Source organism: Trichoplusia ni, chromosome 4 (genome assembly GCF_003590095.1).
Source record: "Trichoplusia ni isolate ovarian cell line Hi5 chromosome 4, tn1, whole genome shotgun sequence".
Lineage (NCBI taxonomy): Eukaryota > Metazoa > Arthropoda > Insecta > Lepidoptera > Noctuidae > Trichoplusia > Trichoplusia ni.
The window spans coordinates 17,643,803-17,776,347 of NC_039481.1; the positions used below are offsets into that span (position 1 = coordinate 17,643,803).

The 132,545-nt window shown below is 36.1% G+C and overlaps 5 protein-coding genes and 1 non-coding gene across 7 annotated transcripts; 1 reads left to right on the forward strand and 5 right to left on the reverse strand.

Annotated features, from left to right (window-relative positions):
- Positions 1-310: 310 nt before the first annotated feature.
- Positions 311-28,794, reverse strand: LOC113493374 (transmembrane protease serine 12-like). The gene is made up of 6 exons (XM_026871325.1): positions 27,750-28,794; positions 4,194-4,303; positions 3,682-3,788; positions 3,262-3,401; positions 2,303-3,012; positions 311-838 (listed from the first exon to the last, which is right to left on the reverse strand). Exons 1-6 carry the CDS (start codon positions 27,835-27,837, stop codon positions 677-679), a joined length of 1,317 nt encoding a protein of 438 aa, XP_026727126.1. The 5' UTR covers positions 27,838-28,794; the 3' UTR covers positions 311-676.
- Positions 6,597-6,715, reverse strand: LOC113493596. The gene has a single exon (XR_003400579.1). It is a non-coding gene; the product is annotated as a 5S ribosomal RNA (ribosomal RNA).
- Positions 28,795-30,714: 1,920 nt separating the features above from the next.
- Positions 30,715-86,193, forward strand: LOC113493375 (cadherin-87A). The gene is made up of 37 exons (XM_026871326.1): positions 30,715-31,041; positions 56,223-56,287; positions 59,039-59,157; positions 59,489-59,575; positions 60,737-60,868; positions 61,340-61,465; positions 61,754-61,888; positions 62,320-62,512; positions 63,051-63,163; positions 63,539-63,736; positions 64,270-64,422; positions 64,845-65,032; positions 65,580-65,742; positions 66,479-66,628; positions 67,266-67,433; positions 67,768-67,891; positions 68,350-68,541; positions 69,003-69,235; positions 69,647-69,800; positions 70,407-70,604; positions 71,018-71,257; positions 71,836-72,023; positions 72,401-72,587; positions 73,242-73,459; positions 73,980-74,177; positions 74,568-74,727; positions 75,085-75,220; positions 75,654-75,844; positions 76,315-76,491; positions 76,816-76,928; positions 77,314-77,477; positions 78,192-78,349; positions 78,879-78,984; positions 83,711-83,900; positions 84,390-84,503; positions 85,003-85,079; positions 85,206-86,193. Exons 2-36 carry the CDS (start codon positions 56,233-56,235, stop codon positions 85,075-85,077), a joined length of 5,496 nt encoding a protein of 1,831 aa, XP_026727127.1. The 5' UTR covers positions 30,715-31,041; positions 56,223-56,232; the 3' UTR covers positions 85,078-85,079; positions 85,206-86,193.
- Positions 86,194-87,759: 1,566 nt separating this feature from the next.
- LOC113493216 lies at positions 87,760-90,924 on the reverse strand. The gene is made up of 5 exons (XM_026871083.1): positions 90,000-90,924; positions 89,402-89,614; positions 88,806-88,986; positions 88,372-88,397; positions 87,760-87,954 (listed from the first exon to the last, which is right to left on the reverse strand). The coding sequence occupies exons 1-5, from the start codon at positions 90,060-90,062 to the stop codon at positions 87,760-87,762; spliced, it is 678 nt and encodes a 225-aa protein (XP_026726884.1). The 5' UTR covers positions 90,063-90,924.
- A 2,314-nt stretch (positions 90,925-93,238) lies between these two features.
- Positions 93,239-116,645, reverse strand: LOC113493376. The gene is made up of 5 exons (XM_026871328.1): positions 116,458-116,645; positions 107,718-107,960; positions 96,461-96,601; positions 94,799-94,858; positions 93,239-93,842 (listed from the first exon to the last, which is right to left on the reverse strand). Exons 1-5 carry the CDS (start codon positions 116,521-116,523, stop codon positions 93,642-93,644), a joined length of 711 nt encoding a protein of 236 aa, XP_026727129.1. The 5' UTR covers positions 116,524-116,645; the 3' UTR covers positions 93,239-93,641.
- Positions 116,646-123,438: 6,793 nt separating this feature from the next.
- LOC113493377 lies at positions 123,439-126,354 on the reverse strand. 2 transcript variants are annotated; one of them, XM_026871330.1, is made up of 5 exons: positions 125,998-126,354; positions 125,497-125,700; positions 125,050-125,171; positions 124,557-124,685; positions 123,439-123,739 (listed from the first exon to the last, which is right to left on the reverse strand). In XM_026871330.1, exons 2-5 carry the CDS (start codon positions 125,698-125,700, stop codon positions 123,544-123,546), a joined length of 651 nt encoding a protein of 216 aa, XP_026727131.1. In that variant the 5' UTR covers positions 125,998-126,354; the 3' UTR covers positions 123,439-123,543. The 2 variants fall into 2 exon arrangements, with proteins under 2 accessions (XP_026727131.1, XP_026727130.1); XM_026871329.1 differs by having other exon boundaries at positions 125,497-125,703; positions 125,998-126,351.
- Between the last annotated feature and the right edge of the window lie 6,191 nt (positions 126,355-132,545).

Here is a 132,545-nt window from a genome sequence, read left to right on the forward strand (position 1 = left end):
CCATAAACAATTTTATAATATTATTATAACACACCTCTTTTATAAATAACTAATTGTTAAAGCTTGTTGCTTTTTTTGCTTTTGTTACCTTTTTGTACCCTCCGTGGTCGAGTGGCGTAGGCACCGGTTTCAAGGTGTCGCTAGCTCTGAGGTCCCGGGTTCGATCCCCGGTCGGGTCAATGTAAAAAATTCACATTTCTACATTGTCTCGGGTCTGGGTGTTTGTGGTACCTTCGTTGTATCTGAATTCCATGACACAAGTGCTTTAGCAACTTACTTTGGGTTCAGAACAATGTACATATGTGATGTTGTCCGCATTTATTATTTATTTTTATTATTATTTACCTTTAGAATTAATCACACAATTCCTTATCCAACCAAAAATAAATATTTACACACTCGGTCGTAATCCACTTACTTCTATACAGGCATCTCACTTCCATAATTATTAATTAATGAAGCGGTTTACTACAACGTATTGAATGGTATCGCCCGTCTAGTTTTAGACCCAATCGTAGTCCCTTATCATGAGCTAACGAGCGAAACTAGTCGAGCGATCCCGATATACACACGTAAACCATGTTAAAGAATTATGAATCCGCCTCAAAACAACTATTCCAATAAACTTATTTGTAAGTCTCACAGGGCTCACTGTATTAAGGTGTACTCCAGGTAGCTACGTAGCATAAACATGTGCGTATATCCAGGACACGTAGTGCGCCACGTTGGTGTAGACATCGGGCACGCCGCGGCGCGCGCAGCCCGAGCCGAAGGACGTCAGGCCGCGCAGCTCCCACCGGCCCCGGGAGCGGCACTGCAGCGGGCCGCCGCTGTCGCCCTGGGGGAGGACAGGGGCTTGAGAAATGTTGGCAAATAAAGTGACAGTTCCTTTTCCACAGCCAGAGTACGGGGGAAGTGGTGAAGGATGGGCGATATGATGGGAGATATGCTTTAATAGTGTCTCTCGAAGAAATGGATTTAGAGTCGAAGCTCACGCTAGGGGTTATTGCAATTTTAACGGCTACTTGCTAAGAAGAATAATAGTTAGTTGTTTTTCTGGTTGTGGTATTTTTGAACCTCTTGTGATCGAGCAATACGTTCCCAAGCTTTTCAGGTTCACATTACCTACCAAGTAAAAAAAATATTATTTTTTTAATAACAAAATTCGCCCAAGACATGCAGTATAAATCGGAACATTTACAATGAAAAATCTAATTCTAGCCTAGTTACCTAACAACAATGAACTATCAAAACAACTAGCAATGTTTGTAAACAGGAACGTTGATGAGTGAAAGCTAATTCCGATTGAACTTTCCAACATGACCGCTGAGTGTCACAGAAATTAATTAAAACACAATTAATTTGAACAAGACAACAAACATGACGACTGTGGGTTTATCTTAATTATTGATCAGTTGTCAGGTGTATTATCAGGTGCAATAGGAAGGCATGTATTGGAAACTTTTGTAGGCACGTATTACTCTACTCTTAAGGCTAAAACTGCCACACATGAACATCCTTGCATCTGCCGTCAGCTAGAATAGCTAAGCATAAGCTATGTGTATTAAACAAAAATTTTGTCGTTATGCAACTCGCTACAAATTTAGTCCCTAATAGTTATAGGAGGAATACGAAAAATATTGTCCATCATTAAAATTAGTGTCATCTTGTCATCTAACAATGTTATAATCGATAAGGGATTCAAAACTTATACTTAAGATTCACATAAACTCAAGTTTACCAGACATTTAAACTCATGTTGATCTAAATCCAGATTTCAAATGGCCTGGTCTAATGGGCTACAATAATTTAATGTCGGCGGCATATCAAGACGAAATACCAAACCAAACTATGCTAGTTCCTCGAAAAATCACGATATGATCAGAACTTTTAAATTGATAACAATCTGGAATTTTAATTGGCTTTTATAGCTCACGTGATATAACTAGTTCAACAGTTACTTCACCTTAAGGTCAAATGATTTAAGTTTGACTTTTTGGTATGCTTACAATCCTTTACTTTTAGAAAACAAATAAAAAAATGACCTTTACCAGGATTGGGTCTCTAACATCTCAAGAACTAAATAAGGACATTATTCAATTTTCAAAACACATGGGTCTTTTGTTAGATGTGAACACAATGTTTGAACAGTAAGCAGAGGAGGTAACAATATAAAAGAAGTCGAAAATTTACTCCATTCTTTTAACGGTTTTCAAATTGCCAACAATAAAAAGGATCACATGATGTGTGAGATTTCTGATATTCTCCGGCAAAATACAATAAAAAACAGGTTTTCACTTACCACGCAAGCTCCAGTACTCCCATCAGTGCTTCCCGCACATAGATGCCCCTCATTCAACGGCAGAGTCAAGGAGTACCGATCTCGACACAGGTTCAGCGGCAGCACCGGCACCTCAGCCTCCAGCAACACATCTGTCAGCGTCCCATTCGTCTGCTCTCTACCCCAGCCCGTAGTATAACACTCGTCTTTAAAGTCCAATCTATTATTATCATCAATAAACGGATCTATTTCTTCACCAAACATTAATTTCTTATCACTTCTATTTATATTAACTTTGTAATCATCTTTCAGGAGGCTGTTCCTTATAAGTTTGACAACACTATCTAGAGTTGCACTGTCGTAGATCAGATCACTGTTCCCTCGGTCAGTATTTCTTAACTCTTCACTGTTTTTCCTATCTGTCTTTCTATTTGACTCGTTGGATATCCTGACATTATACCTCATGTTCTTATGTTTCTTATTCATTAGCCCTGAGAAGATATTCTTCGTAAGATTATTAAGTTTCTCTAAATATTTGACGGCGGTATCAGGGTTGGGTTTTGGAGGTTTGGATTTTCGTTTTATAGGTTCTGGATTTGATTCTGGTCTGTGGTCGTAGTTGTTCTTGTCTGTATCGAAGTTGGCAAGAGGTGGCTCGAAGGGAGGGAGGCAGATTGTTCTGATGCGACTGCCGGTGCTCACGTCGGCAGCTCTCGTTAGCTTCATCAAAGCTGGAAATTACCATGAACGGATGAATAACTAATACATGATCATATGCGAACACAAGTACATCATAAATAAGATAAAGGGAACGATCATCAGCGAAAACCATTTTAATACCATTAACCAGGGTTTAACCATTCCTTACATCATAGGTAGATAAAGAATTAAAGAAAATATTATTTATATATATATTTTTTTTCAGTCATCCGTTTGCTACTACCACATATTCATTAGATGTATGTATGTCTAGATCTTACCAATATCATGTTGGTAGTTGTGGAACCGGTGATGCAGCACTATCTTCTCGATGGGCACGTAGGCGCCCTTCTGTTCGGCGCGGTCCCACTCGCCCAGCACCGCCGTCCACAGCGCCGGTACCGGCAGATTGAATAGCTCACTGGAATTGGTCACAATGGAAAAGTGTTAGACGAGTGAAATTTTCATTAAAAGACCAACTTGTGCAACTTTAATGAAGGATGATTAAACTTGGACTTAAATTGCTGATTAACCATTCATAACATTTAAAATTTTGCTTATTGTGGGTACATATAGACTACAGACTAAATTATATATCACTAAAGTTCAGAAGCTTTTACTCAGCATGAGGCATTTCCATTTTGACATGATGATGGAAATGATTATTAGTGTAAGGCCCATTGAAATAAAACGAGATATACTTATGAATGCAGTGCGCTGTGGTGAGGAGCCAGAGGGGATGGACCAGCACGCCGCCGCACCAGTGACCGATCAGACCGTAGTTTGGATGCAGTAGCTGAAGAGATACCTGAAATTTAAGGCAAATATCCTTTAAACATTGTTTAGAGTGTGGGACGGATAAAATATACAAAAAAATCTGGAGTAAGTTTAGAATCTGGAGTGATAAAACAAGATTATGCGATATAAGAATTATTTTTTTATAACAATTCAACCAGCTATGGACCTAACTGAAGAGCCTTAATCATGAGCAGAAACGGAGGGTGGCGGGGTCGCAAGACAAACGAAAAGTTTGAATCTGCAAAAATGTAGCACTTACTTATATTCCATTCGGTCGACGGTCCGAAACTAACCGGGCACCCCCGATAAATACGCGTTAGTAAACCGTTACATCATTTAATAATGAATCAGTCTCATAGTTATTATAAAAATAAAGTAATTATTCTTTTGACTACCTCTATTATGTCATGTTTACCTGCCAAGGCCAGGCTCCTCGCTTGGACTCCTTGCCCTTGATGATGCGCAGTTGTCCCGGAGTCCTGCTCCTCGGCTGACGCGTGTGCCGGCGTAATGGTACTCCACATTCTGAAAGAAATAGATACTACGTTTAACCAAAATTGAAAGTTATGTTAGCCAAGAGTTTTATAGTCTTTAATTCCTTTTCCTTTTCAATTTAGAACGATTTTGATTGATTTAGATACCTAGACTAGACCTTCATCCCAGAAAAGTTAGTGATTCGGGACCTATCGAAACCAGAATGAATTGGAATTTTTCCATTGTTTTGATTGGTTTTACTACCTCAGAAATTTACAAATCTGGTTTTCAACTGACTCCAAACAGATGAGATTTATTTGAAGGCGAAAGTTTGTGAGTGTGTGTGTATGTTTGTTAATTCTTCACGTCAAAACGGCTGAACAGATTTTAATGAAATTTGGCACGGAGTTAGCTGACACTCTGGATTAACACATAGGCCACGTTTTACTACGGTAAAAGTCCTATTCCCATGGGAAAATCGACGAAAATGATTTTTTTCATATTTTCTCCAATATTGTGCATCAAAAAGAGATCTACAAAAAAATCCACGAGAGCATTTCTCTATCTTTTAATTTTAGAAGTTAAGTACTTGGTGTTGGATGGTAAGTACCTGGTGTCGGATGGTAAGTACTTGGTGTTGGATGGTAAGTACCTGGTGTCGGATGGTAAGTACTTGGTGTTGGATGGTAAGTACTTGGAGTCGGATGGTAAGTACTTGGAGTCGGATGGTAAGTACTTGATATCGGATGGTAATTACTTGGTGTCGGATGGTAAGTACTTGGTGTTGGATGCTAAGTACCTGGTGTCGGATGGTAAGTACTTGGTGTCGGATGGTAAGTACTTGGTGTCGGATGGTAAGTACTTGGAGTCGGATGGTAAGTACTTGGAGTCGGATGGTAAGTACTTGGAGTCGGATGGTAAGTACTTGGAGTCGGATGGTAAGTACTTGGTGTCGGATGGTAAGTACTTGGAGTCGGATGGTAAGTACTTGGTGTCGGATGGTAAGTACTTGCGGTTTTCTTCAGATACATAATATTTTACTTTTTTTGCCATGATACCCTTTTCTATACTTGATTGGTAACTTCTTCATATACGTATAGTTTATCCCCTACACGCGATTTAAATATTATGATATAAACTGTTTCCATCTTAAAAAGTGATCACATAGCTGTTATAATTAATTATGTGAAATATATCGCGTTGAGCATAAGGAACAAATTGTGACACGCGATCGTTCACGCTCGGTGGTTAGGCTTGGTCACACTGACAGAGGGAAGCATAGCATAGATTATTTATTAGAATAAAAAGGTCGTTGCATTGTATATTAATATATTAGGTCTGTTTCATCAAGCTTCAGAAAAGAATAGTCTCTTTAAGCGACTACAAAAAGGAGTTTCTCAATAAGAGTCGATTTTTTTTGTTATGTTGTACCTTCAGACTGGATAAACCGATTGTGTTTTCATTTAACGGGAAATAGTAATTTTGACCTTTAAAATAGTATCAAGTTTGTCTCAGAAGTTTTTATTTCAAGTCGGTTGTTTGTTAATGTTGAAAAAAAATTAGTAAATGTGTTTGTCATTGATCTTCGCCTAAACAGCTGGACTGTTTTTAATGATTTATTATTTGTATGCGTTTGGGTGGTGTCCTGGATGATTTATACACGGTGATTTTTTAGTCGTCTTACAAAAGCAGCCCAGTTCATGTATCCGACGTAAAATACCCACAGGCGCGATTTTTTTTATCATCAACTAAGATAATAAGTACGAAGAAAAATTAAACAAGAGAAATCTCATCATTGTTACAAGGCTCGGACCGCGCTCGCAACAGAGATGTGTTTCTAAAAAACTACAAACTGCATCATAATATTGAATAAAAATTGCATTTTAAATTTATTCAAATCTCATAAATACCTATTTTTTTATCATGAACGTGTTCTAGTCATTGGATACATGAACTGGGCTGCTTTTGTAAGACGACTAAAAAATCACGGTGTATATTCAAAAATGAGCCTGGTAGAATGAACAGATCAGTATTTTTTAAATATATTTCTATACCACCTTCCGCTTACTGTGTGACTATAGACACATAAATTTAATAATAAACTTTTTGCGTTATCGATGTATCATGACTAGCACTTGCATGAGAATAGCTATCCGCGTATTTATACCCTATTATTCAATTTGATTAATAGATAGTGTAATGTTTTTTACAAAATTATTTCAAAGAACTTAATTTTGAAATCCTGCTAAATATCAACTTCTCAATATACAAAAAATATATTTAGAAAGAGCTGTAAACTGCTTGTCGCAATAAAATATAGCAGAAAAAATATTAAAAAGCAAAAAGCCAACGACACGCGGTATTCCCAGGCGGTCACCCATCCAAGTACTAACCGCGCCCGATGTTGCTTAACTTCGGTGATCGGACGAGAACCGGTGTATTCAACGTGGTATGGACGTTGGCAACAATTTTTTAAAAATTAGCAACCATATTGTACTTTATTTTACAATATGATGTAATACTCAACTAAAATAAAGTACGCAGGCATTTATATTTAACTAAAGCTGACGTCCCTCATCGCTTATATTGCTGCACGAAAACGAAGAGTCTTTTGAAGTTATGTATTAACAAATGTGCGTAAAATGGTTTACTTAATTATCTATATCTATACTAATATATAAAGCTGAAGAGTTTGTTTGTTTGAACGCGCTAATCTCAGGAACTACTGGTCAAAATTGAAAAATTATTTTTGTGTTGAATAGACCATTCATCGAGGAAAGGCTTTAGGCTATAAACCATCACGCTGCGACTAATAGGAGCTAAGATACAATGGAAAATGTGAAAAAAACCGGGCAGGTACACCTAAATCATAACTTATATGTTCTACCCACGGGGACGAAGTCGCGGGCAACAGCTAGTATAAAATAAAATGAAAGTAAACAATTGAAGTTAGTTAACTTTTATTTTATTTTTTTTATACAAAAAGAACAATTTACCGAACAACTTCAAACCTTTCCATATCTAGACGTACAGTTGAACAATTAAATTTAATAGCAAAACAAATAGGAAACACAATTCACCCATAGAGAAAATCTAAACCAAACAGCGTCCACGGAAGGACAGTGCAATACGGAACAAGACATCGCACACATACTTATTACCCAACCACGGCCATAAAAAGGTGTAATGTTGATACACATACATTATTAATGTGTCGACAATTACTTGCTATTTGCTAACACACGTAACTGCTGTGTTCAGGTGTTGTTTGCGGATAGATGTTGACTTAAGCATTTTGCACGTGAAGAATTGTTCTTTAATACCTTTTTAGAGGATCATGAGGTACAGCCTGGTACCAGGCAGACAGAGGAGATCTAGTTCTAGATTTTCTACCCTAAGAATAGAACCATCATTTTAAGTCAAATTATGTTCTTTGAAAAAACCACTCCCGCATAAAGGCATTTACAATGCGCGGGGGGATTTACAAAAATACAAATCACATGCTCAAGACATCCAGACCCAGAACAAGCATTCGTGGATCACACAAATGCTTGTCCTACGTGGGGATCGAACCAGCGACACGACGCGCACAGTGGGTTTGGAGTGGTGACCTCACCTTTTGGACTATTAATTAACCCTCTTTTGCAATAAATTCCTTCACTGTTATAATGGACAGGCTCTCGGCTAATTGTTTGAGACCGTTTTGATTTGATTTCCGTTATTATCACGTGTATCGAATTATCAATCAAGGGCGTCAATTCACAATTATTAAGGAGTTGTGAGCAAATGGTTGACCTTTTAAATCGGTGAATACCGCTATAGGCTTTAAGTAGTGTTAGTGGCATTAAAATGTTTTATCGATGTTATTTCTAAGATTGATACACCATCCAATAACTACAAAGAATATGATGTGAATATATTTCTTTGCTATGAGATTAGTTCAAATACTTCGACCTTCTACATATTGGACTGCTCGGATAGCCGAGTGGTTGACGTCAAACGCGATGTGCGCGATGTATCGCGGATTCGATCCCCCTATTATTTATTTGTAATTATTAAATACAGGAAATATAAAACTTATGTTAGTACATCGGTGCACAAAACTGTTTTGAACAGTTTGACTGTGGACTCTGGTTGAGTCTCATATAGTAACGCAAAAATGCTAGTACAATATAATCTAAGGAATCCTTGACGGAAAGGCGTTCGCGGTATCTCCGAATGCATGAGATTATGTGATTACGAAATATGTGGTGCTGTGTATGTGATTTGGATGCCTGTGCAGCCCCTCGCGGCATGGATTAAATTACTCAGTGCCGAACACAGGTTTTTTTTTTAATAAAGTGAAAAATCTTTTTTTGCATTATTACTGTATTTGGTATCGCTCAAACGTTTGAAAGAGACATTTCGCACAGTAACTAATTTTCAAAACCTTATGCTAATGTTATTATTATTCTAGTATTGCATAAACTTTGTGAAGTGAAATTATGCCTTGTAATATATTAGTTTAGTTATGTTTGACAATTATATAACTACAGTAACAAAAGCGAATTGTGTGGGTGACGCTGATTGCGACTGGCAAGACTTTATGTTGGTTCTTGACAGGTTTTTGTCTTGAACCATGCACCACTACCACTACTCCCTAAGGTTAATATGTACATCTCATATAAATAATAAAAAATGGAGTTTAACCAGATGTCCAAACAAACGTTGTTTTGCTGTACAAATGATTTCTGGTAAAGAAAACACAACCAGGTGGACATCCTTTATTGCTTAAGCGTATGAATAATAGATCGTAAGTACCTAACCGATTCTCGTAACTATTAAATAGGCATTTTCATATTAAATTTCATAAAATTGGTCAAGCTGCAAAATTACAAGCTAAGCAAATGTAAGACAAGATTGTGCTTTTCTTGTCCAGAAAACTACCGCATCACGTTATCCAGGGCCTGTTACTTTTAAAATACGTCAGTTGCTGAAAAGAAACATCACTTCACTTACCACTAGACCATCAGGCCAGTCAATACCTAAACAGCTGAGGTTCAGCAGAATTCCTCAAGTCTTACTCCTCCCCTCCTAACTTTGCGCTCCCTTGCCTCCTTTCCCTCTCCTTTTTTCTTTAAGCCAGTTCTGGATAATGAGTATGTGAAATAATATAACTACTATTACCTTCCTCCAACAAATCTGATTATGTAAGACTTCAGGTATAATCTAGGTTATTCTAACCACAAACATTATCATTCTACGCCCTGACTTAACGACTTCGCCGTATAAAGACATTTCATAGTTAAGAACCTCGTTAGTTCTAAGACTAGGCCATGTTTTAAGTGTAATAGAGTTCTTACGTGTGATGAAAGTGTGGGGAATTTGGTTATGATTTTTTCCATTAAGTGGCGTTTGATGACTTTGGTTCACTGCTAGGCCTTAATTATTTTTAATCCCCAAATCAAAACGACCAGTGATTTAAGCTAACTATAATATATATTATTATATCATGGCCTTCCTTTCCAAGAAGGTTTTTGGTGAAAGACAGCTTTATTCTTTTTTCAACAATTACAAGAACATTATAAATGCTCAAGTTATTAGGCGGTCCGGTGCAGGATTTTAGATGCTCTCAAAATTTGTCAAACCTCCCCCGCTTTCCACATACAATTTCTTCCAGTTGGCTAATTCAGATTTAAAGACTTATTTTCTAATCTAAGTTGATCTTTCTAGGTACTCATCAACAATTACAAGTGTACTGCTAAATTTAGCAGCAAGCATTTAGCCATCTGCAAAACATCTAATATGAATATTGATGAGTGTATGAGCAGTACTTATATTTCCTTTCATACAGTTCTTTCTAATGACTTATTTAGTAATACACACCAGTAAATGTGTTATTCTTTTTATATTTACTTGATTACGTATATATAAAAAGGCGTATATTTTCTACACGATCACTTTTTACTTTCATTTCAACTTTTTTATCTTTTTATTTCAGTATATTTCTTGCTTTTAGTTTATCTGCTTGCATCCTGTCTTATCCTATGAGTTATGCGCAAGCGCAGCATCCGACGACAGTATTGGCAGCACTGTCAGTGACCTCATCAACATCCCATCAGCGTAATGATAGTACTTTCACTGCCAACCAATCTCCGGATCAAATATAACTTTAATGGCAACAGACAGGTATGGGCAGAAGTCCCGGTGGTAGGTATTTGATTTCTTAATTTATTTTAGATGCTGGAAAGGCTGTACATGATTCGAATGATACTTCATCAATCATTCCATAAATTTCTCCCCGTCGTCGACGAAACAATAGAATTTAGAATAAATGTAATTAAATAATTTTGGCTAGTCCAGTCTAAAACTTCGAAATAAGAAGTCAAAATAGGCATTAGAAAATGTAATTAGAATCGATTTTGTCATGATTCTAAGATATGTATTACCGATTCATTACTTTTATAATAACTTTAAATACGATTCGATTCAAGTTAACCTTCTGTTCTTCCCCTTACATGCACTGTTGCATAATCAAAACTTACTATGGGAAATTGATTGCTTTGACGAATAAAGGGCCAAAACCATTGTTGTGTCATTGTCGTCTGCTAAGGGACCGATTACAGTATTATCTATGGTGCAGACGGCATCCGTCATGGTTGTTTATGGTAGGAAGTGTTACGCAATGACACTGTCGCTATGGTAAGAGAATTTGTGACGATTGGATAAGGCTGTATGGGATTTTAATTTGATATTTCTTGGTGCAGGTTTTCACTTGTATAGTATATTATTTATTAAATAATGATTGGTCTAAGGCCACCGTGAAAGGAAGATGTGTGATAAGTACAATATGTTTCCTTTGGTTTCTATTTTGTTCCTTTGGTTTCGATCTTACAGTGTTAAGTTACTTTAAGGCCTATTGTGAAGAGATAATAAATGATTTATTTATTTATTTATTATTTATTTAAAAACGAAATGTAAAACTCAAGTTTTTATTTATAAATCTTTCTACCGATTTCAACGAATTTGTGACCGTTGACTACTTTGATGTTTTTTCCTCATTAGGTGCTCCATAAAAGACGCTAATTGCTTTTTTGTAAAACTCATTATGGCAAGCAACTCCATTCAGGAATAAAGAGTTACGAACAAAACTGTTTCTTCTTCGTCTTCCTTGAAACCTTTAAAATCATCTTTATCAACAACTGGGCAAGTTTCAAGTGTCTTATCTCTAAAACGATCACCGGCACTTCTTACAATCAGATCGATCTCATCTCTTATCAAACGTCTTGACTTGCGGTCAGTTAATTAAATTAGACCATCATCATCTGAGATAAATGCAGAAGTCTTATCAACAGCATCTAAACAATTAGTCGGACCGCTTCCGTAGATCGGTTCAAATGACCCGGTTAGTTTTCAGGGTTCTCTGTACCCAAAGGAACTTAAAAACGGAACAATATTTCTAAGGCTCTATTGTCTGTTCATCGGTCTGTCTTTCACCAGGCTGTAATTGCAAAATTTCACCCATAATGAATTTGTGTTTCTGACATAACTTCAAATAAATAAATAAAACCCGAAACTTAAGTAATAGTTCTTGCGGTAAAATTTGATTAGTGACCATTTTATATATCTTAAGGCTGATATCTACTTGCTGATATCGTGTGTCTGACTCGTACTTGACTGGTTTAGTTGCTTAGAATATTTTTGGGTCAAGCTGGCTCTTTTCCTAATTTTTATTATTTTTCTTTAGTTATTATCTCTTTTTATAATAACCATTTCTTTTTATTTTCTCTCAGTTATTTGTAGAGTAACCGACTAACACGTCAAAGTCCATAATTTGATAAATTATAGATGTAAGAGACTAGCATCCACGACACAGGGAATCCTAGTGTGGAGGCTAGCGCCTAAATGTATTTAGTTTTAAGTTAACAATAAAAAAAAAAACATTTTGAATTAGACAAAAGTTCTGTTAAAAATGTAAGTATTGCACAGGAGAACAAAAACTCAGTTAAAAGGAACACGATCTAAGTAATATCTTATTTACTTGATCTCAATTATCTTTTTGATTACCTACTTCAGAGGGTTACTTAAGATGATTAAGGAAATAAATTAGACATGATAAAAGATTATCAAGCGTATATTTTGCCTATTTGAAAAACTCTTTTTCGGTTCAAACCGTCTTAGTTACGATGTTTTGCATTTTCCAAGGTAAAATATTTCCATTAATATTATTCATAAAAAAGTAAGTAAGCAACATTCCATTGTCATTTCCATAACAAAACAACATTCTTAAAATCACAAGAGAATGTACAATACCATAAATAATCGATATTTAATCGATTACACTCATGAACGCCTCAACATCTTTCCATTCATTTCATTCATTCAACCGGCAAATGTTATGAGAAGCTTCAATGGGTTTGAATACAAAACAAATGCACATTCCAGTTAGGAATGGATAAATGAAAGTGAGTGTCAAATGACAGGTCATTAATCATGGAAGACCATCAGTGGATCCTGATCAGCTTTCTCTTGAGAGCTAAAGAATTTGGGAATACAATGGTTTTGAATCCATTTATGGAGATGAACTCGACTCTGTCTAAGCCTACGCGAAAAGGTTCTCGGCTGCGTAATTGTACGGACTGTCAGTTCACTCTTTTTGTCTGTGACTGCTATTACCAACGGACTGAACTAAGCTAATAAACTGAAAGCCTTAACAAAAGCAATAAAGGTTCATCAGTTTAATACTTTGAAATCGATAGATCTGTTCAAAGTACAAAAGGAACTGGAATAGCAATCAAAACTTGTGCTGGAAGCCCACTCTGGAAGTTGACCTGTTACAACATTATTGCAAAACGGTAAGGTTCATGAAATTGAACGAATCATTGTGTATTTACATATTCCACAAATACAAATACTGTATTTCAGTATGTCGCTTATTATGGCGATTGGTTTCTCAGTTTCCATAGATATTTGATGCAAACCAACCCGCAAAACTCAACATAACAAAGTCATCACTCAAGCCGTCAAACTTTCGTCAGAACCACAATTTTCATCTTCATTATACACAACAAAGGCTTAACTTAAAACGTCCCGTCAAAAGTAACCAACAAAAAGTACCAAGAAAACATCTCAATTATAGAAAAACATTAGTTTCAGTCAACAGAGTTAGTCATGAATAAAAGGTGAAATCTGATAAAAAAGTTCAAGTGTAAAAGCGAGCAAAGTTTTTGTAAAAGTAATTACTAGGATTACGGAGTGATTGTGTAACGATCAAAAACCAAGTTACGTGAACCTGACGGTTTTCAACCGGATGTCGGCGAGATTTGTTTATTGTGAACTGTTAATCTAGAAATGAATGAAGAGATTGAGAAAACGTTACGTCTAATTGAATTGTCATCTTCTTGTCGTTCAAGTTCTGGTTATGAAATGGGGAACTAGTAAAGTGATGACTGGACCTAAAAGAAGATAGATGCCAAAATGTGAATAAAGTCAAAGATAAGGCTTTAGATGTTCGAACGTTGAAGTCGATTGATAGTTTTATTGCAATATAGGTACCACTATTTAACCTTGACAATGGATTCCGATAAAAGAAAAAGAAAAATTAAAAATCTATGCTAAATGTAATGAAAATACATATGTTTAAGCATCTGCCGCCCTAAATAAATTAATCCTTACGTCGGCGTCGGTGGGGTTTCACAGAGAGTCAAGTCACATGCTCAAAGACACCCAGGATCAAGACAAGACAAGATTGAACAAGACACCGACCAGTGGTGACTACAACTGTGCAGACAAAATATAGACGGAACTCAAATAATAATATCAAAATTTTAAAGCTCAGCTATTATTGTGGTCAGTATTCAAATTTATCATTGACATAACAATAAAAATATTTAGGCATTACGCGGTATTACGTAACCGCACGACGCGTCGCGTAAATCTCTAACGTAATTTACGGTGTAACCGCATAATTTGTGTTACGTTACACGTGAAATACTTGTATCCGGTTACGCTAGTTTTAGTGTTTTTTTATTTATTTGTTAACGCCTTTTATTGTTGTAATTTTGTTTAGAAATTATTTATGCAAAAACGCTTGGAAGTTTCGCAACTTTTGGAGTAGTAGGAGTAGGCTAAAGTGATGTTTATTTTATTTTTCTTGATGCTTTTTGACTGCTTAATGCCTAAATCATACTTATACCAAAAGAAAGTTATGTGCGTCTGTTAAGTCTACTAAAGACTTAGTTAATAAAATCTCCACCTAATTTATGGTGACAGGTAGAATTTTGATGATAGCTGATATACTTAAGAAACATTTTTATAAAAGTCAAAAAGTGATAAAAGCAGAAAGCATATAGCAGATAATTAAAATATCACATCAGACTATAATAAACATACAACAAAAACAGATCCCTGACCTGCCCCAACATCTAAAACAAAACGCAACAATCAAATTAGCATGCACGCGTTAAGACGCGTGATCGGAACACAACGTTGTGCACGCTTTCCACGACCCGTTCCCTTCCGTACTGGCAACACCTTTTACTTTCATTATCGGTAATGTAGTGCGTTTGTGAAAATATATCAGCCAGATCGAATTTCCGAGGTTGTTGTACCAGGTATCGCGGTCGATGGCTTACGTGGGAAATGGAAAGGATTGGGCTTCTGATGAGATTCGAGAATGATATCACGATAGCCTTAAGGTTGGGCAGCTTCGAAACTATCTCTTCTTTACGATTTACTGGTTGATTCTGACAGGACGGAGCCGATATCCTACTTTTTCTTGATGTCGGGGGACATCCGATCTTTGAGTTAAATACATGATATAAAATATTATTATTAATTTAATAGCAGTTTACTCAGGCGTATTATCTTTATATATTTTTTCGATCCGCCATCAGCTCATAAGGACTCCGGGTGTGTCTGAAACTAGTCGGACTATCCCGATAAAAATGCGTGAGTAAACCGTATAGATAATTATGAATCCGCCTAACGAAAGTCATTATAATAATATGCACTGGAAACTTTACATGTACGGTCAATTGGTCTCTTTAAATGTTAAATAGGTATTTAAAAAAGTTGTCAGATAAGTAGATACTTCGGCTTTCTTACACTAGGTGTCATCGAAGCGGGCTATGTGAGGCAAAAGTGCATCGTTTCATAGGTTCGTGTAAGGGTCCGGACGCAACTCAATCCTTATACAACCCACACAGTGTCACCCGGACACCATACCTCATCGTCAACGTTTCCAAACACAACTGCATGCGTATCCGTACAGGATTACGACCAGCGTTAAGAACAGTGAGCCAGTCTAAGGGTAGACTATTATTTTAAAACTAGCTGTTGGCTTTAGCTTCGTCGCGTCCTTGTGGTATGATTTATACCTGTCCTGTTTTTTCCACATTTTCCATTGTATCTTCGCTCCTATTAGTTGCAGCGTGATGATATAGCCTAAAACCTTCCCTGATGAATGATCTATCCAACACAAAATAAAATAATTATCCAATAATTTTTCAATTTGAACTAGGAGTTCCTGAGATTAGCGCGTTCAAACAAACAAACAAGCTCTTCAGCTTTATATATTAGTATAGGGTAAGTATAGATATAGATAAAATCTTTCTATACTCGTAATCTTTGATTTACCTTATTTTTAGTGGTTTTTCTTGTCTCCTGTCAAGCTGCCCAACAGTTAATGAGTCATACTATGAGCAGTTACAAACTTAATTAATAATATTAGCAGCTACAAATTTAATTTCTACTCAATAATGTTCCTTTCTACATATATTCATTGTCTTCCGTAATAATGCACAAGAGAATAACATTTTATTTGTACATAAAAACATTACGAAGTCTTGTTATTACTTCATACTTTGTCTCGTAGTTTTCAAGTTCATTAAACTTACGTTACTGCGGCCATGTTATGACGTAACACGTTCTCAAGCCGCCATGACTGTCCCATAAGTCTCACCACGTGTTGGTGTGACGTAACTGATGGTGCAAGTCATAAGCAAGCAATCTTACATTCTAAGATGCAGTATTGAAGTGCATTATTATCTTTGATGCTGGCTTCTGTCCAGAGGTTTGCAGAATAAGGTTATTTAATGATTAAATAAAACTGTGCTTGTTTTCCGACATTTCTGATGTGGCATTTCATTTATAAATGATTCAACTTTTTACGAGGTACAAATTGACATTTATAGACATTGTACTTGCTGCTCAAGATGCAAAAGAGTGGAAAAATGTTCTGCGAGTCCTATTTCCCTGATGAGGGCTAACGAAATTTCATCATCATCAAAAATTGAAAAAAATCCGTGGTAGCCATTATCATCCTCACCAAATTCACGCAAAGCTGGCCATATACATACGTGTGATAAAATTACTATAAAACTACCGAGTTAAACAGTATCATATATAAAAACTTAGTTTATACTCAAAGCATTAATAACTATCAAAGTTGAATAAATGAAAGCCGGGACCACCAACAAAACACGCTATTCTCACGTACACTCAAAATTAATAAATAATAAGTATCTACTAAGTTTGATAACAAAGAGTTCATTTGATACTGCAATATTAAAGAATACTTAATATTCACCTCAAACCCGCGACCTTTCACTCTTAAACCCCGCACTAATGAACCCCAAGTCACGTAGAGAAAACCCATTCCATTGCGTGGCGCGTACGCAGCCCACAGTATTACCGGTACTTAACCAGCAATAGTTGCGTAATTTTAGGAAGTGTTCGCCGCAAGCTTTAATGATAATATAATATTGTTTCGACATTTTATGAATAGTTTTAGTTAATTGTTGGGTTGTTGTTGTGAGTTATGTTTTAGAGATGTTGTGATAAGATATGAAAGATCTTTATTGATGTAAAGAATTATTTCATCAGCATCGTCTCTGTGAATGATTAAAGCTCCATCTTCATTCTTCTGACCATTATTATATAATGGGGCTAATTCGCTGCTATAAATCCTGTAAACGAGGATGCACAATGATATTTTGTATATTATGTATGTATATTATGATATTAGGTATATTGAAGGAATACCCTGCACCTAGCATTAAAGCTCTGCGATCCAGGGATAAAATTGTCTCTTGTTGATGCCTAAAGGAATTTAAACAGAGCAAAGCAGAGCAGAATGGAACATGACGTAAAAAGGCTTTGACAAAAAGACGCTTATGTGAACTTGCTCATACAACTAGGGTACCTATTGGGTATGTTGGCATAAGCCACTTTTTGGCAGCAATTCTGTAGAGCAGGTTTTTTCGGAGATTCGGATTTCAGGATTCGTTAAGAAACAGGATTTCTCCCTGTCCACTTTAGTAGGTTATAATACAAGAATAATTTTTATATCACCGTGATAATAACAGCATAGTAAACATGCCAACATTGACAGGTCAGCTGGTGGTCGTGAGTTCAAATCGTGAGTGAACTAATGATGTTAACTATACAATGTAAGTCTGTGTTGACTTTAAATGAAGAGCTTACGTAATATAATGACACTTACAGTTTCTACCGACGATGAAGAGGTTAGTTTAACAATGTTGTCTGTCTCGCTAATAGAAAATATAAAGAAATTCTACCAAAGGCTAAGATGCCTTTTACCAATTCTGTTAGTCGGCTTCCAGTCTAACAGGATGCAGTGAAGTACCAGTGTTTTACAAGGAGCGGCTGCCTTTCTGACCTTCTCGATCTGGTTACCTGAGCAGCACAGCACCTACCCCTATTTTTGCATCGAATGTCATAAGTTTTAGTTTGTAAAATAATAAAAAATCTTGTATACAATAAAAATGTCGACACTTAGGTCGGTTAAATTGTTATTTCCCTATTTTTGTTGCCTTCTGTTTTATTTATTTCCATTTTATTAGAATAAAGAAACGTTTCATATACATCTGACTATAGAAAGAAAGTAACGACGATAAAACAATATAAAAGATAACCTAAAACAGTCTCATTATGTGATACACCCCAGAGTTTAAATCTAGTAAAAGATTTCATCACACAGGCCACAGACTCCACCAGTTCATATAATTAACATTGTTGCACTACACCATATATAATTACACAAAGTTCAACGCATTATAACAGCCTCACACACAATAAACACTTCATAAAACAGCTGACTACTACGTAATACCATAGATAATGTGTAATTTGTTCGAGTGTCGTCGTACAGGCATCGAACCCACGACCTTCGCTAGTGAAAGCCGAGAAACTGACATCTAGTGTTACCTGAGGGCCGATTACTTGGATTATGTTATTAGTTTATTGCATCCCTACTAATATTATAAATGCGAAAGTAACTCTGTGTCTGTCTGTCTGTCTGTTACGCTTTCACGTCTAAACCACTAAACTGATTTTAATGAAATTTGGTTCAGAGATAGAGTTGATCTTGAGAAAGAACATAGGATAGTTTTTATCCCGGACTTTTGAAGAGTTCTCTTGGAAACGCGATATAACCGACATCGACGCGGGCGAAGCCGCGGGCGAAAATCTGGTTTAACTATATAACTTCGTATTTTATAGGTACATTTGGTCAGGAGTAGTAAGAAATAGGATGAGATGGAAATCTTTAGAGGTAATTGGAGGAGTTTGTCTCGGGACAACCTTTGACGAAGTAAATGTTATATTCCTTCTTCTTCTCCTCTTCAATGAATTGATGATATATAAAAATGAATTGATGTTAGTGTCGCTAAAACTCGAGAACGGATGAGCCGATTTGGCTTATTTTAGTCTTGAAGTCTTAGTGGAAATATAGAAAAGAAGCAAAAATAATGAATATTTTTCTGCATTGTGATCACCGATTGTGTCATAGTATAATTATATCGTCATTTCCCATTTGAAATATTAAATCGACTTGTTAACAGTTCATTAGCTAATAGATTCATCTTGACAACATAATCACAAGTCAATTACGAGACGGTCTCACACGAAGGTCTACCTACACGGTACTTTAGTATTTATTCTAACTTTAACCAGTGCTTAGATTATAGTCACATTAGTTGTAATCATGTTAAATAAAAAACAGTTAAACGGAAAATCCATTTAACCCGCTTAATGTTTTGTTAAGGCTGCATATAGAATACATTTCATAAGTCCAACCATCTCTAGCCATTACCGTGGTATATGTAATAAATAAATGCGGACAACATCACATACATTGTTCTGAACCCAAAGTAAGTTGCTAAAGCACTTGTGTTATGGAATTCAGATACAACGAAGGTACCACAAACACCCAGACCCGGGAATATGTAGAAATGTGATTTTTTACATTGACCCGACCGGGGATCGAACCGGGGACCTCAGAGCTAGCGACACCTTGAAACCGGTGCGTACGCCACTCGACCACGGAGGTCGTATATGTATATCTGTAGTCCAAATGTTTCTTGTCTGTAAACCAAAACTCACACAACGCGAAAGCGAACATTTAAGTCGTAAAATTAGCTTTAAATATAGCATTATAAAATACGTAATCAGACAACTATATTATTTGCGTTTGACACCCGGTGAAACTATTGCTGTAGGAGAATTTAATATTGTAATAATGGATCATAAATACCAATGATTGTCGCCCTCAGCAACGAATTATAATGAGCCTTTCCAATAATCTACGGCGGAATAATAAGCTGTATCTTACTGATACTAAATGTTTAGTAGATTATAGGTTTACTATTTCATTGGCGATAGACTTTAGCAATATTATGTATTGAGAGCAGAGAATATTGTTATATACAGCGTTATTAGATATTTCGTTAAATGGGTTTGTGTGCAAGCGGATCAGGTTCGATCCTAACGCAGGCAGACAATGTTACTTTATTAAAAAATATTTGTATTTTTTTATTTCTCTAAAGGACCACCGACATCGACTAAACAAAAATGGTGAACGAAATATCCTGAGGAGAGCTGGATTCTAAATATTAGAATCTGAAGTATAGTGTACTGATCCGCAGTGAACTAGCGAGGTGATCAATGCCCAAGCGTTTCCTATATAAGAAGAGGCTTGCGTCAAGAAGGTGAAAATATGATTAGTATATACTCGTATTTCAAGGTTCCTGAAAGATTTCCCAATTGCATTTGTCTTCAAAACTACTTATCTTGACTGTTATAAGTTGACCAAATAACACATGGCTTAACAAGGGTTAGACACAGGGTTTGACAGATGAAACCTGCATCGATACAAATATAATAAGACTATACACTCATTAGAACAAAATGTTAATAGGTACTTGTAGATATGCGTCACCAACTAACTCAACTACGTTCCATACAACAAACCTGATTGACATTCACCAACGCATCTCAAACTAGGAAAACATAATGTATGGACGCACATCACAATAGTGCTTCACATACAATCTCCCATGTTTTGCGTACACGTAACTCGCAAGAAACGCCGCGGTAAAAGTCTAGTCTTTGTTATAATGACGGATTGTCTCCATCTCATATCGAGAATCAATATTCTAACTATCAATTGTTTTCGAATCGTTTTTTTTTTGGTGACTAAAGTGTGAAAATAAAGTGACTTCTTATGGTAGGACAATGAAACTTGTAATTTATTACACAATGATAGATATTCATCGATTAACATTGCGTCACTCTAATATAAAAAGTGAGATCAATTTGAAGGCATCTTGAGTGCACTTGACACGCACCTTTTGTTCTGACGTCTGAAAAACTATTCAAGTGTGTGGGCCGGACTCGGGGCACTGAGAAATAGGCTTAAATGAAAGGCAAATTATCAAAAGGAAATTATACTCCCAACAAAATACTCACACGGAGTATCCCTTTTTCCATGATATCTAAATATGTATGTAGGCATGTATTTTTTGAAATGATGTAAACCTTTGCATCATTTAATAATGAATTCCAAACACTCTCTCATAAGTTACTACATTTTAACTTACAGAAAAATCTAAAAGAACCATGATTTTATATAAATTGTTCAGTAAAAACGACAAAAATATCAAATTAAACAAAATCGAATCTAGCCTCCATGTGTGCCAAAGTATACCAATATGCACTTCAGACCACTCCTGTACCACTATTCTGTAAACTGTAGCTAAGTATATTAAAGCAAGGCGACAGCATACACTATTCATACCGGCATCTCTCTTCCACAATAACAACAAACCTCCTTCAAGACCCCACAGTTAGCGATTTATTTTTACACGTTTATTTTTAACATCTCAGTTAATAGACCATGCGCTTTCCAAAACTAGACAGATTTGTCCAATTTTCTCACTAAACTTTTATTTAAGTTGCGTAACTAACTATTCTAGTTATTTTGCAACCAATCGTACTTCTACCATTTTTATTTTCATCTAATCAATTGTAATTTCGATTTCCAATATTTAAGTACTGGTTAGAATATCCACTTAAGTATCTATTCTTTTTATTAGATTTCATTCTTAAATTACTGATTTTACTTTGGGACGATAATGTTGTTCTAATCTGTTGGGTTCAATTATTAGATGTATCGATGTCATTGATTTTTTGCAGTGGTATTAGAATTGTTGATGGATTTTTGAACTTGAAAGATTGATTTGAGATTGAGATTTCAGTCTGATGACCAACTAAGGACACAGGTGTCTCTGGCATCATAGCTCCCAAATAGATTGAGTGATTTCAGATAAGTTTTTTTTTGTATTAAAGCTAAATATGTGAGAGTGTTTGTAGACGTGTTTCATTTAAAACGGTCGAGCTATTTAGAAGATATGGGGGCGTGCAATTTTTTAACGCCCGCGCCAGGGTTTTTTTTACTTATTATTTTCTTGTTAGTAATGTAACATTTATTCCACAATGTACGAGAATATATTAAACTGAACTTATCGCTATAAGTACGACAGAATTGTATCTTTGTTAAATTTTTTTGAGAGAAAGTAGTCTTATAAATAACTAAATGTTTAAACTATTCATGTCAATAACAACCGTTGACAGTTGTTGACCAATCAAAGCTGACAATCGAACTTCTTTATAATGTGGTGACTATGTATGTATATGCATTTTTCGGGTACAGTCGTCAGCTCAAAGCGACGCACAAAACTCAACTTTATTGCTTTTAACACAAAGACCACAATTGTCACAGACGTGCGGTCGGCTGTACAAGATTGACATCATTGATTTATAATGTGTTTTTCCTTAACTGACATTGTTACTTATTGAATTGAAAGTGCGACTAATTTAGCAAATAACTGATATTCACATGCTCTATTAAATATTCTATTGTAATTTGATTAAATTGGACCGAATGCTAAAGGAAAACATCGTGACAAATTTCGTTTGAAATTGATAAACAGTCACAATTTGATGAATTCTTCCTTGGAATGCAACTAGCTACATAAGATAGCTACAGATTTCACGGATTTTATGGATTTTACATATTCTTTACGTTTTACATAAACCTTCTGGTTAGTGACAAGATGTCATAAAATATTTTCAGACAATTGTTAATGCAATTATTGTAGTTTTAGGCAGCAGGATCTTTAATCTTTAATTTAAAGGTAAATGAATAGGTATTTTGGTCGTTTAAGAAAAACAGTTGACCATAGAATCTAGATTTAAAGTTCTGCTCAGAAATAAGCAAGGGTTGCCGTGGCCAGGCACTTGCACGACAGGATTTTTTTTTTTTATAAAAATTACTCAACTGTCCAACTACAAAATGGATCTTCTAAGGGCTTCTTACGTCGACATTAACTCAAAATTTGTTCAGTTCAAGTTAAAAGGTTCAAGATCAAGGACAGCCATAAACGTTAAGAGTTTAGGTTATTGACATTCTCGAGTGTGGGTGACGGTCACCCGTTAACAAGAACAGTCAAGTATGATGTTAAAAACTTTGACTTTTAAAGTTTCGTAACTGACCAGGTAGCATGTTTAGAAAGATTTTGGGGAAATTAACACTTGAGACTGGTTGTAGTGAGGTAAGGTCGAATTGTTTGATGGACGTATTTGTCTTCTGAAGACTGCAGGTTTGACCCTTATTGTGAATATTATAGAATTGTTTAGTTTCTAAAAAAAGGTGAAAAAAAGTATATAAATACAAGGAAATACCGTCGCGAAAAATGTATCCGTATCTAAAGGGTAAAAACGAATTCCGTGATAGGTCGACAGTTGAAATTTTCACCTATTTCTGTTGCTAATGTAACAACAAAAACGAAAAATTAAGATCGAAGCGAAGCGACGGTTGTGCGAACACATATTTGGTATAAACCCCACAGTTTCACCGACCTATTTTTTTCTCAAGTTCTCTCTCCACCACCACCCCCAGTTAAATTATAATTACTTAAACTCCAAACTAAAATCACATACAACGAATGTTGTTCATCAAAACACTGTCCCACGTATACACAACGATTAACCCTATACGTCAAAAGAAAGGTACCTTACGCAAAACAATTGGCATTGATTCGCCTGTCCTTATAAATGAAGCTTTCTATCTGTCGTAACACATGAATGAGGAGTTATGTCAGGAAGGTGGCCACTTACCAAGCATACTAAACAATGTAAGACTAGGAAATGGGTAAATACTATACAATAATCACGTAAGTAGGTACATTAAGACTTTATGGCATTTCGTTACGTAAGATTTGCCGTCATGAAGTTTTAAGTATTTAATAGAATGATAAATTGTGTTTAAGTACCTATTAACTAATGAATCATGTAATATATTGTTGTGTACATGTAATTTTCATTCGTACTAAGGGTATGATTATAGAAACGCTTACAAATTATGTTTTAAAAAACGCGAGATTTCTTCAATCTGTTGCAGGATTTAAAAAAAAAGCCTTCATAGGCAAGTTACCTTTTTGAAATTGGACATCTCCAATCGTATTCAATAAATTGATTTATTGGGCGTTTAAAGGCACTTGACAAAAATCTGGGGAACTCTACAAACTCTACATATACCGAGATACCAATGTTCATCATCTTCACCTCCTTAAACCCACTCTTGGGTAACATAAACCCAGTATTAAAAATAACATTCCTCTCGGTTACAGCATTCTCTCGCTGACCAAATTCAAAACAAGTGAAATAGCACTTTTAAAAACACGTATATCACCATAACTAAATAAAAGTATACTTAAACATAAAAAATAACAGTGGCTTAATAACAACTGCGTCTATTAATTTAATTGCTGCCCATTTCCCTACAACATTTTCTAAAACCAAATTAAAACTATTAACTGATTTGTTGAAAACATGAAATGGCGACTCGATCAGATCGAAGTGGAACGGTAATCGAGAAATTGATCGATTATGACGTCACAATACCCAAAGAGCACGCCTCAAAACCTATACCACGAGACCTTGAAGCTGGACTGTTAACGCTGGAGAAAGAGACAACAATCTACCCTACTGCTAGCGGCAGCTCACTTACACAACTACAACAGGCTAGCTTTAATAGCTCATAGTAAGTGGGTCTCATGTTTTTGCTTCATCACTTTCCTCGCAAAGATTTTGTTTCGTAATCAATGTAACAGTGACAATGAATTTGGTAATTCCGGTACAACAATGGACCACAATCCAATTTTTTGTCGATCCAACGTTTTTATCGATAAGATTTTCTATCGATATTGAATTGTCAATAATGCTTTACGTTCTTAAATTATAATTCGATGGATTCTGTTATTGTTGGGTTAAACGGATTACGTTATTGTTACCGAATGGTTATGTAAGATGTTGGTGTTTATGGTCCTACTCATCTAGTGAAGGTGAGGTTTTGAGAAAGCTTTGAACTGTAAGGTGTATTATAATGAAAATTATGGGGGTTTAAGCTGATTGCATTTATGAGATCATTTGAGCTTTTATGGTTAACATCTCATCGTCTGCATTAACATCAAAAATCAGTTTTAAATCTGAACATCAAAAATATCTTTTTGATTTAAATATTTTCTTTTCGACGAAAAATATTTTGTTAGTCATTCAGATATTCCAGATCTCGTACTTGAGCTCTCGATTATTTCAGCTAATCAAAACTTCAATCCTCAAAAGCCTGGCTCCAAACCTCGTAAGTTCTAATTAGCTACTAAGCTGAGGCTTTATTAGAATCTCTGGAATCTCCAACTGACCATTATCATCATCATACATCACTCTTATATCACCCACAGCTGGGTAAAGGCCTCTTTTCTCTGTCACCTGGATTCTTGCAGCAATTTATTGGCTCAACAGCGAGTGCGACAGTTTGCAAACAGATCATGACATTTATTACGACTAAGACAAGATATTGTCTGCAAACATTAAAGGGAAACCCGGTCGTTTGCATTGGAAACGAGTGGATATAAATATTGAGATGGAAAAGTGAAATCTAAGTATTTGTGTAATAAAACAGTTTCCTATTGCGATAACAGAGTGATTGTAATTACGTTTGTGGTATTTGTATGTGATGACGTGTCGTAAGTTGAATGATGGGGTTTTTGATTCAGATATGCATGGTTAGAATTGAGAAAACGGAGGCTATGGAATGAAAAGAATAAGTTCATAACAAAATCGTTGTAAGACCGACGTAATCGGTTTAGAGGGATAATATATTGGAGTAGGAAGAAGAATTACTATGAAATTGAATAAGAGAGTAAAGTAATATATTTAACGTTGATTGAATTAAAAGGAACAGGATAAAAACAGTATATTTACACAATATATTTGAAATCCCTTCAATTATGAGAACAACTTAATTAAAACACGGATTTAAAAAATCTTAAATTAAAGTGATCGTTTGAAGATCGATAACTTTTCAAATGATTGAGCTATTAATTAAATTAATACTTGATTTCGTAATTTAATTGATAATAACTTTTATCACTTTATTAATGTAAGCCATTCGGTCTTTATTAGCCAATATAGTAGAATATAAATAGTAGATAATTGAAAATAGTTTGTTGATGAATGAAGAGGAGTAACTTTAATGTTATATTTTTTTCAGTAAGAGACTCCTACTGGGATTTATAGAGTCCATTAAATAATTGCCATCATTTTTTTTATAAAAACCTCATTCTTCACCTCACCTGGAATTCTTTTCCAAGAGAAGAATCAAGTAGAAGTCTTCTTCGCTTTTTAAACAAATGCCGGTCATAATTATCAAAATTCAGATTCAAGATTTTGTTCAAAATGTTTTCGTTGGACTAATTTTGCTACCTTTGAAATTTGAATCCTTTCAAAGCTACCAAGCCTAATAATAACTTCATTACCAATACAATAAAAGCTCCAGATTGTCACCATAACTTTTAACATGTCACATAACTCCAGAATCACCAGATAATATTAATGCTGGTTCTGAACGTTCTGATATTTATGACCCGGCCTTTCGTAAGAGTAATTGTAAGTAACTACCTCTTAAACATGGCGATACAAAGGCAGCTGTCACTACCTTACTACAGGTAGTAAGTAAGCCACGTTCAGTAAGAGGGAATGCTGAATGTAAGATAGTTAGAGCTGGGAGAAAATGAAAGTGGACATGTAAATTTGTTGGGGTTTTTGTAGGTATCAGTGGTGGTGTATTGGGACTACGTGTTGTATAGGCCTTGGTAAACGATGTTAATAGTTTTGATATAGATTTAAAAGTAGCTACAATATTCTGTTTAAAGGAAATTGTAGTTTTAATTGTTTGAGTAGTATATGAAGTTATTGCGGTTCGGTATGTAGCAAACGTTGAAGATATGGTCCGTGAGCTTTAGTTTCGAAAAATTGTAACATTTAATATGATATTCGGTCTCTTAATAAGATCACCTTTTGTGGCACTCTATAACTATTCATCTTTAGTAAATTCTGTACTCATGAGAGTAAGAATAAGTAAGCTTTGTATCTACCTGCATAAATATTTTTTGTACGTCTTTTTTTTAATTAAATCACCCTTATTTTATTACAGTAGTCTTTGCTCTATTAACTTCTCCTATTACCAATTCTTAAGACAAAATTATAGAATAATTTAGTCTTACATTAATTGAAGTTTGAAGTTTTTTTTGGTTCGGAACTCAAAGAAGTAGAAGGGATAATTCAGCATCCACTAAATGTCAAGATGCTAAGGAAAGCGAAACTTATCGATAGTGAGAACAATGGTGATAAATTATATAAATCATTGACAATTACTGCCCCGGCAGATACTCATCAATTGGGACAAGATTCGGATCAAATAGATCATTTAGCAAAGACCCAATGTATAATTTGTTGCCAGATACAATTTATATCTTTCACTTTAATATTGCTTACTCATTATAATTAATTGAGTCGTTAGGATGTTTTAGATAATTAGTAATTTTAGGACTTATTGGATTCGGATCATGAGCGTAACTGCGGTTGGAATGGTTTTTCCAAGTCAAGATTTAGTTTTGTTGTGATTGAGTTAACGATTGACGATACAAATTTAATAAGGATAATATTTAAGCTTAGCTTAATGATTTAAATTGCATTTTGGTGTCAAACCATTTCCCAATTAAATTTGAATGGTCTTATTATTCAGTGACGACTTTCGATGGCATTCGTAAATTGATGTGGTAGCGGTTTTTTAAGAAAAATATTTTAGTTTTCTTACCTCTAGGGCTGTAACCATCACAGCTGTCCATAAGAATCGCCAGCAGACATACAATTAAAACACAACAGCTAACACGCGTCATAGTCATTACTTGACACGACAACAATCAATTCATTATTCTTCAAGCACGCACGTTACTATTTTATGCGTAAATTACGCGACGATACGTATCAACATTTAACGATTCATAAACATCACTATTAATCATCGTAACACCCAATAAAAGCGCGGTAAAAGTCAGCCGTTCGTTTGAAATGTTTGAATATATTTTTCTAACGGTTTTTTTCGAACACGTGCGGTTCAGGCGCTGTCGAAATTAGAAATGGTTCGAAAAAAGTGCGCACTGCACTTGCGTCTGTATTAATGACTAACGATACTCGATAGTGTTTTTACTTTTTTCCGTAGTGTTGCGCCGGCGCCTAATGCCCCCACCGTGGAAATGAATGGGGGGGTCGGCAACATTTTGTGCGGGGAATCCGTAGGAAGGAAACCAAGAGTGACGGCTCCGTGATTTATTATTGTACGGAAGCTGGGAACCGCTTACTTATTTAGTATGAATTATCAATTTTGTATCCTTTTTCCTCAAATGTATTTTTGAAGTTACTTCTTTTTTTAAACTATAGAGTTTTTTAATTCATTTTTAACTTGCCTTGAGTCTGCTATTTTTAACATACGACGAGACAAACTGTTAGTTTAGCAATCCAGATTTTGCTAAAATACAAACTAAGTTTTGAAAGCGTTTGAAAGAAGTGCTGCTAAACTGAAAAGATCTCGAAAGGAACACAGCAAAGCGACGAAAACACCAAATCATTTTATTTTAAATCTATTTCTGCAAACGAAAACATGTAAAGCTTGATCGCCTAGCTAGAAAACCTAAAACTTTCCTAACAATTTCCAATCCAATCATTTCTTTTTGGGCCTTATTTTATTTGTCACGCGTTGTCAAGGCGCGTGAAATTATTCAACAGTTGTCAGGCTTACCAAACAAATGTTGTTGATCAATGCCTATAGAGAGTGAAATGATCTGCGCGTGCGCAACACTCGCTTTCCGTCCGGCCGTTGGATTGGCTGCTTGTTGACAGATTGGTGTAGCTCTTTGTATTATGTTTGACAAGTGTGTGGGACTTTGTTCGTGTAGATGTCATGTTGATTACTGGCTACTAATTAATACATCGATCAATCAATTTATTTGTTCTACTGCAGGATAAGACTATGGCTTCCCCCAGATTAACACTTTAATGGGTGAATAATTGCGATAGTTAATCATTACCTAATTTAAGCTACTATGCTTAATATTTGTATGAAATTAAACGCAGGATAAGAAATTAGTTTTATCTATCAACTTTCTATACCTTTTTATGACAGTAAATTTATTTATTTAGTTCTTTAATGTCTCCCTTTATTTATGTGAAATTAATACATGCCTATCTGATCCTATGACATTGTGGATTATTTTAATTTATCTATTTTACGAAAGTTGGAAAATTAATTTGTTGTTACTTCTGTTTTGAACTCTGCTTGCTTCTATTCTGCAGGGTTGGAAGACGGTGAATTATTATGTTCACTGTATTTATATTACACGGAAATCTTCATTTTTCTTTTTTGATATTTTTGTTAATCGTTTTGACAGACTAATTGTTTCTTTTTATCAAAAAACCAACGTCTAACGAATTTTCGTTTTATTCAGAAACACCGAAATTCAACATTTTTCCACTTTTTTAAATCTCAAAATGTAATAAAATAGTGTAGATACTTACATTAGGAATTATTAAAAAAACCTACATTATTATAGTGTTACGTAGTTTCTGCATAGAGAGTGAAATGATATGCGCTTGCGCCGCGGATGGGTGCAGTTGCGTTGCGCTGTTATTACACCTTCATTCATTGATATCATCACGCGAATATAGTGGTGTGTGTGTGTACCTTAATAGATGTTTGTTGTATAGTTTTGTACCCATAGAAGTGTCATAGATTGGAACATAGATTTTTAAGATTAATTATTACAAGAAATAGGATTACTGAAACGGTGTGTCAACGCTTTTAAAACAATTGTAACTAAAATTTATCGTCATATTATAGTGCGTCTCTTACTCATGACACAAAGGTATAAACATACAGGAAATAATTAAAAATATTGCATTTCTTAACCTCGACTTTGATTTTGATAACACAATTATTGGTTGTTGTAGCAGCAATAAAAAATAACGTCTGTACAATTTAACTGTTCTTGAAATACAGCCTAATGGCAGACGTATAAGTAGACAGACATAGAAGCAACAACAAGCAGGCAAAACCTAAAAATGTCCCTTTATGTATAAGTTACGACTACTACATTTCATTCAATACATTGCCTTAGGTGCTTGCGAAGTTGTGATCCATCGAGAGTGAAATGATTACCGCCTTCTCTTCATATTGGAATACACACGAGCAGATTGTATTTTTTTTCCAACAGGTTTTAGTTAATTATCACACTTGTCTATGATATAGCTGAGGTTCCTGGTTCGTGTACTCTTGTGTACTCTCCTTTTACGCACCAGGCTAAAATAGCATAAAATTCGTATTATTTTAGTGATACTATTGACTAACAACATAAAAACATGAGTAGGTAAAATAAACATATTTCAAAAGCGTCGTATTTTTATGAATTGAAACAAGTTGACATAAAGGTTTACATAGCATTCGAATTCCCATCTACGACACAAACGCTAGTGTGGTTTTCAACGACATCTATGGACAAGTCAGAAAAACTATAAGCAACGCACTCTATCGTGTTTAGGGCGTATTAAGTACATAATCAATGAAATCGAAGCCTACTAACTTGCTAGTACTCATTTTGTTCACTAGGGGCGCTTCGTCTGCTTGCAGTAAATGCATTACTGTTAGCCTCTTCTCACTCTTTCATTCATTGCTTAATACTTAATGGTAGACAGAGATAGCTAGAATCGTGTCAATGGAACGTAACGTAAACACAGTTGTCAGTTGACGGACTAAATTCCACGGTGGCGGGCTAGCTAAGTATTTTAATTGTAGTTTAATTCAAAATATCGTGTAGACATACAAGTATTACTGAAAATATAATTATGTAGGTCCGTGTTCCGTTCAAAGTGCTGTTCAGTGTGTTTAAGTGATACTTTTAAATAGTTTTCTGTGATGTCAAGTTGTTAAAGTAACGGTATTGAAGTGCTGTGAACTGTGGTTTGCATGAATTTGAACACACCTAGAAAGAAGCCCGTTTTTTGAATAAAGACCAGGATGCAACATTTTGTGTGATTTTTGACTGTCCATAAATAAGGTAAGGGACCGTATTGTATTATTTGGTAGAATAAAAAAAGTTTTTTGTATAATAGGTATTGCAAAATCTTTATTACGGCATTTCTCGATCTTATAACCGAAAAATCATAACACTTGACGATGTGGTAACATTGACTGAAATACATTATAAAAAATTGGAAGGAAAAAAAGCATTTATAATGTTATCAAACTTTTTTTAATGTCTTGGGCGACAGCCCTTAGGTACAGCCACGAAAGAACATGTGTCGGATTACTATGGTCAACTTTCTTTCCAGGATATATCAGGGTCAATAATATAATATTTCTCTTTTCAATATGAATCATGCTAAATGGTTAGCACTATTGAGAGTTGAGCAAGCTGCGACCTTGTGTAAAGGTCCCCTTTTGCCATTCTCCGCTGGTTTGTCACACAAGTCCGCCAGAGAAAACACCTTAATTATTACTTAATTTATTCATGTATCGCAGTGTGCGTATGATCTGACTTAATTACTGTTCATTGGTGTGCTATTTCTGAAGTTATATTATCGTACTGTATGAAAAAAAAAACTATACTGAAACAATTTATTGAAGGAACTTTCGTGAGCCGAATTCATAGTTTCGCGTATTTATCAGGATAGCCCGTCTATTTATTAACCTATAAAATATTGTGCTGCTATACCTTACTTAGATGATCTATAAATATATTTATTCATCTATAAATTCAACACGCTTGTTTCAATTTTTACAATACAGCCTAAAACACTTAATAGGTACCTTATACTTATTGTCTGATTCAAACCTCATTGCACACTAAACGCAGTTTATTCCATAGGTCGGCTAATACTGAGCTCCCTTCCTCAAGATCTAGACAGACTTACTATCCAATACCAATGCGTATAGATCTACCTATATCTACGATTAGTAACCAGTTGGGGAAGTCTGAATCATACTAAGACTCTTTATTACTCTATTATTGCGAACCTAGATTATTGCACATAATAGGCAGGCAATTATTGCATAAAGTCTAGGTAGGTACTTGTTGGACCCGTTGCCATATTTATATTATAATATCAAAGAGCACTTAAGTACGTAAAGTATATTTTTGCTTTTGGTCTGGCTCGCCTGGATGTCGGTTTTACGTGCACAAACATTACCCGCTTCTGGCGAAGTCGGATAAAAGTATGCGTTAGTCCAAGGTGTCAGCTGCCGTCTTATAAAATTACATCCGAATCGGTCTAACCGTTTGGGCGTTCAGGCATACAAACACACTTGCATTTACAATATTAGTGTAATGACATCGTTTGAAGTCACTCGTAGCCAGTGTACAGACAACAATAAATGTATTATCATTGTTAACAACAGCATTGACAAGCACTATATTTTTAAACTGAGTATAGGTGAGTATTATGTTACCTTTGCGTAAATCAGCTGTGATAGCTACGCCCTTTCGTACATTCGCCCAAAGCAAAAACTCAAATCAATAAGCCTTTTTTAAGACTTATACTGCGATGCTTCCCCTCTAAATTGTATAAAAAGAGAAGAAAAACCCCGTCTCATACACTTAACTTCGTATTTTATATCAAACTTACAAAAACGAATTTGACCTGTTTCATGGGTGCCACAAAATTAACTGCCAAACGAAAATTCAATTCAAATCACTAGGGCTGTTCATTCAGTATCCAGCTAGTATTAAAATCTGTTTCTCGACACTAAAATGTCCTAAATACCTTAAATCCAGTATTTAAGCGAAACCAGATACCTAGTACTTTCTTTCCCTGCCAATCCGGTCTCATGTAGTGGCCTTATTCGAAAGTTGTAACAATGAGACGATTCGACGTGCCCGATAGTCAGTAAAGCGGGTTCTCAAGTCCCAAGATTGTATGATATTCTATCAAGATTCATACATTCATACATGGATCCTTTTGTTTCACGTGGAAATGTATGTGAGAAGATTGGAATTATCTTGCTGTATGACAGATCTGTAGCTGCTAAAAAGTGCGAAACAATTAGCTGTATACTTATCGTAATAATATGAGGTAAATCTAAGGCTTTTCGCATATGAGGCTACGACATATTCCGATATTTGAATAATTTACGAGCCTTCATTTTAAATATAAATGCATTACTATCAGGTAAATGAAAATAATTCTTGTGCACTTGCAGACAGATGGTCGCCCATAATTTAAATGGTAAAGTTACTAAATCATATAATAAACTACTCTCAACAAATCCATCTTGGTCTAAAAATTTAGTCTCAAGAGCCGTGAAGGTCCAATCTCTATTCATTGTCACGTGGTCATTTAGGAGACAACAATGACTCGACAGACGTACAAAAGATACCCAAACGAGTTCAACAGATGTTTATAACCACAGTTATTTGTCTGATTTGTATACGTTTCTAGGTATTGAGGATAAATAACTTTAATATCCATGTTTGAATTATTGTGCATGCAAATACGAATAACTAATAATTCCAAAAACTGAAGATTTGGGCTATTCAAAAACTACTAATAGGGTCCATTTTTACCCTTTAGTACAGAACCTTTAAATTATAAAAAAAATACTGGCTTTCAGATGCTACATTACAATTTACTGAAACTTTCAGAGAAGGCATCTGAAATCAGGGTACTTTTTCTGAGAAGAAATGTCGCATAGTGGTTTCTTAGATTTACGCGAATGTTAGACATTGACTGTCGTTGATTGTCGCAACAAACTTCCTAACAACAGGTTTAGTTCTCAGGATAGCACTTGTAATCGTGATTTTTCATGATGTTAACTCCAATAGAGTCTGTTAAGCACGTTCGTTATAAAAACATGGTTTATTTGACCTTCCTCACGTGATAGTTGGAAAGTAAACGTCACAATATTCGTACATTCATGTGCACATCGGTTTGTATATGTTTAAAACATGACAAAATGGTCAAATAATCTGACATTACTATTATAATTATAAAGCTAAGTAATTCTTAAATCACTGAGCGATTAGGGAAGAATTGAAAAAAAGCATTAATGTACTATGTTAATCCTTTTGATGGTTGGTTTCACAAAAATTATGAAAATTATGGGGTTGCTCCCCGGGTAGGCGACACGTCGGGCTCTCTGTGGGTTTGGCGTATTGACCTCAACCAGTCTACTATCCGTGCAGTCATTTCACTGCACAATCTATTGTGAAAGGTGCCGTATAAATTCAGATCTGTACTTATAATATTATGTACTTTATACCAGACCATTCAGCAATTTCAAACCTGCCTAACTATGAATAAACCAACAAACAAAAGACAACCCCGCAAAGATAACTAACCGACTTTTGTCGAATATGTAGCTCTACTTCGGTTCTATAAACATGTAGAGAATACTATTCAATCTATTTAAAACCTATTAATATAAAATACATCACCAAACAAAAGACAATCTCGCAACTTTCAAAGGAAGCTAAACACGTTTTGTCAAAGTAAGTAGCTTTGCTAAGCTCTTCGCTACGTTAACGAAGACATCACAAAACCTATCTCTACATTGCCTCTACTACAGCAAACCTATCACCGTATATAAATCGTAACGGTAACATTAAGTGACCGACGGACAAACGATATTGCAATGGCCGAGATTCGTGGATACTGGCGATGCCGGTGGAGTAGATGCCTGCATAATTAGCACGGTTGCCGTGGAAACCGGTCCATGACTGCCGTCTGAATGATGATGTTAATATCCGCTGTGGAGATGACATGTCGTTGCTAATGAGAGTAGGGGGCGTGGTACAAGCGGTTTTGGCTTGACTGTATACTTAGGAGAATCTAGGGCAAGCTTTAAAACCAAAACTAAACATAAACTTCAAGTCAAATTTGTGCTAGAAGTGATGGATGATTGAATGATGGACTTCTTGTACTCACCGCATCGAAACAAATATTGGACTGGCAAAGAGTGTCTGAGGAAATAAATCCGTGACATTGTTGATTACACAGCTGCAGGTGTAAAAATATTAAATTTGGGCAGAGAATCAGTAAGTATCCTAAAAAGTTTAAAACATAAAATATCTTCGTAATCGAACAACTAGACAAAATATTTCCATATCCTTCAAAAATTTGAATTTATCATACCCGATCAAACAAGCAGAAAATCAATTTATAGTTCAATGAAACCAGTTTCGGACTTCGGTACATTTACTTGGCTCGCTAAATATTCAAGATGTCTGCCAGCAGCGCGATGTGACTCAGTCTTCAAATCGTGTTGTTTTGCAGTATTTTTTACTTTATACAGCCTTTTGTGCTAAATTCCGGTTGGAATGGATACAATATGTGACCTGTAGTGGTATTCTTTAGACTAAGATGTCTTTTATGTTATTTATAACCGATTTCATAAAAAAGAGTGTTTATTTATTGTTATCTTTTTAAGTAGGTTCAGTAATTTATCCTTTACTAGCTGTTGCCCGCGACTTCGTCCGCGTGGTTAGAAGATATAAGTTATAATTTATACCTGCCTTCTATCTATCTTGTAGGATTCAGTCAGCGTTTGCAATGTAAGCGCAAAAAATGTGTTTTTTTACGACCTCACATTAGAAACCTCAAAAATTGTAGCCTATGTGTTATTCTGATGTATAAGCTATATTGTGGTAAAGTTTCATTCAAATCCATTCAGTAATTTTTACGTGAAAGAGTAACAAACATCCATACATCCATACTTACAAACTTTCGCCTTTATAATAGTGGTAGGATTGTGTTGAAACTTTAAATTGGATTTTTTTTGGAATATTTTTATGATGGTAAATAATGTCTCATTGACTTACTCTGCTTTGGGACACGAATGGCTTCCAATGCATTGTTAAAAATGATAAAAAAAATAATGGAAAGTAAAAACAGTGCACCTATACTTCCATATAAGTCTGCACAAGCCTTATAAAACAATTTCTAAACGGAAACGCTACGCCCAAACGGCCGTACACCATTTTGCCGGTATTAATGAACCAGTATGATCAATCCGAAAACAAGTTACATTTACGTAAACATTATGTAACAGTTTTCTACACAATCTACAAACGTCAACATTTTGATGTCCAAGTACACAAATCGAGTGATCAATGTGGTATTTTACGGCAATTTAAAATATGGCAATTTTATATCGTTTGCACGCAATCCAACGTGGAAATTCGTTTTGTCGAAATGAGATAGAGCTTGCGAAATTTTATGTGTGAGTTCTTATTCACTGTGAAATCAAAGGTTTCCTTAATTTTTTCCTTTAGACTACAGTAAAACGGTTCTGGTTAAGTCTTTCAGTTAAAAAACCAACTATCCAAGTTCTTTGATCAAATGCCGGCAACTATTATTATCAAGCTATATTTGCAGAAAACAAGGGGATCTAGCAAAACCTAGGCAATAGAACTTGTTCCAACTCCATATGAGTAAAAGAATAACTCTTGATTATTACCGAATATTCTCAAATAGATGAATGCACTTGTTGAAACAGTAAAGCTTCTGTTTTTGTGCGTCTGTTATTAAATAAATGTGCATCACAACGATATGCCTTGTATTAATAGCTATCTTATCACGAGCAATTTTATAAAGACAACTGTTTTTTGGAAACTCCTTGAAGTCAACCTTGGCCGTCAATTAAAAGTTCTAAGAGAAGTACTTTTAATTCTGAGAACTATCCATTTACGTACCTTTATACTAAGGCAGCACGTATTGGTTAGTTCAATCTAAATCAATTGAGAGGCATATAAAAAGAACTCCGGAAGGCTTACCTGAGCAAGCGCACGAATAATAGACGAAATTGGGGCCATGGCACGACGTGTGACTATGATGTCGCTAGCTGCAAGTTAGTATTGGTGGGATAATAAACTTCTTGGTTAATTTGGGCATTGACACTTGTCATTATTGGTCATTTTTTTTTCTTTTTTAGGACGACTCTCACTTTAAGGAATTTAATACTTGTGTCGCGGTCGGTTTCACAAACATACAAATCACATGCACAAAGACACCCAGACTCAGAACAAGCTTTCGTGGATCGCACAAATGGTTGTCCTACGCGGGGATCGAAGTGGGTTGGCGTGGTGACCACTCGGCTATCCGTACAGCACGCTATACCTGAACATATCCATTCCACTAGAACCACGGACTCACTTTTATGGTCATGTTGCACAATGCTAATGTATTAAGACATTTGTGTCTTCCTAGAATGTTTTAAAATACTTTCCCCAAGATGGTAAAACCAGAAACCTTACTGCTTGATGGCTGTCTTGTCTAGTATTTATTATTTTTAGCGGAAGTCATTTTATGGTCATCGGAAGCGCTTGCATTGCCTCTCACTATGTGTTACCTTACCTTAATCAGAAAATGATAGTTGTTTCATGATGATAGAAAGAAGAGATGGCCTTTACAGCAACTGTGCGTTCATTCGATTTTGATGAAATTCGTTATTACGAAAGTATGTACTCCACGAAAGGACATAGGCTAACTTTTACCGATAAATTCACACTCAAGCAGTACGCAAAAAATTGTATCTAGTAAAAACAAAACCAATAGCACAAGTTAACCTTATCCATCAACAATAAAAATGAATTAATAAAAGTGATATGAAATCTGCAATCACTTAAATGCCACATCTCAAAGAATCGCTTGAATAGCAGTTCCAGTGAAGGTCGTCAAGATTCTTAGCGCGAGCTCACTTGGATCGAGATTAGTAATGTCTCGATGTGTAACGGAAGTCTATGTTTTTATACACTTTTACGAGATGGTTACTAAGCAAAAACTTCCAAGAGAAAAAGGATGGCAAAAAGTATAGAGCAGATTCTAGAGAGCTTTTTGTTTGTTTCTTAAGATTAAAACTCAGTTATCGTCAACTCATCCTACTAAACAATGGCTAACTGTCCGGTATTAAGCTTCTTTACTTGTTATAGTTTTTTCCGTGATTGTATTCGCGAGCCGCTTTCTTCGACTGGCGAATTATAGCGTAGCTTAAACATTTTAGCTCTGTGACTTCGGGATATAATAGTCTGCCTTTATTGTAGACAATGTGTAAAATGAAAGATGATCTGATCTTCGATTAAAAAGCCATCTAGCGTGAGACAAACAGAGGCAAATAAATATAACTTAGGCTTTTTCTACACGATGCAAGACTCAGACATCAGACGAATCGGTCTATAATCGACGACTTTTTTAGGGTTCTGTGGCCACAGAGTGAAAACGGAACCCTACCAGCAATGGCTCCGCTGCCTGTCGATCCGTCTGTCACCAGGCTGCATATTTATGAAGTTTATCTGTTGTCATGCTATCCTCAACAACAAAAAATAAACATGGAAGTTAAGAAACTACTTGATCGGTGATATTTTCTTTGATTTGTATTATTTATTCAACTTTTACTTTTATCATAGACAGTCGTTTTGATGGAGACCTAAGCCAGTAGGCTTTCTTTCTTTGCCCATGTACCAAAGATTTAGAGAAAAATAATGCCATACTCGATATTTCCTCGATGAACACAATTATTTCTGACATTCAATATGGTGACCGCTTATGATTACAGCTTGATTAAGTAATGCAATTAGTTTTCACATTTTACAACTGATTACTTAACCATTAGGTGACTGTTACCGCGTAATGTTTTTGTTCGGAAACCATTGTTTGAAAAACTGGTTAAGTGTGAGCGTAGACTAGAGAAAAGGTTCAGTTGTCGGTGTAAAGTAGCATTCACGACTTCTACTGTGCGTTTTAGTATCTTTGGTTAGCTATGCGACTGTCTCTTTGTCAGTATTTTCAATAATTAAATAAATAAATACGGACAACATCACATACATTGTTCTGAACCCAAAGTAAGTTGCTAAAGCACTTGTGTTATGGAATTCACGAAGGTACCACAAACACCCAGACCCGAGACAATGTAGAAATGTGAATTTTTACATTGACCCGACCGGGGATCGAACCCGGGACCTCAGAGCTAGCGTCACCTTGAAACCGGTGCGTACGCCACTCGACCACGGAGGTCGTCATAATTAAAGTTAATACTAAATCTCATTCATCATCCTAGCCTTTCGCCAGCCATGTTGGCGGCGGGTTCCAGTCTAATCGTGTTCAGCTAAGTTTTATAAGGAGCAATGCCTAATTGACCTCCTCAAACCAGTTACCTGGGCAACATGCAACTACTGAAAACTGTATCGAACTGGCAGAAAATCTCAAATCAGAATCAGAATTTATCCAAGCCTCTTGGGAATCAAGAAACTAGGTATTGGGTTAATAGAGCTGTAATTATTATAACAACTTTCGACTTAAAAATAACAAATACTTTTGTAATATTTATGCTCGCATGCATTATTTTAAAATGTTGATAAAGATAAACTTCTTAATAATTTATTGTTTTACTGCCTCAAACAGTATTAGTCTGTTTTGGACCATATGCATTCTGTTCTAGCATTGTAATGTTTTCATTGAACCCTGATATTATGCACTTTTTATCGCTATTCACGAAAGTGAACAAAGAACTTATAGTGTGGGTGCTAAGTACTTACATAATTATGATTGTTTTATCTGCAAAGCCCATACCTATACCAATACATGCATAAAAAGTATGTATGTATGAAAAACCCTATCCGATCCCTGCAGGGCACGTAAGCGGCTTGCCAGATGTGCTGAAATAATATAATAGCAAAATATATTTCTTTAGCACAGCATAAACGACAAATATTAAGAGAAATTAATTATGTTTTAGTAATTCCTCAAACTAACAAATCTCGATTTTAGTAACCTTGTTAAGATTTATTCGTTTTCAGTGCTGTTATAGGCAATGTGAACGATATTATTTAAAAATACTTACTTAATACTTACTAAATTGATCAGGAGAAATTATATTTTTTTTTGTTTATGCAACTCCTTAATTGATGTGACAGATTTTTTTGTAGATTTTTTCTCTAGCCTACTGTGTCCTACTGCTGGGCAAAGGCCTCCCCCAAATCCTTCCACGACTCTCTATTCTGGGCCGCAAGGAACCCTGCGTGGTAAGCGTTAATGTCGTCTCGCCACCGCTTTTTCTTCGGATGAATTTCCCTTTTTACGCTTAAAAAACTCCCGTTCCCTCACCTCTGGACAACATTATTGTTACGAACACCATTTCATTATTGGTTTTTGTTCGCCTTATACGTACATCTAAGTAATGAATAATTAATTCAATGTATGATCATTATTGACCATGCATACAGTAGGTACCTTTTTAGTGAAAACCTATGAATAATCATAATTACGAGTATTGGCCGTATCGATTATTATGGATTTGATTATCATCATTGGCCTAGCCTTTTCCCAACTATGTTGGGGTCGGTTACCAGTCCAACCGGTTTCAGCTAAGTACCAGTGTTTTACAAGGAGCGACTGCCTATCTGACCTCCTCAACCCAGTTACCTGGGCAACACGATACCCCTTGGTTAGACCGGCTGTCAGACTTTTTCAAGCTTCTGACTACATGTAACGACTGTCAAAGATGTAGGAATAACAGCCGGGACCCACAATTTAACGTGCCTTCTGAAACACGGAGGAACTCGTTATGACAAAGATGGTCACCCATCTACGGACTAACCGCGTCAAGCATTAACCTGTGATCAAATCACTTATGCGGTTATAGCTTAGCTACGAGCTCCTCATTATGGATTTGATTAATGATCAGGATTGCAGTTATTGGTTCCAAATAATTAAAACTAGATAAGGATACCTGAATGACGCAACTTGTTCGGCCAATATTATTGTTTGTTATTCTATATTATTAAGGAAAACCACTAATGTCTAGGTTATTAATTTAGGCAATAATAAATATTGCGTCATTGATTTGAAAATGGTCTTATTTGGATTTTATTGTATCTTAATTTATACACATGCGTCAAAGTTCAGACAAAATGCCATATCGAGCTTTGCGATTCTACGAACGGAATTATGCCCGACGTTGCAGGTTCAATCTACTGCAGGCCAGTATCTACTAATGTGACATTTTAAAATAATATGTTTTTAATCATTTTATTCAAGGAAAACATCAGGAGAAAATGTGGATGCGGAATATTAGAATTTAGAGTCACCAACCTGCAGTCGGTAAAACGATTTCCATAAAGGGGCATTTCCCCAAAAGTGTTTTTTTTTTTCTATAAATTGTTTTAAGTTATTTATGCAAAAAACATGTAAGTAACTTAGTCTTCTTTTAAGAAAGTTTACTAAAATCTTCGAAATCCAGATTTCTCAAACGTGTCATGAATACAATATGAGATGCAGTATTGATCTGATCTTTTAGGTTAGCACGTACGATTGGTTTGTGTCAGGCGATCGTAAGAAAGCATCACCGTTTTACAGCTGATTAACAGAAAGAAAAGACATTCGAAATCTGGAGTTTGATTAAATATGTTTAGGAAGGATCCAGTAATATTGCAAAGCTCTTTAAAATTTAACAGGTCATCTAATCAACCAACCAAACAAATTTCTCTTCTTCAAATGTAACGGCAACCTCCACAGTCTTTTCGATTATGCTTCAAAGAAACAAAGAGAAAAAATTATTCATATTCCAGAAGACTTTCTAGTAAAACAGCTTACACAATTGCAAGTCTTTTCTTTAAGTTTCCGACAGCCAGTGGGCATTGTCCAAACGTCCGCATACTTTCGTTTCTGGCTCTGCCCATTATGAAACAAACAAACCACTTCAGGCCGTGTCATTCCAAAATGAAGCGTGCACCGGTTGCACAACTCGTGAAAATTTCTACTAATAACAAGTGATTCTTTGTCAATAAGTACTTGTTGCTTTCAAGACTACTTACTCTTAGCACATCAATTAGTAAAACATCTGTCTGGTGTTCTGTTTTACGTTGCGTTTGTTTCTATGTCTCGTGTCCAGCCAGTAACGACCCTGATGAGTTCATGTTACATCTGCAGTCTTTAAATTACATAAATTATGAATCTTAATAGTCGTAACAGGAAAGTTTAGAAGTATTAAAGGCCAATGATAATAATAAAGTCCTGCCTGATTCTGGCCACGGATAGTGAGACGAGTGTCGCAAAACACAAGCCAACACCGGTGCATTCTCTATTCTTTTACTCTAATAGCAAGATGAAATCAAATAAAAAAGATCAAAAATCATTTATTGGAACATTGCATTAGTTAATAAAAACTGTGTTGCAACTCAGAATCAACATTCATACGTGACTTCCAAAACACGGAAGCTGTGTGTATTTACTTCAGAAACGCACAAAACAGTCGAAACGTCTTTGTGTGACTTGGGATCGAACTCGAAGCCTTTGAATTTTCTATTCACGATCTTTTCACGTGGTGACTGTATTGTTATTAATAGCATTTTTGCCTTCTTACTCCTTGATGCCTTTCATGCATTTTCTTTACATAATAATGTAACAATAATAAACTGCAAGTGAACAAACAATCTCACTCCTAAACGCCAGCAGATTAATTATTAATATATTCAAGACGTTACAAGAAAAACGTTGGTTGCGTGACTTTAATGTGATTTTTGTGTTTCTGCTGAGTTGTGCATTACGCTCGTAATACGGTAGCAATTTGTCGTAATGACGTAATCGACGTGTGTCGTGTGAGGAGAGCTTTATGTACAGCCACAACTAAGATCATACTTGAGTACGTAGTCATATATTAGGTACTAAATATATTGACTGAAACAGAAAAATATTTATAGAATAAGTCTACTTGATACTTCAAAAATAAACACTTTAATTTATTATTTGAAAACAAGAATCAATCGGTCGCATTATCAATCATTAACGTCAAAAAGATTGACAAGGTAACGCACATAAAAAAAACCCAATTTTCCCCTATATAATTAAAAATAGCTCCTCAAGGCAGATATTATTTAGAAGACTAGTTTTTCGGAGTGACGGAACTATCCTACTGGAAAACATTAACATTCAAGAGATACAAACATTTATTCTTCTATCTCAAGGGATGCTTATCAGCTACCACTTATGTCGCTGTCTGTACCTTAACACCACACCGTGAAACATCGTGAGTCAAAGAGTGAAATATGTCGTCACACTAATATATGTATATGCCTTTGTAATGCATGGGAATTGTGACACTATTCTATGGGAATACCTGTAATAGTCGAGTTGATTACCCGGCGATGTTTGGTTAATGTCCTCCAGAATCGTAGCTGAGAAATAGATGTGGCTAGGACTTGTTTGAATTCTTGATTGTGGTTTATTTTAAGCATTGTTTTCTCCTACAAAGCCTGTCCATATTCAGACTACTTACTTTTCTTATTAGACGAGTATCGTGTTTTCTGGTTAGACTAGAAAAACCGTTCAAGCGCGAGTCGGACACTGTCGGTTAACAACATCACATACATTGTTCTGAACCCAAAGTAAGTTGCTAAAGCACTTGTGTTATGGAGTGGAGGTATGGTTTAGTGCCAAATAAATGTAGGTGAGTACTAACACCCAACAAAATGACCGTAATAACCTAACTTTTTACTTTTTTACTTTTAGAACAGAAATTAACTTCTAAACTAATTTAATAAACACTTTGATGATTTAACAAAATACTGTCTGTCTCCAAAGTGCCTTGATACAGTTAAATGTTCTGTTAAAGATATTATGTGCTTTATCGAACTAATTAATTTAGTGTACATGTACGATAAAGTGAACTTTAAAAATATTATTTAATTACTTTTTATCAGCTCCTACAGGCGCCACTAATTAAAAAGCTTATTAACCTCGGTCGTAAAAAAGCACTTACTCATTAAAAAGTCAATGAACCCATTTACTTAGCTTAGTGTACCATTTACTTATCTTTGTTGAAGACTTTTATCATATTTGTCGACTTATGCATCTAATGATTATTATTGTATATACAAACTAGCTGTTGCCCGCGGGCCCGCTCGCTTCAATCGAGTAAAGTCCCACGGGAACATTAAATCATGATAACAACTCCTATCCTATTCGTTAATCCTGGATATAAACTAACTGTATCAAGTTTGGTCAAAATCCTTTAGTACTTTTTGCGTGAAAGAGAAATAAACATCCGTATATGCAAGCTTTCGCGTTTATAATATTAGCAGGACGTAGGAACAGTAGGAATAATATTACAAAAGCAAAGGCGTTTATAGAAAGCTCCGAAATTGTCAAACAAGAAAAAAAAACAGAACTTTTGCAGACCCCATCTCAAAAACTCAGCCCGCATCCGTATTATAATGGCCCCACTCGACTTCGCATACGACTAATTGTGTACTACATCATAAAGTCTTACTGTCACAATAAAGTTAAAGACTTAAGTAATAACAATAAAAATTACGATAGACATTCTTGACTATTTGACAAAATCCCCGCTCAATGTCATAGAACAAAATGCGCGCAAACGTCAAATTAAAAAGAAATAACCAAGCAAAGACAAAGGAGATTTAACCTCAAGTGCCATTAGTCAAAAGAGCCTTGTAGCCTGACAATTGTTCACTAATTGTTTAATTAAATACAAATTATTGTTTTAATTCAGTTTCGCACGTTAGCAATCTGGTTACCTAGTTCACAGCATTGTGCTGTGGCCTGTGGATGTTGATCGATATTGTAATGTGCTATGTGCTGCTACTGGCTTTGTTTTCATAATAGTGCTGGTAAAATTGTTGCGGTAGAATGGAGTAATTTGATGATAATGTCCAAATTGTATAACTATTGTAAACTAAACACGTTCTTAAAACTGCACCTGATTCAAACTTTTTCAGAGATCTTGCGAAGCATTTTGTTGGCACGTTGTGACCTGATGAATTTGTCATAATTGTTGTGATGCCAACCTTTTGAGCAACCTAGATTCCAGTTACAACGATGTGATTGATTTTTTGTGCCAAGTCTATTAATATAGTTGAGTCTGTAATAAAATATTTGTCTTAACGCTTCTTTACCTATTACTCCATATAACTAAATATTTATTTAAAGACTTACAAGACTACCATATTTCTCAATCACTAATTCTTCTCAAAGCCAAAGTAAGACCTACAGGTAAATGCCATCGCTAGTACGTTTCCTTGTTTAAGAGCCCGCGTCAACTTGTTTCCTACAACTACCGGTCTTACGCAAGATTTACTGCCTACTACCTTTCGTTGACCTGTTTTCTAACTTTAAAGAATGTTGGGCTACTTTTACTTAGGCAAAGAGCCAGGTAAAAAATACAAATGCAACTAGTGATGAAAATTTTAGTTCGATATTTTTAAGCGGGTAATGCGGGTATGTTATCAGGTGTCTTGAATTCTCTTCTCAAATTGACGACCTAATTGCCTAGCCTCCCTATTTCAAGTTAAAAAAGGAATAAAAATTGGGCTCATTAGTTTTTATTTGAGGACGTATGGTTACTTACCATACCACTTACCACGATTACGTTGAAATTGTCATTAACTAGAGTCGCGCAGAGGAAGCATGAGTTATCCCGTGACTCTGACTTAAGCAAAAAACCAGTGTGTTTTTCGTCGGAGAGAGTCCAACATGGCCCACGCTACCGTGCCCTCGGCGTGGGGCGTGAAATCATTACTTTTTCACCTCGGAAAAAAAGGACGGCCTCGTTAGCTAGATATGGCCTATTAAAATTTGCTTCTGTGAAGTGATCGTTGCCAGGTACTAGGTAGCCAGCCCTTACAGAATAGACGGTTCCTAATGTTACTTTAACGTTTCTTTAATCTACGGTATGAAGCATTTGTTATGAATGTAGAGCTGGTGTCATTAGTCTGAATGCGTGCGCTGAACTGTTGCGTGCACGCCTGTCATACTTTGTGTTAGCAAATCGCCGTGAGAGGTGATACTAAACGTTTTTTGTATCATATGTCTGTAGTAAAGAGGTTTTATGGAGTTATTGGCTTATCCGCGTGTATGTCTGTTTGGTAATCGATAAAAATAGAGTACGTTCTTTGGCTTTGAAGTAAAAAAAATGCTGATTGGTGGAAAAAAATGGATATTTTTTTCCTCTTAAAAGAAGCATCTCTCTTTTTGCAAAGCACCGTCTTATAATCAGTTCAAGACGGTAAAATAGCAGGATGGAGTTACTCTCGCATTAATCATTAGAAAAAGATTTACTTTACTTCTATTACCATCCAAATCAAGTTGTGTTTTGCAAATAAACACGTATTTAACATAAAATAATTACAATACTGCGTTTGTTCAAATAATAAATCTCAACACACAATATTGTTAGACATTAAAACACATCTCATGCATAAATTACAACCCAATTAAATCTATACCTCTATAACTATAGACACGTATTTTCTGCGTAAAGTTAGTCGTCAATTATCATCCTTATCACAACGCAATAAAGTCGATTTTAGTAATCAGTATTTATGGAGCTATTTAATTATCATATTTGACCTTAACCTGAACCGTATGAAAATAACGACATCTTAAGTATTTAAGGGTCAGACTACTTTCAAGTGTAAGACACAGGAATTTCTGATTATTGAAGTAGAGAAGATTGTAGAGAAAATAATACTCTATTGTTTGCGAAGCTAAGCTCAAATTCGGTTGTGCATATGATAGTCTGTGCTAAAATGTACATAGTATTTTAGTCGCAGTGTTGTTTAATCTCAGGCATTTAGTTGAGTTATTTGCCAGTAAAGTGTGGTAAAGGACACCTCATCAAACGGTCATCAGTAGAAGCGTTAGCGTGATCCACAAATTCTTGTTCAGGATCTGGGTATGTGTGTGCATCACTAAGGATTGAGGGATTACCCAGGATTAAGTTCCAATCAGTACTTTTTCCTTCGTCCCAAAAAATTGGGTAAATTATTCGATAATTAGATACAATATCATTCAACGTCTTTGATCCAGTCAGTCTCAAACATAACCAAACGCACTGTGGTGGACGACCGCGATCATACACCATCTTACATACCGTTGGTGTAATCAACAAAGCAAGCCTTTTCACAGGTATATTTTTTGTTTAGCCTTCTTTTGCAAAACCCTCTGGCAGAACGAGTCGCACTTGAACGTATTTTAACACGTTTTTGTACACTCACTTTCTTGTTTGTCGTTCCGGGATTTTTATTACTCAATTTTGAGACACTTCCTGATAAGCTAGCAGGCAAATTTTCAGGGTAGCTTCAAACCCGATGATAATAAAATTTACAGCTATAAAAACGGCCGCACCGATTTCGACGATTTCAATGGAGTGATTATTAAGTACTTATATTTACAAAGATTTCTTTCTTTCAATCAAATAATTTCCCTCCATTGCTCCAATATCAATTTCTACGTTCTGTTGCGTTTGTCTTGTAAATCTGTGTTCATAGAATGTCGTCGCTGACTGTACATATCGGCGAGACATTAGGTATGACACAAATACCGCGCCTAAAGGTTCACTGTGGTTCAGGTATTCGCAAGTATTCGTGGCGAGCCTAATGTTTTAATTGCCTTGATATACATGAGTGGGGATTTCAATGTCAGGTTTCAATTTTTCTAAATATGTAGCTTTTAATATGTACAAAGTTGTAGAGGTAGGAGGAGGACAATGCTAGTGTACTAGATCAATTTGCGTGGGTAGTATATAATGGCAGACGATATGGCTGGAAAGAGTGTATCTTGTGAGATGACGTCAGATAGAAAGGTATGGAAGAAGAAGACATGTTGCGCCGACTCCAAATAAAATTATTGGGATTAGAGCAGGGGCATGATGATGATGATGACCGTAGAATGGTAGACACAGTATGTCTTGTATTACTGATTTACGTCCTTTTTCTAAGATAAGTTCACTAAGATATAATTATTACTTATGTTATTTTTGAGCTCTACAATACCTATGATTTTGTTGAGTCATTATAACTTTTCTTGGAATCAGACTTTTATTTTTACTTATGCATAAACTGGCAAGAAGTTTATACCCATATAACTTTTATTTAACCCGTAGTCTTTTAATGTTATATCTAGAAAGCGTCCGAAATACTGGCCAGGTATTAGAAATAAACGAGTAAAATACTTTAATTTTCCTCACACTATAATCTAGCCGTACCAAATTCGAAATACAATAAAAAGCTAGAATCACAAAACTACCGGACTTGAACGCCAGCACCAGGAACCTACCACCAAGACTTACAGCTATATCACTGCGGGTGTGGGAAAGAGATGCCGCTCTACGCCATGTAACTCCTTCTCACTCCCACAACGTTCATAATACTACTTGAAGACGTCGTGGTAGACTGTATCAAAGGCGTGCATTATTGCGGTCGACCCGGCCACCGTTACACCATTGCATTATCTTACAGTTAGCTTACTTACCTAAAGAAACAGCTGAACACACAAACAGACAACATACCAAACATTCATACAGGGTATACGAATTTAAACCTTATCTTGTTAGACTTTAAGGTGAATATTAACGTATGTGTATTATATGAGTGTACTGTGTCTAATATTTGGTTATATTTCAACGATGGATTTAAGTGGAGGTTTTTTTACGGACTATTTAATAGTTATGTTATGGTGTGAAGGAAAGTATGCATCATGTCTGTCTGTAATTAGATGTCTTACTTGGAAGTGTGAAAATCAACTTTACTGTAATTTGTTTCTTTATAGGCTTTCTTACTCAAAGGGTTAAAACGGAACAATATTATCGTCCGTCATCAGGCTATATCTCATCATGAAATGTAATAAAATTAATAGTATTTAATAGCGAGACAGTTGAAATAACATCAGATTATACTTTTCAATTGCTTTAACAAAACATACTAAAAATAAACACCGAGAAGTAACGCTTTTTTTGTACTCGATTCATACTTTTTTTATAAAGCCTGTTTTAGATCCCACTGCTGGGCAAAGGCCTCCCCCTCTTCCAAACCTCTCCCTCCTTTACGTTTTCCGGCGTGCGCCCCGATTCATACTAACCGGTTTTGTTGTTATCACATAGGTACAAAGAAGCCTAAATAAACTAAAAAATATATACCTATTACTTTAGCTCAACGCTAAGTTTCCGAGTCTGCTTAGCGCTATAAGCTCGTACAAAACGTAAGTAAGGGCTAAAGCATGCAGCATAACAGGTTGTTATCGGTATGTTACGCAACCCGTTTACCTCATCTCATCTCGGAAGATAAACCAGAACTGTGAACCGTAGTCGTTTTGATCGCAAAAAATATATTTGATGTAGTCTGTTAGATGTTTAAAAGACTTTTCAAAAAGCCACTTTGGGTTGGTACAGGAAGCTTAAAACCAAAAGGTGGGATTGCTAGACTTGGAGAAGATCCTCCGTTTTGAAAAAGGGATAAAAAAAGGTTTTTGTAATAACAAATAATTAATCCGTTGCGTGTTTTTATGCCGTACAGTTCCATAAACGTATCTACTTTTTACTTAATGGGGTTTTACCTTTGCAAAGAAAACGTAATTACCGCAACTTAACAAAATTGCCACCCAAACTAAAGCTTAAATATAAATAACACATTAAAAATTACCTAATAAACCATACTACCCTTGAAACTGAACAATGAGTGTTAAATTACTTTGTTTAAAACAAAAACCGTGTATCTGCGTTTGTTAATGCTCTCACGGGATCGCATCGAATCGGTGCTCGTGATGACGTAACTGTGCGAAACATTCGCTTGTGCAACTCATTGTTCCAAAGATCTGGTTCGCTTTTTGTCAGGTACCGTGTGCTGAATTATGAAAGGTTTTTTTAATTGTGCTTTAAGTTTTTCGGATTTAGTCATTATATTGTAACCGTTTGTGAAGTACTACCTACTTTCCCAGTGCAATGACTTGTTTGTAATGTTTTACGCCTTTCTTAGTTACTTTATTTATGCAATTAATGACATTACATTAGTAATGCACGCTTTGTGTAACTCAAGCAAAACCTCGCTTTTACTGGTAATTTTTGATTATCTGTAGTTTTGGAGCAACTCCTAGGATGATTTTGTACGTGATAAATTGTTACGCACGGAGAAAATGCTGCAGCTGTTACTCAGCAGTTCGATTTCGTCAGCAGAATTAGTCAGTAAGAGTCTGATAGGTACTTCTTTGTTCCTTCTTCGAAGTCAGAAGTATCCATGAGGATTCCCCCGTCACTTGTCAAAACTATTGTGTTTCATATGATTGGCTGTCCAATTATTAAATTATTGTTTCTGGCGGTTTAGCGCGGACCTCTAAAAAATAAAACCGGTTGTGTGTCGCTAGCATTGACATTAGAAAACATAACGCTTTTTACGACTTCAATTTAGTTGCAAAACCACTTTAATGGTTAGTCTATTCATTGATAATGGCTAAAAATAATTTGATCATAACCTATTGTGAATGGTCACGGATGTTAGCACTTGTTGCTTTTAGTTTCCAAAGATATTTTTGCTGGCGTCTTTACAGAAGTGTTCCCTGTGATTTCTCAATTTAGTTGGTACCAACCCACATTAAAAAATCATGTTTCTACAGTAAATATATTAATCGCTAAAACTACTGCACCACTCTGATACTGAAAGGCGGATGATGCTATAGAAAGGCAATGAGTCGGAGGATTAGCAAACCAGTATTCGAAAATGATGATGATGATTATTGATAAACCTTGAAATTTCTAGCTTAAAAATGAAAATCTTGTATTCTACTGAGCCATGACTAAAATTCCATTTAAAAGCTAAGTCACGATAAAATCCAAAACGAATTTTGTAACCTAATTGATATGCCATTGAAATACAAAAATTCTATAAACCTTGACAAAAAAAAAATCTATTTATAAGCGACCCACAAAAGATGATTAAAACATTAATTCGTAAGAAAATCGACTTGACACGAACTGATTAAGAAATAACCGAATCTCACGGCACACTTGTGTAAGTGGCGTGAATATTAAACTCTTGGATTCGTTGGACTGTGTTCATGACAATGTACTTACCTACTAGTTTTCCAATAGTAATAGATTCATAATTAACAACAATGACTGGTCGCATGGACTTCATGCCTTCCGTCTGTTTCCGATTTCGTTATTCTGAAAGATCGTATTTCAAATCATAAAGAAAGTCAAAGAAGACTGATAGCAGTAGTTTGGCACTAAGGTAGAGGTATCAAACAAACATACTTATACTTTCGCTTTTATAATACTAGTGTGAAGTAGTTTCCGTTCCTCCACACTCAGCTCCATAAAATTCTGCTTCTGATCTTCGTAGACAAAATTCTGGAACCATCCATCATACCTCTACCATAACGTGTACCATACTGTATCTTGATATCGAATACCGGTGCAGTCAATTAGCTAATGAGGACGATCTTACCGGTGTTGTCCTACCGGTGGGGGGTCATCGCCGCTGACCTGCCAATTAACCCAGCGCTTTACTACCAAGGCTAACTTGTACTAATTAGGTTATTTATTATTATGTTTTGTAGGATATTTTGCTAGGCATTCATTACATGACAAGGATTTCGTCTTCAGTATGGAAAATGTTCTAATATATATTTTCTTGGGTGACGGATGGCTGTGAATCGATTTCAGTTCAAAGAATCTAGATCAAACATCTATACTTCTGCTAGCTTCTTTCTTAAGTCTAGCTAAGCATAATGATGCTATCAAAAATACAGGTACCATATGATGCTATATTACTTACGGCCGCATTAGTAGAAAGTATTGTAATGATGAATTTTACAAAATAAAACAGGTCATTGAAAGAAAAAAAGGGTATATTTTAAATATTTAATAACTTGACAAGAAGCTATCATCTTCCTGTCCCAAAATGTTTCCAAAATATCATTTAACAATAGCAAGAAGGTTAACCTTTCAATGAAAATATCACACCATTTAATACCTGTTATGATAATTGCTTTCGTTTAGTATTGAAAACAAAAAATGAAGCAAAACAGACAGAGGAGTCATTGTCTGGTGCCATTGTTTCATCACTTTCAAGTATTGTTTGCCAAAAATGTAACGGATCCATCGTGCCCAGTGAAAGTGCGGTGCGTATTGAAATAGGCCGGCTGTCGTGTTAGCACTAGTTAGTATTATGTTACCAGTGGTTATGGAGAATGGACTAAGTTACGACTTTATTCAGTGAGGTTAGTCTGGATATTTTAGTATTAGAAATGGAATGTGATATTTTGTAGGTGCCATTAATGTAGCAAATGCATAACAGCCGCATTAGTCGACAAAAGTTTTAGTGAATACCAGGTGTTTATATAACTTAAAGCTTTTCATGCCGCCTCTGATACGTAACTGACAATGTAAATTAGTGAAATTCGGGACCCCACCCCCGCTTCAGTTCATGATTTAAGAACTCCGGTGCGTCCAAAACTAGTCGGGCGATCCCGGTAAATGCGCGTGAGTAATCGTTGTCATCGGGAAGTTTCGTTGCGTTTTTGCTTTCGGTGATGACTTCACACCTGAATGTGACTTAACGGATATTTAAAACTGCGGGATGTTTAGTATTTTTCACGATTACCTACTATGGAAAAACGACGAGCTACGTTGCCATATTCCCTTGTGGCAGTAAGCATTACGCACTTGTACCTATGACTATTCAATTGCCAGCACCCTACCCACTTGAACACAAGAGGTCTGGATCAGTACCAAGGTTAGGAGCTGATGTAATTGTTACAAGGTTAACATTTAATCCATCTGTATGCCATTACGAATTCTTGATGCGTTCTGGGTGCTATTCGTTAATACTTTCGACTGCTTGGATAGCCGAGTTATATAGGCCACCTTGCTAAACCTTCAGTAGGTGATGTGTTGCGAGTAGGATCTCTGCGTAGAAAATTAAATTATAAGTAATACAAAAAATAATAGTGAACGTAGGTAGATACTTGTTCTGAGTTTTAGGAAGTCTTTGTGTCTGTGTCTTGAATGAACGCGACACCCGCGTGATTAAGTATCCCTAGTGCGGAAGTCTTTTTAAAAGAGAATAAGAAAATTATAGTAGTATCAAAGCTTTCATATTTGATTAAGTAACTAAAGAAATAAATAAAAATCTGATTCTGATATATCTAAACTACAAAACAGTAAACAAATTGGACAAAAAGAAACACATGAAGGAGATTTTAAATGACGCCGGCTGTCTTGTAAACATATAATTTTACACATAATACATCTTGGTTGTCATCAACCTCCAGCTTAGAGAATCCTGAGAAAATTTACACGTTCACAATAGATTTAAACCTTGAGGCTTGAGGCGTATCTCACAATAGACGATGCTTACCTTTCAACAATATATTCTCCGCGTTTCTTGAACTAAAATGTTAATTACTTCTTTGCGTGCTGATGACATTGAATCATATTTTATTAGAACAGTGGACAAACCACTACGTCGTGAAGAAATATTTTTGTAGTTGTGTAGGCGAGCAAGAACACTCGACTGCATAGAGCGACATCTCTCTTCCACCACGGCAGCCCTCAGGGATTTCACAAAGTTAACGACAATTAACTTTGTACAGGTACTTGCGTTTATCAAGACACTAAGAAGCAGCACACCCGCTTAATTTATTTATTAGTTAATTTATATATGTTTCTATTATGATTATTTCTAATACAGTTTGTTTGAGATCGTACTGGAGAGCAAATGTCTCCAATTTTATCTTCCAAACTTCTCTATCTTTCGCGATTTCTGGGCTCTCAGCATTTCCGATAAATAGGTGTTGAAACATACAATGAAATAATTTGTTACGTTACTAAAACTGGTTTTAGAGCTACTCTACCTATTTATAGTTTTGTGATTAACCTAAAATGCACACAATCTTTAGCGTGTAGGTGTACCAACACAATAGAACAATATTCAGGTTTCTAGAAGCCAAATCTCAAGTTGTAATTTGCGATGAATCTATTCATATAATAGAAAACTACAAGTGCCGTATCATAACTGTAAAAAGAGTGAGTTGAGGTGATGAACTATGACCAATATGAGCATATATCTAACTATTACGACTGTGCAAACTATATGAACTCATACAGTGTAAGTATAAGAGGTTTGTTTGCGTTGGGATATATACTTCCCACTGCTGGGCACAGGCCTCTTCGCATATAGAGAAAGGAGAAAACCGAACTCCATAGAATCTTGGGCCTGGCGTTACAGAGCTGGAATTTTGCCATAAATTAGAGAACTTAGGGAGATTTCACGAGCCCAATTTTCACGTCTCTCAGCAATGGCCAAATTGGTAAAATCAGACCATGTTTAAGTACATGTTAGTCTAAGTGAAACCTTATTTTTAAAGTGTAACCTCCTTCTTCAAGATCCTTAGTGAAACCTCCTTCTTTAAAACCTGGGACTTGAGACAAGCGTCCGCTAAAAAAGGCGGAGCGCGCTTAGCAACGCTCTCTCTCTGCTGTCAGTTGGCATCGCTGAAACATCTCCGTCTCTTGTATTTATTCTGCATAGCAGCCATATTGTTATTTTGATTGCCATTTACATTCTTTTGCAGTAATTACGAGTTTGATGTATTAATGTTAAGTTACCTTTGTCATGATTTGGTTAACTGCTTGTGAAGTAGCCACGCCTTATTTTTTAAAAACTGTCTGCACACCAGGTTTCTAAGATTAGGTTATTTTTTAATTTTTTAACTGCTCTACACTACATTTCTCATGTAGCATGGGTGTGTTTACAAACATTCCAACTCACATACACAAACTCCCAAATCCGGGACAACTGCATGTAGTTAATACAAATATTTGTTCCCTGCGGGAATCGAACCTACTACATGCTGCACACCAATTGCTCACCACGATAATTAAATTAAAAATATGTTTTTGAGGCTGTTTTCTACGTAAATATGAAATGCACATGCGCCGGGCTGTAGCGCTTGCAACCTATCATGATGAGGTTTAGGTACCTACTTACATAAAAAGCGGTGAATTCAGATTAATATTCGTGAAAACCTCAGCAGAAAAATATGTTTGCTAGATAAGGCCTAGTTACATCAATAATGACATATTTAAATATTGTATTTACTACCAGGGGATTTGGTACCATCTGAAATTACAGTAAACTGAGATTGCAACAAAAGGTTTATTAAAATAAAAAACCGTATTATTGAGATCGTTCTTTATTAACCAGCTTCGTTAGGATTATCATAATATAATAATTCACTATCTAGGAATTGTGCAGGAGGAAAATTGGTACATGGTGTGGGCACAGCACCCAGCCAATCTTCGCGTTTCTATTGTGTTGCAGCGGTCTGTTGCTATTCCACCATTAATGCACTCATGATACCGAATCCACCAATCGTCAGAAGAGCAATATCCAGATCCGGTTTTCCAGCAAAGGTCAGCAGGAATGCAGGCATCCAATATGCAAGCGAGGGTCAGTCAGAAGGCAATCAGTGTCGGAGTCTAGTATTCGAGCAGAGGTTTAATATTGTAATAAATCTCGAGAATTTGAAAAACACATTCACATGCGCGAAGATACGAAAAGCGAATGACACTTATGAAAAAAATGAAAAAAACGATGTCAATTGTCAGACGTTGACATTGGCATTTGGTATTTACTAGTGCAATCCATGTGAAATAAATGAATCGATGCGTTGAAATCGATTTTTTCAATTATTTATTTCCTCTAACGATTTTTTAATCGTGCTTTCATTAAAATATAATTAGACACCAGATTTTTTTTATTTCACTATGATTTGAACATAAAAAAGCAATTATACTAAAATAAAGGCTAAGGCTGGTCTATATTTTGCCCAAAGAATTAGTATTGCCATACAACGTGGCAATGCAGCCAGCACGTTTCCCGACTTTGGCAGGGATGAAGATGTCTTTTTTCAACGCTTTGTAAATAATGTATATTTTTCTTTTTATATTGATATAGTTTTAAAAATGTAATATCCGCTAAATCGATTATATTCTAGGTACACTCTATTGTTTAATGCTAGTGTTTGCAAATGAAGTTATGTGCAATAAAATAAATACTTCAACGGTTTACAAAGGTTGTTTTAAATAGAAAAATAGAAATGTACTTTTTTTTAGACTTGGCCATTGTAATTGTTGCTAAGATTTGAATGGATTAATTAAGAAAAATAGTAGAATTTTTTGGTACATATTTCATTCGTGTAACGGCTAGGCCCAGAATCGGGTTTCTCCTTTCGAGCAATTGATCACCTAGCTCACATGCTAGCTCTCTGCGGGTTAGCGATTTCAGAATCCATTTTTCTTCACGATGTTATTCTTCGCCCTTAGTCAATATTGCTACTTTACCTGTGTTAGGATCAAACCTGCACCTCGTCTATACAAATCCATGCATAGAACCGCAATTAAATAGCAATACGCATCAATGACATAATGTAATAGAAGTTTTTTTGTTTGTTACAGATAACCAAAGATGGAGACACGGTGGGAGTTGATCGTGATATGGGCAGCGCTGTGTGTTGTCTCAGGTAATTATATATACGTATTATTTATAACATTATAATAGGTATTATATACTAATGATGCCGTAGAGAGATGGGACATGTTTTCCTGTCTGTTATTCCTTTTATTATTTGTGTGTTTTATATTCTGTTTTCATTAAGGTAGTGAAATGCCGCTATGCGATGTCTAATGCGCTATCTCAGATCACATTCGTAATAGTCTTTGTTGAATAGTTCGTGTTAGAGTAAAGACAGTACTCAATAGTAAAATTCAATTTATTATGTCATATGACCTGAGTATTAATACGTGATCCATCTCTCTGTGATAATGAGATTTATCTGTCTTGTATAAATCGAACTTCCTGAGAATATAAATTTTATTGCTATCTGTTTTTATTCATGGGATAACTTCATGAGAATCGACCCGGTCCTTTTGAAAAGCATACACGGGGATACAGGTCCAATATACAGCGGCTTTGTTGAGAAAGTTTGTCTAAAATAAGATGGAAAATATACATCCCTACTTAACTACTAATATTATAAATGCGAAAGTAACTGTCTGTCTGTCTGTTACGCTTTCACGTCTAAACCACTGAACGGATTTTAATGAAATTTGGTACACACATAGAGTTGAACTTGAGAAAGAACAAAGGATAGGTTTTATCCCGGAATTTTGAAGAGTTCTCTTCGAAACGCGATATAACCGACTTCGACGCGGTCGAAGCCGCGGGCGAAAACCTAGTATACGTATATATTATAAAACATTGATTACGAATCTTTCCCAGCAGTGTATGAGAATTACCAGTAACAGTTAAATCCATAACAGTATCAGTTACAATAACACTATTATTTAACTGGAACGGTGGTTAGCACAATTATTATGCATAACGCCGGCTAGGCTGTGATAGTCGATAGTGACGTGTGGGCAGTTTCTATTTAATCATGTAGGTTTTTGGGACGAAACTAAGATTTCGTTTTGTATTTTGGAATGAGAATGTACTGTTTGATATAACTGTTGTCTAGGTTCGACGATTTGTTCGTCTTTGCAACTTTCTGTTACCAGGCTATTTCTTATAAACCATTCTAGCTAGACTGATGATATTTTCACAGAGGATGTTCTTATGTTGAAGCTAAAACCACAAACCGAGACCAAACAGTGATTGGTGCAATCATAAATTTAATAGGTTACCATTTTTCAAAATTTATTCTTTTTGGGCCACGTTTGTACGAAACTCTCACTCAAACCTCCGTGTTCCACTTGACCGTTTTTTTTGAAATATCAAACAAAACCATTTTACCAATTAAGCAAAGGGAAGTCTCGAATCAACTTAAGGAATTTCTGCCGAAAGAAGAAGAAAAAGTAGTTCGTATGATGTTAATTATTGAGAAGTTAAAGAATACGTCGCAATAACATATCAACAGTATGCTCACTTATTTTATAACAATTTTAAAGTATAATAATATTATTTAACACAGATAACGTCTTACAAACTTACAATATAAATGCACGGTAATTAACTTTTAATTATTCGCTTAAGCAAGCGCACGCGCATTTAAGTTTTAATGAATTAATACGGTAAATTATACAGCATGTTCCGTGATGGTCTTCAATATTGAGTATTTTTTTTATTCTTAGACAAGTAATTATGTCCTCAATGACATTTTAGATAGTTTTTACGGTATAAGAGGTTTTGTTTTTGCACGATGAGTTATGTCATTTTTTAATGAGCTTTGTTATATCTTTAGTGACATTTAGAGTTTGTATAGCAAGTTACGATTCTATATAGGACTAAATTTTGTTGTGATTGAATTAATTCTTGGATGGTTAACAGTTTTTTTTTTGTGTTTAAAATTGTCAACGATTTGTTTTTAATTTACTTTTTTTTGTGATCGATGTTTCAATTTCTCTGACTTTTGGCTGACGCTGTCTCTCTTCCACAATTTTAATAGGCTATTTCACTAGTTCTTATGGTATAGACTAAAGAGAGAAGTTGTCAAGGAATACAGAACAGGGGATTTTCTGCCGATGGGAGGAATTTTAAATCACTGCTACGGAGGCAGACCCCGACTATTCTCATCGGGACAAAAAATACCTTCAGATTTGTGTTGTAATTGTTATAGTTGTATAATTCCATGATGATCTGAGTTTAATACACAAGCATCAAGAGACACGTAACTGATTTGAATATTTAAATAAACATGTACGTGATTCTAGAGCAAATGTATGTTTTACACCTAGCTTTGTGGAATCTTAGAGATATAATATCACATTCCAACTATGACCTACGCAATTAAGAACAAAAACGTTTATGAAAATTTAATTCCTATGTATATCGAATTCGTATCACAGATTGTGCTCAACTTTTCTCGGGGGTGATTACATAACTATGAGCAACGTTACTTGCACGGGTACCCTTTGCTACACTTTATATAACCTTCGTAAAATGGTGGCATTGCTGCTCTGTGCATGGATTTTCTTGCACGAGGTGCAGGCAAAGTACCAAAGTGAGAAACAAAACGGTAAAGGAAAACATTGTGAGGTCACGTAGGTAGATTGCAAATACTGTAATCTGAAATCGGCAACCGGCAGTGAGCTGGCATGGTGATCGATCGATGCTAATATATGAGATATCAGATTGGGTTAGAGGCCTGTGCCCAACAATGGCAAATCCTTAGGCTGGTAATGCTAAAAAAACTTTCTTGCAATATCCTTTAATTTGGCTGAACTGTTTCTCCACCACAGTATTAAACTTAAATTATTTCGTCCATTGTTTCCAGGGTCTGCCAACATGCTGCCATACTTCACGCAGGACATGAACAACCTCGCGCTGTCTGAGAGCACGCCGGTCGGGACTGTGGTCTACACGCTGCAGGGAGTCGACCCTGACGGGCTGCCGGTGAGTTCTGAGGATGCTTTAAAAGAGGTTGATAGGTTTAGATGCCTGTTTTCGGGTTTAAACGCTTACAAGTAATACTGCTGCAGTTTTTAAACGTTAAATGGTCTAACGTAGTAGTCCCTTGTAGTGAGTTGTCTCCATGACACTCCTGTGGTATTCATTAATTTTCAATGTATTTTCTGCTTATTCGTTTAACTCATTGAATGAGAAGTATCTCACTTACCTCCACTTTTTATTATGAAGTTTATTGTATTCAATACGAAAAGAATATTTATTTTGAAGAATTAGTATAGAAGTGTAACATAAAATAAAATTGTTTTCCTGATTGCAGATGAAATATAGTTTGGTGGGAACAGACAAGTTTTCCGTGGACCCTTCGACTGGCGAAGTCACGTTAGATCGACCTTTGGATAGAGAGGTATGTATAATAATAACAATAATGTAAGTATATTGTGTGAAATCCGATGAATGAAATGCAAAGGCCAACTAAAGAAACATTTGGGCCTTGCTGAAAATGCGCTTCATAATCTTTAAGTACTCAAAAAATCTAAAAATAACATGTATATACATACATAAACAAGTCATACTCCGAAGTGTTCCGTGGCCATGTTTCTATGAATAATAACTACTATTAAAAATATACTTAATGTTCACAGTAACGGCTTTTTTCACACCTGCTGAAAAATTTATACAAAACTCAGTATTATAAAAACTGTGTGTTATTGCGTCCAAGACCCAAATCTCAAGGCTGTTTCTCAGTCATTAATTTTACATAATAATTATATTTACTTACCTAAGAATTTATGCAAGGAACATTATATTAAATAACTTAGATAATGATGTTACCTTATGTGGTTAATTGTAGTTCAGGGTTACATTAAATGTGCAATAATCATCATCATCATCAGCCTATCGCAGTCCACTGCTGGACATAGGCTTCACATTTATAGCATATAAATGTGCTATATTTATATCTAATTCTTAGTTTATTATTTCCTCATATCCAAAGAGGCAATGAATGAGCATCTCTACCTTAAAGTTGGTTGAATAGTTATATATAAATAAAGATAAAGTAGTCTACTACATAACAATGTGAGATGAAAACATGTTTATTTGGCAAAATTATTGTAATTTACATATTTGTTTGTTGTTTTTTTTTTGCGCTTTTTAAATCTGTTTTAGGCGAAACTCCACAACAAAATTGAATACTTTTCTATAAGTACGTAATGGTAATGGAGTATCATTTTAGAAGTCAAATAAGTTAATAGACAAACCTAGTTTCTTCTGACCCTTTTAAACAATTTGTATAAGTAATAACAAATAATAAGGAAAAGTATTTTTTTTATATTCCGACCCAAAATATTCGCTTACCTTAGAGCCTACAGCTACGTCTTATAGTAATATTATTACCGATGTGGAAAACAGACGCCCTGTACTGCTCCATCACGTTTCAACATTTTTAATATTCACTTTAATCTGTGGCTGTTAGCCCCTCTGAATGAACGGCGAAATGTACGAGTCTATAAATAGCTCCAGTACAATGTTATATGTGGTTTCATTGTCAAAATATTTGTTGCAGGTGGAAGACACGATAAAGTTCCTAGTATCGATAGAGGACCAGGACCCTGACGGTGTGCAGAACTTGGTGCAGTCACAGCCGGTCACTGTCATTGTACTGGACGAGAATGATAACCCACCTATATTTAAAAACGTAAGTATTCGCAGGAGAGATTTGTGTATAGACCGAGATAAAGTTAAGATTTTCATGATGCTGCTTCGCGTGTCATTGACATATGACACAGTTTTTTATTAACTAATGCGGCTGTTAACGCATAATTAATATTTGTCACTGGTTTTTGTTCCAATAAACGTTTGTGACGATGTTTGATTATTCTCGTAGCCTTTCCCAACTATGTTGGGGTCGACTGCCAGTCTAACCGTATGCAGTTAAGTACCAGGGTTTTACAAGGAGCGGCTGCCTATGAGACCTCCTCAACCCAGTTACCTGGGCAACACGATACCCTTACCTTAGTTAGACTTTCTCGCTTCTGTGCTTCTCTACGTCTGTTAAGATGTGTAAATAAAAGCCGTTGTAAAAAAATGTTTGTCCATGGCACTAAAAGCTCTTGTCACTTTTCGAATTTATAATAGTTATTTTAAAATGGTGGTGTTCATCTTTCAGAGTCCTTATGAAGTGGATGTGCCAGAAGACGAAGTGGTAGGGACTACGATCTTGAGGAATATCCAGGTGGAAGACAAGGATTATGTGGGAGATAACCTAGAAGTCGGCTGTGTGCCGAATGAACAGGTAAGAGGACGCACTGACTTATATCTGTGGAAGAATTTATCGTGACAGTACTGATAGTAAGTAGTTTATTAAACTTATTATCTATCCTTGCCACTGTGTCACCCCACAACACCATCCTTTGCCACACACACCATATCATAAGTTGCCATTTTTAACGGGCGAAAGAAAGTCCCTATTTGGAAGAAAGTTTTTCGTTTATATAAGTGGTTTTTTTTGTACTTCCTATTACTATATTTAAGTGTATTTCCTTGATATTTAAATGTAATACAAATTAATTATATTTCCCAGTGGCCCGAAGCGTGTGAAACGTTTGAGATAGTGACCCTGAACTCAACAGCTCACCAATACAGCGGCGCGCTGGTGCTGCGAAAACCGCTTAACTATAATGAGAGACAGTTCTATCAGTACCAGTTGTATGCTACCGTGAGTATTAGAACATGGTTAAAAATATTTTAAAGCAGCATTTAATGACATCAAATATAACCACTGTTTTCTTTAACGACCCTCGCAATGAGTGATTTAATCGTTCGTCACAAATCTAAAGTCATGTGCACAAAGACACTCAGGACAAGATTTTCTGGATCACACATGTTCTTTTCCTATGCGGGGTTCAAAACCTTGTAAGGTTATGTATGATGGGTTTGACGTGGTGACCTTAACCACTCGGCTATCCGTGCAGTTAATTGTGTATGACAAAATCCCTAATAAATTTATTTAAATTGAATATCAAGTCAGTCAAGTCATTAGTCAAGGTATCTGTTCAATTGTATGTCAATTGAAGTATTCAACATACCTGTCTACCTTAAATCCTTAGAGGACTTTTAAATTAAATTTAATAACTTCTTACCTCACAGGACGGGTCTCTCAACTCCACCGCTCACGTGGAGATCAAGGTAGTGGACGTGCAGAACTCCCCTCCCGTGTTCAGCGGCTCGCTGTCGGCGGCGCTGGCGGAGGACGCGGCGGTGGGCGCGCTGGCGCTGCGGCTGCGCGCGCGGGACGCCGACCGCGCCGCGCCCCGCCCCGTGCTGCTGGACCTCGTTACTAGTATGTGCACATGTTACTCTCTCTCTCTATTACACTTTGAAAATGTTAATGTTAAGTTTTAAGGTAATAGTACTGTTGGTATGCTAACTAAAATAAAATAAAATAAACTTACTGTTACTATGCCGAGCGACGGCCATTTTGGGTGCTTGTGAAGTAGTGACACAATTTTTTCTCCTGCCTTATTCTTTTGTGTCTGTTTTGTGTCCTATATGCGTCAAAACCGTAACGAAATGTTTTCTTCATTTTCTTCTTTCTTTCTTTTGCTATAAACTAACGTTCATGACGTAGATAACTGTTTTTTAAGGTAAACCATAATTTGCCATTGACTTTTAAGAATTCAGAAAAATTGAGGAACTATTATTTTGTATAGCTCGATGATATTGTTAAAGTGTCGGGTCCAGTCTGACACAGGGTCGTGGAAATTGCCACGAGGAACCGTTTACCTATGCCCAGCAGTGGGAGGACAAAGACTATGGATAATGATGATTAATATTATTATTTTAGACTAGTGCATAATTATTTTTATTCATATTTTCAGATCCTTTAGACTTCTTCCTGCTAGACAGCCAAACAGGTGAACTAAGAACTGCCAAGCCGTTAGACAGAGAAGCTTTAGCTGATCCTTCATCACCGCTAAATCTCACTGTTAGAGTAAGTATCAAATATAATTCATATCACTCACGACATAAAGTACAAAATTATCTGTCCCTTATTTTCAGGGATATGAAAATCTTCCTTCAAGAAAATCAGTCAATATTTAATTATAACAATTTCATCAATTCGCTAAATATTTTATTTGAATTGGTATAATTTATTCAAAGAAGAACTTACGTGCTAAATTTTATGAGAAAACTTTCAAAAACAGTATTTTCCACTTTCAGACTGCGTTTTGCTCTCTAGTGGGGCGATTTTCGAAAAAAAAACCGCGTGCAAAATTTTATGTTTTTAAACCGTGCAGTTTAGGCCCTGCTTAAATCTTTTTTAACATAATAAAAGCAATCAACACATCTTTCTTTACACTCACAGGCTACAGAAATCGTAAACGGCGTGCCTCTAATATCGGACCTGACGTCAACACTCGCGACGGTGACTATTACTATAAAGGACGTGAACGACGAGCCGCCGCGGTTCAACCGGCGCGAGTACAGCGTCGACATCCCCGAGAGCCTGCCCAGCGGGACGCCCATACCCAACCTGGACATGGTGGTCACCGATACTGATGTGGTGAGTCCGGAGGGGGTCGTAACTAGGAGATAAGTGCTCTAGGGACTAGGATGGGTGGAAATGTTAGGTGTAAACGAGATGAAAGTGTCCTGAGAGAAATACAATTTATTGTTGTAGAGGTCATCGCTTTTGTGGGAAGGCTACGGCGGTGCAGGTTTAGTCAGTAAAAGTTTGGCACTACCCACTTCCCCGACTTCTAAAAGGGTGGCTATAAGATTTTTCCACCATACCAAAAAAATGAATTTATCACTTTAAGTCATAATGGATAAATAAAATGGCACGCTGTGATTGCTAGAACCCCCGCTAGAAAGGGTCATGAAAGAGTCAGTCTCTGAAAAAAATCGTACAAAAAAGGACGAATATCTGACCTTAATATTCTTGCATAAATATTCAGCTTAGTACTGCATCATTGTCCCTTTCCATAGTTTTCATATATGTATGTATGTTTCGTTACGTGGTATTAAAAGCACCTACTAATGATTTATTACGTTATTAATAAGGTCTAAATAAAGAATCCACTTCATCTTCCCCAGGGTCTGAACTCTGTATTCTCTCTCCGGCTGTCGGACGAGATGGGCGCCTTCATAGTGGAGCCCGCCACCGCCACCGGCAGCGCCAGCGTCACGCTGCGGCTCAACTCCAGTCTGGACTACGAGGACCCCAACCAGAGGAAGTTTATCTTGGAGGTAAAGTTCAGCTTATACTGTTACCGAGGAGTTGGGTCTCTACGAGGATAAACTCTTGTAACCAAAAAAGAGTATAAAGATAATTAAACAAATAAAATGAAGTGCACATAATCGATTAGTATAGTTGTGATGTAAATACCTATTGTGCACGACCCGCTGTAGGTTGCATGCTCTTATATCATCAATCAAACAGTTCAGCAGATTCACGATTGCGACGGTTCTGCATATCACTTAAATGCTTCTCAATTCTTTATTTCGAATCATAATGTATACAGGTTGTTATGTTTATATAATTTTGTAACAATTATTGACCCTGATGCGCATAGTAAATAACAATTGAAACATCTTCACAAAACTCAGTTGACTGGGAGTAATATTTATCTTTAAAATAATAATAATACATGTAATCTATTACATCCTAGGTGATAGCCGAAGAAGTCCACACATCCCCCAAGCTGTGGTCGAAGGCGAGCGTGACGGTGTCGCTGTGGGACGTGAACGACAACGCGCCGCAGTTCCCGGACGAGCCCTACTCCTGCAGCGTGGCCGAGGCCGCGCCCGCCGGGGCCCGGGTGGCGGCCGTGCGGGCCACGGACAGGGACACCGGCAGGTGGGACTATAACCTCGTTGGATTATTATCCTACTTATATTATAAAGACAAAAATTTGTATGTACTGTGTGCATGTTTGTTACTCGTTCTGAGAAAAACCACTGAATGGATTTCGACGTAACTTGGTACACAGATAATTTATAACCTGGATTATTTTTAGGATAGTTTTAGACGGTCGTTTTATATTTTGGCCGCAACAGCTGATGCACAACACTCAAGGAATAAAAACAATAAAATTTAAAGTTCAACCATAGGAGTTTTAGTACTGTCCACAGCGTCGTTTGAAGTATAACAAAAACGAGTGGCTTAATTAACAGCGACATTTATGGACTGTTAAGTAAATAGTAAGATCCACTATCACTGACTTTGACAATTGGTCAGTACTCAGTAGCTTAATTGGTAAAGCGGCTGGCGAGACCTGCCTGAGTTTTGATTTATTTTAGTGTATTTTTTTTATTTAATAGCAAACATTTTATCAGCTCTCATTTATAAAACTGCCTAATTCTTCCTATGTATTCAACTACTACGAAACCTCCTTCACCTATAGGTACGGTACAGAAGGCATAGTGTACGAGTTGTCAGGTAACGGCGCGGAGTTGTTCCGCGTGGACAACCGCAGCGGCATCATCAGCGTGGCGCCCTGCGACACGCCCGGCAAGGCGCCCTGTCTCGACTACGAGGACAGGAAGGACTACTTCCTGCAGTACAAGGTATGGAAGACTTTAAGAAGGTTTTATAGACGATCGACAAGGCTGAAACTGCTTTTAATTGAACATAGAAAGAGATTATGAGTAATAATAGTGTCTAATTTGTGTCATTTTTGACCAATATGCTAATGATCATTGCAATGAGCAATGCCAATGCCATGCACATGTCCTGAGATTTTGCAAAACTTGGTTTGACTTTTGTTACCTTCTATTAACATCCTAAAATAATCTTCTTTTCTTTGGAGTGGATTAAAAATGCCCTGGGTTAACCTTGTATTATTTTATCTGATGAACAAATTCAATGAATAAATAAGCACAACAAAAGAAAACCTTCTAGTATTCTAGCACATGAATTCCTACACCTTTGACAGTCGTTACAGGTAGTCAGAAGCTTGAAAAGTGTGACAACCAGTCTAACCAAAGGCTATCGTGTTGCCCAGGTAACTGGGGTGAGGGGGTCAGATAGGCAGTCGCTCCTTGTAAAACACTGGTACTTAGCTGAAACCGGTTAGACTGGTAGCCGACCCTAACATAGTTGGGAAAAGGCTAGGCCAATGATGATGATGATTCTAGCACATGAATCATCTAAATTACTTTACATTTCAAAATCTATCATAGCAGTATAAGCCACTTCAATTATGAATTTCTTCTGGAATGATATCACATGGAAACATAGATGTAACAGTGAGAGCACAGCTACTTTCAAAAATATTCACATACACGTTTATTTCTCCTACAGGCAACAGACGACGACGGCGCCGGTCAGGTGACAGTGGTCTCCCTACAGATATCCCTGACGGACTCTAACGACAACCCGCCCGTGTTCAACACGCCGGTATACAAGGCCTCCATCGACGAAGATGCTGTTAAATTTGAACCGGAACTGCAGGTAAGCAGACATAATCTGATACCTGCATTATTACATGAATTCTATTTAGACATGGATATGGAATACAATCAAATTATTATGATCGGAGTGGTTTACAGTCGCTCCTTGTAAAACACTGGTACTTAGCTGAAACCGGTTGGACTGGTAGACGACCCCAAAATAGTTGGGAAAAGGCTAGGCCGATGAGTGCTTTGTAACTGTAACAGAAATCATCCGATGCCGGAATTATATAGTTCCAAGATCAAAATATGGCAACAAAACCTAAAATATAATGTGAGGTTTGCTAGTGACTATGATTAATGATGGCGTTTGCTTTCAGCACCTTTTATCGCAGGGCTCATGCATTTTGGAAGCAAGAAAGCTCTCAAATGGCTCGGATTTGGTTGAACCATATATTTCTAGCAGTGGACAACTATAGGCTGACTATCAATCAACCAACTTAGACTGATTGATTGATAGCATTGTAGGTCTCTTTATACTTAAAACTCAATTATTTATTGCATTCCACATATAAGTACCAGAATTGTAAAAAACAAGTTAAAGATACAATGTGAACCCTGTCCGGCACGTGAAACTTAGGAGAGAGGAAGGAAGAGGACGTATGTTATTATAATATACCATACATATTTACTCTCAGGTGCAAGCCCGCGACATAGACGCGACATCAGACATCCGCTACTCCATCGTCTCGCCTGACACACATCCGTTCTGGATCGACCCCATCAACGGCAAGATCTCCGTCAGAGCTGACACCGGCGGCGTCACACCGCCCAAGGATACCAACAAAATTATGTTGACTGTGCTGGTAAGTCAATGGTTTATTATTAGATAAATTATAAACTGAAAATACGATGTTTTGTAGTGAAATTGTATAAATAAATAAATTATTATAGTTAGAGGAAAAATAACTTGATCTTTCAATCGTGTAAAATAAAAGAAAATCGACCTTGTTTCACAGAAAAAAATGAGATTGATAGTAAAATCCTACCGATTTAAACGACGCTTCTTTTCGATATTCACGCTCATCCCTACTCATATTTTTTTATAAGTCCATACAATCGCCTACAAAAAGCATCAATTTAGTAAACATTATTTCACACAATTCCTTCGTCCTCATTTCACCACACGATTCGTTCCAGGCGACAGATGGCGTCCACAATACGACCTGTCGCGTCGAGATCGCGGTGCGAGACGTGAACAACCACGCGCCCGTGTTCGATACCGACAAGTATGATGCTGATATCTCGGAAGATGCTCCTATAGGTATGCATAACAGGGTTGCTGTAACAGTTTAGTCAGTAAGAGTCTGACAGTACCCGCTTCCTCCCCCGAGTTGGTGGGTAACGATTCCATGACGATTCCCCCGCCTAACCAAAAAAAGGGCAGTAATTGTTGATTTAAAATGTGAAGAATTACTGCAAAGTATTCTATGAATTGTTCTCATTTCTGTGTACTTTAAAGATGATAGAAGCTCTTGGTAACGCAGTATTATAAAAAGTAATTGACACTCCATTATCAACTTTAAAGGACTGTCATAAAGTACATATGCACGGAAGATATCACATGGTATCACAGCCACTGCTTTTAGCGTTGTTGTCTACTGCCATATAAGCTTCGCCTTCATCAAACAATTTAAAATTTAACTCTTGTTTTTCTGACGAAGAGAAAGATTACTAAATTATATTTAGACAATATTTATTCAATTTTTTCCCCACTTCCAGGAACGGAAGTAGCAGCGGTCCGCGCCACAGACCTGGACAGCGGTATCAACTCCGAGCTGAAGTACTGGATCCAGAAGGGCGCGCTCGACGCCTTCGCCATACACAACGATACCGGCGTCGTTATCGTGTCCTCCAAACTAGACTACGATAAGAGGAATACCTATAGGATACAGATTGTTGCTACTGATTTAGGTAAGACTAAAGAAAATTTGACAGTTCTTAGTTCTAGGGCATCTTTAATAAAATTAAGGTGCTAAGTAGAAAGTTTTTTAAGAGTTCTCTGCAGTAACATAAGTGGATCGCGGAGGCTGTAACTCGGATCACTAGATTATTAAATAGTAAAAAAATGAATAGTTAATTTCAAAATAACAGACAGGCCCTTATTGCATCCTAAGTCAAGCCATGAAAAAACCGCCTTAATTATTCTGAGTCTATATCTTAAGGCTATAGGGCTGGGTCTATATTTCCGCGCTATCAAAACAAAGTAATAACAACTTTAATTGGCCCCAAAACTTAAACCAAAACAGCGCTAGACAAGGGATTTAGTAGAATTGTAATTTTATAAGAGTCAGAGATATCGCCGTTTTCAAGTAATATAACACACTTTGAGAAATCCAGGCAATTCCAAAGTCAACCAACAATCTTTCCTTCAGGAATTCCCAGCTTAACGGGCACAACTGAGTTGACAGTCCACGTGATTAATGTGAACGACAAGAAGCCATACTTCACGCCGTCCATACAGCGGGCAGAGGTATCAGCAGACGCCGAGCTCGGGGCCCTGGTACATAACCTGGAGGCCGTCGACCCGGATATCACGGATAACGGGCAGCTGGTGTTTGAGATGGGTGATAGGGTGATCCGGGCGGTTGATAATAATGGGAAGGAGGTTAGTGGAAATTAATGGCTTGTTTGAAGTTAAATAGATTACAGTATAACGCTATTTATTTAGTTTTTTTAGATAAATTATAATATGCATTGCAAGACACGTGGTTTTCTTACAGTTTCGTAATAAAAGACACAAAAAATAAATAAAGCTAATTAAAGTTTTGTAGGAGCGCTTTAAGATGTCACATTCTAATGTTACTGATCAAATAAAATGTATCGGTTAAATACAAAGTGAGATCTTGCTCAATTTTGAAAAAAAGAAAAAATGCGTCATTGTTTCTTTTATTATAAGTCTTATACTGACCAAGAATGTATCGGTTAGAGAAAAACAAGATCGGACTCAGTGTTGAAAAAAGAAAAAATGCGTCATCGTTTCTTTTCATCAGAACATTCATTCTCCTTACTTTCCCAGGTATCAGACGAAGGGATCTTCGGGTCCTGGTTCTCAGTCCTGTCCAACGGCAGCGTCACAGTCTCCCAGAAGCTGGACCGCAGCCGCGCGGCCGTCCTCACTTTACCCGTGAGGGTCACTGACGCGTCCGCACCTACCTTGCAACAGGCTGATGGTGAGAAACTATTAATAAGTGTTCTTAAGATGTTATCGAATTAAGTCCGTTCAGTTTTCACACTGACTTTATAACATGTCAGTGTGATAAGGTATAGTTGCATTTTGAACCGTATGTTATAAGTTTAAGGTTGTTATTTTCTATTCCGATGTTTTCTCCTATTTATTAAAAGGTGCCTTTACACTGGGAAATAAACAACTTTCTTAAAAAGCCTTTCTTTAATAGCCTCAGTTCATAAAAATAAATTTCGTCTTTAAGTAAGCGAACATCAAAATCGCGTTCTGTTACAAATCAGGCAATTTTATGTAGGCAATGAAGTTTTGAAATAAGTAAACAAATGTCTGGGGACTGATAACATTGTCAAAAAGACCCCTGAGTTTGTTTCTACATGTTTTTCTTAAGGTCACATTTAATGGAATGATTTAATGTTTGTTAGTAACCAAAAACTAACATATTAATTAAAATGAATTTAAAACTTGGAAGAATGAAAATAGACGTAATAGTTCAGACGTTCAATTCATTTCAATATTAATTTAGTTAAGGTTCAACAGCATTCAATCAATCAAATCATTACTATCAAGCATCTTAATTCCCTTCTCCATGTAGGTGAGCTGATCATAACCCTGGTGGATGTGAACCGGCACGCGCCAGTATTCACCCAGCCCTCGTACCTGGAGAGCCTGCCGGAGGACCAGCCCCCAGGGTCACCGCTCGCCACCTTCTCCGCGACTGACGCTGACGGACCCATCGCTGCTATTGTCATACACCCCCCCAGCCCTTACTTCGAAATTGATAATGTTACTGGTATGTTAATAATGATATATAAACTATTTTCTTAATAATACACACTGTTTTTGGGATGCAGATGCGTTTAGTTATTCCTGTTATCTAAATGTTTTTTTTTTCTTTTTATCAAAGCCTAAACTATATCTATAGAATAAGCGTCTTGCCCAGCAATGGGCTGTTTATAACCGAATATTGTTTTACAAATTAACTTTCAGATCCGTAGATTTAGATATGAAATAAATAAAAATCTTAAAGATACAAGAAACATCTCTGTATGATTTGTACGAAAACTTCAGTCCGACACTTAATCTTATTTTTATTATTCTTATAATCACCCTTTACCCACACAACCAAAACCAATTCTGCTTATTATTTTGACTACCATCACCCTTTTGCTATACCTTTCCAAAACCAACATTCTCAATCCACAGGCCTTGTAAAAACCTCTCAACGAATCGACTACGAGAAGGTCCACTCTATAAACTTCACTCTAATCGCGTACGACTCGGGCGTCCCTCAACTGAGCACCTCAGCGGGGGTCACAGTGCACATCGTCAATGTGAATGATGAGGAGCCGGTGTTCGCGGCCAGTGCTTACGATGCGGCCGTGCCTGAACACTCGCCTGTCGGGACTAGTGTGCTCACTGTTACTGCTGTGGATAAGGATGAAGGTATGTTATCATCATCATCACCATCATAGCTTTTCCCAACTATGATGGTGTCAACTTCCAGTCTAACGGGTTTATCTGACCACAACCCAGTTACCTGGGCAACACGATACCCCTTTGTTAGACTGGTTGTTAGACTTGCAAGCTTCTGACCACCTGTAACGACTGTCAAAGCTGTATGAATAACAGCCAGAGCCCACAATTTAACGTGCCTTCCTCTCAACTAGACATGACAAAGATAGTCACCTATCTAGGGACCAACCGCGTCAAGCGTAGCTTAACCTGTGATCGATTCACTTAGGCAGATATAGCTTAGCCACGAGTTTCGGATTAAGCTATGTTAATGATAATGGAATAATGATTTATTCTGCAAGTAGGATATATCATCACTTTTACATGTCTTTTTGAGAACGCTGGAGTCGAGATTTCCTATCTGACTACCCTGAAAAGGAATGTTGATACAAACTCAGGGGTCGCAGTCTTCTTTAAGTCCAGACAATTTTAAAATGCGAGTAAAGCGTATAAACTGATGCAGTCCCTAAGTCCTCTCAAAGATCATGTATTTAATAAATTCTGAACAGGCGAATTTGGCGAGATCACGTACAGTTTGTCCGGCAACCTGTCATCACTATTCACCATCGACCCCATCACCGGCGTCATCACCGTGGCTGACGGGAACATTGACCGCGAGGTGACCACCGACATCTGGCTGCGAGCGGTCGCTGCCGACCATGCGCCTGCGCATGTCAGGCGGACTACTAGTGTGCCTGTAAGTATTGTTGCTTGATGATTCGTTTCTTGATTGAACTTTTGTAACATGGAAAATGTTTTTGTTTATTAGCCATTGTGAAACGGAGGATTCTAATTGAGTACAAATCCGTGCTGTATACAATCCTCCTAATAAAATCTCTTTCACGCAAAAACCCCTGAACGGATTAAGACGAAACTTGGTACACAGACATGGTTTATGTCCCGATTTTATGTGAAGCGGGCCCGCGGGCAACAGCTATTAATACTATAACAGAAATCATGTTTTTTTACACGTGTCAATTTATTCATTTTTCAAAAGAAGACAATTTGTATTAACTAATGTTATAGACTCCAGCTAAAGACTTTATTTGACAACAAAAACAACTGCTTCCACAGGTCCACATAAAAATCCAAGACATAAACGACCATTCACCAGTCTTCAGTCAGAAGGTGTACAAGAGCACGATTGCTGAGAACCTGCAGCTGAACCCCCCCGCCGCGATCCTGCAGGTGTTGGCTGATGATAAGGACGAGGGGCTCAACGGGAAGATAGAGTATAGGATTGTGGAGCAGAGTGAACCAGGTAAGGCAACGAGAGATAGGTTAGAAGCAAGAATTTGACAGGTAAATGTGGTAACATTAAATCTATTTACTGAATAAACTATTCCATTAAGAGGTTCACTTCTTACTTGAGTACCATCGTAAATTAGTACGTATTAATATTTAGTGAGTTTATCAATTAATCGGACTGATCGTATTATGCTTAGTCAGCTTCATCATAATTCGGCAAAAAAAATTAACTTACACGTCGCTCTCGCCTAAATCACGTAGCCCGACTTGACAGAATTTAACCAGGCCCTGTTAAACCACTGTTATTCTTAAAGAAGGAAATCTATCCCATCGTTTAAAAGAGACAAAATAATTAATAGATTTAAAAAATCTAAATACCCACGGTCTTTAATGTAAGATTTTATAAAATTTTGACAGTTTTTATAGTTGTAAATTGCATTTTCATCGGGATTGAAGCTACCCTGATAATTTCAGTCTGCTAGCTTATCGGAAAGTGCCTCAAAATTGAGTTGCAAAAATCCAACTGGAACGACAAACAAGAAAGTGAGCTTATAAAAACGTGGGAACAAAAATGTATTCTCCTATAACAGCATCTCGCTTCCACATCATCAAAAATACCTTTAACACTCACACAACACATATTATTAACAACTTTTGATAATTCCAGGAGTATTCACAGTAGATCCCTCCAACGGTATCATATACCCCGCGAAGCCGGTGACCGGGAACACGTCCTACCACCTCACGGTAGCCGCTACCGACGAGGCCGGCGCAGGCCCACACGTGGACACCGCCAGAGTGGACATATCTGTGCTCAGTGTTAACAGACACAGTCCCGTGTTCACACATCCCCCACCCGAGCAGAGGCAGTTGGAGATACCCGAGGTGAATATAGAAACGGAAGGATTTTGTTGAGTGTTTTATATGTCTAAAGTTTATATGAGGTTCTGAAGCAGGGCTAGGAAGGTTCCGTCAAGTAATACTGGTTGAAGCTGGATAACTTTTTAATCTAGGCAATTTATAACAAGTACTTGGTTATGAGAACAAGAAGTTAAAAAATTGTTGCCTATTGTTGGTATGAAGGTCATAACGTACATACATACGGTACAATTTGAACCTTTCATAATAATATGCTCATGCAGCACTTTGCATTGGAATCGCACAAGTTATGTTTTAGCCTAAGTCTAGGTAAACTTGTGAATGTAAATTGAACACATTTGAAAACCCTGCGATATAAAGATGAAATTATCTATAAAATCGTATAAATAAGTTCGACTCGAAACCCCACCACCGTATCATCGCATAATTAAAGATTCCAATTGCGTCCGAAACAAGTCGACAAACCCTTGAAAAATACTCGTGAAACCGTTACATCATTTAACAACGAAAATCACAATTTCCCCAGAACGCAGCCCAAGCTGACTACTTAATAACAGTAATAAAGGCTACTGATGAGGACAGCGGTGAGAACGGCCGGGTGTCTTATTACCTGAAGGTGGACAACCAGAACGTGGGCGAGACTCCCGAGTTCAGCCTTGACCCGGACAGCGGCGAGCTGAGGACCAAGACCTTCCTGGATAGAGAGCATATGGCTGAGTATCAGGTGAAGATGATTGGTTGATTTCTTACTGATGATACTGCGTTTTTTGGTATGCCTGTGAATTTTTAGAAATGATTTTGTCATGTGACAGAATGCGATATAGTACTGATTTTGACTTTTGAATATGTTGGACTGAAATTAATAATCAATCAAGTTTCTTTTTATTTGAGATGTCTCGACGCTTCTTAAGTTGTTGAAGTTTAAGTTTGTTTAGAAGAAATGTCTCAAAGTCAAACGTTTTTATTATAAGCCAGTGCAACAAATACTTTTCTATGCAAACACAGTCCAAAACAACCTTGGCTGAGTTGTCGAAGTAACAAAAACCACTACATTTTTTCTTCTATCCGATGTTGGCTAGATCGTCAGACTAATTTCGACAATATTTCTCTACAGCTTGTAATAGCCGCAGTGGATAACGGCACTCCTGCGCAGTTCGAGAGCCTGCGACTGCTGACCGTGGTCTTAGCTGATGATGATGATAACACTCCGAAGTTCTCATCACCTCTCTACCAGTTTAGCATCCGGGAGAACTTGTTGCCAGGAGTTATTGTTGGTGAGTGCAAGATAAAGGTATAGAAAATTTTATGAAGAACACATGGTTAGTCAGCTTAGGTTGGTAACAAACAATTTGTAAAGCACGTTTTTAAAAAAATAAGTTATGTACTTAATACTGATTGTTGTGCTAAACGAAGATAATTTTAACATGTGACTGAAAAGGATACCCTTACATATTGACTAGAACTATCATTATAATGCTTTATTACTATGAAAAATCAACGAACTTTTTTTAATCCACAATTATTTATTAACTAACTTACTACTTCTCTATATAGATTTTTCAAAAAACATCACTCATAAACGCCGTCCTAATTCCACACATTGTCACTACAACCTCAATCTCACCCTTTAGGCACGGTGAAGGCTACAGACAAGGACTCCGGCGACAACGGCAAGGTGTACTACCACGTGCTGGAGGGCAACCAGGAGGGCGCCTTCACTGTCGACAGGACCCAGGGAGTCATCCGGGCTAACGTCAGCTTTGATAGGTGAGACTTTATAGAGCACTTATAGGAACCTAGATAATGTGTGGAGTATCGTTTTTGTACACGGGAAGAAACAAATTCATTGAATAAAGAAGGTAAATTCTCGAATACAAATTGTTCTTGCTATGGATATTTGTCATGTACTGGTAAGAGTTTGTAGAGTAACTAAAAGCAAATTATTTTGACTTCATTTGAAAATAGGTAGCAGAGTTAAGGCTCTAGATAGACGGATCGATAGCAATTGAATTGCACGTTTTGTTTTGCAGCCGTCTCAACTGCATTCAAACTGCACTTTGCAGTTGGATTGCTGTTAACCCTTCGTGCCAGGAACCGCCCTTATCCACAATATGATATTTTCACAAAGTTTAAACCCTTCACACGTTATCAATTATAAAAAAAACACCAAATTTTTTGACCACAACAATTCAATTGACAGGGAAAAGCAATCAGACTACACATTCACTGTATACGCGAGCAACAACCCCATCCTAGAACACGCGGCCGCCATACTGAACACGATCGACAACGCGACGGACGGCCAGGAGCCCAGCGTCAGCGTCGTGCGGGTCAAGGTGCTGGATGAGAACGATAACGAGCCCAAGTTCCAGGAGAAGGTGTATTATGCTGGTGAGTTTGGAAGAAGTAAAATTTTGTGTGTTGAGTTCAAATTATGTTAATACAGTGTGTAAAATGTTAAACCTGATAATAATGCTAGACTCAAACCTCGTCGTTTACAAAGTAATGCAAGCCTTGCAATTCAAATAAATAAATTCGGCTACGTAGTAATTTTCGAATGCCAAATTACAATGGATAGTATTCAGAATCACCCACCGGTCATCGATTCCCGAGTGCTTTCGCTGCGTGAGAAGAAACGGTGAAGAGGTTTAAGCTTTTTCGTGCCAGGTTTTACTGGCTATCTAATTTATCCCGTAATATAATACAAAGCTAAGACAACAGGTGTCTGATTAAATCCAATGGCTTAGTTCCACTTGAGGCAGAACATACTTCGGGTCCCCTTCAATCACGACAACGTCAGCCAATTGTGTTTCGAAACGCAGTATAATATCCGATCTAACAGTGTTTCCTTCCCCTCCCAGGGATAAAACACACGGCCCGCATCAACGAGCCCATCATCCCGGTGATAGCAGAGGACCCTGACTTAGAGGAGAATGGCACCCTGGTGTACATGGTGGCAGCCTCAAACTTGTACAAGTTTGGAGCCTCGCAGTCTAGTGGGAGCGTCGTGCCGTCGCCCTTCAATATCAGTCAGGATGGTGAGATATTACTGCTGTTGGGAATTTGCGAAAAAAGTTGGAATTTTCGTCGATACTTTACAATTATTGGCATTTTTTTCGTCCTGTTCGCTTATTTTAGAGCTAAGTAAGTGTAGTTATAGTAGTACGTATAGTTTGAAATATGCAAGGATATTCGCAAATTAGATGGTTATAATTTTGATTGAACTTTAGTTTTAAATATTCAGAGATGTTGATCAATGAACTCCACAACGTTGCCGGTCTTTATCAAACCAATTGCTATCGACGACTTCCTAATAGAACTCATTATTGGCATAAGCTATTCATCAATCTCTATTATTTTAGGTGTACTGACAACAGCTCACTACATGGCAGAGTACAACCAGGATCGGTTCGTGTTGGACATCATCGCACAGGAGCTAGCGCCGCCGCATCGACAGGCCAAAGCACAAGTATACGTAAGTACTAGCTGTTGCCCTCGGGAGCGCTCGCTGCAAATCGAAAATCATGCCACGGGAACTAACATTCATAATGTGAAATTCTAACTAATCTTGTTCAATCATCAAATTTATTACATGACACTTCAGTGTTACACGCTTGTATCACGGATTTCCTCCTATTCTTTTGAGTTTCAGTTTTATTGAGCTCTTGTGTTAATGCATTTATAGTATTCCGCATTTATTGTTACTGTTTTGTTTTCTTTACTTTCTCTTTTTTTTTTAATTTAAAAGGAGATGACATTCAAGTGCCACGGAAATTTACCTCTGTAACTTTCTAGAAATATTTATTTACCACACTTCTCCATTTAAAGAAGCTAATAAATACCATTGTTCCCATCCCTAGGTATGGATAATAGACCGCTCGTCCCTGCTGCGCATGGTGGTGTCCCGCAGCTGCGCGGCGGCCGGGCCGGGCGCGGCGCGGCGGCTGGCGGGCGCGGCGGCCGCGCTGCTGGTGCCGGGCCGCCGTCTGCCGCTCGTGCAGGCCGACACCAAGTACGACGACTGGTGAGGACACTGCCTGTATACCGATTGTAAATCTAGGTGTCGTTCAGACTTCCAACGGTGAAAGGGACTTTGAGAGATGCTCTATACTATATGAATCGAACAATGCAAAGAAATTAAAATTTTATTAAGTGTGCACACTTACACCTACGTAACTACGTACCTAAGTTTATGGTAAATATCAAGGTGATATCAATGCGTCCGTATCTATACTAAAATTCTTGTGCGCCCGTCTATTGCAGTATGTTCTTTGCCGAATTACCGGTCTAACAGATTGCTGGATATCGGTATAAGTTCAACTTGACTATATTTGATAAAAATTATATTACCGTATGTTATACTAACTACAGATTGGATTACCGTATAGAATTAATTGTTTGTGTGATCCACAAATGACATTTTTTTTTATAATCGACTCGAATCCTTGTGCCGCAGTAGGTTTTACAAACATTCAAATCACATGCACAAAGACACCCAGACTTAAGATAAGCATTCGTGGATCACAAAAATGCTTGTTTTACGCAGGGATCGAATAAGGGGCACGTCGCGCTCAGTGGTTTTGGCTTTTCGACCTCAATCATGGAAGCTATCCGTACAGTAAATTCTAATAGTAATTCTATTTTTATGTAAAATCATCGTAACCAACATTAAAATGGCGTGTAATTGAATATAGTTACATAGTATTATCAAAAATTAAAAACGAAATATTTTATTCAGGTGCGAAATCCACCTCCACGCGGTAGACCCGAAAACCTACCAAGTATTACCCGTGGAGAAGGTTCTAGAAGCGATCGACTCGAAGTACGACGAGCTGAAGGATGTGTACCAGGAGTACGGCGTGGAGACACTCATAGCGGCCAGTGCGGCGTCCACAGGTATGGAATACTTAAAAAGTAAATATTTTTATTCAAGTTACGGTACAAAGTAGCACTTTTTGAACGTCAAAGTATTCATTTATATAAAAAGCACCCCGTATTTTAAATCTTTTACCGCTTCCCAAGTGTTCTGGCTGATGATGAAAGAACAAACTACAGCATAGCATGCTGGGACTGTTAACAATATTGTACAAAAAAACTTATTTACGTGAACTGGGTACATAATTGTACTTTCTTGCTGGAAGCTTAAGATACCACTAATAAGGATGAAAAAAAAAGAGCAAGGCTTTTTCTCTGGTCCATTAATTCTACTCCTGACAGCAAAAAAAAATCAATGGTTTTAAGAATAGTGATCGTACAATAGATATTTTTTACTAACATGACAACCGACCTAATAGAATTCTGGTGCTTCTATAGCTACATCAACGCAACAAATCATAAAAAGCATTATCACCGTAGAATAGTTGTTTGGCAAATGTTACGAGTATATCTTACCTATATCATCATTTTAACTATAATATTGTTACAGCTCCAGACAGTTTCGATCCAGCTCTAGCGGCTTTAATAGCGTTACTTATTGTGCTATTCACTGGCATCGTCACATTCATCGTCGTGTGCGCATGTCTTAAACATTGGTAAGTCGAGCTAAAGCTCAAGGCTAAGCTATAACTGCAAAAGTGGATCGATCACAGGTTACACTACGCTTGATACGGTCCGTCTGTGGATGGGTGACCATCAATGTCATAATCAGTTCCTGTTTTACTTAAGGCACGTTAATTTGTGGTCTCGACTGTAATTATCATATCCTTGACAGTCGTTAAGGTTAGCCAGAAGCTAAAAAGTCTGACAACCTGTCTAATTAAGAGGTATCGTGTTGCTCAGGTAACTGGGTCGAAGAGGTCAGATAGGCAGTCGCTTCTTGTAACACTGATACTTAGCTGCAACCGGTAGTACTGGAAGTCGACCCCAACATAGTTGGGAATCTAATGCAAACACGTTTGGTTATTCAGTGCAGACTGACCATAGACAAACTTTTTTATTTTTTTATTTTGATACCATAACCACAATACCCCCACTTATCAAAATAAACTAAACATAAAACACAAAAAAAAACTCAGTTGCATTACAATTTTAAAATGCCTAATTTTTCCATAAACTTATGATGTTTAACTGTAGATAGCCCTTTAGTCAGCATATCTGCTGGCATTTCATTTGTGGATAAATAATTTACCTCTACTTTTCCACTCTTAATAGTCTCCCTAACAAAATGATATTTAACATCAATATGTTTAGTTCTATTATGACATTGTTGGTTTGTAGCTATCTTTAACGCACTTTGGTTGTCACAATTTAACTCAATTGTCAACAAAGACCCAGTTAATTCATACAATAGTTGTCTTAGATATATCGCCTCCCTGCAAGCTTCAGAGAGCGCAACATATTCAGCCTCTGTGCTGGATAAGGCTGTAACCTTCTGCTTCCTACTTTGCCATGAAACAACTGTCCCTGACATTACAAAACAAAATCCACTGTAAGACTTTCTATCTAGACTGTCACTCGCCCAATCAGCATCAACATAACCATGTAGGCTCTCCCCTTGACTACTAAACTTTAAGCAATACATTTTAGTCTTTTTTAAGTACCTGAGAACCCTTTTAGCATAGTTCCAATGTTCAACATTGTAGCTAGTATTAAATTGACTTAGATAACTAACAGAGTATGCAATATCAGGTCTTGTCATGACAGCCAAATACATAAGACAACCCAAAAGTTTTTGATAGCTAATTCCCTCTGTACATTTTTCTGCTTTTGTTATATTTAATTTACTTTCTATAGGTGTATCAGCTGTTTTACAATGACTCATATTAAATTTTCGTAATAATTCTTCTATGTACTGTTGTTGATCTACAGTTATCTCATGGTTATTACAAGTTTTGTGAACACTAATATTCATACCTAGATAGTGCTTAACCTGCCCTAAGTCTTTAATTTCAAATGCTGAATTTAAAATACATTTTAACTTCTCGCTTTCAGACTCACAATTTGAAAAAATCAGGAAATCATCTACATATAATGCTATTATAACTTTTACATCTTTGGACATCTTTGTAAATAAACATGGCTCTTGTTTACAACTCTTAAAATAATTTTTATGTAACACATCTCTAACTCTCTCATACCAAACTAAAGCGGATTGTTTTAATCCATATACTGCCTTTTTCAGTTTGAGGACTTTCCCTGATGTTTCAGACATAAACCCTTCAGGAGCACTCATGTAAATTTCCTCTTTCAAATGACCATTTAAATAAGCAGTTTTAACATCTAACTGAGTAATGTTCAACCCTAGTTTGACACTTAGTGCAAATAATAATCTTAATGTAGAATGTCGCACTACTGGTGAGAATGTTTCATCATAGTCCAAACCAAATTTTTGGGTAAAACCTTTAGCAACTATTCTGGCACGGTATTGCACTTCATTATCACTCTTGACTTTCCTTTTAAAGACCCACCGACTCTTCACTATGGTAACTCCTTTTGGAGCATCAACAAGCTCAAAAACGTCATTTTTCCGAAATGATTCTATCTCCTCATCCATTGCCTTTCTCCATTGCACACCTTCAATACTTCTCAATGCTTCAGAAACTGTCAGCTCAGAATCTGCAGTGGCTAACCAGCTCACTGCGTTATATCTTTCAGGCTTCCGTCTTTCCCTCTTAGGACGGTCCAAGACAGATTCTGGCTCCTCAACTAAACTGCTGCTTGTTGATGGGGATTCAGGAACATAAGTTTCATCCACATCAGCTTCATAGAATGACAGCTGTGATGATTCACTGTTACAGTTTTCTTCAGTATCTGATTCTGATCGTTCTAGACATTCAGATTCCCCCACGGAACGATCATTTACTCCAGGGACAGGCCGTACTTCCTCCACGCACCATATGGTATCATTATTTGTGGATACTCCTTCTGGCTCTGTTGTCTCCATCACTACTACATCTCGGCTTGTAGTAACCTGGTTTTTGACAAGATCATATATTCTGTAGCCCTTTACCTGCTCTGAATAACCAACAAGAATGTGCTGCCGAGCTTTCTTATCCCATTTGGTTCTCCTCTCTTTTGGAACATGCACCATGACTGGACTGCCAAAGAGACGTATATGATTCAGAATGGGTTTCTTTCCATACCACACCTCATATGGAGTTTTGCCATTGAGGCCGGATGCTATAGATCTATTTTTCAAGTACACTGCTGTAGATACTGCTTCTGCCCAAAAACTTTTATCTAGCTTAGCATCGAACAGCAAACATCTTGCTTTCTCAACTATACTTCGATTATTACGCTCGGCCATGCCATTTTGCTCTGGCGTATAAGAATTTGTTTTTTGATGTATAATACCAAATGATTTCAAAAAATCTTCAATTGCCTTAGAACAAAACTCTCCACCATTATCTGTTCGTAAAGTTTTAATATTGACATTTTTCTGATTCTCCACCATGGCTTTGAATTCTCTGAAGTATTTGAATACCTCATTCTTTTCTTTCATGAAGTACACGAATGACATGCGACTATAGTCATCGACAAAAAGAAGAAAGTACCTTGACATTCCAATAGATTTTGTTTCCATAGGCCCACAAACATCGGCATGTATAATTTCCAGTACCGTTGCAGCTCTTGTGCCTGTAGGGAATGGTAAACGGGTTTGCTTGCCTTCACAACAAACCACACAATTAGATTTTGTCACTTCATCAGTATCTGTATAGTTGACACCTTCCACAGCGCCATTCTTCATGATATTCAAGTCTTTAGTGTTTATGTGTCCCAATCTTCTATGCCATAACAAAGCACTATTTCTGACAAGCAAACATCTAGTCACTGGTGTACTCTGTAAATCCAATTTATACACACCGTCAATTAGGTTAGCAACAGCCACCAATTCCTTCTTTGCATTGTATATTATACACTGACTGTCTGAGAAAGAAACACTGTTATTGTTTTTAATCAATTGACTTACTGACAGTAAGTTTGTAGTCAGGCTTGGAACACATAGAACATCTTTGATTGTTATATCATAGCCTTTTTGAGTTGATATTTGAACATTTCCTTTGCACGTAACTTGGAGTTTCGTATGATTTGCTATCATAATCTCGGGGCATGTCTGTGGACTTGAGACTTCTTGCAACCAACTTGAGACTGCTGTCATGTGCACACTGGCTCCGGAATCCACGTACCACTCGTCTTTATTATATTTAGCACTTAAGAAAACAGCACTAAATGCATTTGACGACTTATTTTTATTTGTCTTTTCTAACATAGGGCACTGATTACGATAATGACCCGGGGTTTTACATTTGTAGCAGGTTATATTTTTGTTTCCACTCCCAGCACTTCCACTTGTCATTTTGACATTTGTCGTTGACTTCCCGCCATTTCCGCTCTGATTGGTGTTGCCATGTCGGGGTTTTGGTTTCCCCCATTTCGATGCAAACGCCGCTTCAGTATTCTGCGTTTCTTTTGAAGTCGCCCCCATCAATTCTAACGGCTCAGAATCTAACAGCTTTGTTTTGATGACGTCAGCCGTAATTGCGATACCTGAGTGTTCGATGGCCATGATCATCGGTGAAAATCTTTCTGGTAGTCCTGCAAGCATCAGCGACCCAACCCACTGATCGGTTATTTCGAAACCGGTTCCACTTAACCGTTGAGATGTCTCTACGATTTGAGTCACGTAGCTGGTCATATTTTCGCAATTTTCTCGGCGTATTGATATCAAGTGGCGTAATAACGATATCTTCCTCGAAAAACCTGAGTCGTCGAACAGAGATTTAAGCTTATCCCACAACTCTTTCGAAGTCGTTGTCTTCTTGATATGCACATATAAAGCCGGGTCAATAGTCAGGCATAATTTGGCCCGCGCCTTCGCGTCGTCTTCGAGTTTTATGTCTTTTTCAACCACCGGCCGAATACAATGTAACATGCCTTCCAATACGAGCACATTTTCAACTGCAAATGTCCACTCATCGTAATTCTCTCTGCCTTTCAGTTTAGGCACACTGGCTAAGTAGTTTGTTGACATCTTGCACAACACAACCGTGTCCAGAAATATATGATAAAACACTATATTTTCAAAAAACTGTGGAGGCCCATAACCTCTAATGCAAACACGTTTGGTTATTCAGTGCAGACTGACCATAGACAAACTTTTTTATTTTTTTATTTTGATACCATAACCACAATAGGGAAAAGGATAGTTTAATTCGCGATAACACCTGCTATTCAAATAGCGACTCTTCCATCTTTGCAATAAAGTTCATTTTAGCATACTTGTGGAATCATTTACCTAATAAGTTGTCTATTATACAGGGTAATACCACCGCCGTCCCTCCAATCCAGTAAAGGAGACAGTCTAGCCAGGCGGCGGATCTTGGAGGAACTGTCCACAACTGAGAACCCGCTGTGGCTGGAGACCAAGCTACGGCCCTATGAGGAGCAGGAGCTCACCATGAACGTGTTCGGAGACCAGAACGAACAGCCGCCAGCTGAACCGGCGCCGGTAAGAAATCATTTATATAGATAAACTAGCTGTCCTAGCAAAGGTTGCTTGGCCATACAAAAAATGAGATATTAAACATAGATGTTGTCTGATTCTCAGGCCTATACAATTACGCACACAAAATTTTACGAAAATCGGTTGAGCTGTGTTGAATTACGTACACCGAGACCCGAGAATGTTATACATATATTAGATAAAATAAGTATACGTTAACTTACGTTATCTAGACATACTTATGGTTCTATTAGAGTGAAAGGACCTGAGGTGAATTTTGAGTTAATAAAAATAGCTCTACCGTGTGTCAGTTTGCTTTCAACCATCAATTTAGAGTGTTGACAAAAAACTGTAGTGCAAGGATTCAGCTACAGATACAAAGGACTAAAGTCATCAAACATGTGCAAGAAAACTCTTAATTGACTTTCTAAATAATTAAATGTAAAACACGCGTATATACTTGAGCAGTATATTTATTAAAATGGTTTTTTACAGACGGACAACACATACGCGACGATACAAGGTAGTCGCACGACCGAGCGGTTTGGGGACTACGCCACGCTCGGCGGAGACTCGCCCACACCACTAGAAGCTGCTCTAGGATTTCAGGTAACTACGTAAATGATATTATTACAGTTTACTCATACGTAGTTATTTGGAACGATCACGGCAATATAGTAGGAGGCCAAAAAAAAAACTATTTTTTTAACGACTTCCGCTATAAGGATTTTTAATCCTTGTGTTACGGGGATCTCACAAACATTAATGCACAAAGACACACAGACTCAATCACACAAATGGTAGTCCTTCGCGGGGATCGAAACCGCGACACGACGCGCTCAGTGGGTTTGGCGTGGTGACCTCAATCACTCGGCTATCCAGAGATCCGACGAATCTCGAACCCAAGCCCGGTCTTTATTCATGAGCCTCCACAAAACATATATTATGAGATTGCGTTTTGTGCCTTACATGACAAAAATATACACGTAAACTAGTAACGTAACGTAACTTTATAGTACTTTCTAGTTACCGGGATAACCATTCACATACGTAAACTTAATTTAAATGATAATATGTGTTTTATGTAATATCATGTGTTTTGTTACAGGGCAGTACATTCAAGCCGCCGTCACCAGACACGCCTGAGCCTCCGCCCAGACCCTCAGGGTTGGGAGTACTCTGATGGTAAGTACTCAATATAATACCGAATATCTCTTAGTAAAATATATTTTCTCTTAAAAAGCCATTTAATTCATAATAAAGCATTGAGATCTATATCATCATTAAAGTGGTGTTTTTTTTTTGTTACAGATACGTAATAATAATATGGTGTTTGTTTTATAAATATGAAGATAATTGTAAATATACGGTAACAAGTTAGTGCATGTTGGCAATGTATTATAAACAAACCCATTTTACTTGTAATGTAACATTGATACTCGCGTTGTAACCAAATGTTACAATTTGAGTAAGATGTTACAAAATGAGTAATTATTGTGAATTCATGTAAGACTGTTTGAAAATATGACTTATATATTTTTGTTACCATTTTATATTCAAAACTTCTGTATAATACATTGACAACGTCCAGTTATGTGAGTTAGAAACAAATTATTATGTTATATCACTATAATGTTATATAGTACAAGTATTTTTGTTTTGGGTTTAAGAGTATTTATATGAAGACTGGTTACGCCTTGCGATGCTGCCCAAGGTTTTGTCAGATCAGTAAACTTTGTTCGTCTAACGAAAATATAAATTTCCTGATCAAATTGCTAAACAAATACTCGTGCACCATTTATGAATCTTAACGACCTTTATTTTTCTGCCTTGTATCTGTCACGTAAGTACCCAAAACGAAAAAGCTTGAAATCCAGTAGATTCTCAAAAGCGGGGCAACGCAAATCTTCGATGGATTAAAAGTCAAAATAGTCTACCAAGTAGCACTTTTTGAACGTCACAAAATACAATACATGTACTATTCTGCTTGCCTTATACTGATGACGATTCTTAACGACTCTATACTCCATCAAGAAACTAATAAAGATGCGTCGAAGGAGATTGAATTGTCGGCTGTTTGAGTCTTGCGATTGCCCCGTACATGAGGGAACTAAGAAATACCATTTCTAAGATTATATTTCTGTAATATTTATACTTTAGAACCGTGTTGAATCTCATTATATCTTAGCCAATCTTTAGTTTATTCTAGTTTTTAAACTAAATTATTTTCGCTAACTTTCTTGAGTATGTGTGCAATACTACCTATTTTTGATATAGGTATTACACATATTGCCATATAAATATATTGTAAATTACATATTGTACAAATATACAATATTTTAAGACATTACTCTAAATTAAATAATTAAAGCTTCGGGGACCATTAAAGACAATATATATTTATATCTACGTTGTGTAGATTTAAAAATGGCGCAGGCGCATAATTAAGAGATTTTTGTACTGTTTCACAAAAAAAAAAACAAATAACTACTTATAGTGGTTGTGCTGACAGGTTTCCTATGAAATAAGCAGAACCTTATACACGTTTTTTAATTTTTATATTTACTCTTCTGCGAGTAGTAATTCACAACGTTTTTTTAGACATTTTAAGAAATTGGATTTACTTTCAATAAAAAGTATGTGTGTATTACGCAAAGGGAATGATAAACTAGGAGCGCATGTTAGTAATGATCTATGTAAGCGGTGAGATAGGTTTGGCATTTTACGAAGGAGTTCGTATCTTGTTATTGCCTCAATTTAGTTTCACAGCTCCCATGCCTCTTAGGAAATGCATAGCACTTAACAAACATTTTGAATGATTTAAAAAAGTAGGTATTGTAATCACGTGGTTTTTTAAGGAATTTGAATGAGCTGTTGTTAATGTCCTATTGTAACATCACAGTTTAGAAATTGTTAGTATGTATGATAAAGATTTTCTTAGTCATTCGCAAGACCTATTGAACTTTTATCATATTTGTTTTCTTGAATAGTATAACCAAAGTATTTAGGAAGCGGAGACTAAGTTGTTTGTATATCTTTTGAATACAAAAAGATACAATAAAAATGTCTAGGTAAGTTATGTTGTTTTCAAGAATTTTCATTCAAATATTAAATTATTTAAGTATATTTATCTTCGATGTGTGATCCTCTTAATAATTTCAGTAACAAATTGTAAACAAATAGTCATAAGTTAAGTACCAACATGTAAATATATATTTTTATACCTTCAAGTATTATTTAACAACGAAAGAATAATAAAGAGATTTTCTATCGAAATTGATGAGTTTTCCTTGACCTAAAGTATCCTAGAGCGGCAAACTTTATGTTAAAGTTTTTAAAATTTAAATATTTTGTGATGTATCACGTGATATGATCATCATACAGATATCACATCATATTATGATGACACATCTGTGTGTTTGATATTTGAGAGCTTTATATTTTGCGACATGAATGTCGTCAACTTGACGTGATTTGAGATTTACACATGTGTGTGGCGAATGAGCCGTTTAAAAGGTTATTGACTGGCTTAGGCACTAGACACCGGGGTATCTTTAGTCGGTGAAACTCCGATACATATTCCAACTCCAGGCTCTTGACGTGGTTTTTTTTATAACTCTCGCACTAAGGAATTTAATCCTTGTGTCGCGGGAAATTTTGCAAACATACAACTCAGACTCAGACTCAGGACAAGCATTCGAGGATCACACAAATGCTTGTCCTACACGAGAATCGAACCCGCGACGCGTCGCGCTCAGTGGGTTTGGCTTGGCGACCTCAACCATTTGGCTAGCCGTGCTGTCAAAACAAGCGTAAAAAAAATGATTTCAAGTGACGTTTAAAGGATACATACAAAAAATCACAATCATGTAATACTGTAGCATTTATTGAGGACACTCATGATGGCTCTGACTCTGTCCAGGTATTCTGACAGGCAGGTCTTCAGGCAGCTTTCTAGACTGGTCTGAGAACTCCTGTAGTAATCCTGCAGGCTGGACATAGCCACCTGTTTCAATTGGAGAAGGCGGTGGATAAGCTCGTCGAACTTATCGTTCTGCATCTGTTTTTTGAGAGAAAGTAAATAAATATTGAAATGGATATCACATGGTATACAATGAAATGTAACTTATTGCAGTGGAAGTAATATGCGGTTATGGATATTGTAGTGGGATTAACCATGTAGCAAGAGTGGAAGATGCTGCGAGCTCCGATAGTTGTACTACATTAATTTGAGTGCTGTTGCTGCCCGCGAAAGTTATTGTTTGTAGTACTTACACTGCTCTACACCCCAGGTGGTTAGATAGCGCAGCAAAATTAACAGGAGAATTTGAGAAACTAAAGTAAAGGATGATCCAGACTTGTCTAAAGTAAAGTTGGTTATCTAATAAAAAATGTCTTACTTACATAATTAACCACGCACTGCTCAGCCGACCGTTTGTTTTCAGGATTCTCGTCCCGACACAGATTAATAATATACCTGTACCCTTTCCTCCAATGAGCGATCTAAAACAAAAAATAACTTTTTAAGATCTGATGTGCAGTCTTTGCCCTTTGGCTATCTCTATAGTGCTAGTAATGAAGGTTACTATACTATACAGTAGTTTTTACGGTTTTATAGCTATGATTAAAGGATACCTTATCACCAAGAATGTCTATGACACACTATGTCTATTACCGTTAGACCGTTGAACTATTCATATCTAAATGTAATATTTCTGTTCCCGGAAACATTACAACAACAGTTATGTTTTTGCCATTTTTCTGGATTTATGGATACGGAAAACTTTTATCATCATTTTTTCTTAATTAAAAGTATCTTATTTTACTCCAATACCCCCAAGAGTGTGTGGACACAGTTTAATGATTATCGGTAGCGTAGCTTTCGCGTGAAAGCGTAACGAACAAACTTACTTTCACATTCATATATTAAAAATAAGTAGGGATTAGCTACCTGTTTTTCCCACAGCTCCACGTTTTCCCTCTGCTCCGTATCCTCGGACGCGGCTTGTCTGAGGCACTGCTGCTCGCTGCTGTAGTACTGCGTGGCAGCCTGTCTCGTATCGTTCCTGTGTGCGTATAGGCAGTCGTTCCACTGAAATAAGGATATAGCAGATATATGTCATTGTGTTTTTAATAATATAATTACTTAATGCTTAGACTGTTGTATTTCAGTTTGGATAGTATTTTGCTTGTTCTAGGACCAAGGGACTTATTACCACATCTCAAAATCGTTTTTATGTTGTGAAGTAGGCCGTTTTCCAGGTACTTTAAAAACTTTAAAATATTGACTTTAGGTGCACGGTTCCAAATCGTCATTTTATGGAGAAGAACCGGCAAGAAACTGCATAACTCCTATATTTGTATTCAAGTATCATGCAGTTTTTGTACCTATATTCAGGTTTGAGACCAGGTTATAGGATATACATGTTTTTAATCACTGCTTATAGAATTCAAGCTTTGCGTTTTAATGTAAAATGTTAAATGTAATATTAACGACGGTTCTTCACCTTAGAATTCCGATCACTCTTAAAGTTATGCTCCTGATGCTTGATCATCTGCAGGCGGTACTGCACGCAGGCCTCCAGCCTCTGGACCTGGAACGCGTCAGCCCAGCTCCGCATCTGGTTCCTGTCGTACTCCTGCTGGGTCCTCGATGACGTGGCGTCAGTCTCAAATTTGTGGATCAATGATTTTGTTGAGGGTTGTGTTTCATTTTTTGGCTGCGAAAGTCGATTGAAACAGTTTGGCAAATGTATTCATTATTATCTGGAGTACCATTATTTTTTACATGTATTCGTTTTTGGTGCATTTGCGACCCTGTGCAGTTCATCTTTTAGCCAATTTAGAACTTTAATTGATAAAAGAAGTCATCATCTGACCATTACCGAGAGAAGTATACACTTTGGAGTGGCTAAAGCACTAAAAGAGAGGCCTTTTGAACATTCTCTACATACTACTGTAGCTCGATTCTGACTACCTACGTCATTCACACTTCTACCATCCATCATAGATATTTCCTCTAAGATAGGCTAGCCTATTTCCAGCCTAGGACCACACTGCATACACTAATCAAATACTTAATAACAAACAAGGAAGTGAACTTACCTCACAAGTAGCACAACAAAACAGTACTGACAACATAAAAATAAATAACTTAAATAAAAACATTTTATTTTAATATGTTCATATAAGTTCGATCTAGCCGAGAGTTTGATATAAATTGCGCTATCTGTAACAGGTTAAGCTAGATCTGACGTAAAGACAGTAGTGTAAATATATCAATTAATGTGGAAATTATTATTATGGACTTTCCCGCGCGCGTTGTTGTGAAAATATGCAGAATGGAGGGATGGCAAGCAATTTTCTAAATGAAAAGTCATTTAGAAAATTGCTTTAGTAAATTATTAGGTATCTAGACCTTTTCATCATCAGCCTCGAATAACCCATTGTTGGACACTTATCTCCTAACTTATTTTTTATGCTGCTTTAATATTGTCATAGAGCTCAAACACCACCCAAACATATTTAATACACATAAAATAAACCAACCAATCTGAAAAGGAGTTAATTTTAAATTAAAATCTTGCAGTTAGATCTTAACGCAAGCAAAGTACCAACATGACCTTTTCATAGTTAAATGAACTACTTGACAGAGTTATCTTGCCTAGTAACAAAAACTGGATTTAAAATATCTGAAAACGCCAACTCGCGTTGTGGTAGATGACTTATAAAAGGCTGAGAGTGCTAAGACTACTGACCAGCAGAGGGAGATACATCGTCGAACATAGTAATATTAGTATAATAAAATATTCCTCTAATTATGCTGACAGTCTGACCGTACAATGCATCGACGTGATAACCCACAGGTTATCTATTCGAAGATTGAATTAATATTTATTTGCATGCGATGACTTCACCAAGGTCGTGCATATAGCTAAATGCTGAATGCACACCAATCTATGCTTATGATATTTGCATCGTATTTTAACAGATTTTTTTGGTTAATGCTGTTAAAAATTCTTCAGAACATGAAAATTAAGAAAGTTCTTTAGGTTTTCATTATTAATGCGTAAACATTTTATATGGAAAATATACCAGCCTACACAATTGGGTAAAAAACTATAATTAGTTCAAGTATATTACTGGTAATATTATCTTTTGGTATTTTTTCTTCCCAACTTCCCAGTGTGGAAACTGTTTTGGATTATGTGTAGTTTATTATGATTGTAATTGTTTATATATAATATCTGTTTGTTTCAATATTAAAATAAAATAAAAAAATAAAAACACAGTTTCTTTGCTGAGTAAAACAAATCTAAATGTTAAAATATTTATTACAAAAGAATTGTCAATTACATTTTTATAACATTAACAACAAGAATGACATTAGTTTTTTTTTTATACATTAACAAACGCTTGTACTTCGTTTACGTATTTTTTTTGTCATAATAGATATGTATTTTAGGTTATAATTTAATTTTAAAACTAAAAGCATTTTAATAATTAAATAACAAATTATTATATTATAACTAAAAATTACAATTATATTAATAATTAATTTTAAAAAGGAATTCTATTAATTTTACAATAAAATAATGTTTTAACCTAAAATACATATGGATTTAACAATAAAACATTTCGTTAACATAAAATAAAATATTTTTAAAACTAAATATTATTACATTTACAGTACCTAGTTTGCATAAAAACTAAAAAAAAAGCTAAATTGCGCTAAATTTGATAAAATTTAGTCGTCAAAGTAATTTATTTAAAAATTTAGTTCTCAATGTCAGTTAGTCTTTATGCAAGATACATTGTTTACCTAAGATTAAGTTACATTTATTTATAGGCTATCACAGTGCGTGTGTATACTGAATTTAAAAATATAGAAAAGCAATGGCCCGTCCCTGAAACTCTTTAATTAGCAGCAGAGTGAAAATTTAAACGTAATTTCGTTCATATCGCTTAAGTTGTCATACATTGCCGGCGAAAGCATACATCTTTTTAAGTACAACTGTGCGGAACAGCAATGTATTACTACTTGCTCACTATTTTCGGGTGATCTTAATGATCCTTTGTTAATAAAAATCCTCCTTCTTATCCCTTTCAAAACGCGTCGATTCTTTCGTTTACCAGTCTCATAAGATATAACTTAATACCTACTTTTTGACAATTAATAATTTTATTTAACTACTTAATTCTTATCCAAACTTAAATTAATCGTTTTTGAATTAAATTAATATCACCAATTAATGTTCTTTGGCGCTCAGAGGAGTCGTATAATCGCGTTTCGTAACGGTCTTGAGTTTCTGAAACGATTTATAATGACGATTATGAATCAATGTGAAAATTTAAAATCTTACATAACGTTGTGTAAGCGAGAGCGCAATATAATGCGTAGAGCGGCGTCTCTATTTCACATTCTTACTTTAAAAGATTAAAAAAAAATTAAACTGACAAAGATGTAATTAATTCCACATATCTGGATATTTGTACTGAGATAGGTGGATGAAATTCTATATTAAATGGCATAGATTTCATGTTAAAATTACTTTGGAAAACGGGGCATTGCTTTACAATTAATAACGGACACTCTGGACCAATCATATGACCGTATTTCATTCGCCAAGCTTACTAAACCAATATTAAACATTTAAAAATAAGACTGAGTCGTATACGGTAACAGGATTATTTGCAAGAGCGTAGCAATTATCATAATAAATATAGAATACAGTTACAACTAAAAGAAGACAGAATAAGGAATACTAGAAGAAATATCTAGGTGTAGAAGATTATCACTCAGAATTCATGGGGTCTGTCACCACATCTTAAAATTAGATCAACGTCTAGATATTAATAACGCCCAAACATATAGAAAGTATATTCTCTTTTGTTAAGTCACGTGACTCAGACCTGCCAGTGTTTTTAAACGCTAGAGGGTCAGTTGGGGAAGAGAGACACCACTCTATCTATTCTATCTCTCCGTCACGCTCTCACCAAACGTCGCGTAGTCGCCTTATTTTAAGACGTGAATACAGGTCCCATGACTGATGAGACGATCCCGGGCCATTTGTAGAGTATACAATAAATTAAATATTATACATGTATAAATATATACATAGTTGCAATAGATATAAGTACTTTAGTCACTATCCTAAATAATTAACAATCAATCACATTATTTAAGTAATATTAACTAATATGACACATTCATTTTTTAAGCTGAAACTAAGTCAGAGACTACAATCACAAGTATTGAAACAAGGAAGAAAAGGCGGTTATAGATAAAAAAGAAAACCATCTGTTGCAGGTGCTTTTCTTTTGGCGCTATTTAACACACGTTGCTAAGCGACGTTATTTAATGATATTCTGTCTCTACAGTCCACAAAAAAGTGACAAAGACAATTTGTTGACTTTATCAATTTTAAACGTGGCGTTAGCAAGCAAATGTTAATGGTGCCTGAATCTGAAAGAGATTATTAATGTTTTATTAAAACACAAGAAAAAGCTTTCACGTTGAAACAGAAAACTATTCGGAAGACCGAAATTCAATAACTCAATTATACCAGAAACAATTCTTTCAATTTGAAAACAATATTATCTATAATTTCCTTCTCATTCAACTACCTATCTCTGACAACGAACAGTCTTCTCAAAGAACCACTTCAGTAAAGAAGGTCCATCAGCTGTTGGAGTCCACCTCAATTGCCAGATCCATTTCCAATTCAACTGAAACTAAACTGATCCCTACCCTCTCCGTAAACAATACTTGTAGTCTTCCACAGCACTCCTGGCTCTGTTGATGGCCTGCTTCCTCAAGTGGTTCAGTTTCCGACGGGCGTGGGAGACCAGGTCCCTGTACGACCGTCTCGTGAACTGCATGTCTTCACGCACGCGGTGAATCTCGTCGAGAGCTAAACGGCGCCAGCGTTTTACACGTGGAGTGGTCTGAAAAGGAAATGTTTTTGAGTAAGTTTTGGGAAACGAATTTCGGATGACAAAAATCAATTTGAGGACAATGTTACGTCATTAGAATAGAAGATGATTAGAAAACTCTTTGGGAAGACCTATGGAATCGACATTCCTTTTCGATAAGTGACTAATTCGTCAAACTTGGCGCTTGGAAAATAGCAAATTGTCCACTGACCCTGTTGTCTTTCTTCTATTTACTTCTATCTTTAAATTTGGAGTCAAATGTTCTGCCTGTAATGGCTGAAATAGGTTCTGGTTGTCTACCTCGAACTTTTGAAGTAGTAGTGTTTCACATTAAAAGGTGGTGCTGATGGCGGTAGCTCTGAAGAATCACAAATTGCGTTTTATTCAGTTTCTCTGTCGGTATTGGGGCACCAAGCCTCAGTACAGTAAATTATAACGTAACATCTATACAATACACATTGCTATGCCATCCAACACACTCAATGTGGAATGTTAACGTTGATACACTTTCTCTTTAATCCTAGAACTGCATCTTAATTACTAGACTGATTAGCTAAGACTGATGTAATCGTATCAATAGGCTTATTTATATTGATTGTGAGCAAACAATGACTATACTTAGCTTATAATAGAGTTTTAACAAACAACTGTGCGAAGTCTCTGTTATAACATTTTTTTTCTTGAAATATGTAGTTTATTTTAGATTTTGATTCGAATACCATGAATTGCCGAGTGTTATTACGAAATACCCTGCTTGATAAAAATTTGTCGCAGGTTCGATCCTCTCGCAGGACAAGCATTAGTGTGATCCACGAATGCTTGTCCTGAATCTGGGTTTCGTTGTGAAAATGTATCTTGAATTTATTAGTGCAGTCTAGGAGTCGTTGAAAAGAAAACAATGCTACTGCTACAAGTGACTTTTTTGTTATGCATATTTGATATAAGGGATCAAAATAAAGTCTACATACCTCACATGGAAGACCACATTTTCTGGTGACTTTATCGCATCTCTTGAGATAATCTTCGCTCTAAAAATAAGGAAAAGAAAAGTTGTATATTAAAAAAAAAACTCGTAATTTCTACGATATTTTTACTCTTATTAATTCAGGTATCATTTAAACTTCCTCAATCCGTAGCATAAATGCGGAAAGTGATAATTTTATACGTGGATTGTGGGTTCGATTACTATTTTAAAATTCTGATTACACAATTAACTAGGTTTTTCTTGCAGTTCCGTTCGCTCGTATGTCGGTTATGCGGAATAAAGTAGTATTTTGTTGGGGTTTAAGCTTAACCTATAAATACTGAGTTTAATTAACATCGGTAAGAGCATATTGGAAGAAAAACATTAGCGAGTACGGTGCTCAAAACTTCGAATGTACTCAAATGTACTCTGGTACTCTGAACCAAAGCTAGTTGGGTCAGGATGTTCCTTGTATGAAATTCCATAATATGACAGAAATTTGAAACATGGGAATCGTAAATAGTAAGGATTTCATATCTAGAGAGGAGAAAAGTGGATGAAGCAACAAGCAATTCCAGGAGGAGCAATGATGGGCACGTGTATCAGGCTAACTTATTGCCTATGCATATCAGAATTATCAGAAAATTACATATTAAAACAGTTGCTGGGATTTAGACCTGCAACTATGTGCATAATAATTCAATCTTTGAAACCCTAGTTCACATAAATACTTAGACCTTTGTTTAGTCCTAGCTACCGCATTAGGTTAAGTAACCTGTAATGGTAGATTAGTGTAATAATTAAATAAACAAATAAACGAGATTTCAATCGCCGGGTATTCCCCCGTTATAACATAACTATACTCTTATTACATTCAGTCAGTTAAAATACTCTACCGAAAAGGAATTTGATGGCAAAGCATCGTTTTGAAATCAGATCTGTAATCTCTAATGTATTTAACTACATCTATTTCTTACGGAAAGAATCATCAGATATGTTTGGACAAAAATTGGAAGTTAACTAAAAACATTTTTGAATTATCTATGTAAATTAGAAAAAAAAATAATTAAAAAGAACATTTCATCAATGAAACGAAGAACAAAGACATTCGGCGTCACTGCAGTTAATAATTATAATTAATAGATAGATACCAGCTGACCCAGCAAACGTTGTTTTGCCGAATATTTTTTTCTAGTTGTTTGTATTCTTAATGCCACATTATAAAAAAAATAAAAACAAAGAATTCCGTCCAAAAATTAACATATTTTTTTTTTAGAGTGAGCAACCCTATCACTTAGGGGTATGAAAAATAGATGTTGTTCTATTCTCAGACCTACTGAATACGCATATTAAATTTGGTAAAAATCGGTTAAGCCGTTTCGGAGGAGTACGGTAACTAACATCGTGACACGGGGATTTTATATATTAGAAGATTAAGCAAATATATTTTAGTTAATTTTGGCAAAAAGCAACTTAAATCCCCCCTATAACCACCCTGTGCTAGCTAGCCCAGCATGAAGGATTTTTTCACCTTGCATTGTAGTAAAAAGTTGTTTTTTCTTTAAAGATTTTGCTATTTTTTACATAACCAGACTTTTATGTAGAGCAACAATTTTTTCCCCCAAAAAAGATCATAGTAACAGAATATAAAGTTTCCTTGCTATACCTTATTGAGATGCATCCGGAACACGATCATATGTCCCATGAGGAACTTGTGGTGGTTGTCTCCGCTGAAGACGGCGGCCTTGCGTGCGTCATGCTCTATCTTCTTCACCCGATACTCGAACTTCATCCAGCACTCGTCCGTCTGTAAGAGATTCAGGACTGTGGTTAGTTCTACTGCATACGGTTGTTTGAATCTTATTATAAACGCCAAAAGCCATTTGTGATGGCAACCGTAAAAGTAGGTGCGTCATTGGAAGTCTTTACTTTCTATCTTCTTTTTTTTCACGCCGAACCTACACAGCGCGACGTGTCGCGGGTTCAATCCCCGAGTAGGTCAAACATTTGTGTGATTCTCGAATACTTGTACTTGTCTTTGTGATTGAAGATTCTCATAATACGATAAAGTTTTCGTGATGGCAGTTCCCGGAACGACAAAGCTCAAAAAAAGACAGACGTTTAAAAAAAGGTTGTAATTTCACACAGTTGAAAACTTTAGAAGAACGTAGATATAAATAAAATAGCGCATAATAAACCGTAATAGGAACTCCGTTACACGCGACAATACTTCAAGCCAAAAATATTCTTCACTACCCACCCTTTCGGAGAACAAATACATACCTAGAAACCTATAACCATGTCACCTTCGTATAATTTTAGCACCGGCAGACATCACGGTCTAAATATACGACAAGGTTTGTGGAATATTGAAAGCCGGTGATACGGAACGAATTAAATAATTTGTGCGTTGAGCGTCGTTCATGTACTGTGACGCTCGTGTGACTGAGGCCATTAGAATAGCGGGGAATAACCAAATATTAAATTATAACAACTAATTGTTTAATAGTATTTGCAATTTAATATCAACGTTCAAAGAATGATGTAAATTATCTGTGAAGTGATACATTATTATAATTGACTGATGATACTCAAAGGTGGCAAATAGGAAGTAAATTAGCGATTAGATAAATTGTCAAGTATCTTTTATAATGCAACAATGAAAAAAATTAAAGCTGGGCAGTAGTCATCATCACTCTAGAAAGTGGCTAAGTTACTGCACAGGTCGATTGCAGATTAATCTACGATTGAAATGGTCTGACGGAGTATGTATGACCATCTACATTATAACGAGTTGCGCCGTGTTTCGAAAAGCACGTTAAATTGTTGATCCTGGCTGTTTTTCATACATTTTTCACAGTATTTACGGGTAGTCTGACAACCATTCTACTAAGAGGTATCGTTCTGCAAAGGTTTGAGGAGATCAGATAGGCAGTCACGTGTTAGCTACATTCAGTTGGACTGAAAGCCGACCGCAACATCATTGAGAAAAGACTAGGCTGATGATGATTCTAATAAGCAAATGACAAAGCCTACATTTTCGATTCAGGTTGAAAAGGAATTTGAACAATTGGGGTCTTGCTCCTCGACCAGAGTCGTACAGAGAATACGCGGGCGATTCCGTGACTGGCTCAGGTAGTGTAACGGGTCTAGGGTGTTTAATGTCAGTGGAAGTCCAACATATCCCTACGCTGTGGCCTCCGCGTGGGATAACAAAAAGAAACCTATCCCTTCGTTTAAGAGTTTTCTCTTTCAGAATCTCTTTGACTGCAAATATCATATTTTTAGACGTGGTGGTAGGTCAGTGCCAGTATTTCCATGATCTCATTCTCAACCATAACAAATTTGAAAACAAAGAATGATGTTCTCATAAAAACATCTCGCGAAAAGAATAGAATGATGCAATATTTATAATGTTTGTTGATTTTATGTATAAAGTATTTTATATTTGCTACTAGTTTTAGCCCGCGACTCCATCCACGTGGATTTATAGAGCGCCGTGGTTCCCGTTTTCGTGGGAATGCCAGAATAAAAAAAAATAAACAATACTTTACAAAAACTTCAAACCCGTAGGCATTCCAAAAAAAGTTACATTTATACTTTGATCCTTCTTACAACTCTTTTTTCAGTTAAAAACGATCGTATGTCCATTCTCAGGTTCTATGCTATCTGTTTACCAAATTTCATAACAATCGTTCAGCAGTTTTGGCGTGAAAGCGATACAGGCCGACGGAGATACTTTAGCATTTTAAATACTAGTATTCTATTCTATTAATATTAAAGTAATCACAGTACGATAATAATATGAAAAACACGTTTTATCGTAATATTATGCGGTGAACTGCGAATAGCTCGCCGGTTTAAAGGGCACGCCGCATTCCCGTCACTGCCAAGGTTCGAGACCTGATTGACGCGACTCCCGTTATAAATTAAGATATTTTCATTATTCGTGTATTAACATTTTGAACGTAAAATGAATTGTCTTGTTCAATATCGGTGTTTTATGAACTGTCTTCATTTCTGCTGATATGTGTGAATCTGGTTATTATGGAGAACAATTCAATGAGTTTTTTAAATACAAGACTAGCTTTACTACATTTTAAGCTGCAATTTATATAACTTTTAGCTCTTTAAGAAGTAATGTTACTCTACAGTCAATTACACAATTTATAGTTAGCCCAAGAAATGCCTTTTCATATTTTTGTATGTATCTTTTTTAAATCTGATTTCATCTCACTGCGGTGTTACATAATCCCCATATAAAAGAAATATTCATGCACCCATATTAATAATCTAAGCAATAAAACACCTTTCAATCTAGTTTGCCAGCATTTGGAAGACACCCATATCGCAGTCAGGGGCACAAGACTTATCGTAGATGGATCACAGGTGTTGTCACATAACGCAACCAATAACTCGTGGTGCAGCCATAAACCCATCGCTGCCAAGGTAAAATGGATTGACATTGTGAATATATTGTATTATTTTAAGATAGCTTATTCAATATACAAGGCTGTGATATATCATGTACTGGTAGTTGTCAGATGTCGGCTATAGCTGATAGCTGTCTCGTTTAACGCAGTCGGATAAAAGAGGAGCTCTTGGCTAAGCTATAACTGCATAAATGAATCACAGGTTAAGCTACGCTTGACACGGTTATTTCGTAGATGGGCAAACATCTTTGTCATAACGAGTTCCTCCGTGTTTCGGAAGACACGTTAAATTTTGGGTCCCGGCTGTTATTCATACATATTTGACAGTCGTTGCAGGTAGTCTGAAGCTTGAAAGTCTGACTACCAGTCTAACTAAGGGGTATCGTGTTGCCCAGGTAACTGGGTAGAGGAGGTCAGATAGGCAGTCGCTCCTTGTAAAACACCGGTACTTAGCTGAATCTGGTTAGACTGGAAGCTAACCCCAGCATAAGTAGTTGGGAAAAAGCTAGGCCGATGATGATTTATGTAACAAACATACACACGATCCGGTGAACTTCGTTTTGTCCGGCAAATTTGTGAATATAAACCAACTAAGACGCCACCCAAATGTATTCAAACTGGTCCAGCCGTTTAGGAGGAATTCAGTAACATACACGCTCCATACATAGGCTCTTATAACGGAAGCGGCAATACCTATAATAATTAATTAGTATAGTGATAACTATTATATCTTAATGTTTATAGCTTTTAGTAATTACAGCGTATCATAACGGCGCGTGCCACACATGTCTGTGGGGTAAACAGAAGTGTTCTTGTAATTGAAGAATGTAGCACTAACCTTGTCTGTTATTTTATTGCCTAGATCTATTCAATCTGCTTGACTGACTGTTGTGGACAGTTGACTGGAATATGCATATTTTGATGAATTAATTGTTTTAAAACAATTTTTTTCGCTTCCAAAGAATATTAATTCATTGAGTTGTCAAGAAAGTCATATTAATATGTGTATTCGTTTAAGTTTTATTTGATTTTTATGGGATAGTATTTCTTCGACTTCGCTAGCTCGATAATAAATTAGTATTTTTTTGCGGATGGGAAATCTCCAAAATATGACTGCCAGGAAGGGAGTGTCTGTATTTTACTAAGTCAGTAATACCTGCCCATGTTCCTTCCTCGTGTCTTTAAGAAATATTTAATGTCTATAAAATGTCCTTATTTTGGCACTTTTATCAACATCAGCACAGTTTGTCAGCAACATAGATTAATTTAAATTAAAAAAAAACAATGAATTTCAAAACACTGAAAAATACATGATGCCGTGACTATACTTGAAAATACTTTGATGAAACACAAAATAAAGGCTGAAAGCAATACAAACGTATTCTAGATATTATAAAGAAAAAGCTTTCTTTCTAATTGTTTACTCATAATCGCAAATTTTATATACCCGACATTAATATTAGATCCGCCCACTGCATACAATTCCTCATTAAAACTGAGAAGCTGCGCTTGCGCATATTTAACCATGAGATATTAAGTTGAGCGTGCCATTGGCAGACTTCGAGGCTAAGTATTATAATTTCGTTTTGAATGTTTATGCGTGAATTTCTCAAAAACAGTTGGAGAGATTTTTTATGAGTTAAATTTTGAGATCTGTAGTTTTTTTCTTTTGAAGTCTGCTTTTAAGATGTATGTTTAGGTTTTAGGTACAATAAAATGCTAAATAGTATAAACAGATACTAAAAGTATTAATTTTGTTGAAAGAAAAGCTTGTAGTAGATGTATGGACGGGTGAGAATAATAAAATATGACATTATGATATTTCAGAACGCATTTACAATAAATTGTGAGATTATGTTTTGGTTGCTTTGCGGTTCTATGTACGCCTTTAAATGCATAAGGCAATATTCCGAAAAAGCCCAATTATCTATAATTCAAATACAGGTCATTTTTTAGTAAAAGAAAAACATTTTCATCTTTTTGTAAATTCTGTATGTAACTGGGTGAAATCCGTGACTCAACACCAAGGCTCAGTTGAGAATCAGCGCCAGGCCTAGTGCCTGGCATTAATGCTGAACTGAGGCCTTTTTTGGTGTAGCTGCAGGGTACACTTTTTTTGTGTAATGTTATGTTTAATTTTGTAGTACTAATTAAAAACTTTTTCTTTCTTTCTTTTTTTTCTCCAAGTTTTTCAATTATTTTACATTAAACATTAAAAGTTTCTCTGAGTTATTATGATTCATCGGAAAAACGATTTCCTAAATCGAATGGCTACGACCGTTGGCAGTAGTAGCGTCGCGGTCGGCGTTATGTAACAGTGCATCAATTAGTCACGCACCCTTCAGCGCGAACAAAGTCAAGGTGCTGCACTCGCGCATAAACTCATATCCGAGTAGGGTGACCATGTGTTGTGAAAGTTAATGGATATTTTCTTTTTAGTGTCCTATGTTTGGGAAGAAATGGTGACAAGAAGACTGGAAGAATGAGATTTAGAAAGATACGTAATAATTGTTTCGAGATATTTTTTGGAAGACATAAACATCAATTTTGTTTATGCCTATCAGCTGGGGATTTAATGATGGATTTACCTTCGTTGTTTGTTAGTGGTATGGGCTTGGGATTTAATGATGTTTTTCTTCTTTGTTTATTTGCGGTATGATAGAATAATCAAACAAGTATTTTTTTAAGAATCGTTATCTCGTTTTAGAATTTACCTAAATTGGGGTCGAATCTACAACCTAGTGCATTATAATTCAAGCTGTTCCTCTTAATACCTACTACGATTTTGGCAAAAAAACCTATAAAGTCTGTCAATTCTTTAAATAATTTAAATTAATTATTCTAAACAAAATCAGTGCCACCACGTGCGTCAACCACATGCCAATGATAGCTGGTATTGTTTGCATCGATGACGTAATCGTAAGTGATAACCTTCCCCTTGACTGCTGATAGTGTGGGTACTCGCTTTCTAATGCTTATGATATCATAATATATGTTGAGCATGTACTTGAAACAATACTTCTTTCGACAAGACTTGTTGGCGGCTTGTTATTTCATGGGATAGTTCTATGGGGAAAACAAAGGAATATGATGAATTGAGAATGATTTTATTGTGTAAACGTGTAGGTATAAACCTTTTTGCAGATAAAGAAAACTATTAACTTTAGTCAAATTAAGTTTACTAATTTAAAAAGAAAATTTGAGCAAGCGTTCCTTTACTTTTAGAAAGATTTAAATTTTTGCATGTTTTTTTATTTAAATCAGATTGCTTTTCATTTCGTATGGTTAGAGTAAAAATCAAAAAATGTACGGTCTGCGTGACTTTTTCCTCAGAATGTTTTTCTACACCGCTTTTAGGGAGTGTTACCTACTTTGTGATACGAAGATAAATACAAAAACACATTGGTGAGTGTCGGGTTTAAAACTCACCTGATTTGATAGTCCAACAGTTGCCTAGGTATGCCTACCAGAAAAAAGGTTTATAGTACCTACATATACAAATACAAATACAAATCCACTTTAACTGTACATCAAAAGAAAACATTTGATACAGTAAAATAACATGTAAAATGTACAAATTGGCGGTGTTATCGCTACTCGGCGATCTCTTCCACACAACCATTGTATACCTATATACCTATATACCTATATATCACAAGTTAACGACTCTCAATGCAAGTTTTTCTATTTAATAAGCTAGTTTGTTCAATAATTAAATAGTGGAGCAAATCGAGTCAGGTGTTAAATAATTATTCAGTATCATAATTACAAGCTTTAATTGTCATTTACAGGAAATACCAACTTGTTAGTGTCAACAAATAAATGTATTCAGTACTTGAAGTCGAGGGCGTTACTTTAATAAATATTATATTTAGATAAATAAAAGTACTTATGTTAACGTAAAGTCTAATAGAAGCTTATTGTTACGTTTACATGTTCAAGACGTAAAGTATGTCTTTTAAAGTGTTTCCAAAATCATTTCCTGTCCCCCACTGTCTTTCAGTTTCTGCCACACATCACATTTTTTGTAAATATTAATTGAATATTTTTGTAAAATGCGACATAAAATTTATATGTTTTTAGGTGGTAGATAGTTTTCTTGCAATTATGAAAAATGTTTCGCATAAAATTTGTGTGTAAATTATATTTGCATTTATACCATTAATCATTATTAAGTTTCAATAAGATCAACTACAAAAATATACGATCGATTAGGGCAATTTATTTGTCGGCCAGGCCGTAACCTATTTTGGGGACAATTATTTTAATTATACCAATTTAGACCTTGTAGTAAGCTACATTCAAAATGAAGTATTGTGAATTACTGTATTTAAAGCTAATAAATACTAGTTTATTTTTGAATTAAAGATCATTTTTATACTCAACAATTTCGGGTAATTTTAGCTGGACACTCCGACGCCTCTGATTTATTTATAAGTATTATTTTATAATGAATGTATAAAACAGCATTATTAGACAGCCAAATATTCCTTTTTATTTTTTTTGTAAAAAAAAACCACTCTTGGTAAATACGGGAATAAATTAAAACGCATGGTCACCCTACACATGACGTAGTGCACTTTGGCAGTAGATCAAAACGCGCATGCCAATGAAAACGACGCGCATCGACGGGCCCCGGGCGCTGATAAATTGTATGATATATAATTATTATTTATTTTGTTGCCATAGTATTTATCATGCGTTGACGGTAAAACTGTCATCTGTTTTGTTTTGTAGTAATTTGTGTAGCTCACACGATCAAGGTACAAAACACGTAGTATGTAGTGTCGGTGAGTGACAATATCGTATGGACAAATCTCAATATATTTAAATTACGTATCACGTTGTTAGTCGGTGATGGAGTCCTAAACTAATTTACCGATTTCGATCTCTCGAAAATTTGCACACCGTGTGCACCTTGATCCAACTTAAAATATAGGATAGCTTTCTCTCAAGTTTTAGTCGCAATATTATTTTTTCTGGAAATTATTTATTTATCACATTCTCTCCGACTTACCACGCGGATGAAGTCACGGATATTAGCTAGTTAAAACTGATTTAATTTTTTTTTAACTAAAGGAACGTTTAGCTATTCCTGCATTTTGGTAATTAAATAATTATGGTAATAGTATGTTAACTCTCTTGAACGCGTACAATAAAATGAACGTACTCGTATTTGCAGATAGTTCGTAGTTAGCCCGATCGCAGGCTTTGACGGCACCGCACTATTAATGCATGACGTACACGTGAGCGCACATGTAATGTGGGTGCATAAATTATAATTATAAATGATGTAATATTTTGTTATTTTTTTTTCAAAGAGTTCCGCACTAAAGACTGTAACTACTCCTTGTATTGTAACGCGGGGGTTTCAAAAACATTCAAGTTATATGCACGAGACACTCATAGTCTGACTGTGGGTGTCTAAACAAGCTACCAAGCATTCGATCACACAAACGCTTATTCTACGCGGGGTGATGACATGACATGTCGTGCTGGTACGGCAGACGGCTATCCTTGCAGTCAAGTTTCAGTTTGAAAGGTTTCCTTAAAAAAAACGCGTTTTTTTTCTGTTCTCCATTAATTCGGTCTTACACTTAAGCTAATTTAAAGAAAATCGCATTGTTATTATTGTGCATTCTTGGAATCCATTCAGAACTCATTACGTATAGGTATAATAAAAGCCGGGTATGAGTAAATATCTAAGTACTTATTTACCTAGAACTGATGACAATTGCTTTTTGTTCTAAAATAATATTGTTTACGACAGCACTAAGGTATAACGATTCGACACAGTGCCCTAATGGTTTTAAATGTTTGCTAAAAGTAGACATGATGCACCAAGTCTTTGCCAATACAAGCTGGTGTCAAGTCAACCGACTTAAAAGTCTGTATTTTTTATGTTTGTGACCTCAGACCTTCGGACTGCCTGAATGATTTTATTGAATCATCATTTTATCAATGTGAAATAGCTGTCATTGGGTCCCATGAAAATACATCAGGTTTGGCTAGGTAGTTGCTTGAAGACTGATATTCAGTGATGAAAATCAGCCAGAAGGACTCCCAACACCCCTTAAAGTAAGGAAGTGAGAAGGTGCATCAAGTGGTACAGAGTATCATTTCTCTTTTATGATGGCAGAAAAAAAGAGAGTTAAGATTATAATAACTTTCGTGCGGTTTAGGACCTCCTGGGGGATAGGACCTGTTATTTACCAATGCCAAGTCAAGTCAACTTATAATTAAAGACTCCGGTTTTTGCCGAAACTAGTCAGGCTATCAAAGTAAATACACGCGACTACACAATAAGGAACAGGTCGGATTCTAAAACATGACATCCGAAATGTTGCAAAAGGTCAATATTATGGATTGCTTCAAGTACAGTGAGATTGTGTGGTGGTTGCACTATCAATAGTTTCATCAGTTCGGATAGAGCAGTATTGCCAAATCCTGCACGAGCGTGCGCCATATGTAGGCTACGGCATTCCGACGCGAAGGCATTTGTTTTGCATTATTTGCATCGATAAAGCTCCCATCTGTTGATTGTAGGGCTGCCGCAGTCGCTTGCATAACAATTAGCGAATTAAATTAGCAAAATAGTGTACGAAAAATCTTTAGGTTAAAATTGGATAAGTTAATGGAGTATCTCAGACTAAAATATAAATTTATAAATGTTTAGCGATTATAAATATCCATTTAAATTGAAATCACCTTTCTAGAATTCAATTTCTGTACACTGTGTTTTATTTTGTACCTCAAGGCATTTTGTTAAGTCACTTAGCACGTTAAGGTTTAAAAAAAACTAGATAGAAATGGCGACTGAATAAATAATATTTGGTTTAATTCATAGTTCATTAATGAAACTCATGAGTATCTACTAATTTAATTGTTTATTATTCTTTTTATCCTTTATACCTACATATTAACAAATAATTGAACCATAGAAGTAATAATAAAGAAGCAGTAGATACTATAGTCAGCCATTGTATGTTGAGTCAACCCTAAGTTCGCCTTTCACGTGCTAGCAACATAGTATCGCGCATATTTTCCGTATTAGTTATGATCAACATGCATTTCTCCAACAAACCCAAACAACTGATGACGTCACTCCAAGGTTATTTTTAGACAGTTTTCACATATTTCTGTTATTATTATTCCTTCGCGAGTGCATCATCCACGAATTTGTATGATGTATTAAATGGTGAAGAATTTGTAACACGTTTTGTTTTGATTCCATGCATTTCGCTTCTGTTTCTTAAAGTAAATAATGTACACGAGATTCTGCATGTAACAATAATACTTTCTTTTGTTTTAATTATAGAATATGAGCAATAGAAATTACACTATGTGTTGTAGATATTTTCGTTGCATAGTTTTTCTCTCATCTAAGCTTCTGTGAATATTAGGAAACGCAAATGATATCGTCAGTCTTCTTTGGACTGTACGGATGGATGAGCGGCTGAGATCACCACGCCAAACCCATTAAACGCGACGTGTCGCTGGAACGATCCCCGCGCAAAACAAGCGTTTGTGTGATCTATGAATGCTTGTCCCGAGTCTGGGTGTTGAATTGAATTTGTGAAACCTCCCGCGACACAAGGATTAAAATCCTTTGTTTAAAATAGTCGTTTTAAATAAAGAAATTAGACTATCACAGTTTTCATACATTAAAGCGAACCTTGGGTACAAAACCCATCTGATACCGTAAACATTTACGGTATTCATTTTGAAAGCGAGAGACGTAATTAATAAAATCAGCCCTTACCTAGGCTTTTTTAATGCCGGATCATAATGCCGGCTAATTTATTTATAATTCTATGAATAGTTGACAAACAAGCCGTTGAGCTTATAATGGTAACTCTACACGTCGAATGTCGATCAAAGGGAAGATGTAATATGACAGACTGACGGACGCAAGTACCTACTTGACATGAATTATGCATACTAACTTAATTTTTTTATTATGATTAGCGTCATGATATTTGTGTTTATAATGTGGTTTGACAGATTATATTATAATAAAAAATAATAGATAATAATAAATTAAAAATATTGCGGTCTTTCATTTTCAAAACTCATGTTCTTTGACTTTAAATATCCCTCTTATATGTTATCGTTAAACGTGGCAATCATTTATTATGTGTATCGAAGCTTAACCTTATGGCAGTTCTTAATCATTCTTTGATGCCAGTGTCTGCACTCCAGGTCCGAAATTCGGCATTGAATGCGCAAAAGAAAATCAAAAGTGACAAAACACTAATCAAATCTTCCGAAACTTATTTCGTCTAATATAATCACATCGAGAAGCTCGTGGCTATTCTACAACTGCAATTGATCGATCAAAGGTTAAGCACAACTCGATACGGTCGGTCCGTAGATGGGTGTCCTCCGTGTTTGGAAACGCACGTTAAATATTTTGCCGCATCCGATCGGACTGGAAACCGACCCCAACATTTGCAAAAAGGTTTTAATGATTATGAATAAAATACTCACATCGTTCAACTTATCATCAGGGTCCAGATTATTCATGACGTTGTCTGCGAACCCGGTCATGTTCCTGAGGAAGGTCTTCAGGTCGTTGCCGGCTCTCGAAGCGTAGTCGATGTAGAGGAGCTGTGCATCCTCCTTCGTGCTCTGAAGGTCTGTGATGAGGCTCTCCAGCTCCTTGCGGTTCTCCCGTTCAATGTCAAGCTTGGCGTGCGTTTTGTTGGAGGCATCTATGTAGATTGTTGCATCCTGAAAAATAGGGGTTTTATTTGGTTATTTTAGATAGGTACATTTGCTTAGTTGTCTGAAATAATAGGAGATTGTCAAGTTGAGTGATCCTTGCTTGCTTAAAGTCGGGCAAAGTAGGTTAAAGTATTTAAAAGGCACATTTTAAGATCTTTTAAACATGATTTTATTACTTAAATTTTAGATAAAAGCCACCGCACATATATGAAATAATACGCCTTATAACATTAATGTGATATTAATGAAATTACATTTACTGTCGAACCCTTGGCCAAAAACATATTCACTTGTAACTCTTAAAGTACATCAATAAACTCCTCTCCCACGAGCATCTTAACGACATCTAAAGAACAATGTTTTCATACAACGTTTATCACGTCATAAATAATGCACATAGCCCCATCCATTGCCATTAGAACCGTAATAGACAGGTCTGCACATTGTTACATGAGATCGTATGAGATTTACGACAGCTCTGACTCATGTGTGCATGGAATCGGGTTTAGACATACTGATTACTATAATCATTGCGCTATTTATGCAGTGCCCTTGACATAGTGTTGGTATTGACATCTGTTGTGTTCCGGGATGGGTTTAAGAGCTATTGTTAGATGTGGAATAGATAAACCTTCAGGTGTAGGTATATTTGTAATTTTATTGCATGTTTGTTGGAACAAGGTAATTGGTATCTGTCTGATCTGAGTATGATCTTGAATGGGGTGGGGGCTGATTAAAAAATTAATCAACCTCCAATGTCCAATCATGTTGGTTGTAGTCGAGTGACCGAAGCCATTGTGCTAGACGTGTCGCGGGTTCGATCCTCGTGCATGCTGGTCGTGAGTCTGGTCGTATTTGTAAATACGTATTTTTACTTTTGTTTTGCATTTATACAATATACCACTATTGTTAAATTTGTTGTCAATAGCAAGTAGATTTAGGACGCTTAACGGAACAGTTTATGGTACCGAAAGAGCTCTGCGATGTTTAGAAAAAAAAACCCTGCTAGAATTCGCTTTCAGGTTACCAGTACTAGAGATGTCAGCAAGCTCTGAGGCCATAAGGGCTGATACCCGTCTGAGTAGCGGGACTGTCCGAAAGGAATACCCTGGCCCGGTACACGACTTTTAAAGGAAGGGACATGGTGAGTTTTAGCCAGTAAAAGTCTGACACACCCTTCCGCTCCACCCAAAGCGATAAGACTCATTACATGACTTTCTATGTAAAAAAGGGATGTTAATATGAACGTAGTACAGACGAATCAAACCAGCAGACAGACACGTATCTCAACTCTTACAGAAAAAAACCCTCATAAAAAAAGAACATTTAAAATCTAACAAACATAAACCATAGCGTAGCATCATATTTAATAAAACAGAACTAACTGCATTTCAAATGGCTGCTTCGCGATGCTGGGACCGTAAAGATCTTATGGCGGTATAATGTCGGTGATGTCACAAAGGAAACCGTTTAACTATTCTATGAGTTTACGGCTACATTAAATGGTGTGACGTACTCCAGTTAAAATCGTTTTTGACGCCAATTTATGACCTTGGTTGGTATTTTTGAGACAGTTAGTTTGCGAAAATAATTGTTTGTATTTTTGGATATATTTTGCGTTTGTTGTAAATCAATAGTATTATGTCATAGTAATTCAAGCGATTCGTGTACAAAAAAGGGTCCAAGGACGCTACCCTGTGGGACACCATAACTAATTCACTCTCTTCTCATAACATTACCTAACTTCACTCTATTTGATCGACCATACCTTGTAGAAACACACTATAATGGTATGCGCATCCATTGTGTACTTGACCCTAGCACTTCAACTTGGAACCTCGCCAAGACACATACTACGGAACCATTTACTTCGCCCACCGGCGCGTCTAAAACAATTTAGACTCTACTTATCACAGAGCACAGAAGGTTTAGATAGGACAAGAGTTTATGATCAAAGATGAAATTTGACGTATAGACTTGCTATTTAGATACTCTTGGGGAAATATGCAAGAATGGACAGTTACTAGTCTCTAAGTGATTATTAAAATGGTCATGTGCGAGGCGGACTCGTGATACCGAAGGTCCCGTACGAAAAATAGGTTGAAGAAAAATAAATCGGTCGGGTGACAAGTAAATTTGGGTATATCAACATTAGTATTAATGTTTATTTTTAGTATTTGTTGTAATAGTGGCCAAAAAGTAGCAAAAAGCACGTGCTCATCATGAACAGTAATTTTTTTTGACACCTTATTAATAAATCTATTTTCTATCGAACCTTCATCATAATTATAAACAATATGTTATCACATAATCCCTCATTCCGTTATTCTGGTTTCCATTCGCGTAGTGACGTCATTTCCTTCAGATTCCATGCCAATTTACATCATCAGCCCGTTCGATATAATAACAAGTATTTGTTTTGCTGTCTGTACTGTTTCAAGCACTTCAACTATAGTTGTTTGTTTGTTAGTATTCATATACTAGCCATTATAATAGGGCACTAGCTTTTGTTCGCGTCATTGCTTGCTTTTTACTGTCATCATCTAAAAATACATGAACAGAGTGGTCGCGAGGCTTTTCTCTTGGTCTCAAAGTAACAAGTTTTGAGATTCCAGAGATATTTTAAAATGTTTCTAATCAGGTTTAAAATGTTTCTAAATTGAAAAGGGAGTATTGTATCTATTTTTCATGCCCCCAAATTAATCCAACCCTAAATATGCTTTTGGATTCGCTTGTGGGGGGGGGGGGAGCATTATAAAATAAACATACCTAATTCTAAACCTTCTACCATCAGCCCCTATCTTAAATACTAAAACAAAGTTTGCCGGGTTAGCTAGTAATCTTAAAAAAATTGGAACGGAGCTAATTGCCACCTAGGATTAACTCATTAACTACTCTTTATCACCGGGTAGCACTGTGTAGCTAATAGAAATGTATTTACTTTTAATAGTCAAACATAAATTTACGTATACTTAACACACCTGCCGACCCTACTATCAAATCAGCGTTAAGATAACCACGTGTTACAGTTCACTATCTACTACAGTGTCTGTTGATTCAGTCTGTTTGTTCATAACCAAGGATTTGTTAAGTAATAACGCACCTGCTACTTAATCAAGATTATTTTAGTTATATTCTATTACGAGTAGGCCAAGATGCTGAATAAGTTTAAATAGTTGTAGAGGTTAGATGGTTTTCAAAAATACGGAATATAGTGGCTGACCTTGGTAAGAGTGGAAGATGTTCCGATCGTAGATTGGGATAAGGGTTTGGAGAAAAGCAGTATTTAGGGTCCCGTATCCGAAGGGTAATGCAAAACCCTGTTATTTACTGTATTATGTCTTACTGTATCTTGAAAACCGTTATAGCTATACATTCGAAATTTTCAGAGATGATGTTTTTCTGTTACCGCAAATGCAACAAGTAACAAAAATCAAAATTGAGTTAAGCAAAATTTAACATTTTCAAATTAATTTGCCTTTCAATAGTCGAAGTATTTAAAACAAGTGTCACTGTTTTAAATATAGCTCCATAAAACATTTGTAAATATCAATAAAATTTTAACGACTTTTGAACAGTATTCTAAAAACTGAATCATAATGATCAAGGCGAACCAAGAAGGTTGTAACTAAACAAATCAAAATAAACAATAGCACGGTTACATGCAATTGAATTGACTATCGTGAAAATAAAGTTATTGTAGATGTGGAAGAAAGACGACTGTATTATCTTATATATAAAATTCCCGTGTCACGATGTTAGTTACCGTACTCCTCCGAAACGGTACGACCGATTCTTATGAAATTTTGTATACATATTGGGTAGGTCTGAGAATAGAACAACATCTATTTTTCATACCCCTAAGTGTTAAGGGTTGCCCACACTAAAAAAATAAATTTTATTTTTTGGACTAAATTGTTTGTTTTTATTTTTTTAATAATGTGGCATTAAAAATACACACAACTAGGAAAAAAAAAATATTCGGCAAAACAACGTTTGCCGGGTCAGCTAGTAATATAATAAAGTTATTTCTTAATATAATAACTTCAAAACTATGGACAACTAGATACTGTGACTTGGTTCACGTGGATGTTGGCAAACAATGACAGTTTCGTTATTTTACTTGCTTCTAATATTATTTTATTACTTCGTTAAACTATACTCTATTTTTTTGAGGAGCTTAAAAAATGGTGTCTTTTACTTTAAAAACTTAATTGAAAATAAAACGTGACTTAAAATAAATGTGAAACAACAACAGATAAAGATCTCCAAACAAAATGTTTTTTTAAGAATTTAGCTGACTACCGTTACCGTGATTTCATCAAAATAATGTTCAGAGTATTTTTTTACAGAACTGATATTACGCGAGCGTAGTCACGGGGCGCAGCTATCACGCGATAAAAATAAAATATCTATAATAAGAGAATCTGTAACGTAATGTAATCAAAGCTTACTCATTATGCAATAATGACAATAAACAAATATTTGTGTAATGTTATTCTCTTAGATCGGAATGCTGAAACCTAATATTGTAGTTGCAGTAACCGTGACCCGAATAACTGAAATTCCTGAAACATGTGGCTTCAGTTATCTTGCTCACACCTCAGATAATGCGACCTTGGAATACGTAGGTAGTAGGCACTGTTATGGTAAAGGGCTTTGTTTTAATTATACTAGTATTATAGAGATGAAAGTTTGGGTGCGTATGTGTTTTGTCAATTTTTAAGAAACGGCTCAAACAATTTTGATGACATTTGGTATTGGGGTGGTTGATATCCTGGAAACCCATAGGATTTTTTTTATCCGATTGCGTCAGACAGTTTTTGTAGTTATATTTGACATCAATGCGGGATAAGCAGCGGGATCGAGTTGGTAATAGGTATGATTTAGTATTAGAGACAAGTGGAAAGAGTTAAAGAGTAACTTATGGAGTTTCTTGCCGGTTCTTCTCCATAACAATGACACTTTGGAACCGTGCAACTAGAGTCAGTAATATAACGTTTTAAAAGTGCCTGAGATACGGCCTATTTGAAATAAAAACTTTTTGATTTTTTTTTTTTTGTAAGAAGAGAAAAGGCTTTTACATCATGGATAATGGCAAATTTAAGGCTAGAATAAAAAGCGAGCACTGCATGACTTATTTTGCAGTGTGACTGTTTAAAATAATTTTGAAATATAATTTGTGTTTCAAAGGTTTATCTATGGAAAACAAAAAAGAAACCGGAATCGAACGCGCACTGAAATATTTGTTACATTATTACGTTCACTGCACAATTTTATAATTTAAAATTTCTCTGATTATATAAATAACAATAGGTATTACAACGCACAATCGTCTCTTGAATGCTTTATAAAAATATAAAAACAATACAAAATGAAAATCATTTATAACAAATAAACACTATACGTTATTGCTTATAAGATACGTTTAGAGTAAACTTTACTCTAAATATTACTGAGTCTAGACGATTTGCTTAGGCAAAGTGACACAAGGTCTAAACAACAATAAGATTGTCATGTTTCAAGTGATGTAATTTGTAACAGACACTTTTGTCTGAAACAATTAACTTACTAATGAGAGTAAGATTTTGAAAGTGCTGTGAGATTTTGGGAAATAGAGGAAGTATTTAACTGAAATCGTGAGGTGTTTTAGATAATGGAGATTTTGACGAAAAAGAAAGTCTTAATCTATTTGGTCAAGCGGTTAGGTAATAGAAAATTTGAGACACGTATTTTTTACTTCTTTTTCATTTTTGAAACTATAGCATAACACGTATGCGAACAGGTTTCAACACTCCAAAGAAAAAATAATTTGAAATACATTTAGCGAACAAAACTCTTTGTTAAATTAAATTTTTGAGAAAAAAAAAAGATTGGAAACAAATTGTTCTTAGTTTCTTATTAAATTTTGTTGTTCTAGTTAGACTTATTAAATGTTTCGTTCGTTAGAGTTTTTAATTGGGAATCTTATTCGTCAGCGTTATCTGTGCATTAAAATAATATTAGTGGGATTTAAAAGTTAAAGTTAACTGGTTTTCCAGGCATTTCGTTTTGATGTAATAAAATATTTACTTTGATTATTATTAGGTAGGTATATATAACTAACTGGTTAAACCGTGTTTAGAGAAGGTCAGTGACAAAAGCCTCGTGTCTGTTGCATCACACCCCGTCACTGCACTTGTCCACACAATAGATAGGTATTGTCGCATTTACTAATTGTTACTGAACGAGTATTACGTCATATGCCGTTCTTCAGAGGTTTTTTTGAGTGACTGGACAAAATCTATGCACTTTGAGCCATATCTATGCATTGAAAGGGTTTAAAATGTTTAGAAAGATCGCGAACGCTGGTGTGAGGTGATAGAATAGATAATTATAACTGTATAAAAAATAAACACCGCAATCAGAGAGGTTTTATTAGTAAGCCGACCGTCTATCACCACACTGTATCCTGAAGTTTATGATTTATTTTAATTGAAGCTATAACAACAAATCATAAAACCAAATTTAAGATTAAGTACGGGTATTAAAAATTCAGTGTATATGTACGGAACCATCACTATCGCGAATCCAACTCTCACTTGACCGGTTCTATTCCCAAAATACCTTTCATAGTAACTATTAAGAATTCGACACAAACAGCTGATAAACACAAAATATTTTACTCGATCGCTTTGACTCAGCAAATACAGGTGTTTCACACATTATTCAAATTATTCAGGCATGTCTTTTACAATACAACGACACTAACACTTTAATTGTTTTCTCTGTCTTTCAAACAATGTTTTTGTTGTAAAGGGCATTCATCATGAAAAAGAAGGTTTTATGTCAACGTAAATTTTAAAACGACTTGTATAAAGGAATGAGATTTTCTCAATTGGGACGATACTATTTTTTTTAGTAGCCGTTTGATATTTTGATGCTTAATTAGATATAAAGTATTTTTAATTCTGTCAAATTGCAGTAATGTTAAATTACGCGTGACGTCACGATTGTGTATAAATTTTACGATATCGTTACTTTACAAGCAAGCTCTCCTAAACTTTAAAGAAAAAACCTTTGACAATTTTTATTCAGAAAAATCACGTTTCTAATATAATAGTTTCTAATATCTGAGGGCTAAACATTTTTTGAATGAAAGACAATCAAAGTCAAAATTAAAATAGGTCTTTTTTGAGTAAGCGTTTTCCAGTCACTTTTAAAACGTTACAAGAGAGACTCAGGATATACCTATAGTTCCAAACCCCGTTTGACTTCACGAACCTAGAACTTGGCAAACTTTCCCACACATTCCACGAGTCAGTTGTTTTAACTGTGTCACTGGAGTGTAAGGTTCAAGATAACTAAAATAATATGACACGCGGTTACTTTGTATTGGTCGTGTTTGTTGTCAGCAAGTTTAGTGTTGTATCAATGAGAGTATTGTGTAGGTTAAGACGTCTGTTGGATTTATTTGTTATATGAACAACGGGATTTCTTTGATTTAGTTGGTCTTGAGTTATGATATTTATGTGGTAGTGTGCTTGTTGGAGTATTGATTTAAAAAGCATTTTCAAGTTTTTTTTTAATTTGCTGGTTATTAATTTAAATGATTGCAACTTTTAAATATGAATCATCCCCACGAAAATATGCTTATTATTTTAATCTTTTTAATAAAAAAATAATATGTTATATTTTTTTTCCAAATAACTTCCAATATACAGAATTAACACTCTTAAGAGTTTTATTATATTTTAACCCTTTTGCATTCTTACAAAAATGATGGGACCTAAAACAGTTTACAAATAAAAGGTCTAAAAAGTAACTTCTTCAATTCATGAGATATTGTAACAAACCGGGTGCAACTCATACAGTTATACAAATAATCTATTTATTAATTATTTTAATCAAAATTCTAAGAAGAAGATAAGATAATTAGCAATAAAATTAATTTGATTAAAAAAATATAATGTTTACTTCAATAATAAACGGCGTTTCCTGTGCAAACCTGGCTACTATAATTATTATTATTAAATATATATTAATTGATAACATAATTGATAGTAAGATATTATATCGATATGACTAATATTAATATTGATTTCAGGCCCACTTATTTATTTTTAGACTTTTCTTTATTAGGTATCTACTTTTTGTAACCGAGTCATAAAACATTAGTATCAAAATGTAAATAATGGAACTAACGTTTTAGATTTTATCTGTAGTGTATACCTTTTTTGGCAAAAAAATAAATCTTAAATTTGGTTTCCTTACTTCCAGTAAATAATTTAATTCTAATACGAAAAATTAAGAGATTTTATCACGTATATTTTCGAAAATAATTAAGATCACAAAAAATACAATCTAAAAAAACTTACCAATCAAAACCAAAATTTTATCAAATAAATTACATAACAAAAAAACCTTACCGAAACAAAACAAAACTACTAAAAACCCACAAAAAAAATCACCTACAATACCAAAAAAAGAATTAAAATTTAAAATTGAAAAATGTAAAACCGACCTGCGCGTACGCAACGCAAGCTAACGCAAGCAGCGCGAGAGACGCGATCGTAGCGCGCGCGGCCATGCTGCACCGAGGGCGGACTGCACTGTAATCAGTGCGAGCTGCGCGCGCGCACCTCACCCGGTAGACGATGCACTGGGATAAGGGAAGGCCTAGACTGGTGGGTGATTGTAGTTTGAAGTTGTTTTGAAATGATCGCGGTATTTTTCATCGTCTTTCTATAGTTCCAAGTACCTATAAGGGAAGGTGAAATAGTGGTGGTTATAGCTGGTAAGAGTTCAGCACACTTCTGCCTTCTACCTCTTTGGTGGAGAATGTCCTTGAGAATTGTCCCGGGAAATAACGTTCAGTGGTAATTAAAGATGTTATTTTTTATTCATACTATAAAACATAATGCTCAAGCGACGCCGTAATTAAATAGTTATCTCTCTATTAATGAAGTTCTTGAATTTGTCTTGATATTTATTTATTCGGCGTTTATTTGTTTATATGCAAAAATCGATCAAAATACTACACTTTTGAACGTCAAACAATTTATTTATACAATATTAAAATCTAAAGTATCAGTCTGTAGGTCAGTCTCCTGTTGAACCTACCGCTCGTTCGGAAGGTAGATTAAATTCTCATGGAGAAGAACGAGCAAGAAACTCCATGGTTACTCTTTTTCACTGCCGTACAATAATTATCTGGGTTTAAATTATGCCTTTTTTTGACGCATACGAAATATAAAAAGATAGTTGTGTATTATTTTACATGTATATTTACATGAAAAATAAGCAACGAAGGATGTTGATTGATGACAGTTAAGAAATAAACCCAAATACCACCCGAACCCAAGTACTTACCATCCAACACCAAGTACTTGCCATCCGACACCAAGTACTTACCATCAGACACCAAGTACCTACCATCCGACACCAAGTACTTACTATCCGACACCAAGTACTTACCATCAGACACCAAGTACTTACCATCCGACACCAAGTACTTACCATCCAACAGCAAGTACTTACCATCCAAGCGCAAGTACTTACCATCCAACACCAAGTACTTACCATCCGACACCAAGTACTTACCATCCAACAGCAAGTACTTACCATCCAAGCGCAAGTACTTACCATCCAACACCAAGTACTTACCATCCGACACCAAGTACTTACCATCCGACACCAAGTACTTACCATCCAACCGCAAGTACTTACCATCCAACAGCAAGTACTTACCATCCAAGCGCAAGTACTTACCATCCGACACCAAGTACTTACCATCCAAGCGCAAGTACTTACCATCCAACACCAAGTACTTACCATCCAACCGCAAGTACTTACCATCCAACCGCAAGTACTTACCATCCAAGCGCAAGTACTTACCATCCAACACCAAGTACTTACCATCCAACACCATGTACTTACCATCCAACACCAAGTACTTACCATCCAACAGCAAGTACTTACCATCCAAGCGCAAGTACTTACCATCCAACACCAAGTACTTACCATCCAACCGCAAGTACTTACCATCCAACCGCAAGTACTTACCATCCAACAGCAAGTACTTACCATCCAAGCGCAAGTACTTACCATCCAACACCAAGTACTTACCATCCAACACCATGTACTTACCATCCAACACCAAGTACTTACCATCCAACAGCAAGTACTTACCATCCAAGCGCAAGTACTTACCATCCAACACCAAGTACTTACCATCCAACCGCAAGTACTTACCATCCAACAGCAAGTACTTACCATCCAAGCGCAAGTACTTACCATCCAACAGCAAGTACTTACCATCCAAGCGCAAGTACTTACCATCCAACACCAAGTACTTACCATCCGACACCAAGTACTTACCATCCAAGCGCAAGTACTTACCATCCAACACCAAGTACTTACCATCCAACCGCAAGTACTTACCATCCAACAGCAAGTACTTACCATCCAAGCGCAAGTACTTACCATCCAACACCAAGTACTTACCATCCAACACCATGTACTTACCATCCAACACCAAGTACTTACCATCCAACAGCAAGTACTTACCATCCAAGCGCAAGTACTTACCATCCAACACCAAGTACTTACCATCCAACCGCAAGTACTTACCATCCAACAGCAAGTACTTACCATCCAAGCGCAAGTACTTACCATCCAACACCAAGTACTTACCATCCGACACCAAGTACTTACCATCCAAGCGCAAGTACTTACCATCCAACAAAAAAGGACTTAGATTTGTAGATGCATCTACAGTAAAATATTATGTATCTGAAAGAAATATGTAGAAAGTTCCTCAATTCATTTTCATCGATTTTCCCATGGGAATAGGACTTTTCCCGTAGTAAAACGTGGCCTATGTGTTAATCCAGGGTGTCAGCTAGCTCCGTATCAAATTTCATTAAAATCAGTTCAGCCGTTTTGACGTGAAGAAGTAACAAACATACTCATACACTCATAAACCACCTTTATAATTAGTGGGATTTGGGATGTTTATCAGTTATCTAGTACTCATAGCTCTGTTTGAGACTAGGTGTAGTCTAAAAGTTGTAGAATTTTACATTACACTTATAAAAGAATTTCCCAAAAAAAAACAGTAGATCTTGAGTTATAATGTCAAAAACTCAATATCTTTATAATACTACTATAGATATGCCGTAGTCCGGTCATATTTGGACTTACATATTGATTTCTGATTTGGCAAGTCAGTAAAAAGTATATTTGAACAATGACTCTCCTTATAATATTTCAGTATTACCGAACTTCCATTTTAGTGTATGACGCTTCGTGTATTAATATTTCGCTGACTGTACCTTCAGCCAGATTTACTTCTGAGCGTTAGAACTATTATACTACATTATAGCCTGCACTTCCCTCTGAAAACAACGAAGACTTTGGACTTGGTACATTTTGGATAGTACGTATTTTTGTTTCTTTAAGTATTTTAAACTTTTCACTAAAAAGAGATAGCCCAGCGGTATGACCGCTGGTTTGCCAAGTGAAAGGTCGTAGGTTCAAATCCTGGCACCACTTGTGTTTTGTAAAAATGGCGAAGGAAAATATCGGGAGACACCTGAATACCTGTCACTGTCAATTTTTCAGGAGTGGGATTAAAAACTTTGAAAACTACTAAGTTTTACATAAACCATACAGAAAGAAGAAAACTAAGAAAGTTGTAAGTTCAATTTCATCCATCCATCAGAAGTGGGTCAAGAATTCGTAAAGCACACCAGAGCGTTTCGCAAACATGGAATGTTCTGCTTCGTATTGAACATGCGAAAAACTTACACCGAAAAAAACTCATCACTTCAGGGTTCAAAGTTATAGACGCGAAAAGAAGAAAGCGGCACATCGCCCGCAATGGTAATTGCTAAATCAATAAATTAACCCAAATTCAAAATTAAGATGAAAAATTACAAATCTGATTTAGCTATAGTTATTTTACTGAGAAACTCTAAGCAAGCAAAATAAAAAGAAATTCGACACGTGGAATCGTTTCTTATTGTCTCAAGTCCACACTTTCTGTAGTTCATGCAGTGCCGTCCAAATTTATCAGTGAGCGAGCACTGAACACCTAACATAATAGAACAAACATCAATACAGTCAATACTAGACATACTTCACATAACTCATTATACTAAAACACGTCATTAGCGTTTAGTCAAAATAACCTCCAAACAAAACTGACTAACAACCCAAACTTGATATACAAAATTCGACTTTATGCTAACAGTCTTATGGTAGGTTTTAGTGTTTCAGTTTTAAAAGTTAAGACGTTTTGGTATGAATTGTTTGGTATTAGATGATCACGATTAGATATTGCATATTTTACTGTAACGTGATCATAAACGTTGCACTTAAGTGCTAATTGGATTTAAATATGATGTTCCTGGTTTGGTGTAATACTAAATCGAGAATTAACTGTAAAATTGTGTATTTTTTTTAACTCAAAAACACCTGATAAAGTCTCAGTTTGATAATATGAATACAGGTATGGATACCTGTCATTTTACTTCTAGAGATTTGGTAGTGGGAAGCTGGTAATGGTTGTGTAGAGCTCTCTTGCCTTCTCAGGTGTAAGCGATCCCGTGACTCTGGCTTAGGCAAGTCAATCAATCAAATGAATGTTTGTATATCTATAGATACACCTAGAATTCTAGATTGGTATAGATATATACATTTCTATCTATAGATATCTACATTTGCATTTTTTTTTTATCAATACATCAAACAGGATGTTACTAAAATATTGTTCTTTGAAGTAATTATTTGATCATTAAATGACTTTTTCTTGTACATTACTGCATCATTTGTTTTTTATTTAAACTATGTGATGTGACATTTATTTAACTACTTGCTGACCCAGCAAACGTTGTTTTGCCTAATGAATTATTTCTAGTTGTATGTATGTTTAGTGCCATATTATAAAAAAAATAAAAACAAAAATTTTCGTACAAAAAAAATTGTGTGGGCAACCCTTGTCACTTAGGGGTATGAAAAATAGATGTTGTTCTATTCTCAGACCTACCCAATATGAATACAAAATTTCATAAAAATCGGTCGAACCGTTTCGGAGGAGTACGGTAACTAACATCGTGACATGGGAATTTTTTATATTAGATTTACGTATCTTTAAGGTACTTCTAAATTATGTCTGTCTTCATTTTAGAACTCAGAAATCATTGGCTTCTCTTATTTCTCTCAACACGCTGACTATTGAATGAAAGTTGTTTGTTTTTAAATCGTATAGAATAATGAAGAAAGCAAAGTTTAAAATGGGAAAAATAAACTAATGCATTATACTCGAGATAACAAAACTGTTTTTCGAAAACAATAGGATGAGTAAAACAGTATTGTTGGTTTTGTAGACGTGAGTCAGAAAGAGCATTTCACTTCGTAGAGCGGCATCTCTTTCCTGCAAATGCAAAGACTTTGAAGGGTTAGGGCCTAAATTTATTATTGCAAGAAATGAATTCAGAACTTCATCATCAGCCCATATTCGTCCACTGCTGGACATAGGCCTCCCCAATTGCACGCCATCGAGATCTATCTTCGGCTGCTCGCATCCAGCTCCTGCCAGCCATCTTGCGCAGGACTTATCACATTTTAAGTCTTGATCCAGTACATATTGTATGTTATTCATGCATATACTTCTAAATATATAAATGTGGTCATCCTATGACGAATAGCGTAAATCTATACTAATATATAAAGCTGAAGAGTTTGTTTGTTTGTTTGTTTGTTTGAACGCGCTAATCTCAGGAACTACTGGTTCAAATTGAAAAATTCTTTTTGTGTTGAATAGACCATTAATTGAGGAAGGCTTTAGGCTATAAACCATCACGCTGCGACTAATAGGAGCGAAGTTACAAAGGAAAATGTGAAAAAAAAAATAGGTCAGGTATAAATCATAACTTATATCTTCTACCCACGGGGACGAAGTCGCGGGCAACAGCTAGTAATATAATATATGTATGAAATAGATCCATATAAAGTCATGTGTTATATACTTGAACATAACTATAAATATGTACATATAACTCATCACTGATGCCTACATTATGTATTCACATTTGTACAAATATGATCCACTTAGGGTTGTCGACGAAATTTATTTAAACCTTTTCAATTATTAAGAATTACGTTGTTTTGGCCGCCGCGCGCTGCACCGTACATTCGATGTTAACACAAAGACCAAATGAGAATGTACAACGGTTAAGGTTTATTCACTAAGAACCTGGCACTCCCCGCTCCCTCCCCCAAAAAAGTGGTAGTCTAAGAGGATTACCAAACTTTAGTGAACAAAAAGCTGCTTGGACACAGTTTGTTTGTAGCGCCATATAAACAGCAAGAACAGCGACTTCTTATAGCAAATACAAGCATCAGATTTTGGTACTTATTCTACGCTCATGTACTTTATTTAGATATTGCACTAAAAATAATACCACGCTGTTGAATTAAATAGTACACCCTAATACCATAGTAGTAGACAAAGCTTAATTATAAATGCGAACGAAAATAAACTGTTTCACGTTCCTAATTACGGCAGCCCTAACCGCAGTCTTATAAGTGACTGCGGCATTCTGCTTGCTTTACTACGTTTATCGTTAGTAATGCTGAAAATATTTAACATTATATAGTGCATATCTCTAAGAAACACTGTTATTCTTCAGGAATCTATGATTCAGAAGCTATGACCCAGCTTATGAATTATGATACATTTAATGAATATTTACTGCTAAAGAGATGTGTAGATTGACGATTCAATATTTTGAAAAAAGTACATACCAGAGATACCCAGAGTACAAGTTTTATCTAACACACACAGTTTCTTTCATTAGAACAAGCAATTAAGTTTCATAATACGTAATTAAATTTAAAGTGATTCATCCTAGACATAGCATTTTCCCGTCCATCACACTACGAATGCTGTTTGTATAATTTTATTACTTTAAGCATCAGCTGCACTTTAATTAATACCTATTTATATAAATATCCATTATTCATAATATTACGTAAATCATGTAAAGTAAAAATAAATATTTCTTATAGGTATTTCTTGACAACGGTAACTACTTTGTTAAACTGTACGTTTGTAAGTTTTAAGAGGTACGATTTTAATATCTGTGTGTGAAGACTGCGGGTTCAAATTACACCCACACCATGTTAAGTTCATTTGAGGCAAGGTAAAGCAATAAAGTATTTTTCCAACGTCTGACTTTAGTGTTCAGAAGTACACCTATGAGGCTATGAGTACCAGTTTAGAAGTGAAGATCAATGATTCTATATGGTGGTGGTTGGCAACTGCCGAACTCAATAACAGCACTAAATTTTATATATCTATTTATCTGTACATTAATAGTGACAATGACACAGGCACATGATATTCCAGACCTAAATTTGTTCAGAAATCACCTTAAGTACCACTTAAATCGACGCTCCAATTAAGCTACTTAAAAGCAACAAAATAAAACAACTCATATGCACCCAAAGTTAATAAACTATAATAAAATGAGACCATAATTATATAACACATTGCACCTATTGACTTCACTGTTTCAATACTCGTAGTACTACAGGTTCGAATTCAACCAATGATAGAGGCTTGATATAAGGAGAGGACGAGGAATCCGATGGCATAGACCACGAGGACGATATCCATGGCAGTGGCGAAGAGGTCGCGTGCGATCTGGTCCTGCGCGAGGCGTCGGATGTGCGCGCGCGCCTGCCCGCAGAACCGGGTCAGGTGGTGCAGGATCAGCTCCGCTGCGCCTATCATTGTGCTGATGATAGGGATGGGATTAGTAGTGTTGGTGGTGTTTTAGGGCTATATGACGAAGTAAAATGATTAAGATAGGCCTTTATAGCCAAGTTACATTTCCGCGGTTGTCAATAGAAATTACTTGGACTCTGAAATTTTAGATAAGAAATTTCGGTTCGTTGAGTCAGGCAACTTAGGTCTGTTCTTTTCATACAATCGAAATGAGACTTGGCTAAGGGGCAGGGATCTTTCTCTCCTTGTGAAAGGAATAATGTTGCAATTTTGAAACGTGATAGTGCAATATAAAGCATATAGACTTTTTTTATTACTCCAATATAACTTTCTGAGGTGATGTTAGGCCCTTGGAGAGAAATTTATTATTTGTTTATTATTTAACTAGTAAAATTAATCGATATCGAATGATAATCCTATTTCTATTCCAAGGAAGTGAGGTGGTTACTATTATTTAGGCATAAAAAGTACCAACTGAAATGAACGCCATCTAGTAATTAAATGTGTAAATGTAAACGACGCATGGACGGGAGTTTCATAACATCCCGTTCGCACACAAACGTAGCCTTAGCGCTTTCTTTAAATTCTAACAGATGGCGCTGTTAGCGAGATCGCTGTAGTTTCAACTGTTTGAAAGAAAGTTGTTGCACTTTTTGTCTTTAAATTATTTGCCCAGTAAGTTTTAACTAATATTATATTAAATTAACGACCTCCCTCAAGCTACTAAAAATATTAGAATGATGATAAAAGATGTTTGCTTTTATAACATTAAGGTCGAAATTAAGTTGTAAGTAGACAACTGTATTAAAACAACGACCCTGTATTACCTAGGCGTGCACCTCCACTGCACGCAGTTGTTGACGCTGAACAGCGGCAGCAGCACCGCCATCAGGTACATCATGCCGTTGTCCATCGACGACGACGGCGCCAGCGTGGAGCGCTGTACTACCACCACCCTGGAATGTACACCAATGTTTATACAATTACCAATATTTTATTGCTTTGCTGTCTTGTACTTAGACAAGCCTTTTGACTTAGACTAGACCGTCATTGACTGTTCGTATTGTCCTAAGGATTTTGACAATACCTACTTTCATTGTAAACTCTTTGCATTGACATTGAGAGTTCCGCGACTCAAGTAGTTAGGGGAATAATGACGTAAAATGCAATGACTGGAAAACGAATGAGTTGCATTATACTTATTTAAATGACTAGGTAGTAAAAATTGCAGAATCCGAGCCTAGGAACATACTCATAAAGAGAGAAAAATATCTAACATCTCTTAGCTAAGTATCGTACTTGCATTCGGGCGGTAGTTACCTGCTACCCTGTATCCCAGTGCTCTCCGTGTTGTTACCCCTGATCCAAAGGTCGACATCGTTGCTGTACTGGCTCCCGTCACTCGCCAGAGTGTATGAGGAGTCGGAGACAGGGTCCTCTTGCTGATAGGGGGACGAAGGTAAATTAAACATTGTTTATTTATGGTGTGATATATTAAAATCTATCGTGAAAGTTAGATGTTGAATACTATTATTGTTTTTTAGATTTAAAATAGGTAGAAAATCGTGAAAGGATTTTGCGTAGGCCTTTGCTCAGTAGTAGGACTTTGAGTCACTTAATGTGATATCGTATTCTACGTAAAATGTTGGCTCAATGTTGTTATTAGTTTTAGACCAGCTTGGTGCTATGCACCTAAGTCAATTTTTCACTCTCTGGAGAATATTTTTGAAAAGAAGTTTATTTTTTTAATACAATAATTGATCAAACCTTAGGTTGTTGTTGCTGCTGTATTCCACTTAAAGCGGATTCTCTGGACGCGGACCCAGACCTGGACCTGGACCTCGTAGTGAAGGTCTCGGTGGAGGGGGTGTGAGAGGGGTTCACGCCAGTGTCTCCGAACATGATCGGGCTGTATTGAGGGCTTATCACCGGTTCAGTGAAGTCTTTTGCTAGTTCTGACGCCATTGTCATCTTCTGAAAGAAATCACGCCATTACTGATTGGGTCTTTGCTATTAGCAGAAGTTTGGGTCTCGACGAAAAGAAAGCTAAGCGAAAGATTAAGGAGGAAGTCCTAAATTCAATTTGATGCAAAAAAATCTTTTCTCTAAAATTACAGTTTTGGTCTTTGAAGAGTTGTTAATATTCCTTAATGTTCTCTTAGACCGTAGTTACCGTCAAAGATTAATTATAAGCTACTGTACCGAATGAGTCTTACACCCATTATAATTTTCAACCTCTCCGTATAAAGACTTTCCCTGTTTACTTACTTGTTAAATTTCAAGGTTTTACCCAACGCGTGCACTGTTTGGCACGGTCAGGGTGTATCTAATGTATTACAACATTATTTAGTTATTTTCTGTTTGTAGGTGTGTGTGTCGCCCAAGGGTGCCTTTTTTAGAATTTGCCGTTGACGTTGTCACATTTACTTCTGCTTCTAGATGTCAAACTTTTCTTATGTTTCTGCAAGGAGGTTTTGTGGTATAGGTTTCAATAATTTCATCGACGACAGTCATTAATTACCAACCCATTGATTAGCTAAGACAAATAATAGTTATACCTAGTTTAGCTAGGTCGGCGATCTTAAATGCATTTCATTTTTAATCATTAACAACATTTAAAATTAGGTATTAAAAACTTAAACGTATTTAGTGATCCGATATTTTTACTATCAATCTAAGTTTACCGCAAAAGTATTCTACACCTTTAACTAATTTAATTAAAATACTTAATTAACTTGTAAATTCAGTAGCCCGTGTCAGGACTGGCATAAGCATAATAGTACATTTTTTCTAATTTATCCATTTTTCTCTATATGTCATTCTTTGGGCGCGAACTGTTGGACGCCATTGTTCGAAATTTAAAAAGAACGCGGACGGCCCGCGGTGTCATTATTCGCGGTTGCCAATGTAAAAAAAGGTTTTATTCAATTGATTGGGAACTTTTTTGATGATTGACTTATTTGTAAGCTTTTGGTTAATTGAGGGGAGATCAAAGCCACCTACAGCGGCATTTACGATGTAGGTGGCTTGAGGAACAGTGCTCTAGTAAATTGCTTTAGAACGAATGTCTAATCCTAGGTAAATTATTTTTTTATTAAAAACAGGTTAATACAGTTATAAGGGTGTTGCAAATACTCCCCGCCAGTCATAAAGTATTGACAAATATTTAAGTTTTAGAAAGTAACCCTGTTGTATCTTCAAACTGCATAAATCATTTACAACCACAAACTGTGCATACCTTGTGGTCAAAATGATTTACTGCTTCATAAAACTGACTTATTTCTCGGTTGAGCCATAATACTTTGAGATGTAAAGTAGCTTATACTTACTAGGTTGTTTATGTGTATTGTATATACTAGCTTCTGAGTTGAGACCACTATAAGTGTAGCCTCCAACCCAATAGACCGATGATTAAAACAAGGAAGATGGATTGGACGTGGAAGGCGGAGGATCGAGTGTTATAGCGCCACTTCGGGGAGGCGTATGCCTATGTCCAGCCTTGGACCTTGATGGGGTTAATTGATCAATTGAAGTTCCTTCATCGAATATCGAGAGATTATGTCTTTTTTCTTCTTTTTTTTTTAAAGGACGACTTCCGCAGTAAGGATTTTAATCCTTGTGTCACGGGGGGTTTTATAAACATACAAATCACATGCACAAGACACCCAGACTCAGAACAAACATTCGTGGATCACACAAATGCTTGTTCCACGTGGGGATCGAACCCGCGACACGTCGCGCACTGTGGTTTTGGCGTGGTGACCTCAACCACTCGGCTATCAATCTTATAAATTTTACATAAGGATATTATTTTGATAGCAACTATCGTGAGAATGATTCATTATTAAATGATGTAACGGTTTACTCACGCGTATGAATCACGAATCAAACTCGCGATTCCGCCGCGTCTGCTCATGATTAGTACTCAAGTTGGTTCCGAAACTAGTCGGGCTACCCCGATAAATACGCGTGCGTAAACCGTTACATCATTTAATAAGGATATTTTTTATAGCGTCGAGTATATGTAAACATGCAAATGAACTTTTAACAATGCCCCTTGATTGTCACACATCAAAAGCGCGGTAATGACTCAATCTCGGTTTCCTGTGATTTGTGACGGAATGACGCGAATTATTCTCACTGTGCATGTAATTTGTGAATTGACACAGTTTGACTGAGTTTGATGACTTCATTAGTGTTTGTAGATGCCGACAGGTTATTTGGTGTGAATTGTTTTATGTGCAGTAATGATGATGTTAAAGCAAATAATTTGTAATTGGGTAAATAAGTCAATTGAATTAGCGTTTTGAGCAATGTCTGGTTATTTTAAATCTGTTTGAGTTAGCTTTAAAATGTTTCGAATATTTTGAAGATGGAACTCTAGTAGTTACCGAGTTTAGCAAGTTAGGTACTCTAGATTGCCGAGAGGTTGAGGTTACCACGCGAAACCCGCTGAACGTGACGTGTCGCGGGTTCGAACCCCGCATGATCCATGAATGCTTGTCCTGAGTTTGGGTGTCTTTATGTATGTGACTTGAATGTTTCTGAAACCCCCGCGACACAATAACTAAATTTCTTATTTTTTCCGAAACTAAGATCGAATAGGTTTTCCATAATATTACAAATGTCACTAAGCATCCTATAAAAACGTTTTTTTCTTAAATCACGCTTCAACACCGTACGTCAATGTTGATATATTTTTTATATAAATTCCGAAGCCAAGTTACAACTGCTGTCTGCTGAGTGGGCGTGCAAAATTCAAAGCTCCGAAAGTGAAGGTCCGCCATTTTTTTTCGCAAATCAATCGATTTTTTTGGTATGGACACCCCGCGGGAGCCGCCACTGGCCACACTACGGGACATCGCGCTACCGTGTCCCGAAAATTGATGGATTTTCAACTTCTTGACATATGCTTGTTGAAATGATGGCACTGACATTTTTTTTACTGATTGATATTTTAAACATTGAAGTATAAGGGTATTCTTAATAATTGTGCAATTTTTGTTTTTACAAAATAATACGAAAAATCAACGCTTAAGCTAAATTTAAAGAATAGTCGGACACCTTTGATACTCTCTATCATTTATTTTTAGTTTGAAATTGCATAACAATCAAGATAAATCTCATAAAATAACAGTAAAAAAAAACCCTTCACTATATTTATTTACACATCAAAAATGTAATAGCCAAATATTTGTCGAAAAAAGCACCCATATGTTGACTTAATAAATTCGGAGTCAACCCTTTATTTGCCATCGGCGGGTCGTTTAGGCCCCTATTATAATATTTAATGCTAAACAAACATGGGATTTTTGCTTCTAAATGACTTCATCCATTTTTAGATTGGGGGTTTGATTTAACAAAGTTAACTTTGATTTTTACGTTTGCGTTTACGTTTCGATAGGCTGAGACTCTAGACCTACTGCCCTTTATAAGTTCCAGTGTCTTTATTTTTAAAGAAAGATACAGCTGTTTCAGTTTTGTAAATGTTCTTTGCGACGAAAGTTGCAAGAATAAAATAAAATTTATTAAATGCCTATAAGAATGCCATTTAAAATAAGATTTCGTAAGATTACAATTTTTTTAATTTAGATGCGTATAATATAATTTTTCAAAAAGAAAAATCTGTTGACCAGTGTTTTGAAACGTAAACGCAAACCCATTTCATTTTGTAGTCTCAGACTAACTCGACAACGAAGGGTTAAACGGTCATTTAGTCAACTATACTTAGTTCGCGCTTCGATTTATAACGATCTACTATTTAAACCATGCGGCACCTTTGATCTAGCTGAACCGTTGTTATTTTCTCCTTAAGTTCCACTTTTTGTGACATTAAAGTTAGTTCTTTATTAGAAATTATGTTTTTTTAACTTTCTCCTTTGTCATTTGTTTGGTTTTCTTAAATACTTAAGAATGGTTAAACCAATTTGAGATTATTGTTTATTTTGAAATTAAAGTGGAATTAAGATGCCGATTGTTTTTGTGCGAACAAAATTATTGAATTAGTATAAGCTGTAATAGGTACTATACCTAAATAGCAGAGTTTTTTGCATCATTAGAGATGCGAAAAGGCCTTCCAGAAGTTGTTTAGACTTCGACGCTTTAAAAGAAATAAAATTAGAAGAATCTATTTAAAAGAATAGAATAGCAATTCATTAAAAAAATAATTACTGTTTCTTTTGGAAATTTGACGATGAGATGTTTAACGAATAATTAAATAATTGGCCTTCTTGTACATATACCGTAGGTACCTACTTATAAAATTTCACTTACCCATCTTTTTTCTTAAAATGAATTATCAGAGTCGATATTCAAAATGTTTCTGCCACTTAAAATCCACCTAACGGTCAAAACCTCACAGAAGGAATAACATAACCGTTCAAGTCAAAAAACAAACAAAAATCATCAATTATAATAATCCCAGGTTTTTACGTTTCACAAAATGGTTTTTTTTTGTATTTTTCCCCAATAACTGTGAAGTGACACGAGCGAGTCATTTCCAATTCGATCGGAACCATTCAAGGGTTAAAATAATTTTAGTTTTGGTATCGTTATTATATATGATTGGTTATGGATCAATAATAGAATAAATTAGAAAATTATGAAGGGTACGAATTCTGATAGATTTTTTCCATTTGGTATTTTTGATGTTACGCACGCATTTTAGGGTTACGCTAGACTACTGTTTGTAATTACATTAGAATCGTCTACAATACTTCTTCGTTTTATTTGAATAAAAAAAATCTGTTTGGTTTTGCCTACAAGATGCGATGTTTGGGAAATAGTAGATATTTATATCACTAAATAAAATGTTGGAGAATACTTTTCTCAATATTCTACGACGCTAAAAGCATTTGTTTTTAGTACATTTGACTCGATGAAGAACAATATGACTTGCAAACTTTCGAACACCTCAAAACATACTTAACATTCTGTATTACTCCAGCAACACTTCCTTAAGACTATTATTTCTATACTTGCAATATCAAGGACATTATCCATTCATATGGGCACTGGTGTGTTACATTGATGTCAAAATACTGAAGGACCCAAAAACAATTTCTAAAGGAGTACGTCATCCCGATTAAGGTTCGCGTGTCATACACAAGTAATGAATAGACAAGACAACTGACAGACGTACATAAGTATCGCCATTTTCGAAACAGACTGAGGGTAATTTTCGAAACCTCAAGCAACATATGGCCACGGCAGACGCCATATGAAGCCAACTGTCATATCTCTCCTCTCATTCACACTTAGAAGAAACTTCGTAGGTTAGAAAAAGAGGGCACTAGTCTTCATTAGTCGGTAGTCCTATCATTTGAATGTCGTTGCAAAAAAGTGTATTGTTTGTTGCGGAGGACACGTGCGCAGGCGCCGGAAGTAGGGTAGGCTTTGGCGCGAATTTGAGCATAATTCGAAAATTCGAATGGATGTTTAAACAGGATATTGAAACGATAATCGGTTTTCCGAAACAACATATGGATAAGGTAAGCATTTTGGGGTTAAGAGATTGTTGCCATGATAATTTTAGAGACACTGAAAAAACCTGGATAAATTGCCCTTTTTGTATATTTATACATGTCATAATTTGACATGATACAAGTTTGAGATTTCAAGGTTTTATGTAGCAGGATGTGGGGTGTCTAGTCGGTTTTTTGATCATGTTCACAGGTTCCAATTTATTATTTTGAGTAAATTCAGTCATCTTTTTTTGCATTCTTATCTATCGGGTAAATAAATGATATTATTTTCCGCAAATATTATAACATCGTTCATAAGAAAACAAAAGGAAATCAAATTTTTGGAACGACTGTAAATGATACCTCCATGATGACCTTGATGATACCTACTTTTTTGCTGATGCGGTCCCACAACTGGCCAAAGCTTTCCCCGAAATAACGGCGTTAGTATAAAACATTAAGAAAGCAATTTATATTCTTCAATATTTCAAACTAATATTAACATCCCCGAAAACCAGTAACTCATAACGAGTCATTAATACAAGAACGGAAACCGTACTCAATAAATATCGAACACAATTTTAATGAAATCGGGATTTACAAATACCTAATCATAAATATACTCTCCCTTATCCCTTATGCTACCTTTTACTTAGAAGAGAGAACACCCTAACGAGGGCACGCGACATATGGACTCGTGCGCAGCCCTTTGTCACGCCGCCGCGCCCTTAAGGGTGGCTGTATTTATTTTTACTTGTTTTTGGTGTAAACTCATTTTCTGCTTGAAGGTTAAAAAAGAGTTTAGGTTTTAGTCATTTTTAGGTTTAACATTTTGAGTGAAAGTTGCTTTTTAAACGTGTAATTGGCAATTTGGTACTTGGATATTTTCATGACTTGTCAGAAAGTCAAAGAAATCTAAATAACTTTAACTTTGCCTTACTATACAATTTTCAGTTCACGGTAGCTTTTCTAACAGATAGCTATTGTTTATAAGGTAGATAAAGTGAAGACGTGAAAACTTTTAGGCATTAAAAATATAAACTATTAAATCAGGCCTTCTTATTAAGGCACTGATTTTAGCGGCACAACCAAAACAATTTTCACAATAACAAAACACCCAATTTTTTCCTAACCTCAATTTCATTAGGTTCTACAAAAGGTAGAAGCTTCACCCTTAGGTAGCCGATCAGTAATATTAAATATTGTTTGCGGCCACACAAGTGAAGTCATAAAACATTTTTGTATGGGGCGGGGGGCGGCGCTCGGTGTTGCCCACGCGCCGCTGCGCCTGCGCCGGTGCAAATGATGCGCAGTAGAATGTTATGGCAATTTTTTTGTTAACAATTGAATGTT

Bases quoted from the DNA above. Each gene is read 5' to 3' on its own strand.
- LOC113493374 (XM_026871325.1), bottom strand. From the start codon at position 27,837: ATGACTATGACGCGTGTTAGCTGTTGTGTTTTAATTGTATGTCTGCTG. The intron at 3,402-3,681 runs GTATATCTCGTT...GACCAATTCCAG, and splicing joins ACAGCGCACTGCATTCATAA to TGAGCTATTCAATCTGCCGG. The intron at 839-2,302 runs GTAAGTGAAAAC...GTCCTCCCCCAG, and splicing joins GGAGTACTGGAGCTTGCGTG to GGCGACAGCGGCGGCCCGCT.
- LOC113493375 (XM_026871326.1), top strand. From the start codon at position 56,233: ATGGAGACACGGTGGGAGTTGATCGTGATATGGGCAGCGCTGTGTGTT. The intron at 60,869-61,339 runs GTAAGTATTCGC...TTCATCTTTCAG, and splicing joins ACCCACCTATATTTAAAAAC to AGTCCTTATGAAGTGGATGT. The intron at 69,236-69,646 runs GTTAGTGGAAAT...TTACTTTCCCAG, and splicing joins TTGATAATAATGGGAAGGAG to GTATCAGACGAAGGGATCTT.
- LOC113493376 (XM_026871328.1), bottom strand. From the start codon at position 116,523: ATGGCCGCGCGCGCTACGATCGCGTCTCTCGCGCTGCTTGCGTTAGCT. The intron at 107,961-116,457 runs GTCGGTTTTACA...CCTATTTTTCAG, and splicing joins CTTGCGTTGCGTACGCGCAG to GATGCAACAATCTACATAGA. The intron at 93,843-94,798 runs GTATGTAGACTT...TTTCCTTTTCAG, and splicing joins AATGTGGTCTTCCATGTGAG to ACCACTCCACGTGTAAAACG.
- LOC113493216 (XM_026871083.1), bottom strand. From the start codon at position 90,062: ATGTTTTTATTTAAGTTATTTATTTTTATGTTGTCAGTACTGTTTTGT. The intron at 88,398-88,805 runs GTAAGTTTGTTC...TTTTTGTTTTAG, and splicing joins TTTAATATATGAATGTGAAA to ATCGCTCATTGGAGGAAAGG. The intron at 87,955-88,371 runs GTATATTATTAA...CTCAAAAAACAG, and splicing joins CATTGGAGGAAAGGGTACAG to ATGCAGAACGATAAGTTCGA.
- LOC113493377 (XM_026871330.1), bottom strand. From the start codon at position 125,700: ATGACAATGGCGTCAGAACTAGCAAAAGACTTCACTGAACCGGTGATA. The intron at 125,172-125,496 runs GTTTGATCAATT...TCCCCCTATCAG, and splicing joins AGCAGCAACAACAACCTAAG to CAAGAGGACCCTGTCTCCGA. The intron at 123,740-124,556 runs GTAATACAGGGT...CCCTATCATCAG, and splicing joins CAGTGGAGGTGCACGCCTAG to CACAATGATAGGCGCAGCGG.